This window comes from Bufo bufo, chromosome 1 (genome assembly GCF_905171765.1).
Source record: "Bufo bufo chromosome 1, aBufBuf1.1, whole genome shotgun sequence".
Classification (NCBI taxonomy): Eukaryota; Metazoa; Chordata; class Amphibia; order Anura; family Bufonidae; genus Bufo; species Bufo bufo.
Window position 1 is genome coordinate 159,793,550 of NC_053389.1, and position 144,179 is coordinate 159,937,728.

The following is a 144,179-nucleotide window of genomic DNA, read 5'->3' on the forward strand; positions in this document are numbered from 1 at the left end:
CAGTGATCCTAGTGGTTTTATACTGGACAAAAAGAAACTGGTTCCAGATCTTAAAGGAATTAGCGCTGGAGAAACCATGGAGTATTCCCCTCCAGGAAGACATTTTATCGCAGGGTCCGATCCTCCATCAGAACCCAGGCCTATTCAAATTGTCGGCATGGATCCCGAACGCGAGGTATTAAAAAGCATCTCCGAAAAGGTTATCAATACCCTCAAATCCAGCAGGAAAAAGGTCACCTCAGCGATATATCCCAAAATCTGGAGAGAAAAAACTGCAGCTGGCTGGGTCAGAACCCTCCGGTAAATTCTCCCCCAAGCATCATAAAAGTTCTTGATTTTCTCCAGAGGGGGCTGGATTTGGGTCTGAGACCCAGTACACTTATAGTACAGATCTCTGCCTTAGGAGCATGCTATGATACAGACCTGGCCAGCCATAGATGAGTAAGAAGATTTGCAAGAGCTGCCTCGAGATTAGGACAATCCATAACCCCAAGGACCCCGGGTTTTGAAAGGATTACTGAAACAGCCATTTACCCCTGTGCAGGACATTTCAGTAAAAGCACCTGATGCTCAAGGCTACCTTCCTAATAGCCATAACGTCAGCTAGACATCTAGGAGAGATCCAGGCGCTCTCCTGTCGGGAACCCTATCTTTCTATATTTGCCGATAAAATAGTATTGAGGTTGGATCCAGGTTTCCTTCCAAAAGTCGTTTCAAACTCTTAGAGACCAGGAAATTGTCCTCACGTCATTCCCTAAAGATGTGACTAGTACATCTGAGGATCAATAGCAACTCCTGGATGTCCGAGATACTGTCTTACAATACCTAAGGGCAACAGAGGAATTCAGGAAGGAGGATAATCTTCTCGTGCAGTTTGCTGGTCCAAACAAAGGGAATCCAAGGCCTCCATTGGGTGCTGGATCAAGTCCACCATATCCTGCTGCTACCAGATGGCAGGTCTCGATAGTCCTACAGATATAAGGGCCCATTCCACAAGAGCGGTGGCCTCCTCATGGGCAGAAAAAGGAGGTGTTTCCTTAGATTAGATTTGCAGAGCAGCCACCTGGTGCAGTATTAATACATTTATTAGGTACTATCGTATTAACGTTTTGGCTTCTGCTGACTTGACCTTCGGTCAAAAGGTCTTGCAAGCAGTTACCCACCCTACTAAATAATCTGGTAGTTCTTCGAGATGGGAGAGGAGATGGATATCTCTATCTCTCTCCAATCTATCTATACACATATATACACATAATTAAGGCTGGAAGCACTGAGGGTGAGAGAGGGTGGTGGCCTTTTAAACTCTGTGTTCCTGCCCCTACAGATGTCAAGGGGTCAATCTCCAGGTTAAGCCGTCATGGTGGACTCAAGGAAACAGAATTACCGGTAAGTCTAATTATGTTTTTTTTGTTTTTGTGTTGTTTTTTTTAATACAACATCTGATTATAGTGCACTCCTAACACGGGATGGACCATGCAATTGTTTTTTCCTCACCAAGTTCTTCAGCAGCACAAGATAAGCTCATAGAAGAAACGGACAACTGTATTACAGACCTGTACATCTAACCAAAATATTCCTCAAATATACAAGAGCATATGTACACGAGTGGATGAAAATCACAAGCAGGGTTCCCACTATGTTAAGTGAGTATTTTCCCAAACAGTAAAACATTTATTTATTATTAGTCGCATTCATTTAATAAAAAAACTTCATACATTCATCTTTATTCATACAATGATTAACATATTAGGCCTCTTTCACGCGAACGTGTGCGCTGGCTGGCCGTATTGCGCACCGCATTTGCAGATCCACAATACACGGGCGCCGTTTCGTGGGCATTCCGCATCACGGATGTGGACCCATTCCCATCCGGAGATGCGGAACGGAAGCACTACAGAGTGCTTCCGTGGGGTTTCGTCCCGTACTTCCGTTCCGCAAAAAGTTAGAACATGTCCTATCTTTTTGCGGAACGCGTACCCATTAAAGTGAATGGGTCCGCGATCCACTGCGGCTGCCCCACAGTTGGTGTTCGTGCATTGCGGCCTGTAATTTGCGGGCTGCAGCACGGCCACGGGGCACACACGTTCGTGTGCAAGAGACCTTAATCATAGCATTTAGTCTGTGGTCACAATTGTCCCAAGACAACTAAGGCTACTTTCACACTAGCGTCGGGGCTCCGCTTGTGAGCTCCGTTTGAAGGGTCTCACAAGCGGCCCCGAACGCATCCGTCCAGCTACCAATGCATTCTGAGTGGACGCGGATCCGCTCAGAATGCATCAGTCTGGCAGCGTTCAGGTGTCCGCCTGGCCGTGCGGAGGCAAACGGATCCATCCAGACTTACAATGTAAGTCAATGGGGACGGATCCGTTTGAAGTTGACACCATATGGCTCAATTTTCAAACGGATCAGTCCCCCATTGACTTTCAATGTAAAGTATGGACAGATCCGTCTGAACAACTTTCAGACTTAGAATTTTTTCTAAACTATAATGCAGACGGATCCGTTCTGAATGGATCCAAACGTCTGCATTATAGGAGAGGATCCGTCTGTGCAGACACCAGACGGATACTCTCTGAACGCTAGTCTGAAAGTAGCCTTATAATATGTTCTCTGAGAGCAAGCATGCTCCCATCTATACAGGAAACAACAGTTATTGTATCACAGAGTAAAGCTTCATTCACACGTCCGTGGAACGCGGTCCATGAGATACCGGACTGGCATCCTGCTTAGTGCAGGAGCGCATGGCGTCATTGGTTGCTATGATGCCGTGCGGTTTGTGCTGCCACCGCAGTACAGTAATACACTTGTATAGAGCATATGAGTGTATCACTGTACTGTGGCGGCACAAAGCGCACGGCGTCATAGTAACCAATTACGCCGTGCGCTCCTGCACTAAGCAGGACGCCAGTCCGGTATCTCACGGATGTGTGAATGAAGCCTAAATGTCACCAATGGGTAACAATCTGATAACAGTAGCTTTAACCCAGGTAATCTGCTCTGAAATCAGGTTAACAGAAGGAGCAGCCAAACTTCCTTGATAAACTCAGGGGCTCACTATTCTCCCAAGGGAAGCATATACAGACCTTACAATGTTGTGACAACTTTACATTACTGGTGCAGGACTGTGTTCACAAACGGTATTGAGAAAAACCAGGAAAGTGTCAAAAAAAAATATATATATATATTTTTTTTTTAAAGTGTTCTTTGCTTCACTATCTCTTAAATGAAACATAGTTGAGCCCATGACAGAAATTCTTGCATGTCAGATAATAACTAGGTCTCTACCCTCTCCAGAACACCAGGAAGCATTTCGACTTCCACTGACCACATCAGTACCTACTCACCAAACAGTGCCAGATTAATATATGTAAAACAAGAACTAGTACTTAAACGGCAACATGAGTCTGGGGTCAGAGCATTAAAAAAAAAAATCACAACCATGTGATCATGTAATAGACATCATAACTTTTTGGTTTGCAACTATGCCCTCCATATTCTTCTTTATCTTCAGGAAATGTCGTTTGAACTCTAAACCATCACCCTGCAAGTAGAAAAAAAAAAGATAAAAAAAAAAAAAAAGTTACCAGTGTGCAGAGAAAATATATTCAAGTCTTCAGCAAAATCTTGTAAGCATAACTAGCAAAGGAAGGCTCTGTTCACATCCGATTTTTGGCTATGTCTGAGGGATATGTAATATATATATATATATATATATATATACATATATACATACACACACACACACACACTGCTCAAAAAAATAAAGGGAACACAAAAATAACATCCTAGATCAGAATTAATTAAATATTCTTCTGAAATACTTTGTTCTTTACATAGTTGAATGTGCTGACAACAAAATCACAAAAAAAAAAAATGGAAATCAAATTTTTCAACCCATGGAGGTCTGGATTTGGAGTCACACTCAAAATTAAAGTGGAAAAACACACTACAGGCTGATCCAACTTTGATGTAATACCTTAAAACAAGTCAAAATGAGGCTCAGTAGTGTGTGTGGCCTCCACGTGCCTGTATGACCTCCCTACAACGCCTGTGCATGCTCCTGATGAGGTGGCGGACGGTCTCCTGAGGGATCTCCTCCCAGACCTGGACTAAAGCATCTGCCAACTCCTGGACAGTCTGTGGTGCAACGTGACGTTGGTGGATAGAGCGAGACATGATGTCCCAGATGTGCTCAACTGGATTCAGGTCTGGGGAACGGGCGGGCCAGTCCATAGCATCAATGCCTTCGTCTTGCAGGAACTGCTGACACACTCCAGCCACATGAGGTCTAGCATTGTCTTGCATTAGGAGGAACCCAGGGCCAACCGCACCAGCATATGGTCTCACAAGGGGTCTGAGGATCTCATCTCGGTACCTAATGGCAGTCAGGCTACCTCTGGCGAGCACATGGAGGGCTGTGCGGCCCTCCAAAGAGATGCCACCCCACACCATTACTGACCCAATGCCAAACCGGTCATGCTGCAGGATGTTGCAGGCAGCAGAACGTTCTCCACGGCGTCTCCAGACTCTGTCACGTCTGTCACATGTGCTCAGTGTGAACCTGCTTTCATCTGTGAAGAGCACAGGGCGCCAGTGGCGAATTTGCCAATCTTTGTGTTCTCTGGCAAATGCCAAACGTCCTGCACGGTGTTGGGCTGTAAGCACAACCCCCACCTGTGGACGTCTGGCCCTCATATCACCCTCATGGAGTCCGTTTCTGACCGTTTGAGCAGACACATGCACATTTGTGGCCTGCTGGAGGTCATTTTGCAGGGCTCTGGCAGTGCTCCTCCTTGCACAAAGGCGGAGGTAGCGGTCCTGCTGCTGGGTTGTTGCCCTCCTACGGCCTCCTCCACATCTCCTGATGTACTGGCCTGCCTCCTGGTAGCGCCTCCATGCTCTGGACACTACGCTGACAGACACAGCAAACCTTCTTGCCACAGCTCGCATTGATGTGCCATCCTGGATAAGCTGCACTACCTGAGCCACTTGTGTGGGTTGTAGACTCCGTCTCAGTGCCCACTAGAGTGAAAGCACCGCAAGCATTCAAAAGTGACCAAAACATCAGCCAGGAATCATAGGAACTGAGAAGTGGTCTGTGGTCACCACCTGCAGAACCACTCCTTTATTGGGGGTGTCTTGCTAATTGCCTATAATTTCCACCTGTTGTCTATCCCATTTGCACAACAGCATGTGAAATTGATTGTCACTCAGTGTTACTTCCTAAGTGGACAGTTTGATTTCCCAGAAGTGTGATTGACCTGGAGTTACATTGTGTTGTTTAAGTGTTCCCTTTATTTTTTTTGAGAATATATATATATATATATATATATATATATATATAAATATATATATATATATGAAAGTTCGCAGCACTCCTTGCTGGGGGTATATGAAATAAACCAAGAGGATGGCGTCTTAACTCGTGTGGACGTACGGTGATTCTCCGCGTCTCGTCCCCGCCAATGCGCATGTGTCCTATATATACACACACACATTTTTATTTATATATATATATATATATATATATATATATATATATATATATATATATATATATATATATATATATATATATTTCGCCCCATACGACGCACTTTTTCTCCCCCCAATGCCCCTGCGTCTTATGGGGCGACGCAAGCTGCAATGTACGAGCAAGCGGGGACTGGGAGGAGCTGGGGGCCGGCAATAGCGGCGGGGCGGTGCAGTCAGTGTACTATAGCCCCGCCGGTATACTAATATAAGAGGTCTTATTCAATTCATATCTGTGGATGACATTTTTATGGGGGACATCTGTGGATGGCACAGTTATGGGGTGGGGAAGGGGGGTCTGTGGATGGCACATATATAACAGTGCCACCCACAGATCCCCCCTGTAACAGTGCCACCCACAGATCCCCCCCTGTAACAGTGCCACCCACAGATCCCCCCTGTAACAGTGCCACCCACAGATCCCCCCTGTAACAGTGCCACCCACAGATCCCCCCTGTAACAGTGCCATCCACAGATCCCCCCTGTAACAGTGCCATCCACAGATCCCCCCCCCCGTAACAGTGCCATCCACAGATCCCCCCCCATAACAGTGCCATCCACAGATCCCCCCCCATAACAGTGCCATCCACAGATCCCCCTGTAACAGTGTCTGCCATCCACAGATCCCCCCCCCATAACAGTGTCTGCCATCCACAGATCCCCCCCATAACAGTGTCAGTCATCCACAGATCCCCCCCATAACAGTGTCAGTCATCCACAGATCCCCCCCATAACAGTGTCTGTCATCCACAGATCTCCAGTAATAGTGCCATCCACAGACCACCATTAGTTCCAAACCTACCAAACACACAGCACACCTTTTGGTTAAAAATATTTTTTTGCTTATTTTCCTCCACAAAAACCTAGGTGCGTCTTATGGGCTGGTGCGTCTTATAGGGCGAAAAATACGGTATATATATATTTTCCTAATCATCCTTCAGGCAGCCCAACACGAAGGGTTAATGTCTTGCTCCTCCCGTCTAGGACAGAAGATAAGTCATTAGTAGTGTTGATAGAGCATCAAAGTGCTCGAGTAGAACACTTTGGGATGCTCGGGTGCTCCACCGAGCACCAGAGCACAATGGAAGCCAATGGGAGGAACCCAAGCATTAAACCAGGCACCCCCTGCTCTAAAGAGGGGAGGGTGTCTGGTTTATAGGAAAAGGTCAGAAATTGATGGAAACACCACTGAAATGGTTCAGGAACAGCATGGGGAGGATGTCTGGATGCATCTTGGACCCCCAGGTCGCTGCTGGGAACGATGTTGTCCGAGTAGTACGCCACTTTTACAGACTGACAATAATACGCACTTAACCGAAGATAAAATCGATTTTAGAGGAAAAATTGTTAGGAAACATTCTTTCCTGTATATTTAGTGCAAGTGCTGCCAAAAATTACAAGGAAGAGGCACTCTGATACAACCTGTATATCACATAAAGGAGGGCCTCGTTCACATTTTGGTACAATTGTTCAGGTAGCGGGACTCCTACACTTATAAAGCCTATGCACTAAGTGAAAGGGCTGCCAAAAATTACAAAGAACCGGCACTACAATACACCCTTTGTTACACATAAAGGAGGGCATCATACACACCCTTGAAAAATGATTGATGGCCTGCTGGTGACCCTCAAAAAGCGGAAAGCCTCAATGTCCACAAGCCTAAATGGCAACATTTCCAGGGCCAGCAATTTGGAAAGGTGCGCATCCAGTGCTATGGCCTGTGGGTGGGTGGCTGGGTATTTGTGCTTTTGTTCAAAGGCCTGGGGTATGGACATCTGTACTCTGCGCTGGGAAACAGAAGTGGATGTGCTAGCTGATGGTGCTTGTAAAGGTCTAGGTGCAGGGCGGGGGGCATCCGTGCCTGTGTCTTGGACAGGGGTTGGCCAGCACGGATCATGCTGCTGGTGGTGAGGTTGCTAGTGTTCACGCCCCTGCTCATTTCGGTACGGCACAGGTTGCAAATGACAATTCTTTTATCGTTCGCACTTTCCTCAAAAAAGCGCCAGACTGCGGAACACCTACCCCTTGGTAAGGGAGATTTCCACAAAGGGGTGCTCCGTGGAACAGTTGCAGGCCTGTTTGGTGTGGCCCGCCTTCTCCCTTTTACCACCCCACTGCCTCTTCCAGCCTGATGCGGTGCTGCGGATCCCTCCCACTCTGTACTGCTGTCCTCGCTCGGCTTGCCACCTTCCCAGGTTGGGTCAGTGTTTTTATCGTCCACCACCTCCTCACTCTGGTCATCCTGATAACTTGTTGACCTAACAAGAACTTCACTTATTGACAACTGTGTCTCATCCTCAACATCATCCACCTTGTGAAATACTAATTGCCATTCCCCACCGTTATCTTTTTCTGACTGTAGATGCTCAAGAGTTTGGGAATCAGTTCACAAGATCTTCTCATGTCCCTCTTCAAGCGGGCTTGGCGAGATGGCCAAATCAAGGGATGGCGATGAAGAGTTCCTCGGAATATCCGAGTGTGGGACCACTTGTTTGCCAAGGCTCTCCATGGTGGGTGGAAGGAGGATCAGGGTGAGGATTCTGTTGACCAGACTCTTTGCTACTGAGACTGGACTTTGTGGAAGACAGTGTGGTGCTTAACCGACTGGAAGCATTATCTGCTGCAATCCAACCGACCACCTGGTCACACTGGTGTGACTTCGAGAGTTGTGTCCTGCGCCGCCCTGCAAACTGGGACATGAAGCTAGGTATCTTGGAGGAGTGCGTTTTTTTTGTGCTCTGGCAGCCGGCAGTTTCACCGCGCCCAGGGCCACGGCCTCTGAGTGCACCAGCAGCACGGCCAATTCCCCGTCCCTTACTGCTCGCCTTGAGCATATTAAATGGTATATATGCTTGCAAGTATGTTACACGTACAGTAGCGCAGGTTTTGTAAGTAACTATGCGCAAATAAATTACACTGAATGTCACAGATATTTAGGATGCTCAAACGTTATACAGGAGATGTAGCGCAGGTAATGTCACCATCACCAGCGGCGAAAAAATTTAACCGAATGTCACTGTAATTTATGATGCGCAAACGTTATACAGGAGATGTAGTGCCGGTAATGTCGCTGCTGTCACCAGCAGTCAAACAATTGTACGCAATTTAGCGCACGTTGCGCTAATATATTTCGCAGCCAGATAAAATAGTCGTTAAATGGACTGTTGGGTCTCCAACACCTTAACACTCAAAACTCCCTAAAAAAAAAAAAAAAAAAAAAAACCCCACACACGATTCCTCTCCCTACACTATCTGTCCTTATTTTCCCCATCGGGTGTTTCATGGGAAGACTGAGCTGAGATTTATCCTGGAATGTACCGGGTATGTTTCTCATATGCAGCGGGTGTTCTCTGCAGACCATCATTGTATGTTTTAGGGTGTGTCCCTGTGAGAAGTGCTGGTTTGGCAGGTACAAGCACTGTTATTACCTTCAGGCAGTGTCTCCATCTCAGGAGCCATTTTGGAGTAGACGTATATGGGTGCAGCTGAGCTAAACTTGATGGATAACATGTTAAGTAAAAAATGGCACAAGGAGTTAACTAACTTTAAATGTATTTCAATAGTTTGTCACAAAAGAACATGAGAACTCTGTGCCTTGTGTTTTCAGAGTCGTTTTTAGCTCAGTTCCAAAGAGCATCTAAGAGGGTCTCAGAAGGGACAGATAGAGAAGAGTAAGTTCTAAGTGTTCAGGCTCTCCAAGCACTAGAAAGTAGAAATTTGGAACAGGTAGACATAAAATTTATGACGTCAGGCTTCCAGTAGGCGCAAGATTACAAAACCTTTTCTCAAATTGTGCAACGATTACATCAGACAAACGATTACAATCAAAGAATCTTGTACTCAGGTTATTCCCTCAGGTTAAAGAAATCCCCCTCCCAAGGCAAATAAGTCAACCCTTCACAAAACCTCATATGGTGGTTGTTCCAGGACTTCAAAGGAAAATCTTGACCTCTTTCACAGGAAATTTCTGGGGTCTTTTCAAGAGTGCATGCAGTGCCAAAGCCACAGGTAAGGGCTTACATGTCTAAATAAATACCTGCTCTGAAGAAATTCATGATGTGAATTTCTGTTTTATCAACATTCGCCAGCAGGACGATTTTACAGCCATCACCCACCAGGGTTTCACATCTTCAATTTACTCCTCTGGTTTCTCATCATCGCCTGGTGTTTTTACAAAGTTAGTTGTGGCGCTAACTCAGCCCTTAGTTTCCAGTTAGACTCCAGAAACATAGAATGTGTCGGCAGAGAAGAACCATTTGGCCCATCTAGTCTACCCAATATACTGAATACTATGAATAGCCCCTGGCCCTATCTTATATGAAGGATGGCCTTATGCCTATCCCATGCAGGCTTAAACTCCTTCACTGTATTTGCAGCCACCACTTCTGATATTACTTTTAAACCTTTGCCCCTCTAATTTAAAACTATGTCCTCTTGTAGCAGGACAAGGTAGGCAGTCAATGTCATAGAGCAGCAGGAAATGCTAGCAGAATGCTTGAGTGTATAGGGAGAGGAATTACCAATAGAAAGAGGGAGGTGCTCATGACGCTCTACAGAGCACTCGTGAGACCTCATTTGGAGTATTGTGCTCAGTACTGGAGACCATATCTCCAGAAGGATATTGATACTTTGGAGAGAGTTCAGAGAAGAGCTACTAAACTGGGACATGGACATGGAAACTGGTTGCTTAAGTTCTCACAGGAGCGGATCCAGAAATCAAGGTGGATGTGAAATCTAAGGTCCCACCACCAAGTGCCAGTCAGGACCAGTGGAGTAACTAGAAGTAACTGGGCACCACAGCAAATATTTGAAAGTGGAATGTCAAATTGTAGACAGCCAACCACATTCAAGATATTCTGAATGTTCAGGTGGATCTGTTAAGTAGGTCACAGTTGAAGTGTCAGCGACTGTATTTATAACAGATTGTGTGCAGATGGAGTACCCCCATTTAGATGCAATGGGGACAGCCTCCAATACAAAGCTCATGAAGTTCTGCTCCCTGAATCCAGCGGATCCACCAGAAAGAATAGATGGCCTGTCTTTCAGTTGGGAAGTAATTTTTCATCCACATTTTCCTCCATTTCCCCTCATATCCATAGTGCTCAGAAAAACGAGACAAGTGTCTCAGCCATAGCGCTCAACTGGCCAGTAGGGCATGATCCCTCACGGGCTACAACTTTCCAGAGGAAATTATTGGAGATACAGTCCAGCTGAATCTTCTGGTTCAAGCGGGCCTACAGCACCCAAGCTGGAGATGTTTCAGCTTACAGCCTGGAATCTGACTGTTCAGGACTGAAGGGCTTGTAAGATGTGGTGGTGGAAACTTTACAGAATCCTGATCTGTCTGAAGTCTTACATTTTGTTTCCAGTTTGTTTTAAAACCTAACACTGTAAGGGTGCATTTCACGGCTGCCACTGCTTGCATGGATGGAGCCTTTGTGCATTCATGCATTTTTTTAAAAACTTTTTATTCAATTTAAATTAATTGGTTAAGCCTCCTATTCCAGCCTGGGATCAGGCTTTTCTCCTCAAGACCCTGTTTGAATCTCTATTTCATTCTCTTACAACAGCACCGCTAAGGTTTGTATCTTGGAAGGTTTTATTTCTGTTGGCAATTGCATCAGACTTTGCAAACTCTATCATTAAAGGGCCATATCTGAAAGTACATCATGAAGACTTGATTTTAAGGTTGATGTCTTATATCCTACCAAAGCTCTCATCTGACATGAATGTAGGTGGGAATTCTGATAGACCAATTTATTAAATCAGCTGAACAAGACAAGCTTCATCTACTGGTCATTGGAGAACCAGGGTCCTACAGGTCAGCTTACCATCTGTTTATAGAGAAGTATAAAAGCCAGCAAGCCTACACTGCTTGGATTAGGAAAACTATTACAAGTCTGCTTCTACATTTCAAGTACTCCTGTTACCAGGTGGAGTTACAGCACACTCCACTCTGTCCACTTTATCACTTGGGCAGAGAAAAGAGGGGGAGGGGGGGCATTGGATCAGACATGCAGGGCCGCTACATGATCTTCTCCATGCACTTTTACAAAACAATGCAAGTTGGATGTATCTGGTGCTTGCGACTCAGTCTTTGACAGACATGTGATTATTAAGGCTGCTATTTCTCCCCCCCCCCCCCCTCATTGTTTAATACGGCTTTTCAGATCCCTTTGTGTTGTACCGCCTGAAGGATAACAAAAGTCTAAATTTGCTTACCGAAATTTATCTTTCCTTGAGTTCAAAGGCAGCACAAATATCCCTCCCTGAAAAAGACATTGCCTGGAAAAACACATCTGCCTAGTGGGTGTGCACTCCTTTATAGGGGGGTTAATTAGTCTGATTTACTAATGATTTATCTTCTGTCCTAGACGGGAGGGGCAAGACATTAACCCTTTGTGTTGTGCTGCCTTTCGACTCAAGGAAAGAAATTTTGGTAAGCAAATTTAGACCATCTATAGATAAACACACAAAAGGGATATTTGGCTTCAAGCAGGATGTTCTCAGACGGAAGTGGCCACTGAGCTTAGAATGCAAGGGTCATCAGCAGGTTGCAACAGAGATAAAGAGAGACTGAAGAGTCACAGAAGTGAATGTCCTTTGGCCACATCCCACACTGATGACCGTTTCATTGTGAACAATGCCCTGCGGAACCAGATGAATGCCATGCAACTCCAGGCACATTTAAGGAAGGTGAGAAGCACCCAAGTGTCACATCTAACCATTCAAAAACGTTTACATCAGCGTGGTCTGTGTGCTAGACGACCTGCAAGGGGACCTGACCACAGCCATCAGTCTTGCATGAGCATCTATGCTGGAAGAGGGACCAGTGGGCCTCAGTGCTGTTCACTGATGAAAGTAGATTCATGCGGAGCAGAAATGATGGCCGCCAACGAGGTTGGAGCCACTAGTGAGCCTTTCGCAGTGTTAGTGTGTGAGCAGGTGTGTCTAGTCAATACAGAAGTGCCCTAAACTTTGTAAATTGTACAGTGACAAGCCCATACTACTTGAATAACATCATTAATCCAGTCATTGTGCCTCTGCATGAACAATACAGGCATAATTTTATATTCATGGATGACAATGCGCCAGCTCATGGAGGTCACATTATTAGAAACTGGGGTACCTCAAATTGAGTGGCCTGTACTTTCTCCAGACCTGAATACCATTAGGATCAGCTGAGTAGCCGTGTAGAGGCTCGTACCACAGAACCTCAATGACCTGAGGGTCGCCCTTTAAGAAGAGTGGGATGCCATGCCTCAGCAGACAATAAGTTGACTTGTGAACAGCATGAGACGTCGTTGTCAAGCTGTAATTGATGCTAAAGGCTACATGACAAGTTATTGAGACATTGACATTTTTGTGGGGGGTGTACCCACCACTGGTGTTGGGCTTTTGTCTCAATAAACTGCTTGAGGTGTAGATATAATATATATTTCTCTATAAAGTGTAGAAAAAGGTAGACCACACTGGTTCAGGGTATGCCAAAAATTGGATTTTTTGTACTCACCGTAAAATCATTTTCTCGTAGTAGGCATTGGGGGACACAGCACCATGGGTATATGTCCAACTACCACTAGGAGGCGACACTAGATATAAAAAGTGTTGGGTCCTCCCCGTTGGGCTATACCCTCTCCACAGACACTAGGCAGCTCAGTTTGTACCAAAAGCAGTAGGAGAGAGAAGAAAGGCAAGGAACCAACAACTCCCGTACCAGGAAAAATCAAGAGACCAGCCCGGAGAAGCGGAAGTAAAACAACATAGGGTGGGATCTGTGTCCCCCAATGCCTACTACGAGAAAAGGATTTTACGGTGAGTACAAAAAATCCAATTTTCTCGTGCATGGCATTGGGGGACACAGCACCATGGGACGTCCCAAAGCAGTCCCCGAGGGTGGGAAAAGGACAGCCATGCCACCGGTTGGGCACACAGGTGCAGGAGAACCATGTGACCCAACAGGAGGAAAGCACAGAATAGGCAAGAAGCCTCATAATAAGGGAGAAAACCCCAATGAAGCAACAGCGAAGACTGCCCGCACCCGAGGATAAATGCCTGGGAGAAATGCAAGAAGGCAAAAGTGAAACATCCGGCTCAACCAAAGGCTGGAGAGAGAAAGTAGGACAGCACCACGTAGTGGAGCTACCCGACATTCTAATTGACTCAGGCAAAAGCACAAACACCCTGAGGTCAACCCCTGAAAGGCCAGGGGAACAAGGGAACATGGACTCACTGAAGGCCAAACGAGTGAGGGAAGCCATAGCAAGGCTCACATGAGAAGGAAGCAGGCCTCCCCTCAGCACAAAACAGGTGATGAAACCCCAAAGACGCTAAGGGAAACCGCCAACTCTTGTAAAAGGGAAGGGGGTTGTAAAAAAATGCCAGGAAAAGAGAAAAGATAAGACCAGCATCACAAAATCAGGAGACGAGGAAAGAGCCCCCTGAAAACAAAATATCACTGAGAAGCGCAAGACCGGAGAAACTCTGGCCAAACAAAGTATCAGGGAAAAAAGGGGACCAGATGCAGGCCCCGGAAATCTCAGCAGGGACACACTGGAGTGAGAGAAGCCATAGCAAGGCTCACAAGGAAGTGAGCAGGTCTCCCCCCACCGCAAAGCAGGTGATGAAGTTAAGCGCCCTATTGAAAGGTGAAAACCCCAAAGGCACCAAGGGAAACTGCCAACCCTTGGAAAGGGAGGGGGTTGCAAGTAAAGGCCAGGAAAAAAGATAAGATAAGACCTGCATCCCAAAACCAGGAGACGAGAAACGAGCCTCTGAAAACAAAATATCGCTGAAAAGCGCAAGACCAGAGAAACTCCGGCCGAATGAAGTATCAGAGAGAAACAGGCACAGAAAATCTCAGCAGGGACACACTGGACAGAGACATGGGAGGAGGAGAGTACTCCCAACAATCTAAGGAGGAAGATTCTACAAACAGGAGGAAGTCCCTCCTGAAGGAGACCATAAGGTGGAAATGCAAAGCGTAGCATAAAACCACTCAATACCAGATACTTGACGTGGGAGGGTGGGAAGATAGACACGAATCCCAAGAGGTCCACAAGGCTTTTGGAACCCACAAGGGGAACAATCAACCCAGGTCCCCCCAAACAAACAACTATTATCATACAGAATCTGCGTGGTCCATGAACGGAGACAGGGATTCTGGAAAGGAGTACCCGGTGTGGGATCACAAGGAACCAGGCACTGAGGACAACGAAAGGCAGAATATCCCAAAAAAATGAAAATAACCGCTATATGGGAAGGGATTGGTCATGGACAACTAGCCATTCTAAGAATAGTGGCTAGCAATCTGTACACATTGTCCCGGGGAGAGCAAGTACAGCGGCTTGGGTTGAACCACAAAATCGACAAACACCCATACGCATAAGGAATGGCGAAGTCGCTATAAAGAAACTAGGAGTGACTACACGAAATGTAGAAACCAGCCGTGACCGACACACAGAAGACTCCCAGGGGGAGAAAGTACCAGACAGGCACAGACAATAGCAAGGTCCAAGGGAACTGCCCTCTGTCATATAGTACAACTAAGCAGAGAATATAAGGGAACACCCGGACCCAGAAGGAACTACGGAACCCTGTCCGATGCCAGAGCAATCAGCAGAAAATTCACCTACCAGGCAGGTGAGTGGCGCTCAGTGTTTGTCCCTGACCATCAGGAAAGGACGTCCAACGAGGAAAAAACGCTGACCCCAGAAGGATTCCGTGTGGCGGAGGACATCCAGTGATGGCCGAAAACCGCTGCAGCGGCCGGTGCTCACCAAGCTATGTACCCAAACAAGGAAAAAGATCCAGTGGAGATCACTGTACTCCACCAGGAGTGGTCCGCCCTGTAACAGAAAAAAGCGGGTAATCCTTTATAATATGGGGTAACGCGGAGTGCCGCAGACAGAAGTACATTATAGGGATGGCAAGAGCAACCCTAGCACGAAGGCCAACAACCACCTGGCCATGGTGTAGGGAGCGTGGTTGTAAGTGGACCACCCACCAGATCAGAACAGATCAGCCATATACTGGGTAACACCAGAAGTAGCAGTAGACCGACAAGGTGGAGGTGGGGGTTGGGCTGGTCCACCCCTGCCAGATATGGTTACCATGTACATGCTGAACCAGGATGGCCTGTTGTAGACAGTGCCTTGAGAAAGTACAGGAAGACCATAGAGTACGACAGTAACGGAGTGGCATATGTATGGAAGAACCAAAAAAGAAGAGTAGTAACCATGGTTGGAGCATAGAATAGAGTCCGGGGAAGGAAGTACCCTGTAATACAGAAACTGTATGGGCCACAGATTGCACCATAGGGCCCAGCACGTGGGCTAAAAAAAATACACGCCTAAAACCGAGCTAAAGTGGCAGCATGTTGCACACTAAGGAGAGTGGAAACAAAGCCACAGCATGCGGAAATGCAACCGCATTTGGAGGGTACAGGTCCACACCCTGTTAAAGTAGCAATACAGCTGTGTAGTGCGGAGATACGACCAGACAGGTGCAATGGGTACAGCATCTGGTGATTATAGAGGTACTAGAATCAAGATTAGAGCAATGTGGCCGCATGGTGCACCCTAGGACCAGAGAAGTCCAGCGGCTACCGCGTTAGCAATGCTACCTATATTCCGCTCGGGAGGGGGAAAATAGGGCCCCACGGTACCACAAAGAACGACCGATGCACACCACAATTAAGTAAGTGCAATGGCAACTGAAGGAGGCCCTCTATTTCACCAGAGGGAAACAGGGCCGCATAGTACTCCATAGAGCCAGACAGGTGTAACGGTTGCAGGTCGGAGACGGTGCAGAAATCTACCTAAGAAGAGAGTAAGATGGCTGTTTGGTGCACACTATGATGAGGTAGGTGCAATGGCCACGGCAATTGGAGGAGGCCTCAAAATCTCGTCTGGTAAGGGAGAGAAAATGCCAAATGGTACACCAGAAAGCCAGACAGGAGTAACGGCTATAGCATCCAGAGATGGTGCAGGTACTCTACCTATGAAGGGATCAAGGTGGCAACTTGGTGCCCACTAGAACCAGAGAGGGGCAATTCTATGGCAATTGAAAGTGGCCTCTATATCTCGCCTGTAGGGAGAAATGTTGCCGCATGAAACACAATAGAGCCCGCCAGGGGTATTGGCTACAGCATCAGGAGATGGTGTAGGAGCTCTACCTCTGAAGGGAGCAAGGTGGCTGGAAACAGATAGGGGCAATTGCTACGGCAATTGAAGGCGGCCTGTATATCTCACCCGACAGGGGGAAATAGTGCCACGTGGAACACCATCGAGGCAACCAGGGGTAATGGCTACAGCATCTGGAGTAAGTGTAGGAACTAATCGCCACGGCACTAAAATCTGGCCTGTATTCTCTGATACAGGCTACTACAAAAGAACCTTTAGAGGCCGAGGAGGGTTACCAACCCTACAAGAGGCGTTTGCCTGAATTATCAGCTTGCCTGGAACATAGCCCCTGGATAGGGGAACCAGGAAGGTCTGTCATGTACAGCCTACGAGGGCGTACGTACCAGAGACACCGCGTAGGTGTCCCAGTTGCTAAGCACGGAGACGGCTGCCTTACCAGTGCGGTAATTACCTGTGCAGGCCGGAGAGCGCCATCCGAAAGTCCACTAGAGGGGCACCGAAACCTGGGTAGGGTAGGTTCCTCCGTGCACGTTTGTCTTGACCTCACAGAGGGATTCTGCATGGTGGAAGACCACCCGATGCTCTGTTCCGAGGGAATCTGTGCAGAGGTATCCCCAGAGGCAACTGACAGAGAAGGCTTCGTCACCAGCCTCAGGCCTGTCCTGGGACGACCCAAGGATGCAGAGGAGGGGAGACCGCAATTCGTAGGTAGCGCTCAAGCGACTCCGCCGGGGATTGGGAGAGTCAGGCAAGGTTCCCATGGTTCGACAGGGATGGAGCCCATTCAAGGGGGACCTACCAAAAAGGGTGGAAAGGGGGGGGGGGGGGGGGGGGGGGGGGAGACGACGACAAGCCAACCACATGGAAACCTCCGTAGACAACGGACGCACGTGAAATACGTGGCGATCCGCTAAGGAGGCTGGGAGAGGAGGCCCTCATAGAGCAGGAGGACTGACCTAACTGTCCCCAGAGCCACTGTTCCCAAGAGGTGCTGCAGCAGCAATAGGGTGGCAGGGCTGCAGGAGAATGCAGAGCAAATCAGCCAGAGGCTGCTTACCAGACCCCAGGAGCTGTGTCAGCACGCCCCATGAAGGAGAAGATGGCGACCCGGTGAAGAGAAAGAAGCGGGCAAACGGAGGAAGAACCGCCCCCTGACAGAGCAGGGCAGCTGGATTGAACAAGGAGCAGAGGCCCCTCCCACGGAGGGAGAATGAGAGCGCCCGGGAAGCCAGGAGTGGGCGGAGAGAAGGCTCCGCCCCACGTGACCTGCGGCCTATAAGCCGGGGCCTACATTAGGAAGTGCCGCCGGAAACGGACGCCCGCGATCGCGTCCGGAAGCAACCGCGGAGCGGGAGGAACACAGGGCCGAGGGGAATTGAGGAAGCCCTCTCTGAAAATGACCCCCATTAATGCGCAGCACCATGGGACGTCCCAAGGAATGCTGCGACATCCGTGGAAGTGCTGGACCCAAAGGAGACATGGGCCTCCCTGCAGGTATCCTGGCCCCAAAATAACCCCCTTCAAGGGGATAGGGGAGATAAAGCGGGTGGACCACCCAGCAAAGTGCCTCAGACCCTAAGAGGCCATGGGAGGGAGTTGGGGAGGGGGAAGGAGGGAGGGAGAAGGGGACTACAGGGCACCCACAATGGATCCAGATCCCTACTTACCTTCCGATGTCTTCAGGCGCAGCAATGACAACCCCCTCGGCGGACTCCACATGGGAGCCGTGGGTCTACCGGAATTTCACTGCGGAAGCAGTTACAAGTGGGGACTGGGTGGCTGCCAGGTACCCGAGTACGCGCCCGCAGGGGGGCAACTAAAGTGGAACACGATGGAGCCACCCCTGCCGCAGGCCGGAACCTGCAGAGAAAGAAAAAATGATTGAAGAAAAAATAAAATAAAAAAGTAGCAGGATGACCTGCACAAAAAAAGCAGGTCAGGTCTGCCTCCTATGGACACTAGAACAAGACTTAGGCCTCTTTCACACTTGCGTTGTCCGGATCCGGCGTGTACTCCACTTGCCGGAATTACACGCCGGATCCGGAAAAACGCAAGTGTACTGAAAGCATTTGAAGACGGAACCGTCTTCCAAATGCGTTCAGTGTTACTATGGCACCGAGGACGCTATTAAAGTCCTGGTTGCCATAGTAGGAGCGGGGAGCGGGGGAGCGGTATACTTACAGTCCGTGCGGCTCCCGGGGCGCTCCAGAATGACGTCAGAGCGCCCCATGCGCATGGATGACGTGATCCATGTGATCACATGATCCATGCGCTTGGGGCGCCCTGACGTCACTCTGGAGCGCCCGGGGAGCCGCACGGACGGTTAGTATACTGCTCCCCCGCTCCCCACTACACTTTACCATGGCTGCCAGGACTTTAGCGTCCCGGCAGCCATGGTAACCACTCTGAAAAAGCTAAATGTCGGCTCCGGCAATGCGCCGAAACGACGTTTAGCTTAAGGCCGGATCCGGATCAATGCCTTTCAATGGGCATTAATTCCGGATCCGGCCTTGCGGCAAGTGTTCCGGATTTTTGGCCGGAGCAAAAAGCGCAGCATGCTGCGGTATTTTCTCCGGCCAAAAAACGTTCCGTTCCGGAACTGAAGACATCCTGATGCATCCTGAACGGATTTCTCTCCATTCAGAATGCATTAGGATAATCCTGATCAGGATTCTTCCGGCATAGAGCCCCGACGACGGAACTCTATGCCGGAAGACAAGAACGCAAGTGTGAAAGAGCCCTAAGCTGCTTAGTGTCTGTGGAGAGGGTATAGCCCAACGGGGAGGAGCCAAAACTTTTTATGTCTAGTATCGCCTCCTAGTGGTAGTTGGACATATACCCATGGTGCTGTGTCCCCCTATGCCATGCACGAGAAATGTCACTTTTGCACCAGTGGCTTTACAGACTTCTTTCTGCCAAGTTACTGTACCTTGGAAAGGCGAAAGTCCAGTAAAATTCCTTCATCCATCTCCACTAAATTAACTTTGAATATCAGTTTGTTGTTTCTTCGGTCAGTCGTTGAAAGTGTCACCTGATAAAAAGGAATCAAATTCAGTTGTTTGTATCAAGTTTGTAGCAAGCCCTGCCAAAACAGAAGTAAAACTCACCTGGTTGACACATTTCTTCCAGACATAGCCCATCTTCTCACAAGTCTCCTTAAGATTGTTGTATGTGCTTTCTGCATCAACTTTGGTGAAGAAGCGGGTCATCCTTTTAACCAAGCGCTGCCATGGGTTCTAAGAATGTATACAGCATTGACTGGTAAATGCATTACAAAGTGCAAACAAGATGCCAAGAAGCAAATATTAATAAGATTTTAATTACCTGTGAGGAACCCGGAGTCCCCAGTAACTGGCTGCTCAGCAGCATGTTCTCAGGACAGGCCGGCTGAGAGAAACTGATTCCTTTACCCTGCAACAGTTTATCTATATGAGAAGAACAGCTATCCCAAGTAGGGAGGGCAGTGCGGGGTTCTGGCTGTGTACTGGAAAAGGTCACCTTCTCTTCACTGCAAAGAAATGATAAAGGTTTATTACAGAACTTTTATTCACTGGAAAAAATAATCTCTTTAGTTCTACACCCAACGTATCGTCTTCAAAGATACCAGCTTAATGCGTACTGTACTTAAGGGAGAAGATATTACATAGTTAAAGGGGTTTGTTTAAACTGATAATCTATCCTCTGGATAGATCCATCACCATCTGATCGGTGGGGGTCCGATTCCCGGGACCCCCGCCGATCAGCTGTTTGAGAAGGCAGCGGCGCTCCAGGAGCACAGCAGCCTTCCCACAAAGCTTATTAGCGGAGGTCCCGGGTGTCGGACCCCGCCGATCAGATGCTGATGATCTATCCAGAGCATAGATCATCAGTTTAAAACAAACTGCAGAACCCCTTTAATACAACTGAAAAAAAGTCACAAGTCCATCAATTCCATATTCAATGTAGAATTATAAGTAGTGTTGAGCTAACTTGTGTTTTCAAGTTCAGCCTCCAAGGTTCAGGATATCTAAGAATTCAGTTATGGATTCCGCTACCACGGACCATGGTCTGTGGTAGCGGAATCCATAACAGAATTCTTATAAAACCTGAACCTTGTATGCCAAACTTGAAAACACAAGTTAGCACAACACTAATTATAAGTCAATCTTAAAAGGGATTCTGTCATCAGATTTGAGGCCTATAACCTAAACATATGGCCAGGTCCCTACTAATACCCTGAATCCGAAACTGACCTTATTAACCTCTTAAGGACACATGACGTACCGGTACGTCATGTGTTGTTCCGATCACTGCCGCCCGGCCGGCAGTGATCGGAACCCGGTGCCTGCTCAAATCATTGAGCAGGCACCTAGGCTAAATGCGCGGGGGGGTCCCGTGACCCCCCCATGTCGGCGATCGCGGCAAACCGCAGGTCAATTCAGACCTGCGGTTTGCTGCGATTTCTTCAGTTTCTGGTCCTAAAAAAAGTTTTATTCACCCCCCCCCCCCCTGCACCCCCGAATGATTTTTATGGTGGCGGGAGGTGCAGGGGGAGGGTTGCGGGCGGTGTGGGAGGCGGGCGGTGCGGCAGGCGGGATCGCGATCCCCCGCCCGCCTCCCCTTGAAAATTCATTGGTGTTCAGTGGGTATACCAGGGTGCCAGCACATTGCTGGCACCCTGGTATAAACGGCTGACATCTGCGATGCGATGTCAGCCGTTTAACCCTTTCCATACAGCGGTCCGTACGGACCGCTGTATGGAAAAAGTTAACAGCGCAGGGAGCGCCCTCCCTCTCCCATCGGGGGGCTGCTGTGCCTTTGCAGCCCCCCGATGGAGAGGGAGAGAGCCCCCAGACAGCCCCCCGAGAGATCCCCTCCTTACCCTTCCCCGTCTGCGAAGTTCTGAGCAGACGGGGAAGGTTCCCATGGCAACAGGACGCCTCTCAGGCGTCCTGCTGTCCATGGTGCTGAACAGATCTGTGCTGAAAGGCATAGATCTGTTCAGTGTAAGTAAAATACAGTGCAGTACAATATATATTGTTCTGTACTGTATTATACAGACATCAGACCCACTGGATCTTCAAGAACCAAGTGGGTCTGGGTCAAAAAAAAAGTGAATAAAAGTGAAAAAAAAAGTAAAAATCAAAAAACACATTTATCACTGATAAAAAATGAAAAAAATAAAATTCCCTACACATGTTTGGTATCGCCGCGTCCGTAACGACCTGATCTATAAAACGGTCATGTTACTTTACCCGAACGGTGAACACCATAAAAATAAAAAACTATGATGAAATTAAAATTTTGCCCACCTTACTTCCCAAAAAAGGTAATAAAAGTGATCAAAAAAGTCGCATGTACGCCAAAATTGTAACAATCAAACCGTCATCTCATCCCGCAAAAATCATACCCTACCCAAGATAATGGCCCAAAAACTGAAAAAACTATGGCTCTTAGACTATGGAGACACTAAAACATCATTTTTTTTGTTTCAAAAATGAAATCATTGTGTAAAACTTACATAAATAAAAAAAAAGTATACATATTAGGTATCGCCGCGTCCGTATCGCCCGGCTCTATAAAAATATCACATGATCTAACCCCTCAGATGACCACCGTAAAAAAAAAAAAAAAAAAAACGGTGTAAAAAAAGCCATTTTTTGTCATCTTAAGTCACAAAAAGTGTAATAGCAAGCAATCAAAAAGTCATATGCACCCCAAAATAGATGCCAATCAAACCGTCATCTCATCCCGCAAAAAATGAGACCCTACTTAAGATAATCGCCCAAAAACTGAAAAAACTATGGCTCTTAGACTATGGAGACACTAAAACATTTTTTTGGTTTTAAAAATGAAATCATTGTGTAAAACTTACATAAATAAAAAAAAATTGTATACATATTAGGTATCGCCGCGTCCGTGACAACCTGCTCTATAAAATTACCACATGATCTAACCTGTCAGATGAATGTTGTAAATAACAAAAAAAAAAAAACGGTGCCAAAAAAGCTATTTCTTGTTACCTTGCCGCACAAAAAGTGTAATATAGAGCAACCAAAAATCATATGTACCCTAAACTAGTACCAACAAAACTGCCACCCTATCCCGTAGTTTCTAAAATGGGGTCACTTTTTTGGAGTTTCTACTCTAGGGGTGCATCAGGGGGGCTTCAAATGGGACATGGTGTAAAATAAAAACAGTCCAGCAAAACCTGCCTTCCAAAAACCATATGGCATTCCTTTCCTTCTGCGCCCTGCCGTGTGCCCGTACAGCGGTTTACGACCACATATGGGGTGTTTCTGTAAACTACAGAATTAGGGCCATAAATAATGAGTTTTTTTTGGCTGTTAACCCTTGCTTTGTAACTGGAAAAAAAATATTAAAATGGAAAATCTGCCAAAAAAGTGAAATTTTGAAATTGTATCTCTATTTTCCATTAAATCTTGTGCAACACCTAAAGGGTTAACAAAGTTTGTAAAATCAGTTTTGAATACCTTGAGGGGTGTAGTTTCTTAGATGGGGTCACTTTTATGGAGTTTATAATCTAGGGGTGCATCAGGGGGGCTTCAAATGGGACATGGTGCCAAAAAAAACAGTCCAGCAAAATCAGCCCTCCAAAAACCAAACGGCGCACCTTTCACTCTACGCCCCGCTGTGTGCCCGTACAGTAGTTTACGGCCACATATTGGGTGTTTCTGTAAACAGCAGAGTCAGGGCAATAAAGATACAGTCTTGTTTGGCTGTTAACCCTTGCTTTGTTAGTGGAAAAAATGGGTTAAAATGGAAAATTAGGCAAAAAAATGAAATTCTCAAATTTCATCGCCATTTGCCAATAACTCTTGTGCAACACCTAAAGGGTTAACGACGTATGTAAAATCAGCTTTGAATACCTTGAGGGGTGTAGTTTCTTAGAAGGGGGTCACTTTTAGGGAGTTTCTCCTCTAGGGGTGCATCAGGGGGCTTCAAATGGGACATGGTGTAAATAAACCGGTCCATAAAAATCAGCCTTCCAAAAACCATACGGCGCACCTTTCCCTCTACGCCCCGCTGTGTGGCCGTACAGTAGTTTACGGCCACATATTGGGTGTTTCTGTAAACGGCAGAGTCAGGGCAATAAAGATACAGTCTTGTTTGGCTGTTAACCCTTGGTTTGTTAGTGGAAAAAAATGGGTTAAAATGAAAAATTAGACAAAAAAATGAAATTCTCAAATTTCCTCCCCATTTGCCAATAACTCTTGTGCAACACCTAAAGGGTTAACAACGTATGCAAAATCAGTTTTGAATACCTTGAGGGGTGTAGTTTCTTAGATGGGGTCATTTTTGGGTGGTTTCTATAATGTAAGCCTCGCAAAGTGACTTGAGACCTGAACTGGTCCCTAAAAATTGAGTTTTTGTAAATTTCTGAAAAATTTCAAGATTTGCTTCTAAACTTCTAAGCCTTATAACATCCCCAAAAAATAAAATATCATTCCCAAAACAATTCAAACATGAAGTAGACATATGGGGAATGTAAAGTCATCACAATTTTTGGGGGTATTACTATGTATTACAGAAGTAGAGAAACTGAAACTTTGAAATTTGCAAATTTTTCCAAATTTTTGTTAAATTAGGTATTTTTTGGTGCAAAAAAATATATTTTTTTGACTCCATTTTACCAGTGTCATGAAGTACAATATGTGACGAAAAAACAATCTCAGAATGGCCTGGATAAGTCAAAGCGTTTTAAAGTTATCAGCACTTAAAGGGACTCTGGTCAGATTTTCAAAAAATGGCCTGGTCCTAAGGTGTAAAAAGGCTGTGTCCTTAAGGGGTTAAATGCGCCTGTGGCTATTATCATATAAAACAGGTTTATATAACCTGTCACTCACGTCCCAAATGTGTCCAAGGGGATGTCTCATCATGCAGGGTGCCCAGCGCCGCCTTCCGACTAGAAATCGCCGCCCTCCCTTTCAATAGAGCCGCCTACCTCACGTCATCGCCGCCTCTCTAACCTCAGCGCCGCCTCCGAAATAGTCCGCTCTCCTCAGCCAGATCCCGCACGTGCGCAGTAGGTATAACCTGATGCGCCCGTGCGGCCTCGTTGAGCGAAGTGCGCATGCGCCGTCCGGCGCACTTCGCTCAAACCTGCCTTGACCGCCCTATTGCAGCCATTCTCTCACAGCCGCACGGGATCTGGCTGAGGGGGCGGACGATTTTGGAGGCGGAGCTGAGATGAGGGAGGCGGTTCTATTGAAAGGGAGGGCGGTGATTTCTAGTCGGAAGGCGGCGCTGGGCACCGAAAGGAGATGGCTGCAGCCGGGCACCCTACATGATGAGACATCCCCTTGGACACATTTGGGACGTGAGAGACAGGTTATATAAACCTGTTTTATATGATAATAGAGCCACAGGCGCATTTAATAAGGTCAGTTTCGGATTCAGGGTATTAGTAGGGACCTGGCCATATGTTTAGGTTATAGGCCTCAAATCTGATGACAGAATCCCTTTAACCACCTCAGCCCCCAGTGCTTAAACACCCTGAAAGACCAGGCCACTTTTTACACTTCTGACCTACACTACTTTCACCGTTTATTGCTCGGTCATGCAACTTACCACCCAAATGAATTTTACCTCCTTTTCTTCTCACTAATAGAGCTTTCATTTGGTGGTATTTCTTTGCTGCTGACATTTTTACTTTTTTTGTTATTAATCGAAATTTAACGATTTTTTTGCAAAAAAATGACATTTTTCACTTTCAGGTGTAACATTTTGCAAAAAAAACGACATCCATATAGAAATTTTGCTCTAAATTTATAGTTCTACATGTCTTTGATAAAAAAAAAATGTTTGGGTAAAAAAAAAATGGTTTGGGTAAAAGTTATAGCGTTTACAAACTATGGTACAAAAATGTGAATTTCCGCTTTTTGAAGCAGCTCTGACTTTCTGAGCACCTGTCATGTTTCCTGAGGTTCTACAATGCCCAGACAGTACAAACACCCCACAAATGACCCCATTTCTGAAAGTAGACACCCTAAGGTATTCACTGATGGGCATAGTGAGTTCATAGAACTTTTTATTTTTTGTCACAAGTTAGCGGAAAATGATGATTTTTTTTTTTTTTTTTTTTTCTTACAAAGTCTCATATTCCACTAACTTGTGACAAAAAATAAAAAGTTCTATGAACTCACTATGCCCATCAGCGAATACCTTGGGGTCTCTTCTTTCCAAAATGGGGTCACTTGTGGGGAAGTTATACTGCCCTGGCATTCTAGGGGCCCAAATGTGTGGTAAGGAGTTTGAAATCAAATTCTGTAAAAATTGACCTGTGAAATCCGAAAGGTGCTCTTTGGAATATGGGCCCCTTTGCCCACCTAGGCTGCAAAAAAGTGTCACACATCTGGTATCTCCGTACTCAGGAGAAGGTGGGGAATGTGTTTTGGGGTGTCATTTTATATATACCCATGCTGGGTGAGAGAAATATCTTGGCAAAAGACAACTTTTCCCATTTTTTTATACAAAGTTGGCATTTGACCAAGATATTTATCTCACCCAGCATGGGTATATGTAAAAAGACACCCCAAAACACATTCCTCAACTTCTCCTGAGTACGGAGATACCAGATGTGTGACACTTTTTTGCAGCCTAGGTGGGCAAAGGGGCCCATATTCCAAAGAGCACCTTTCGGATTTCACAGGTCAATTTTTACAGAATTTGATTTCAAACTCCTTACCACACATTTGGGCCCCTAGAATGCCAGGGCAGTATAACTACCCCACAAGTGACCCCATTTTGGAAAGAAGAGACCCCAAGGTATTCGCTGATGGGCATAGTGAGTTCATGGAAGTTTTTATTTTTTGTCACAAGTTAGTGGAGAATGAGACTTTGTATGAAAAAAAAAAAAAAAAAAAAATCATCATTTTCCACTAACTTGTGACAAAAAATAAAAAATTCTAGGAACTAACCATGCCCCTCACGGAATACCTTGGGGTGTCTTCTTTCCAAAATGGGGTCACTTGTGGGGTAGTTATACTGCCCTGGCATTCTAGGGGCCCAAATGTGTGGTAAGGAGTTTGAAATCAAATTCAGTAAAAAATGACCTGTGAAATCCGAAAGGTGCTCTTTGGAATGTGGGCCCCTTTGCCCACCTAGGCTGCAAAAAAGTGTCACACATCTGGTATCTCCGTACTCAGGAGAAGTTGAGGAATGTGTTTTGGGGTGTCTTTTTACATATACCCATGCTGGGTGAGATAAATATCTTGGTCAAATGCCAACTTTGTATAAAAAAATGGGAAAAGTTGTCTTTTGCCAAGATATTTCTCTCACCCAGCATGGGTATATATAAAATGACACCCCAAAACACATTCCCCACCTTCTCCTGAGTACGGAGATACCAGATGTGTGACACTTTTTTGCAGCCTAGGTGGGCAAAGGGGCCCATATTCCAAAGAGCACCTTTCGGATTTCACAGGTCAATTTTTACAGAATTTGATTTCAAACTCCTTACCACACATTTGGGCCCCTAGAATGCCAGGGCAGTATAACTACCCCACAAGTGACCCCATTTTGGAAAGAAGAGACCCCAAGGTATTCGCTGATGGGCATAGTGAGTTCATGGAAGTTTTTATTTTTTGTCACAAGTTAGTGGAATATGAGACTTTGTATGAAAAAAAAAAAAAAAAAAAAAAAATCATCATTTTCCACTAACTTGTGACTAAAAATTAAAAATTCTAGGAACTTACCATGCCCCTCACGGAATACCTTGGGGTGTCTTCTTTCCAAAATGGGGTCACTTGTGGGGTAGTTATACTGCCCTGGCATTTTACAGGGGCCCTAATGTGTGGTAAGTAGGTAAATGACCTGTGAAATCCGAAAGGTGCTCTTTGGAATGTGGGCCCCTTTGCCCACCTAGGCTGCAAAAAAGTGTCACACATCTGGTATCTCCGTACTCAGGAGAAGGTAGGGAATGTGTTTTGGGGTGTCATTTTACATATACCCATGCTGGGTGAGAGAAATATCTTGGCAAAGACAACTTTTCCCATTTTTTTTATACAAAGTTTGCATTTGACCAAGATATTTATCTCACCCAGCATGGGTATATGTAAAAAGACACCCCAAAACACATTCCTCAACTTCTCCTGAGTACGGAGATACCAGATGTGTGACACTTTTTTGCAGCCTAGGTGGGCAAAGGGGCCCAAATTCCTTTTAGCAGGGCATTTTTAGACATTTGGATACCAGACTTCTTCTCACGCTTTGGGGCCCCTAAAATGCCAGGGCAGTATAAATACCCCACATGTGACCCCATTTTGGAAAGAAGACACCCCAAGGTATTCAATGAGGGGCATGGCGAGTTCATTGAAAAAAAAAAATTTTGGCACGAGTTAGCGGAAATTGATTTTTTTGATTTTGTTCTCACAAAGTCTCCCTTTCCGCTAACTTGGGACAAAAATTTCAATCTTTCATGGACTCAATATGCCCCTCAGCGAATACCTTGGGGTGTCTTCTTTCCAAAATGGTGTTATTTGTGGGGTGTTTGTACTGCCCTGGCATTTGAGGGTCTCCGCAATCATTACATGTATGCCCAGCATTAGGAGTTTCTGCTATTCTCCTTATATTGAGCATACGGGTAATGAGATTTTTTTTTTCCGTTCAGCCTCTGGGCTGAAAGAAAAAAATGAACGGCACAGATTTCTTCATTCGCATCGATCAATGTGGATGAAAAAATCTCGGCCAAAAAAAGAAAAAAGGAGGGGAAAGGCGTCTGCCAGGACATAGGAGCTCCGCCCAACATCCATACCCACTTCAGCTCGTATGCCCTGGCAAACCAGATTTCTCCATTCACATCAATCGATGTGGATGAATAAATCATTGCCGGGATTTTTTTTTTTATATATACAAAGTGTTTGCCAAAGTATATGAACACCGCCACCTCCTCAGCTCATATGCCTTGGCAAACATATCTTTTACTGCAGAGGAGAAATCTCGTCTTGCAGCGCCGCATACACCGACTTGCGTGTAATCTGACAGCAGCGCAATGCTTCTGTCCGAATGCACATCAGTGCTGCAGCTGGTCGATCGGATGGTCCACCTGGAAGGTAAAAAAAACAAAACAAAAAAGAAAAAACCAGGCCGCAAAGCAATAACTTTATTAACTTTAGAACAGAACATATTAACTTTTTTAAACTTTTTTAACTTTTTTACTTACCGGTAATTTTTTTTTTGTTTTGTTTTTTTTACCTTTATAGAACAAACCTCTCCTTCCCCATGGGACAATGTGCAAAGCGCAAATCGCCCAAAGATGTGGCGAAGTACGTTATGCACTTTATCCCAGGTGAAAGGAGAGGTTTGCAGCAGCTGTGAGAGAAAGGGCCCTAATAGCCCTGTGTGCCTGTCCTGGTGAGATGTGATCCCTATGCTAGGTGTACCTGTGTGTGGTACTTCCGGAAACACTCTCCTAAGCATAGGGCAGGGTGGTCCGGACAGTCAGGACAGAAATAGCGGGTGTCACGCCTTATTCCACTCCTGCTACAGACACGACATTTTTTTCGGGGTGGCGGTTGGGTTGAGGTACCAGCAACGACACTGGGGAAATGTCGCTCGTGTAGACGGCTAACTACACTGGTGGATGGGGCCACGGAACCTCCTGGGTAAAGGAGGTTCTCGATGATCTCTTCCTGGAATTTGAGGAAGGATCGTGTTCTCCCAGCCTTACTGTAGAGAACAAAACTATTGTAGAGCGCCAATTGAATTAAATATACAGACACCTTCTTATACCAGCGTCTGGTTCTGCGGGAAACTAAATAGGGAGCCAACATCTGGTCATTGAAGTCCACCCCTCCCATGAGCGCATTATAGTCGTGGACTGAGAGGGGCTTTTCAATGACACGGGTTGCCCTTTGAATTTGTATTGTCGTGTCTGCGTGAATGGAGGAGAGCATGTAAACGTCACGCTTGTCTCTCCATTTCACCGCGAGCAGTTCTTCGTTACACAAGGCAGCCCTCTCCCCCCTTGCAAGACGGGTGGTTACAAGCCGTTGGGGGAAGCCCACGCGACTAGTTCGCGCGGTGCCACAGGCGCAAATCCGTTCTAGAAACAAATGCCTAAAGAGGGCCACACTTGTGTAAAAATTGTCCACATAAAGATGGTACCCCTTGCCGAATAAGGGTGACACCAAGTCCCAGACTGTCTTCCCACTGCTCCCCAGGTAGTCAGGGCAACCGACCGGCTCCAGGGTCTGATCTTTTCCCTCATAGATCCGAAATTTGTGGGTATAGCCTGTGGCCCTTTCACAGAGCTTATACAATTTGACCCCATACCGGGCACGCTTGCTTGGGATGTACTGTTTGAAGCCAAGGCGCCCGGTAAAATGTATTAGGGACTCGTCTACGCAGATGTTTTGCTCAGGGGTATACAAATCTGCAAATTTCTGGTTGAAATGGTCTATGAGGGGCCGAATTTTGTGGAGCCGGTCAAAAGCTGGGTGGCCTCTGGGACGGGAGGTGGTGTTGTCGCTAAAGTGCAGGAAACGCAGGATGGCCTCAAATCGTGTCCTGGACATAGCAGCAGAGAACATGGGCATGTGATGAATTGGGTGCGTTGACCAATATGACCGCAATTCATGCTTTTTTGTCAGGCCCATGTTGAGGAGAAGGCCCAGAAAAATTTTAAGTTCGGAAACTTGGACTGGTTTCCACCGGAAAGGCTGGGCATAAAAGCTTCCCGGGTTTGCGGTTATAAATTGTGTGGCATATTGGTTGGTCTCTGCCACGACTAAGTCCAAGAGCTCCGCAGTCAAGAACAGCTCAAAAAATCCCAGGGCCGTACTGATCTGAGCCGTCTCAACCCGAACTCCAGACTGGGCGGTGAAAGGGGGAACTACTGGTGCGGCTGAAGTTGGTGACTGCCAATCAGGGTTTGCCAGCACCTCAGGGATTCTAGGGGCTCTACGGGCCTGTCTGTGCGGTGGCTGCGACGGGGTAACTAGTGCACGTGCCACCGTACCAGCTTCAACTGCCCTTCTGGTGCTCGCTACTTCACCATGTTGTACGGCAGTGCTGGTACTAGGTCCAGGAAGGGCTGCGCTGCTGGTGTATGCCTCACCACGTGATCCGGCAGCGACAGCCCCACTCTGCTGCTCTTGAAGCGGATCCTGCATAACCTGTGGTCTAGCGACACGGGGCCGGGTACGCCTGGTGCTGCCAGGGACCTCAACCTCCTCGTCCGAACTTTGGGTCAGAGAGCCACTGCTTTCTACAGGTTCATATTCTGACCCGCTAGATTCATCAGATGAGGGTTCCCACTCCTCATCCGACTGGGTCAGAATCCTGTAGGCCTCTTCAGAAGAATACCCCCTGTTTGACATTTGGACTACTAAATTTAGGGGTATTCCCTGAGACTACCCAAGAAAAAAAGCAAGCCTGTCTTACAAAGGGGAGGCTAGCGAAGTACCGGAGGCCGCTGCGGTTGATAAAAAATATCAAAACTGATTTTTTTTATCGCCGCAGAGCGTGTAAAGTGAATGTGCAGTGATCAAAAAAAAAAATTTTTTTGTCACTGCGGTGGGGCGGGCGTGGGTGAACGCACGTGTGGGCGACCGATCAGGCCTGATCGGGCAAACACTGCGTTTTGGGTGGAGGGCGAACTAAAGTGACACTAATACTATTATAGATCTGACCGTGATCAGTTTTGATCACTTACAGATACTATAAAAGTACAAATGCTGATTAGCGATACGCTAAACAGCGAATAAAAGTGACTGCGGTGCGGTGGGGTGGGCGCTAACTGACGCTAACTACCTAACCAAGGGGCCTAAACTATCCCTAAAACCTAACAGCCAATACTAGTGAAAAAAAAAAGTGTCAGTTTACACTGATCACTTTTTGTCTTTCACTAAGTGATTGACAGGGGGCGATCAAGGGGTTAATTTGGATGATGGGGGTGATGGATGGTGATCAGGGGCTAAGGGCAGTGTTTGGTGTGTACTCACAGTGATGTCTGCTTCTCTGCTGGATCCAACCGACGAAAAGGACCAGCAGAGAAGCCATATAACAGATCATATTTACTAATATGATCTGTTATCTGGCTTGTGATTCGATTTTTTAAAAATCAGCAACCTGCCAGCGACGATCATTGGCTGGCAGGTTGCTGATGAAATACTCCTCTAACTTTTGCCGGCCCGCGATGCGCATGCGCGGGCCGGCTGTGACCGAAATCTCGCGTCTCGCGAGATGACGCGCCGGCGCGTCCAGGAGGAATGAATCAACCACCTCCAGGACGCGTCTGTGCGTACAGCGGTCCGGAGGTGGTTAAAGGCCTGCTCATATCTGAAATATTATAAACCACAGTATTTTGAAGAAGGAACTACATACCTGTGGGAGAATGGAGATAAATCCATATCAGACCGAATATGTTTGCTCAAAAGTCCAGGTGCTTCAGATCCCCCGGATGACGAGAGGCTCCTCTTCATACCTGGTGCAGGGAAAAGGAAAAAAGAAAAAAGTGGGAGACCGAGAGAGATAATAGTGATTTATTTATTTTAAATACACAAAAATCCTAATATTTTTACTTTAGATTTTCACCCTCAGATCCCAAGTTAGGGACTAAGCAGTAATAGTAAACTTATCCGACACAATCCTAATGCACTACCAGTTCTCCAGTTTCTATTAGCAACAGTAAATTAAAGGGATTCTGTCACCTCGTTTTAGCCTATAGAGCTGCGGACATGCACGGCTAGATCGCCACTAGCATGTCCGCAATATACCTGTCCCATAGCACTGTGTGCTTTTATTGTGTTTAAAAAATGATTTTATAGATATGTAAATGAGCCTGGTAAGGAGGCCAAGGGGCTGTACTAACCTTCTTTGAGCCCAGCCACACCCCCTGTGAAGGAGCCCAGCCACGCCCCCTGTGAAGGAGCCCAGCACCGTCTGCGGCCTCCGAATCGCCTCCTTGCTCACAAAGTTTGATTGCCGTAATCTTGAAGCGCGAGCTTGCGCAGTTCCTTCTCTGAGGCTGATGCCAGCACAGGGAGGGAACACTATGCCGGCACTGCGCATCATGAGATTATAGCGATCTAACGGAGCAAGGAGGAGATTCGGAGGACGCAGGCGGTGCTGGCGCCTTCACAGGGGGCGTGGCTGGGCTCTAAGAAGGTTAGTACAGCCACTTGGCCTCCTTACCAGGCTAATTTACATATCTATAAAATCATTTTTTAAACACAATAAAAGCACACAGCGCTATGGGACAGGTATATTGCGGACATGCTAGCGGCGATCTAGCCGTGCATGTCTGCAGCTCTATAGGCTAAAACGAGGTGACAGAATCCCTTTAAGCTATCCCCATTATTGTAAACAGCCCAACATACCTTTCTTGGGTGGTTTGGTGAACCAACGGTCCTTTTTGATTTCCGGTATCGTAATCCTTGAGTTTGGGTTTTCATTTAGTATCTTACAAAGCAAAGCTGGCAAGCAGAAGAGATGTAAGAGTCCAGCATTATGATTGCAGTGCTGTGGGGTGTTTCTGATTCACTAACTCTCCAGCCCAGGAGATCAGTATACAAAGATACTATTATTTTTTTTAACCTTATGGGTAAAAGAAAAACACACAGATTACCTAAAGGTGCAGCATCAATCTTCTTCCATGGAGTCAGGTAGTGCTTAGATTCCTTCCAATCACAATACTCTTGACAGGCATCATTTGGCTGATCCCATGGTAATTCTGCAAATAAAAGTTAAATGTATGTGATTTATGGCACTTATCCAGAAGTGGAATAAATGAAACTTAGTTTTGCTGATGGTTTCCCTAAAGTGTGCAGTCCAGCTAACTGCACTTGAAATGATAGCAAGTACAGATGCAGCCTGGCAATTAGCAGCAATATGCAGGCAGATCCTATAGTCAGGCTACGCTATGTACGGGGATGGTAATTGACATTTTATCCTGTTAGCCTGGTAAATACTGCAATCAATACCGGTGTCAGTATTACAAAGCGATCCCAGTGTTGCCATCAGTTAGGATGTAAAAAAAAAAAAAAGTAGATGTACACAGCATAGGCGGTCCTGCCATAGTGCATTTAGATAATGTCCTAAAAATTGTCCAAGTACATAATTACAGAAAACACAAAAAGTCATTATATGTACAATGCAAGTGGACTATACAGTACATCAAAAGCATATACACCAAAAATCTATATATTTCCGATAACAAATAATGAGATTTTTGTATAACTTACCAGTAAAATCTCTTTCTCGCTCTTCCTTGAAGGACACAGACCTTGGGCATAGCTCAGCTCCCGAGGAGGCATGACACTAAGTGAAAACTGTTAAGCCCCTCCTCCAGCAGCTTTACCCTCAGCCTGGAGAGAGAGACTGCCAGTTGCGTGTCCAAGTAGTGAGAAAAGGCAATGACCAACAAAGTGGAACCAACTACCCAACAGGGGCAACCAAAACCGTAACCTGTAGAACAAACAACGATGGGTGGGTGCTGTGTCCCCCAAGGAAGAGCGAGAAAGAGATTTTACTGGTAAGTTATACAAAAATCTCATTTTCTCGCCCATTTCCTTGGGGGACACAGGAGACATTGGGACGTCCGAGAGCAGACCAAGAAGGGAAGGGACCACAGCCCCAAGGTGAGGCAACCGTAGGCATCAAGAAACCGCCACCTGCAAGACCAGGTGGCCCAAGGCAGCATCTGCCGATGCATGAGTGTGCACCCTGTAGAACTCAGTAAAGGTGTGCAAGGAAGACCAAGTGGCCACCTTGCACAATTGTTCAGCCGAAGCCCGATGTCTCTGGGCCCAAGAGGCACTGACCGCTCTGGTGGAATGAGCGGTGACACCGAAAGGCGGAACCCTGCCCTTGGCGCGGTAAGCCTTAGCAATAGCCAATTTGATGAAGCGGGCAATAGCCACCTTGGAGGCCACCAACCCCGTGCGCGGAACCTCCGGAACCACAAAAAGAGAGAGAGTCCATGCGCCAAAAGGAGACTGATCTCCAAGTAAATCTTCAAGGCCCTAAACAACGTCCAAGCGGTGTAGTTCCCGTTCCCGGGGGTGGGAAGGGCAGGGACACAGAGAGGGGAGGACAGACGATGTCCTCATTGAGATGAAAGGCGGAGACCACCTTCGGAAGGAAGGGATGGAGAACAGACTTATCTTGGTGAAGGACCAGAAAAGGCTCGGAACAAGAAAGGGCCGCCAATTCGGACACCCGTCCGAGAGACATGTTGGCCACAAGGAACACGACCTTACAGGACAGAAGGCGTAGGGAGATCTTCTGCAACGGCTCAAAGGGGGAAGCTTGGAGCACCGAGAGCACAATATTCAGGTCCCAGGGCGGAATCGGGGGACGGTACGGAGGAAGAGAGTGAGACACTCCTTGGATGAAGGTCTTGACAGGCCCGAGAGGGGCCAGGGGACACTGGAAGAGGATGGACAGCGCCGACACCTGACCCTTCAAGGAACTGAGGCCCAGGCCGGACTGGAGGAAGGACAGAACCGTGGGGAGAGAGAAGCGGAGAACGCCCAGATTCTCACAGAATCCCAGGTAAAACCTCCAAGTCCGATAATAGATCCTGGACGAGGCAGGCTTCCGGGCGCGGATCATGGTACGAACCACATCCGCAGAAAATCCCTGTCGCGTCATAACGGCGGTCTCAACAGCCACGCTGTCAAAACGTAGAGACCTTAAATGCTGGTGGAAGATCAGTCCCTGAGAGAGGAGATCATCTCAGAGGCAGCGGCCATGGCGCGTCTTCCAGGAGCAGCATCAGGTCGGCGTACCAAGACCGACGAGGCCAATCTGGAGCGACCAGGATCGTGGGAATGCCTTCTGCCGCGATCTTCCGGAGAACCCGAGGCAGGAGGGGGATGGACGGAAACACATACAGAAGGGAAAATTCTTGCCACGGAAGAACGAGGGCATTGGCGCCGTACGACCTCGGGTCCCTTGCCCTGGCCAGGAAGGTGGGAAGCTTGTGGTTGAACCTGGAGGTCATGAGGTCCACATCCGGACGACCCCAACGAAGGCAAATATACTCGAACACTTCCAGGTGTAGCGACCACTCGCCCGGGTCGATGGTGGTCCGGCAGAGTAAGTCCGCCGTCCAGTTCTCCACCCCTGGAATATAAAAATCGCTGACAGGGCCGGAACATGAGCTTTTGCCCAGAGGAGAATGCGGGTAACCTCTTGCATTGCCGTGGCGCTGCGAGTGCACCCCTGGTGGTTGATGTTGTCCGATTGTACACGGAAGGGGATGGCCTTTTAGCAGGGGAGTCCAGTATCGGAGCGACAGGAGGATCGCCCTCAATTCCAGGACGTTGAGTGGAGGTTTGAACTCCGATCGAGACCAAGTGCCCTGGACAGACCGGGGAAGAAACAACCCCCCCCCCCCCCCCCCCCCAACCCTGCAGACCACCATCCAGGTCATTGGAAGGAAGGATTTCCCCTAGAGAGAGGTCCGCAACCACCAGCGTAGGGGGGCCCGAACTCAGGGAGTTAGATGGAAGGGCCGGTCCAGACTCTCCGGCGACTTGTCCCAGGCAGAGAGGATCGCCCTTTGAAGGGTGCGGGAAAGGAACTGTGCAAACGGAATCGCCTCGAAGCAGGCAACCATTTGGCCCAATACCCACATGCTGGATCGGAAGGACGGACGGCGGTGGAGAAGAAGATTGCGAACCGACCGGTGGAGGGACAGATGCTTGTCCGTTGGAAGATTGACCTCCGCCGCCTCCGTATCCAGCAGCATCCCCATGAAGATCAACCGTCTGGAGGGGGTCAGGGAAGACTTTGGAATTTTGACAAGCCAACCGAACCGCGCCAGGGTCTCCAGAGTGAGGTCCACGCTGGCGGATGTCTGAGAAAAGGAGGGCGCCTTGATGAGGACGTCGTCCAAGTAAGGCAGCAGAAAAACACCCCTGAAGCGGAGCAAGGCCAGGACAGGGGCTAGGACCTTGGTGAACACCCGAGGAGCCGTCGCCAGACTGAAAGGAAGGGCGACAAACTGATAGTGATCGTTTCCAACTGCGAAGCGAAGGAAACGATGGTGACACCGAGGGACCGGAACGTGGGAGGTAGGTGTCCTGAATGTCGATTGACGACATAAAATCCCTCTTCTCCAGGGAAGCCACCGCGGATCGGAGGAACCCCATCCGAAATCGCCGAAGGCGGAGAAAACGGTTTAGCCGTTTGAGGTCTAAGATCGGCCGCACCGAGCCTTCTTTTTTGGGGACCATGAAGAGGTTCGAGTAGAACCCTTTGAACCTGTCCGCCTGAGGCACGGGAGCGATGAGAAGGCGGCCGCACACTCTGGGTCCTGCGGAGGAAAGAAACGATCCGGAGGGAGGGACGCAAACTCAATTTTTTATCTGGAGGATACAATTTCGAGCGCCCAGGCGTCGGAGACTTAACCCCTTAAGGACGCAGGGCGTACCGGTACGCCCTATTTCCCGAGTCCTTAAGGACCAAGGGCGTACCGGTACGTCCTGACTTAAATTCGGAATTCCGGCGCCGCAGGGGTTAATCGGAACGGGACGCCGGCTGAAATCATTCAGCCGGCATCCCGTAACAACGCAGGGGGGGGTCATTTGACCCCCCCGTATCGGCGATCGCAGCAAACCGCAGGTCAATTCAGAACTGCGGTTTGCTGCGCTTTTTGCAGTTTCTGATCGCCGCGGTCCCTGACCGCGGGGATCAGAAACTTTAGAGTGGCTAAAATCATTATTTTTCACCCCCCCCTGCACCCCTGCACGATTTTATGCCGGAGGGTGGTGCGGGGGGGGGTGTCGCAGGCGGTGGGGGCGTTGCGGGAGGCGGGCGGTGCGGCAGGCGGGATCGCGATCCCCCGCCCGCCTCCCCATGAACGATCGTTGGCTTCTAGTGGGTATACCAGGGTGCCAGCACATTGCTGGCACCCTGGTATAAACGGCTGACATCTGTGAAGATGTCAGCCGTTTAACCCTTTCCATACCGCGGTCCGTATGGACCGATGTATGGAAAAAGTTAACTGTCATTGGTCAGGGAGCTCCCTCCCTCTCCATCGGGGGGCTGCTGTGGCTTTGCAGCCCCCCGATGGAGAGGGAGAGAGCCCCCAGAGAGCCCCCCTCAGCCCCGTCCTTACCCTTCCCCGTCTGCGAAGTTCTGAGCAGACGGGGAGGGTTCCCATGGCAACAGGACGCCTGCTCAGGCGTCCTGCTGTCCATGGTGCTGAACAGATCTGTGCTAAAAGCACAGATCTGTTCAGTGTAAGTAAAATACAGTACAGAACAATATATATTGTTCTGTACTGTATTATACAGACACCAGACCCACTGGATCTTCAAGAACCAAGTGGGTCTGGGTCACAAAAATGTAAAAAAAAAGTGAAAAAAGTTAAGATAAAAAAAAAAACATTTATCACTGAATAAAAATTAAAAAAATAAAATAAACTACACATATTAGGTATCGCCGCGTCCGTAACGACCTGATCTATAAAATGGTCATGTTACTTTCCCCGCACGGTGAACGCCATAAAAATAAAAAAATAAAAACTATGAGAAAATTGAAATTTTGCCCACCTTACTTCCCAAAAAAGGTAATAAAAGTGATCAAAAAAGTCGCATGTACGCCAAAATAGTACCAATCAAACCGTCATCTCATCCCGCAAAAAATGAGACCCTACTCAAGATAATCGCCCAAAAGCTGAAAAAACTATGGCTCTTAGACTATGGAGACACTAAAACATGATTTTTTTTTTTTCAAAAATGAACTCATTCTGTAAAACTTACATAAATAAAAAAAAAAGTATACATATTAGGTATCGCCGCGTCCGTATCGACCGGCTCTATAAAAATATCACATGACCTAACCCCTCAGATGACCACCGTAAAAAAATTAAAATAAAAACAGTGTAAAAAAAGCCATTTTTTGCCATCTTACGTCACAAAAAGTGTAATAGCAAGCGATCAAAAAATCATATGCACCCCAAAATAGTGCCAATCAAACCGTCATCTCATCCCGCAAAAAATGAGACCCTACTCAAGATAATCGCCCAAAAACTGAAAAAACTATGGCTCTTAGAATATGGAGACACTAAAACATTTTTTTGGTTTTAAAAATGAAGTTATTGTATAAAACTTACATAAATAAAAAAAAATGTATACATATTAGGTATCGCCGCGTCCGCGACAACCTGCTCTATAAAATGACCACATGATCTAACCTGTCAGATGAATGTTGTAAATAACAAAAAAAAAAAACGTGCCAAAAAAGCTATTTCTTGTTACCTTGCTGCACAAAAAGTGTAATATAGAGCAACCAAAAATCATATGTACCCTAAACTAGTACCAACAAAACTGCCACCCTATCCCGTAGTTTCTAAAATGGGGTCACTTTTTTGGAGTTTCTACTCTAGGGGTGCATCAGGGGGGCTTCAAATGGGACATGGTGTCAAAAAAAACAGTCCAGCAAAACCTGCCTTCCAAAAACCGTATGGAATTCCTTTCCTTCTGCGCCCTGCCGTGTGCCCGTACAGCGGTTTACGACCACATATGGGGTGTTTCTGTAAACTACAGAATTAGGGCCATAAATAATGAGTTTTGTTTGGCTGTTAACCCTTGCTTTGTAACTGGAAAAAAAATATTAAAATGGAAAATCTGCCAAAAATGTGAAATTTTGAAATTGTGTCTCTATTTTCCATTAAATCTTGTGCAACACCTAAAGGGTTAACAAAGTTTGTAAAATCAGTTTTGAATAGCTTGAGGGGTGTAGTTTCTTAGATGGGGTCACTTTTATGGAGTTTCTACTCTAGGGGTGCATCAGGGGGGCTTCAAATGGGACATGGTGTCAAAAAACCAGTCCAGCAAAATCTGGCTTCCAAAAACCAAACCGCGCACCTTTCACTCTACGCCCTACTGTGTGCCCGTACAGTAGTTTACGGCCACATATGGGGTGTTTCTGTAAACGGCAGAGTCAGGGCAATAAAGATACAATCTTGTTTGGCTGTTAACCCTTGCTTTGTTAGTGGAAAAAATGGGTTAAAATTGAAAATTAGGCAAAAAAATGAAATTCTCAAATTTCATCCCCATTTGCCAATAACTCTTGTGCAACACCTAAAGGGTTAACGACGTATGTAAAATCAGTTTTGAATACCTTGAGGGGTGTAGTTTCTTAGATGGGGTCACTTTTAGGGAGTTTCTCCTCTTGGGGTGCATCAGGGGGCTTCAAATGGGACATGGTGTCAAAAAACCAGTCCATAAAAATCAGCCTTCCAAAAACCATATGGTGCACCTTTCACTCTACGCCCCGCTGTGTGGCCGTACAGTAGTTTACGGCCACATATTGGGTGTTTCTGTAAACGGCAGAGTCAGGGCAATAAAGATACAATCTTGTTTGGCTGTTAACCCTTGCTTTGTTAGTGGAAAAAATGGGTTAAAATGAAAAATTTGACAAAAATATGAAATTCTCAAATTTCCTCCCCATTTGCCAATAACTCTTGTGCAACACCTAAAGGGTTAACAATGTATGCAAAATCAGTTTTGAATACCTTGAGGGGTGTAGTTTCTTAGATGGGGTCATTTTTGGGTGGTTTCTATTATGTAAGCCTCGCAAAGTGACTTCAGACCTGAACTGGTCGCTAAAAATTGAGTTTTTGTAAATTTCTGAAAAATTTCAAGATTTGCTTCTAAACTTCTAAGCCTTATAACATCCCCAAAAAATAAAATATCATTCCCAAAACAATTCAAACATGAAGTAGACATATGGGGAATGTAAAGTCATCACAATTTTTTGGGGTATTACTATGTATTACAGAAGTAGAGAAACTGAAACTTTGAAATTTGCTAATTTTTTTCAAATTTTTGGTAAATTAGGTATTTTTTTGTGCAAAAAAAATAATTTTTTTGACTTCATTTTACCAGTGTCATGAAGTACAATATGTGACGAAAAAACAATCTCAGAATGGCCTGGATAAGTCAAAGCGTTTTAAAGTTATGAGCACTTAAAGTGACACTGGTCAGATTTGCAAAAAATGGCCTGGTCCTTAAGGTGAAAATGAGCCCGGTCCTTAAGGGGTTAAGCCCACCAGACGTCCCCGAAAAGGAGGAGGCAGCCCCCCACCCGGGTGGGTGGGGGTGCACCTTCAGGCGGGGGACTGCTTGGCCATGGAGGGGCGGGCAGCCTGTGACTTGCGCCAGGTGGGCTGTGCCGGAAAAAGGGGCTTCTTGCGCCTATCTTGGGAGGGGCCAGAGGAGGAGCTGGCTGCGGATCGAGGCCCGGAGGGCCTGCGGGAGGACTGAAAATGAGATTAACCAGAGCGGCCTCGAGAGGCACCCTTGGTTCTGGACTGGGGAAGATGGGTGCTCTTGCCACCCATGGCGTCTGAAATAATCTTGTCCAAACGGGTCCTGAATAAACGGGAGCCCGTGAATGGCGGCCCAGTAAGAGAACACTTGGAGGCGGCGTCCGCAGCCCAAACCTTCAGCCAAAGCTCCCTCCTGACGGAAAAAGCTAGGGCAGTCGAGCGGGCTATAAGGGGAACCCGCATCGAGCGAAGCCTCGCAGATGAATTTTCCTGTCTGAACCAGCAGTTGAGCTAAGGATCGGAGGTCCTGAATGGGGACGTCCGACCCCAATTCCTGTTCAAGCTGCGAGCACCATTCGGAGACCGATTTCCCCACCCAGGCGGAGGCAAAGACCGGTCTGAGGGCTGAACCAGAGGCAGCAAAGATTGCTTTGGAGAGGGACTCCATACGACGGTCCTCGGTGGACTGAAGTGAGGAGCTGTCTGCTACAGGAATGGCCGTACTCTTAGACAGGCGGGCCACGGGAGGGTCAACCTTAGGCGGGGACTCCCACGTGGCAACACAATCAGCTGGAAATGGGTAACATATGTCCAGCTTTTTGGGAGAGGTAAAGCGGGCGTCAGGGCGAGCCCAAGCTTAAGAGACCACCGAAGAGAAGTCGGCGTGGAGAGGAAAAACTTTGGACGCCTGTTTGGGTCAGAAAAAGGACACGCCGGCCTGGTCAGTGCTGGGAGGGTCATCGTGTATCTTAAAGGTATCACGAATGTTAGAAATGAGGTGACCCACTGCGGAGGCTAGTTTGGACGGCAGTGCCGAGTCCATGTCCCAATCCGAATCCGCCAGTTCCCCCTCAGAGGGCGTGTTCTGTGGGGAGGAGAAGCCCGACTGAGTCCGCACGCATGGCGGAGAGAGAGACGCATCTGAGGAGGATGCGCACTCTGCCCTGGAGTGCTTCTGAGAGTGCCGGGCCCTGGAGGATTCACTGGGAGCGAGGGAACCAATGGGGGCGGCAGAAGCAGTAGTCCCGAAGGGTGCGATAGGGGGTGTGGCAGCCTGCGGGGTAGGCGGTTTGTCTACAAGGCGGCCTACTATGTGATTCAAATCTTTTTTATTGATTTTTCAAAAGGTTTTTGTGGACAATACAAACAACCCCACAAAAGGAAAGAAATAAAACACAAAAGCACAAACCCACCCTTTCTCTCCCCTTTCCCCCACCCCAGGTTCCGAGCTCACAGTCACAGGAAAGTCCACAGGAGAGGCATCAAGATAATTTTCCTCGGTTTCGAGAGTCCATCAAGCAGTAGTCCCCTCAAGGTAGTCCATTCTTTAAGTGGCCTTTAGGATTTCAAGTCCAAGATTTCCCCATCAGCCACCTCTTCAAGCAACCGGTCTTGCATAGCAATCAACAGGCATACCACACCTAGCATTATGCACATCAGGTTACACTACAAGATTGTGATGTGCTATCCACAAGGACCAAATCTTCTCGAACTTCTTACCACCCCGCTTTTGATACACATAGCTTTCCAGTCTCACCAGCACATGAATCCTGACAAGTAGGTCTTGGACGACCGGGGGAATAGAGTCAATCTAGTGAAACACTATTAGCTTTCTTGCTTGGTAAAGGATTCTCATAATCGCTAAGGCCTCTTTCACACTTGCGTTGTCTGGATCCGGCGTGTACTCCATTTGCCAGAATTACACGCCGGATCCGGAAAAAATGCAAGTGAACTGAAAGCATTTGAAGACGGATCCGTCTTCAAAATGCGTTCAGTGTTACTATGGCAGCCAGGACGCTATTAAAGTCCTGGTTGCCGTAGTAGTAGTAGTGGGGAGCAGTATACTTACAGTCCGTGCGGCTCCCGGGGCGCTCCAGAATGACGTCAGAGCGCCCCATGCGCATGGATGACGTGATCCATGCGACACGTCATCCATGAGCGTGGGGCGCCCTGACGTCACTCTGGAGCGCCCAGGGAGCCGCACGGACAGTAAGTATACTGCTCCCCACTACACTTTACCATGGCTGCCAGGACTTTAGCGTCTTGGCAGCCATGGTAACCATTCAGAAAAAGCTAAACGTCGGATCTGGCAATGCGCCGAAACGACGTTTAGCTTAAGGCCGGATCCGGATTAATGCCTTTCAATGGGCATTAATTCCGGATCCGGCCTTGCGGCAAGTGTTCAGGATTTTTGGCCGGAGCAAAAAGCGCAGCATGCTGCGGTATTTTCTCCGGCCAAGAAACGTTCCGGTCCGGAACTGAAGACATCCTGATGCATCCTGAACGGATTTCTCTCCATTCATGATGCATTAGGATAAAACTGATCAGGATTCTTCCGGCATAGAGCCCCAACGACGAAACTCTATGCCGGAAGAAAAGAACGCAAGTGTGAAAGAGCCCTAGCTTAAGTTCGCCAAATAATACATGCGTGGATCAGGGACACTGAGACCTCCCTGGTTTTTAGGCCTACACAGAACCGCAAGTTTTATGCGTGGTATTTTCTTCTTCCAGATCAGATCTCTAAAATATTGCGTTAATCACATGAAATACTCGCAAGGGGATCCAGGATGGGGCGTTATGTAATAGATCTAAAAGTTGCATCATAAGGATCATTTATAACAAGTTGGTTCGGCCAATAAGAGATAGAGGAAGCTTAATCCATATTTGGATCTTTCGTCTGAATTTATCTAAAAGCGGTAATAAGTTCAGACAAAAAGAAATAATCTTGCAGATTCAATGAAACCTGGATACAAAGATATTTGATGGAGGGCACTATTTGCAGTCCCGCTGCGAGACTCTGATCCTCCTGTGTAACCTCTCCCAAAGGCATTAACACAGACTTCGTCCAGTTGATGGTTAAGCCAGAAAACTGTCCAAAATCATTGATAATCTGCATGGCAGCTGGCAATGAGGAAGTCCAGTCACTTAAGAACAACAAGAGGTCATCTGCATAAAGAGCCACCTTCTCCGTCACTGACCCACAGGTGATACCCTTCACTGCCTCCGCCATCATAAGCGCCTCTGCTAGGGGTTCCACCGCAATTGTAAACAGTAGTGGCGACAGGGGGCATCCCTGCCTAGTTCCTCTGTGCAATTCAAAGGAGTCGGAGAGACTACCATTCACTTGCAGCCTAGCTGTTGGACGTGCGTATAATAATCGGATCCAATTAATGAATCCCGACCCAAACCCCATGGCTATAAGTACCATAATAAGGTATAGCCATTCCAGACCGTCGAACGCTTTGGCCGCGTCAAGAGACGCGACCGCCGCACCCGACGCATGGATCTGATCCACCTGAATATTCAGGTACAGTCGTCTTATATTAACTGCAGTGGACATGTTTGGTATAAACCCGGCTTGATCAGAGTGAATCACAGACGTGATCACAGAGTTCAAGCGGTTGGCCAAGACTTTCGCCAATAGTTTGACGTCCACCTGTAGCAGAGATGGGTTGGTAAGATTCTGGCTCCAGGACATCTTTCCCCGGTTTAAGGATAACCACAATGATGGCTTCATTTATTGAAGCCGGAAGTGCATTACTAATCTGAGCTTCTTTGAATACCTCTAGTAATTGGGGTAGAAGTACTGAAGCATAAGTTTTGTATACTTCAGCCAGAAGGCCATCTCCCCCGGGTGCCTTGTTATTGGACATATCTCCCAATGCCGCTTCTAACTCCAGAAGGGAGAAGGGAGCGTCTAACTGGGACTGCTGGTCCTGCGTAATAGTAGGGGACCGAGCGGTGTAAGAAAGTTCCCTATCTGAGTTTCAGACGTAGTGACTTTCGAGGAATATAAGTTAGAATAGAAGGATTGCATGATCCCTGTAATCTGTTCTGAGGAGGTACATATTGTCCCATCAGTATTACGCAGAGCCGCTATAAAGCTGGATTGGTGTTGGGCTTTGGTTAAGAGAGCTAAAAGTCTACCCGCCCTTTCTTCTTCCTTATACCGTTGTTTTTGAAAAAATCTCTTGTTCTGTGCATTTAACAATAGTCTATCATTTAGCGCCCTTCCACTTATTTTCCGCTTCAATAGATGGGTTCTTTATAAACTCAGCTTCCTTCTCCGCCATATCATGTAGCAGGCTCCTTACTTTTTCCCTAGTTTCTTTTTTCTCCCCATTGACCTTCGCTATTAAGAGGCCCCGCAAAAAAGCTTTCAACACGTCCCAAACTATCAAGCGTGAGGCAGTGGGCAAATTAAAATAAAAAAACTCAGTTGGCTGCTCCTTTATATCCGCCACATCCACTAAGATGTGTAGCCAGTTTGGGTTAAATTTCCAGCATCTATCTCCCCGCACTAAGCACGGCTGCAGAGTAAGTCAGTAACGGAGAATGATCAGATAGCCTCCTGGGGAGATACGTAACATCCTGGATAAGGAGACCGATTGTCTCATTGCCCAGCACTAAATCAATCCTGGACAAGGAGCCATATGAACTAGAGTGGCAGGAATATTGCCGTATATCCATATTTCTCAGTCTCCAGAAGTCAAGAAGTGCCGCCTCCCTTATCAAGCGTCCAAAAGGGGTAACTCCCTCACCAAGCACCTCAGGGAAACTGCTAAGCCTGTCTAGTTTTTGACATGGTACAGCATTAAAATCGCCAAAAAGTAGAGTAGGAACATGCGGGAGGTCAGCAATATAAGAGATCATCCTCTTAATAATCAGTGGCGAGTAGGGCGGAGGGATATAAATTCCTATAAGAACGCACTCTACATTAAACAAAGTGCAGTGTAGGTATATATACCGCCCTTAGTCATCAATCCGCTTGTTGATGCAGGTAAACGGGATAGTCCTATGTACTAGAATACTTACTCCCCTGGCATATGCCGAGTAAGTGGCATGAAAACTTTGCCCAGCCCAAGGAGTGAGCAAGTGAACTTCAGAGGGTAATAGATGTGTTTCCTGTAAACAAAGCAAGGGTTGATATTGACATACATCATCTAAAACCGCTTTCCTCTTGTTAGCATCCTTAATCCCCCTCACATTCCAGCTCAAGATTTTTACTGAACTAGCCATATTCACCAATTATCAGTAGGTGAGCAGATAACGGGTACCTCTGAAAAATCCAAGCGATCTTGACTGAAGCCCTCGGAACCCTCTGTATTCCCCCCATTTAAACAACCGAAACTAATGGATGGATACCGGCCATACCAACAGGTCCCTGCCAAAACTCCCATATTGGACCGCGGGTAAGGCACAGAAAAACCTGTCAGCACCACCGTTCTTGCCCTAACGTAGCTCCCCCGTGAGTGAGGTGGTAGGCTAATGCAACAGAAACTTGAAATATAATAACACCAAACAGTGAAGATGAAATATACAGTCGCAAAGGTCTGTAAATTCTTAAAGGGAGTCTGTCACCAGCATTTCACTTTTTTAACCCTTCCCACAGCTCCCTAGCATGCTTACAGTTAATAAAAACGTTACCTCTGGCATCAATCCTAGACTTATAGAACCCTCAAAAACGATCTTTATAAGATATGCAAATGAGGGCTCGCAAGTGCCCAGGGACGGCGTTACTCTCTTAGGTGCCCTGCTTGCTCAGCCTTCTCATTGCGTCCCCCCGCCCCTTCCTACCCTCTGCCCGCCCATCCTTTCCCTCTGACCGCCTTTGTACTAACTTGTTATGGGCATCTCAGGAATGGGCATCGCAGTGCGCATGCGCCGGCCAAAGGAATGAGTGCGCCGGCGCGGGATATCGGCAGCATAACAAGTTAGTACAATAAGCAATGGTGTACGCATATAAGTATACAAGTTAGTACATAAGCAATAGTGTACGCACTACTACTGATGCGGACAATATCATGACCAACTGGAACAATGAAGACCCATGGAGATTGGGAGTCTCTAGGACACAAGTGATGCTAGTAAACCCCCTGAGAAGACAGAGGAGTTATAATCATGGCCAAAACCAGCACCAAAGAACACAATGAGAATAGCCACCGTATCCACTGGCGGCCTCATATAGCACTAGAGTAAGAGTACCGGGCACCGACGAGTACCGACTGTTGAATTACCGTATCTGAAGATATTCAGTTATTCCCCCGCCAATGGATCACTTGCGAAAGGGTGTAAGGCAGACAGGAAGCACCATGATGTGCAACACTCCGCCTATGTGAGGATAGCGCGACATTTGGATCGTATCCAATGGTGGTGCAATTACCCTACCTATGTAAGGTGGAATGCGTACGGGGTACTGAAGCCAGTGGTAAGGAAAATACCCCACATAAGATGGGGGGGTTAATGCCCACGGCGAGAACTAGTGCATATGGCAAGTCCTGTACCCTGTGAGAGTGCAATTAGCACCTAACTAAGGGGGTAATGCACACAGCACACGTTGTAACCAGTGATCATGTCAACCCGCCACTTCTGGAAGGAGCTAATGAAATACGGCAGGTACTGAACCCAGTGGAGAAGCAATTCCGCCACCTACAGAAGGGGGAATGTATACGTCCGGCACTGAAATCAGTGTTACTTCACTTAGTCCACCTATGACAGGGAACAATGTATAAAGGTCAGTACTGTATCCCAAAGTAGTGCAATTACTCCGCCTAAGAAGGGGGTAATGCCTACGACAAGTGCTGCTGGCCACCGTAGATTCAATCAGGAGATTGCTTTGGATTCAAGCCAGGGTCTGAATCAGTGATTCTCGGGCGGACCAGCTCCTGTGAGAGAGGGTGCGCCAGAGCGTGACACGGGGAGGAAGGGAGGGGATGTGGAGATATTCGAGAAGATGACCTGCTGTGGTCCGCCAGCGCACTGGTCTGCCCCTCAATACCTCGCCCCTGGCAGATGCAGACTGCGCAGGTGGAGGCTTAGAAACCAAACTCCCCAGGGAGTGGAATGGGAACAGAGGTCCTGTATAAAATTGCGCCGGCTGAGAATCATCAACCAAACGACCCAGGAGGGTGGATTGGGAAAGGGGGGTCCTGTATAAAATTGCGCCAGCGGAGAATCAACCAAACGACCCAGGAGGGTGGATTGGGAAGTTCCAGATGTCTCTCACTGGAATTACGCAGGTGGGGAATTATCAACCAAACGACCCAGGAGGGTGGACTGGGAATGTCAGAGGTCCCTTATTAAATACGCTGGTGGAGAATTATCAACCAAACGACCCCGGAGGGTGGATTGGGAATTCCAGAGGTTCCCCACTGTATGGCGCAGGTGGAGAATTATCAACCAAATGGCCCCGGAGGACGGATTGGGAACCTGCGGAGATCCTTCACTGAATTGCGCAGGTGGAGAACCATCAACCAAACGACCCGGAGCGGTAGAGGGGAGCCGTGCGTTCCTCTCCGTCCCGCTATTGTGTACCCCGTCACCCTGCAGCGCCATCTCGCCCTATTCCGCCTCCACATTAACCCCCTATTAGTCGTCTACCGGCCTAGGGGGGAGTGAGAGGTACTGTTATAGGGGTCTTGAGATAATAATGGCCCCTGGCAGCTTATGCCTGCTGTGTCCCCCTAGTTAACCCTGAGGGCAGGAGAAAACTATGCCAGAGAAACCCCAGGGGAGAACCATGCCAAGAGGAAGGAAGGGAGGGGGAAGGGGTTAATACTCACCTAGTCCCGTGTACTCACCTCATCTTCTGTCCAACCGCCATCTTCACCCTTCCTCTGGTTCAGCAGGGTCACCCCTTCAGCTACTGGCACCGTAGTGGCAGGACGCTGGAAAAAGGGGGGCTTAGATGGGTGACCCCTTGGCTGGCAGGATGCAGGGGAGCGAGGCTGCCCTGGTCCACCTTGTCTTCTGTGGGGGAGGCAGCAGTGCGGGTGACCGGCACTGGCGCAACTCGACCCCGGGAGAACAGGGAGGCGAGGCGTCCACTGTTTTCCCATCTGAAAAAGAAGGAAAAAAATAAACTAAAATAAAAAATCTTCAGGAGAATTCCCTGCAGAGCAGGGAGGTCTTGCCTCCTATTGACACTAGAAAAAACTGAAGCTCTCTCCAGGCTGGAGGGGGTATAGCTGCCAGGGGAGGAGCTAACAGCTTTATCTAGTGTCAACGCCTCCTAGAGGACATAGCTATACCCACAATTTCTGTGTCCCCCAATGAATATGGGCGAGAAATATAGGTTTACTGTGTCAAAACAATTCTGCCTACTTACCTCCAGCCAACATTGCAATCAGGACTATCCCACATGACCAGACATCCACAGGCTCAGCATGAAAAGCTCGCATCTTGATGAGTTCAGGGGCCACATATGGCAGCGTACCACACATCTTGTTCAACAGACGCTCCCGTCCATTATGTCTAAAAACGGTGGCCAGTCCAAAATCAGAGATCTTTAGAAGATCTATAGCAAAGGAAGAAAAAAAATAAGTGATTCTCTAAACAGACCATCATAAAAATTGTGGCATGTTCTAATTTTGCCCTTTTATTTCCCACAAGACATTCACATTAATGGGTCAGAGGAAAAATGGACCACATCACATGGTACATGGCTGGAGCCCCATTTTATGATTTGGCCTGATTCGTGGCCAGAACGAGGAGGGTTGTCTGAAGGGAGCTAAAAGGTAGTTTTCTGGTGGCAGAGATTGGCTGCAGTAGTAATTCCCCGTTTCCAAGTAAGCCATTGCAGTATGTAAACAAACAGCAGGAGAACCGGTCTAGGCACACAGAGAGCGGCGATGGAGGAACGGTGTAATGTGTTTTTTCATGTAAACTATTCTGGGTCTGGTCCGAGAGTTTTAATTATCTCTGACAACTCCTTTAAACCAGACTACTGATAAATGCTTCTTACCTCGGTCATCAAGCAGCAGATTCTCTGGCTTTATATCTCTGTGAGCAATCCCCAGACCATGCAGATATTCCTAACAATAATGGTGAAATGGTGATTAAATAATTGAGATAGTCAGTTATAAAACTGAAATACGCCTATATTAGGTGTATTCCAGGCACAGATGCTGATGCCAGGTCTAAAATTGTGGGCGTGGCCAGTCCATCTCATTCATTATTTTCTACGCTTGTTTTAGGGCTCTTTCACACTTGCGTTGTCCGGATCCGGCGTGTACTCCATTTGCCGGAATTACACGCCGGATCCGGAAAACCGCAAGTGAACTGAAAGCATTTGAAGACGGATCCGTCTTCAAAATGCGTTCAGTGTTACTATGGCAGCCAGGACGCTATTAAAGTCCTGGCTGCCATAGTAGTAGTGGGGAGCGGGGGAGCAGTATACTTACAGTCCGTGCGGCTCCCGGGGCGCTTCAGAATGACGTCAGAGCGCTCCATGCGACACGTCATCCATGAGCGTGGGGCGCCCTGACGTCACTCTGGAGCGCCCGGGGAGCCGCACGGACGGTAAGTATACTGCTCCCCACTACACTTTACCATGGCTGCCAGGACTTTAGCGTCCTGGCAGCCATGGTAACCATTCAGAAAAAGCTAAACGTCGGATCCGGTAATGCGCCGAAACAACGTTTAGCTTAAGGCCGGATCCGGATTAATGCCTTTCAATGGGCATTAATTCCGGATTCGGCCTTGGGGCAAGTGTTCAGGATTTTTGGCCGGAGCAAAAAGCGCAGCATGCTGCGGTATTTTCTCCGGCCAAAAAACGTTCCGGTCCGGAACTGAAGACATCCTGATGCATCCTGAACGGATTTCTCTCCATTCAGGATGCATTAGGATAAAACTGATCAGGATTCTTCCGGCATAGAGCCCCGACGACAGAACTCTATGCCGGAAGAAAAGAACGCAAGTGTGAAAGAGCCCTTAGGTGTAGAAAATTGTATTAATGTAGGCCAGCTAGAAAGCTGGCTTAAATTTAGAAGCAGCGCTGGATGCGCCGAAGTTATGTAGGGGCCTGCGACTCTGCATAACTTTGGCGGATCCACCGCCAACTTAGGACTTTATTAAGACCGGAGTCTAAAACGCCGGTCTTCATAAACGTGCCCCAGTCTTTATTTTCACAAATTTAAGGCTGGGGCTTGGGGCTACACGGCAACATTGGTCTCCACGATGGGGTTGCAGCATGACTCGCAATTTGCTGCAACCCCACAATTGCAAAAACAGCACAGTTTTTTGCAATTCTGGGGTCACGATAACTTTTGAGTCACAACATGACCTCATTCAGTTCCATTATGTTTTGAAGCTGTGCAGCTACACAGTGACCTTTGGTCACACAGCCTAAGTCACTGTTGCCCCAACCTCAAATCTTTTAAATAAAAAAAAAAAAGGATGAAAGGTGCATAAATGAACTCACCATACAAAACACAAAAGGGGGCGGGGGGGATTCATTAATCGTGTCCTAGGATGCGTTAAGGAGTCAGCAAAAATTGCACCAAATCTGTTATGTATATAAAGAAAAAATGTGGGGGGTTGAGCCCGCACAACCTGCCTGTAGGTGCAGATCACTATGGCAAAATACATATACAAACGAAAAATGCAAATGTGATCGCACACTACATCCAGCACTCTGCCCTCCATGCTGGATGTTCCTACCTGTTTATGGGCCATGACAGCCACACAAAGTCCAGGGAATGCAGGTCAGCATGCAAGCCAAGTACACTCTGCTTTTAACCCCGTCCGGTGCCATTACAGCTTTCATCGGATCCAGGGATGCAAGTACCAACATGCATGCTGAGCCCACCATATACTTCTCCTGGAGCCAATGAAAGCTGTAATGGCACCGGACAGGGTTAAAAGCAGAGTGTACTTGGCTTGCATGCTGACCTGCATTCCCTGGACTTTATGTGGCTGTCATAGCCCATAAACAGGTAGGAACAAGAGTTAGGGACCACTCAAATGAGACGACCTTGACGCGGTGAGTGGCTTAATTACGCTTTGGCCAAAATGTACACCAATGTCTCATCCAGCATGGAGGGCAGAGTGCTGGATGTAGTGTGCGATCACATTTGCATTTTTCGTCTGTTATGTATATGCCACAACTCTCCAAGACTAGCTGACACATTCTAAGTGCTATTGAAACTCATGGCTGGCGTATTTTTACACCAATGTTTCACATTAATAAAATTCTACCCCATTTTAAAAAATTGGATTTTTTGTACTCACCGTAAAATCGTAGTAGGCATTGGGGGACACAGCACCATGGGTATATGTCCAACTACCACTAGGAGGCACTAGACACAAAAAGTGTTGGCTCCTCCCAGGTGGGCTATACCCTCTCCACAGACACAAGGCTATTCAGTTTGTACCAAAAGCAGTAGGAAAGAGAAAAAAAAAAGCAAGGAACCAACAACTCCCGTACCGGGAAAGATCAAGAGACCAGCCCGGAGAATCGGAAGTAAAAACATAGAGTGGGATCTGTGTCCCCCAATGCCTACTACGAGAAAAGGATTTTACGGTGAGTACAAAAAATCCAATTTTCTCGTGCATGGCATTAGGGGACACAGCACCATGGGATGTCCAAAAGCAGTCCCCGAGGGTGGGAAAAGAACAGTCATGCCACCGGTTGGGTATACAGGTGCAGGAGAACCATGTGACCCAACAGGAAAAAACACAGAATGGGCAAGAGGTTCCATAACAAGGAAGAAACCTCAAGGAAGAATCAGTGAAGACTGTCAGCACCCCAGGAAAAATGCCTGGAAGAAAATCCCAAAATGCAAGAAGGCGGCAAAAGGGAACACCGAGCTCAGCCAAGGGCTGGAGAAAAAATTAGGACAGCACCACGTGTTGGAACTACCCAACGCTCTAAATTGTCTCAGACCCAAAGAGCGAAAAAAACCTGTGGCCAACCCCTGACAGGCCAGGGGAGAAAGGAAACAAGGAAGTACTGGAAGCCAAACGAGTGAGGGAAGCCATAGCAAGGCTCACATGTGAAGGGAGCAGGTCTCCCCTCACCGCAAGGCCAGGTGATGAAGTTAAGCGTCCTATTTAAAAGGCGAAAACCCAAGGCTGCTAGAGGAAACCGCCAACCCTTGGAGAAGGAGGGGGTTGTAGGTAAAAGCCAGGAAAAGAAAGTAAGACCTGCGTCCCAAAAACAGGAGACGAGGCTCGAGCCTCTGAAAACAAAGATATCACTGTGAAGCGTAAGACCAGAGGAAACTCTGGGCATGTGAAGCATCAGGGAAAAAAGGAACCAGATACAGGCCCAGGAAATCTCAGCAGGACACACTGGACTAAAAGACATGGAAGTAGAAGGAGAGTACTCCAAACAGCCTAAGGAGGAAAGGTTCTACAACAGGAGGAGGTCCCTCCCGAAGGAGACCATACAGCGGAATTGCAAACCGTAGCGCTAAACCACTCAATACCAGGTACTTGACGTGGGAGGATGGGAAAAGAGACACTAATCCCAAGAGGACAACAAGGCTATTGGAACCCATAAAGGGAACAACCAACCCAGGCCCCGAGCGACCAAAAAAAACGATTGTCATGCAGAACCTGAGTGGTCAAATGAACGGGGAGAGGGACTCCAGAAAGGAGTACCCGGAATGGGCTCACAAGGAACCAGGAGCTGAACCACCAGAAGACAACGCAAGCCAGAATATCCAGGAAAGGAGAACTGAAACTACCATAGGGGAAGGGACATTGGCCATGGCCAACTAGCCATTCCAAGAATAGTGACTAGCAAACTGTATACATTGTCCCAGAGAGGGCAAGTACAGCAGCTCGGGATGTACCACAAAATAGACAGACATCCATATGCATAAGGAGTGCAGAAGTCGCCATGATGAAAAAACCGGGTGAGACTACACAGAAATGTAGAAACCAGCTGCAACCGGCATAATGAAAACTCCCAGGGGGGAGAAAGTACCTGACAGATGCAGACGACGGCAAGGTCCAAGGGGACTGCCCCTCTGTCATGTAGTACAACTAAGCAGAGAATATAAGGGAATACCGAAAACACCTGGACCCAGAAGGAACTACGGGACCCTGTACGATGCCAGAGCAATCAGCTGAAAAATTACCTACCAGACAGGTGTGTGGCGCTCAGTGGTCCTGTCCCTGATCAGTCAGGGAGGACGTCCAGCGACGATAAATGCCGATGACCCCAGAAGGATTCCATGTGGCGGAGGACATCCAGCGATGACCGAAAACTGCTGCAGCGGCCGATGCTCACCAGCTACGTGCCCCAACAAGGTAGAAGATCCAGTGGAGATCCCTGTACTCCACCAGGAATGGGCCGCTCTGTAATAGGAAACAACGCGAGTACTCCTCTATAACATGGGGTAACGCGGAGCGCAGCATACCGTAGTACCTTATAGAGATGGCAAGAGCAACCCTAGCACAAAGGCCAACAAACCACCTGGCCATGGAGTAGGGAGCGTGGTTGTATGTGGACCACCCGCCAGATCAGAACAGATCAGCCATATACTGGAGCTACAAGAAGTAGCACTAGACCGACAAGGTGGGGGTTGGGCTGGCCCACCCCTGCCAGATATGGTAACCATGCACATGCAGAACCAGGATGGCCTGTTGTAGACAGTGCCCTGAGAAGTACAAGGAGACCATTGAGCACGACAGTAACAGAGTGGAGATGTATGGAAGAACCAAAAGGGTGGAACCAACATCCGCAGCACAGATTAGAACCCGGGGGCAGAAAGCACCCAGTAATACAGAAAATGTATGGGCCACAGATTGCACCATAGGGCCCAGCGTTTTGAGTAATACAAACACACGCCTAAAATATAGGGAAAGTGGCTGCATGTCTAAGGAGAGTGGAAACATAGCCACAGCATCAGGGAATGCGACAGCATTTGGAGGGTACAGGTACTCAACCTGTAAAGTAGAAATACGGCTGCGTAGTGCAGAGATACGACCAGACAGGTGTAATGGGTACAGCATCTGGAGATGGTAGAGGTACTACAGTGAAGATCGAAGCAATGTGGCCACATGGTGCACCCTAGAACCAGAGAGGTGCAACAGCTACCGCATTAGCAATGGTACCTATATTCCGCCAGGGAAGGGGAAAATATGGCCGCACGGTACCACAAAGAACAAGACAGGTGCACACTACAATGGCAACTGAAGGAGGCCCTCTATTTCGCCTGAAAAAAAAGGGAAACTGGGCCGCATAGTACACCATAGAGCCAGACATGTGTAACGGCTGCAGCATCAGAGACGGTGCAGGTACTCTACCTATGAAGGGAGTAAGATGGCTGTTTGGTGCACACTATGATGAGGTAGGTGCAATGGCAACAGCAATTGGAGGAGGCCTCAATATCTCGTCCGGTAAGGGAGAGAAAATGCCACATGGTCAACAGCTACAGCATCCGGAGATGGTGCAGGTACTCTACCTATGAAGGGACCAAGGTGGCAGCTTGGTGCCCACTAGAACCAGACAGAGGCAATTCTATGGCAATTAAAAGTGGCCTCTATATCTCGCCCGTAGGGAGAAAGGTTACCGCATGGAACACAATAGAGCCCGCCAGGGGTATTTGCTACGGCATCTGGAGATGGTGTTTGTACTATACCTATGAAAGGGAGCAAAAAAGGCTGTGAACAGACAGGTGCAATTGCTATGGCAATTGAAGGTGGCCTGTATATCCTGCCCGGAAGGGAGAAATAGTGCCAAATGGAACACCATAGAGCCAGCCAGGACTAATGGCTTCAGCATCTAGAGTAGGTGTAGGTACTCTACCTATGAAAAGGAGCAAGGCGGATGGAAACAGCCAGACATAATTGCTTTTCCTTACCAACCTACAGGAGGCGCTTGCCTAAGCTATCAGCTTGCCTAGACCCCCTGTAATGAGGTAGAGTGGCGAACACCAGCACCAGGATGGGCACCCGGTGGAAACACTCTCAAATGTGTAGAGCATAGCCCCTGGTATAGGGGAACCAGGAAGGCTTGTCAGGTACAGCCTATGGCAATGGTGCAGGTACCCCCCTGTTAAGGAGAAGGCGCACGTACCAGAGACAACAAGTAGGTGACTCAGTATGCTAAACACGGGGACGGCTGCCTTACGTGTGCGGTTGAATACCTGTGCAGTCAGGGGAGCGCCATCCGAAAATCCACTAGAGGGGATACAAACCCTGGGTAGGAGAGGTTCCTCCGTGCACGTTAGTCTTGACCTCCCAGAGGGCTTCTGTATGGAGGAAGACCGCCTGATGCTCTGTTCCGAGGGAATCGGTGCAGAGGTGTCCCCAGAGGCAACGGATGGGGTGACAGGAAAGGATTCGTCACCAGCTTCAGGCCTGTCCTGGGTAGGACCCGAGGATGCCGAGGAGGGGTGGAACCCTGTTGAGACCACCCGAGGTTGTACTGTGAGCAACCCCTTGCCGGACCCAGTATCTGAGCGTGCCTCATCTGCAGGGAGGACCCTGGGAGGGCATTGGTGGCCGCAATTGGATAGGTAGCGGTCCAGCGACTCCGCCAGGGATTTGGAGAGTCGGACAATGTGCCCATGGCTTTGACAAAGAGGGAGACCATTCAGGAGGGACCTACACAAAAGGATTAGTCAGGGGACACAATGGGGTCTGGGAAGAGGTACTGCACACAAGCAGGGACAGGCCGACCGTATGGCAGCCTTCGTAGACAGCGGACGCACGTGAAAACACGTGGCGATCCGAGGAGAGGCGACCCTCATAGAGCAGACAGCAGAGGCTGTCATATCTGGACCCGGATGCCATGTTCCCCAAAGAGGAGCTGCAGCAGCTATAGAGGTGGTCAGGAGGGCTGCAGGAGAAATGAAGCAATTGAGTGGGGGGGGGACCTGAGTGATCCCTATGTACAGCTTTAGCTGCCTTCACACAGTACATAGGACAATGACTTAAAGGGGTTCTGCAGTTCTTTAAAACTGAGGATCTAGTGATGGGGAGACTCAACTTAGTCAAGATGATACTGCTCCCCAAGGCATTGTACCTCCTCACCCATGCCTGTATGCCTATACCCCGAACCTTCTTCAATAAGTTGCACTCCTCAGTTGCCACCTTTGTCTGGGGGACAGCCAGAAGGAAGTTGTCCATCAATGTACTGCAGCGCCCTAAGCTACAGGGGGGGGCCGCCTTGCCTGACTTCTTCTTGTACTATCTCGCCAGCCAACTGAAATACATAGTATCCTGGATGTCCCCGGGGACAATTCCTGGGGCTGAGTACTACCTCCTGGAGCATCTCCACATGTCCACCCTGTGGCCTGTACTGGAGGACCTCAGGACTGTACCTGGTAAAATTCTGCCACTGCATAAGCTAGCGAATCAAGTGTGGGCGGCGGCAAAGCTGCACTCATTTAAAGACATACCTGACGAAATCCCCCTATGGGACAACCCTATGTTTACGCACCTGGTGAATTTGGAGGGCTCTAGAGTGTGGCAGACGTCTGGGATTACATTGTTGAAAGACCTGTATGTTAACGGGACCCTGCGCTCATTCCAGCAACTGCAGGAGATGTTTGAGCTGCCCCGAGTCCACTTTTTCAGATACCTCCAATTGCGCCACGCTTTAGCGACGCAGTTTGGAACCAGGGGCGCCAAGATATCGAACTACCCTTTAATTGGTGTTTTGAGGTCCCAGGGCCCCAGGGGTGTCATTTCGGCACTATACACACACTTACTCAATGCCTGGATTGCTCTTCATCCCCTGGGGGTGGTGGATAGATGGAGGCTGAACATACCATCTCTAACGGCCGAGGAGTGGGAGGAGGCACTGCAAGTGCCAGCTAGGGTTTCCCCGTCCATCAACAACAGATTGACTCAGCTTTTCATACTACACAGAAGCTATCTGTCCCCTACCAGGCTGTATAAAATGGGTAGACTCCAGCACACCGAGTGCCACAGATGCCATACCCCTGGCGCTGACTTCTGGCATTTAATGTGGTCGTGTCTTTATTTACAGAGGTTCTGGAAAGAGGTACTGCAGAAACTGTCCACCACACTCCCCTCTCCTGTCCCGATGTGTCCCAGGATCTGCATCCTGGGGGTGTTAGATGAGGAGGTGTGGCCCCACTATCAGAGGAAGTTCCTCGACGCCACACTATTTCTGGCTAGGAAGGCTGTAGCCTTGAGATGGATGGCAGATGGGGCACCCACTGTCAACCAATGGATATCACTAGTTAATCACACAGCTGCCATGGAAAATGTTGTTTACATTCATAGGAAACACCCAGAGAAATTCCATAGGATATGGGGGGATTGGTGCTCGTCCTCTATGTCTTTGCAGCCCACTCACATGTATTCTGTGTCGGGCGGGCCCGGTTTTGTGGTCCCTGGACCTCTTTGAGACTCTGCCTTGCTAATAGAAGTGAATCTGTTTTATTATGATAAAATGTGATGCCTTGGTGTGCTCCCTAACCCTTTACTGCATAACAATGTCACATGTTGCCTCCCCTGCGAGGGATGGACTGATTCTGAATATGGAAGTGTCGTGCCTTTTTGTTACTCTTCAATAAAACAAGTTTAAAAAAAAAAAAACTGAGGATCTATCCACTGGATAGATAACCCACGTTAGACCAGTAAAGGGTGGAGGAGATAGACCCTCCCGAGGGCCGGGCGGGGTCAGAAAAGCCCGGGAAGCAAGGAGGAGGGGTCGGGAAGATCGCAGCCTAGCAGGCCCAAAAGCCGGGGCCTCGATTTATGAGGCGGCCGGGAATGGAGCGAGGGGGGTGGGGTGAATCGCGGCCGACCGAGTGGCCTCCGGATCCACAAAACTAGGTGAGGAGGGTAGGGGGGAGCGATGCCTGGGGGTGGGCAGAACAGGGCAAACAGAGCACCTGGGAGCGGGCCATGGAAGATGAGGCCTAGTCCCTGCAAAAGCCAGGGACTAAAGTAGCGGGGAAGGCCGGGGAGAAGACTGTGTGGCCAGGGAGGAGAGAAAAAAACCAACCAAGGGGGAAGAGAAAGGTGGAGGAAGATGGAAGCTTCCCAGGACCCCCAGCTAAGGTGGATCCCACCCCCCCTGGCCACAGGAGAGAACCTAACACTGGGGCAGGGACAGGGGAGTACTCACCATCCGATGTCTTCGGGCGCCGCAGGGTCACCCCTTCGGCAGACTCAACACGGGAACCGTGGGAATACCGGCAAGCCGGATGCAGTCTGTGGGGACTGGGTGACCGGCGATGGTACAGAAGTACGCGCCCGCAGGAGAAGGGCAACTAAAGTGGAACACGATGGAGCCCCAGCCTGCAGCAGGTATAACGGTGGAGATCACCGAGACCTGCAGAAGAGAGAAAAAAAAGAATAAAAGAATCAAAATAAAAAATAAACATCAGGACCTGCAAAAAAAGCAGGACAGGTCTGCCTCCTACGGACACTATACAAAAACTGAATAGCCTTGTGTCTGTGGAGAGTGTATAGCCCACCTGGGAGGAGCCAACACTTTTTGTGTCTAGTGCCTCCTAGTGGTAGTTGGACATATACTCATGGGGCTGTGTCCCCCAATGCCACGCACGAGATTTTTTTTTTTTTTTTTTTTTTTTAACACTGCTTGTCTGGTTTGTCTGAAATGTTTGTGGGTAAAACCAAAGTTCCAATATAGCTAGAAATATAGGGGAAACAAAATTAAACGGGAAGCAGTAAATATCCTTACCACACCCGCAATGAGCTGCTGGAAGAACTTCTGTGCATCCTGCTCGGCCATCCCAACATCTGGCTCTAGAAAAAGACAACAGTACAATGAGGAACCATCCTAACATACACTCCCTGACCAAAAAAACGCACCCAGATAGAAATGTTGGATTGCTGCAAAACTAGACAAGCAGATATTTAGACGATTACAGGTGACATCTGATTAGATGCTGGGTCTTGCCACAAACGGGTGCAAAAGTGCTTCCCCACTGCCCTATAGAAAGGCTCTCAGAGGCTACTTTTGGGTAGTGTTGATAGATTGCCGACTGATAGCCTCTACAACACACACTCAAAGACATTTTGCCCAGTTAACAGAGTTTTAGAGGGGGGCACCACTTGACTGAGTACAAATCGACCACCATGTAGGCTGTTCTGACCTAGCTGTTATGAGTTGTTGGTTACATGAGGTAACACACAGTGAACAGGCTCCGGATAGCCCAGAAAGACCACAGTAGAGAGGACTGTTTAACCCACCAACAAGCACGAGCAGAACACAGTTTAGTCGACCACCATCCAGACAGCTGGTGGGATGTTCTGCAGTTGGCACCTTCACTACACAACCATGTCTATCTGGACCACTTCCTTAACAGAAGGAAATTTGGCATCACAGCGCCCATTACATGTCTTGACACGACAATCCCCTGTGTTCTAAGATTTCCCCCTCAAATACCATGCTGCTAGATGAAGACTTCTCACTTCCAAATGGAGGATAGGGCCTTGAAACAAATCCTGCCTGTCCGGCAGAATCCAGGGATCTGTCAGGGAAAGATTCCTCAACCAAGTGAACCAGGTTCTCCTTGGCCAAAATGGGGCAATTAGAATAAGCTTCGTCCGTTCCTGCCTCAGCTTCTGTAGTACCTTTGGAAGGTAGCCTTAGAGGAGGAAAGGCATACAGGAGTTGATTCAGCCACGGAAGAGTGAACGCATCTATCCCTGCTGGAGAATCTTCTGGATTTAGAGAAAATAAAAAGGTTGCAGTTCTTGTTCTGTCTGGTCGCAAAAAGGTCTACTTGGGGAGGATCCCAAAGTTGAATTATATGGCTAACTGGTTTCTGCTTAAAAAATCTGCCACCTTGTTCTCTGCTCCCTTTAAATGTACAGCCTTGACAAAGGGAACGCAAAGAAAAACCAGGGGAAAAAAAATGTCTGCAATTAAGGACATAAGGTTTTTTGATTTGGTTCCTCCCTGCCTGTTTAAATAAGAAAACCGTGGCGTTGTCTGAAAATATTTTTATTCCTTTCCCTTGTATTTTGGGCAGGAATTCTCTTAGTGCTACTAGGACTTCTCTGAGTTCCCTCATATTCTATCACTTCTGCCTTCTATTGAGCTCCATAACCCCCGACGGACCTCCCCCTGACAATAAGCGAGTAGTGATGGATATCTGTTCCTGGGGCTCCCAATGTAGTCCCTGGGATAGAATCGCAGGTTCTAGCCACCATGTTAAAGACTGTATAACCCGAGGGGTAACTGGAAGCGGGGCGTCTAATGGGGATAGTGATCCCTGCCATTCTTCCAGAGTCTGCCACTGAAGAGACCTGGAATGAAAAAGGGCCCAATTGACTGCAGGTGTTGTGGAGGTCATTTTGCCCAATACTGTCATCCCGTGTCTGATGGTTCGATTCTTTGAGGTTACAAGAGACCACACGTCTTCTCTTATTCGTGATACATTGTGTTAAGGAAGGATACAACACAAGTTCACTGAATCCAGGATTAGACCTAGAAACATACATCTTTGGGAAGGTATCAGATTTGATTTCCCACAGTTTATCTGCCATCCTAGTTTTGTTAAGATTCTTATTACTTCCAGAATATGAGCGGTTAGATCTTCGGATTCAAATAAGGGATCACCAGGATGTCTCTTTTTATGTAGGCCATAAATTTTATAAACAGTCTGGGGGACTGAGATAATATAAACGGAAGCACTCTGTATTGGAAGTGATTGACTTGACCTTCCATGGATACCGCCACTCAGATATTTTTGGAAATCTGCATGAATTGGAATGCGATTAGGCGTCTTTTATGACTAAGGTGGCCATGACACAGTCTTTGTAGAGATGCTTTATTGTGGACTGGACAGACTCCATTGAGAATTTTTTTTTGTATTTCAGGAAATGATTTAGATCCCTTAAGGCCTCTTTCACACGACAGTATTGCTTTTTCAGTATTTTGCGGTCCGTTTTTCACGGATCCATTGTTTTGTTTTTTGTTTCCGTTTTTCCGTATGACATATACAGTATCTACATAGAATAAATTGGGCATAAAATTTTCAATGGATGGTTCCGCAAAAACAGAACGGATACGGAAGACATACGGATGCATTACCGTATGTGTTCCCTTATTTTTGAGGACCCATTGACTTGCGGGCAATAATAGGACATGTTCTATCTTTCAATGGAATGGAATGAACACCGAGAACGGTCGTGTAAAAGAGGCCTTAGATTTATGATCATCCTGCATGACCCGTCCGGTTTGGGTACCAGAAAAGGGGATGAATAAAACCCCCTGCCCCTTTCCGAATCCGAAACAGGAACCAGGACGCTTTTTTCTATTAGAGAAAAGATTTCTGGTCTTAAAGGGCTTCTGTCATCTCCATTTATCAATTTTCAGTATCGGACATTAGCCATTTGCCACCGGACTCTCCGCCTCCTTCCCAGTGATGCCGGCAGTCTTTTCCGGGTGTAGGCTGACGTCATCGGCGCAGGAGCACTGAGGAAGGAGCGGGCAAGCGAGCGTCCTTCGCATGCGCCGAATGAGGACCGGTACGGCACAGGCGTGGGATTTCATGGGCAGACAGGGCCAGCGGGAGGAGGAGAGCGCTCGCTGGCCTTGTCTATCAAGTGGAGGAGGGGCGTGTTTATAGTCCGAGGATGCGGCAGCTACCAGCAAGTAACCGCCCAACTTGCTGGTAGTGAAGTAATTAGCATATTATAAAAGTAAGATTTTTACTGAAATTACAGCACAGAGAGGTAAGAGTGATATATATGGACTCAACTGACATTAGCAAATAGCTGAAAATTGCTAAATGGGGGGTGACAGTAGTTTTCCTTTTTGATGCTGCGGCTGGCCTTTCACTCACACTGAGCGCGCACGTCGCCGGTCGGCCGCGCATGTGCAGATCCATATGGGGGTCATTACCCAACTATTGCCAAAATGTCAAGAAAGTCGGCCTTAACTTTTAAGGATCTTGGTACTCTAAAGTATCCTATGGACAGGCGTGCAGAGCTAGCTATACCTTAAAGGGATTCTGTCACCAGGTTTCACCCCTGTCAGCTAAACATATGCTGATGTTCAGGGCCTCATCAGGATTCCTAATGTGGGCTTCTAAATGTGATCCGTAGCCTTATTTTGCTAAAAAACAGGTTTTACTAACCTGTCACTCAAAGAAATAAGGTGCCCAAGGGGATGTCAAGGGATGCAAGGTGCCGGCCGCACCCACCGCCGTTCGTGCCCAGCGCCGCCTTTCCAGACTTCTGCACCGCCTCCTGATCCTCTGTGCCGCCTCTCGCTTTCCCTCCCTCCCTCCTCCTGCTGCTGCTGTAAGATCTCGCGCGTGCGCACAGGGCTCTGCCTGATGCGCCCGTGCGGACTTCTCGATTTGGCTTCTTAAAGCGAAGTGCGCATGCGCCGGCACTTCGCTCAACCCAGGTATGACATGCACTCTGGCGCCAGCCTCTCAGAGCCCTGTGCGCACGCGCGAGATCTTACAGCAGGAGGGGGGAGGGAGGGAGAGCGAGAGGCGGCACAGAGGATTAGGAGGCGGTGCAGAAGTCTGGAAAGGCAGCGCTGGGCACGAACGGCGGTGGGTGCGGCCGGCACCTTGCATCCCTTGACATCCCCTTGGGCACCTTATTTCTTTGAGCGACAGGTTAGTAAAACCTGTTTTATAGCAAAATAAGGCTACGGATCACATTTAGAAGCCCACATTAGGAATCCTGATGAGGCCCTGAACATCAGCATATGTTTAGCTGACAGGGGTGAAACCTGGTGACAGAATCCCTTTAAAGCATGGGAAGCCTCAACCCAAGAATTTAATGGGGACCTGTCACCGGGATTTTCTGTATAGAGCTGAGGACATGGGTTGCTAGATCGCCGCTAGCACATCCGCAATACCCAGTCCCCATAGCTCGGTGTGCTTTTATTGTGCAAGAAAATATCGATTTGATACATATGCAAATTAACCATGATTTTACTTGAAAAATTATGTTCAAAGGACATATTAAAACAAATTTAGGAGTTACATAATTATAAAAATTTTGTATTACAATGTAAAAAATCTAAGTTATGGGGGGGGGGGATCTGTGGATGACGCACCGTTATGGGGGATGGGGAATCTGTGCACCGTTATGGGGGGGGAGGGAATCTGTGCACCGTTATGGGGGGAGGGGGAATCTGTGCACCGTTATTGGGGGGAGGGGGGGGGGGAATCTGTGCACTGTTATGGGGGGGGGGGGGAATCTGTGCACCGTTATGGGGGGGGGGGGGGGAAATCTGTGCACCGTTATGGGGGGGGAGGGGGGATCTGTGCACCGTTATGGGGGGGGGAGGGGGAATCTGTGCACCGTTATGGGGGGGCAGGGGGAATCTGTGCACCGTTATGGGGGGGGGGGGAGGGGGAATCTGTGCACCGTTATGAGGGGGGGGGGGAATCTGTGCACTGTTATGGGGGGGGGGGGGGGGGGAAATCTGTGCACCGTTATGGGGGGGGGGAGGGGGAATCTGCACCGTTATGGGGGGGGAGGGGGAATCTGTGCACCGTTATGGGGGGGGGGGGGGGGGAATCTGTGCACCGTTATGGGGGGGGAGGGGGAATCTGTGCACCGTTATGGGGGGGGAGGGGGAATCTGTGCACCGTTATGGGGGGGGGAGGGGGAATCTGTGCACCGTTATGGGGGGGGGAGGGGAAATCTGTGCACCGTTATGGGGGGGGGAGGGGAAATCTGTGCACCGTTATGGGGGGGGGAGGGGAAATCTGTGCACCGTTATGGGGGGGGAGGGGAAATCTGTGCACCGTTATGGGGGGGGGGGAGGGGGAATCTGTGCACAGTTATGGGGGGGGGGAGGGGGAATCTGTGCACCGTTATGGGGGGGGGAGGGGAAATCTGTGCACCGTTATGGGGGGGGGGAGGGGAAATCTGTGCACCGTTATGGGGGGGGGAGGGGAAATCTGTGCACCGTTATGGGGGGGGAGGGGAAATCTGTGCACCGTTATGGGGGGGGGGGAGGGGGAATCTGTGCACAGTTATGGGGGGGGGGGAGGGGGAATCTGTGCACCGTTATGGGGGGGGAGGGGGAATCTGTGCACCGTTATGGGGGGGGGGGGGGGGGATCTGTGCACTGTTATGGGGGGGGGGGGGGGGGGAAATCTGTGCACCGTTATGGAGGGGGGGAGGGGGAATCTGCACCGTTATGGGGGGGGAGGGGGAATCTGTGCACCGTTATGGGGGGGGGGGAGGGGGAATCTGTGCACCGTTATGGGGGGGGGAGGGGGAATCTGTGCACCGTTATGGGGGGGGAGGGGGAATCTGTGCACCGTTATGGGGGGGGGGGGGGGAATCTGTGCACCGTTATGGGGGGGGGAGGGGAAATCTGTGCACCGTTATGGGGGGGGAGGGGAAATCTGTGCACCGTTATGGGGGGGGGGGGGGAAATCTGTGCACCGTTATGGGGGGGGAGGGGAAATCTGTGCACCGTTATGGGGGGGGGGGAGGGGGAATCTGTGCACAGTTATGGGGGGGGGGGGGGGGGAATCTGTGCACAGTTATGGGGGGGGGAGGGGGAATCTGTGCACCGTTATGGGGGGGGGAGGGGGAATCTGTGCACCGTTATGGGGGGGGGAGGGGGAATCTGTGCACCGTTATGGGGGGGAGGGGGAATTTGTGCACCGTTATGGGGGGGGGGGGGGGGGAGGGGGAATTTGTGCACCGTTATGGGGGGGGGGGGGAGGGGGAATTTGTGCACCGTTATGGGGGGGAGGGGGAATCTGTGCACCGTTATGGGGGGAGGGGGAATCTGTGCACCGTTATGGGGAGCAACGAATCGGCCGATTATTCGATAACAGGATTTGTCGACAACTAATCCAGTTATTGAATATCATCGATAACTTCGATCAATCGTTGCAGCACTAAACTCAACCCCCCCCCCCCCCCCCCCCCCCCCCCTCTGTAAACTTCGAGACAGGGAGGAATGGCAGAGTAGAGGCCTTGCACATCCTGAACACCGCCAGAAGGATCCGGCGTGTCAGCATCCCCTCCCGGTTATGCTGGGACTGCCCAGGAACACCAGCCCGATGAAAATTCAGGACCCAGAGGGATGAACCCCAGACTTAGCAGGCGGCACCAGGTAACCCCTGAAACAAAGTGCCTGTGGGGCTCCTGCAGCCAAATTCAGCTCTCCACAAAATCACCTATCCATAGGACAGGAAACTGGTAGTATAGGAGAAGTATCCCTCCTTAAGTGCTCTCCACGGAAGTTTCCTGTCCTGGAAGGAAGCAGTCTCTCTCAAGGGTGCTGTCATGATCGTAAGGGAAATATAGAGTGGACGGAGCCAGGTGCAGAAGGCTCGATCTACTCTACAGTAACCATGTTTTGTAGCGCAGCTCCCATTCAAGTAATACTACACAGTGGACTCCACTGTATGGATTCTGATGTTGGCAGCTACCCAACAAAAGCTGATAGGTGGGGGTGCCAGACTCCCACCAATCTGATATTGCTAACTTATCCTGAGGACAGGTCATCAGTATCTAAGTATCAGTATCTACAAAAAGCATTTTGCCAAAATAAAACGATATATCATTGTGAGTTATTTTTAAATACTTCAAGATAATAAAAATCCTCCATATTAGAGTTCATCTGAAACACCCACTGAACCCTCAAAACAATAGGGGTGCAGTAAAAGACTTTATTCCTACAAAGGACTGCATATAACTTGACTGTCTAGCAACTAAAAGGGCAAATAATTAAATGAATGTCCATATTACAGCCCACCTACTTCACACTAATGACAATCTTCAACTTTGGGCAAAAGCTGAAGCAATTTTAAACCCCATCAGGACAACCCGTCCCATCAAAGTTAGGTATGCATATAACCATGTGCAGTGGAACTTCACCACAAGGCGGTGATATGGGAGATACACAGCCACTTACCTATCCTGTCAAAGAGCTCGCCTCCACGGCAATATTCTAGAAACAAATAGTGAATGTTTCCCTCCTTGCGATGTCCGTAGAATTTGACAATATTTGCATGGTTTAGCATCTTATTGATGCAGATCTCTTTCTTAATGTTTTCTGGGCAGTCGGTGGCACGCTTCATATCTACAATCTTCACTGCCACTGCCTCCTCCGTCTTCCGGTTCACAGCCAGCTGTACCCTGAGGGGGCCAAGTGAGAAGGGACATCACATGATAATACAATCGTGGCGGAAATATAAAGGAGAAGTCGGGAGACGAGAAGGACAGATTTGACCATCAGGCCATGCAGTGAATGTCACTGAGCCTGTGGTAAACAGCAAGAAGGCTGCTCCACTGCCTTCTCAAACAGCTAACCGGCGGGGGTCTCGGACTCCTATCCATCAGATACTAATGACCTATCCTGAGGATAGGCATCAAAGAAGATGGGTCGGCACGTGGTGCACGCGTCCAGGGAAGGCATCCCACTAGTATATAGTGAAGAAGGACCTTCTTCGCTGTCCTAAGGATAGATCATCAGTAATAAAAGAACTGCAGAACCCCTTTAGAGAGGATCTTTCATGGGTCCAGACATTATGAAATAAGTAGGGGGTTGCGCAGGGCATAATTCATGGATCTAATATTGCTTACTATTTTTCCTGGGCGCCGCTCCGTTCACTTCTCCCGCCTCGTCTGCTAATTAATATAAATCGGAGCAATGAGGAGGAGACAGTCTTTCTCCATGGGCCGTCTCCTTCTCCCCTGGATGTAGCGCTGTCCAATCACATCGGAGAACGTCACAGCCAGAGAGAAAGTGAGTTTTCTTTCTCCCTGGCTGTGATGCTCTCAGCTGTGATTGAACACGGAGAAACAGGGCAGTCTCCTCTTCCCTGTACTGATGCTATTCATTAGCATATCAGGTGGGAGAATTGAACGGGGGCCACAGCAAGCGAACAGAGCGCTGGACAGACACCAGTAAGCGATATTACATCCATGAATTATGCCCTACACAGCCCTCTACTTATTTCATAATGTCTGGACCCATGAAAGGTCCTCATTAAAGGGGTATTACCATCACAGACAATGGGGGTACATCGCTACGATATGCCCCCATTGTCTGATAGGTGTGGGTCTCAGAGATGGGACCTGCACCTACAACGAGAAAAGGAGTGGGGGCAGCTGTGGCTCGAGGACCCTGGATTTCCCGAGGTCCGTCCACCACCAAGTGTTGCTCGCATATAAGTAGGGATCAACCGATTCTCGGTTTTACCGATATTATCGGCCGATATTCAGTATTTTGACCGTTATCGGCATCTATTTTGCCGATATTCCGATAACGTATGGGGAACAAGGATTGCGCTGCTGACAGCACTCTCCGTGTTCCCTCAGCAGCACAGGGGAGAAGGAAGCAGTGTCTCCCTCCCCCTGTGGTGCTGCTGCCGCTGCAGCCAGTGAGAAGACAAGAGAAGGGGCGGGGCTGTGGCCGCTGCGCCACCAATGAAGAGAAATCTCTCATTAATTCATATACAGGAGGCGGGAGCTGGCTGCAGAATCACATAGCCGGCTCCCGACCTCTATGAGCGGAAGCTGCGATCTGCGGTAGTTAACCCCTCAGGTGCCGCGGATTGCAGCTATTGCTCATAGAGGTCGGGAGCCGGATATGTGATTCTGCAGCCAGCTCCCGCCTCCTGTATATGAATTAATGAGAGCTCTCTCTTCATTGGTGGCGCAGTGCGCCCCCCCAAGTATTAATCATTGGTGGCGCACTGCACCCCCCACCCCCACATTAAAAACATTGGTGGCGCAGTGCGCCCCCCCCACCCAGTATTGATCATTGGTGGCAGTTGCCACAGGATCCCCTCTCCCCTGCTCCTCCGATCGGAGCCCCAGCAGTGTAATCCTGGGGCTCCGATCGGTTACCATGGCAGCCAGGACGCTATTGAAGCCCTAGCTGCCATGGTAAGCTCCATGCTGCTGTGTGCACAAAGCACAGAGCAGCAGGGACAGTGTGAGCTCCTATTCACCCTGATAGAGATCTATCAGGGTGAATAGGACAAGGGTTCTAGTCCCTAAGGGGGCTAAAAGTTATTTTTTAAAATGAGAAAAAAAAAAAAAAAAACCCACCAAAATATTAAGTATAAATGAAAGAAAGATTTAAAAAATAAATAAATAAAATACACGTTAACAATAAACATTAATTTTCAGCAGATTTGTGTAGGAATTATTTTTTTCAAAAATGAAAATTACCAGAATATCGGTATAAATTATCGGCTATCGGACTGAAAGTTCACAAATTATCGGTATTGGCCCTAAAAAAACCAATATCGGTCGATCCCTACATAGAAGTGAATGGGAGTGCACCGCACGGCCCCTGCTCCGATTCATTTCTATGGGGCAGACCGAAATAGCCGAGCCAGCGCTCTGCTATTTTCGGCGGCCCCAAAGAAATGACTGGAGGGCGGCTGCGCATGCGCAGTGCGCCCTCCGTTCAATTCTCAGCTCTGTTCTCATTGTAGGTGTGGGTCCCAGAGGTGGGACCAACACCTGTCAGACAAGGGGCATATCCTAGCGATATGCCCCCATTGTCTGTGATGGGAATACCCCTTTAAGTGAGGCATCATGTTTAACCACTTCCAGACGGGGCCATTTGCCCCCTTCCTGACCAGGCCTAATCTTGCAAATCTGACATGTGTCACTTTATGTGGTAATAGCTTTGGAACACTTACTTGTCCAAGCCATTCAGAGATAGTTTTCTCGTGTCAGATTGTACTTCATGTTAATTGTAAATTTGAGTCAATATGTTTTACCTTTATTTAAAAAGAAAAAAAAAAAGCCAAAAGTTAATGAAATTTTTTTATATCTGCTTTTAACCACTTAAGGACCACAGGTTTATACCCCCTAGTGACCAGGCCCTTTTTTTTTACAAATCGGCACTTCACAACTTTAACGGTTTATTGCTCGGTCATGCAACTTGGCACCCAAATTAATTTTACCTCCTTTTCTTCTCACAAATACAGCTTTCTTTTGGTGGTATGTGATTGCTGCTTAGATTTTTCGTTTTTCTGATATCAAAATAGACCACAATTTTCTCAAAAAAAGTGTATTTTTAACTTTCTCTGGTTAAATTGTTTAAATATAATTACATTTCTATACTAGAGTTGTTGCGATACCAATTTTTTTTATTCGGTTTCGATACCATGAAAAAGTATTGCGATACTCGATACCATTCGATACCACGTGAAAAAAAAAAAAGCCACATGCATTCTGCATTTTAAAAAATGGCAAATCGCGCAGTATTTTTTTATTTTTTCTGTTCTGGCGTTCACCGCATAGATTTTTTTTATATTTTAATAGTTTGGACTTTTCTGACGTGGCAATATGTAATATGTTTATTATTTATACATTTTATATGTGAAATTGGGAAAAGGGGGTGATTCATACTTCATATGTTGGTGGGGTATTTTTTTCCTTTTTTTTTACACTTTTTATTTAATAACGATTCCCCCCCCTAGGGGCCAGAACCTGGGATCTTTTCATCCCTTGTCCTATTCACCCTGATAGAGCTCTATCAGGGTAATTAGGACTTCACACTGTCCCTGCTGCTCTGTGCACACAGCATCACGGATGTTACCATGGCAGCCAGGGCTTCAGTAGCGTCCTGGCTGCCATGGCAACTGATCGGAGCCCCAGGCTTACACAGCTGGGGCTCCGATCAGAAGCTGCCACTGCACCACCAATGAGGGGGAGGGGAGAGGACCTTGTGGCCACTGCCACCAATGATTTTAATACTGGGGTGGTAGAGAGGGGCCGGCACCAATGATTTTAATGGGATGCGGGGTTGAGGGGGGGGGGGGGGAGAAGGGGCACACTGCACCACCAATGATAATTACCCCTTAATACAGGAGGCGGGTGTCAGGGGCAGGATGCCGGCAATGCGATTCTGCTACCGGCACCCGCCTCCTGTATTATGGGTTAAAGTCTACTTTTCCTGGGTCCAGACTTTCAGTATTAGGCTACACAGAGCAGCGCCCAGCGATGTCCCAGCACTTACTATTATTCCTGGGCGCCGCTCCGTTCGCCCGCTGTGCCCCATTACTGTCTCCTCTCCTGCTCCACATGCTGATTACTATCGGAGGGATGGGGAGGAGACATCAGCTTCACTAGAGGGCGTTCCTTCTCCCTGGCTGTAGCGCTGTCCAATCGCAGCGCAGGAAGGAACGCCCACTAGAGAAGCTGATGTCTCCTCCCCATCCCTCCGATAGTAATCAGCATGTGGAGCAGGAGAGGAGACAGTAATGGGGCACAGCGGGCAAACGGAGCGGCGCCCAGGACTAATGGTGAGTGCTGGGACATCGCTGGGCGCGGCTCTGTGTAGGAAAAGTACTATCATTGATGGCGCAGTGCGCCCGCCCCTCCTCCACCCCTCTCTTCTCATTGGTGGCAGCGGCGGCAGCAGCACAGGGGGAGGGAGAGACTGCTTCCTTCTCCCCGTGCTGCTGAGAGAACATGAGCGCGCTGAGAGCAGCGCTCTCATGTTCAGAGATACTAGACTGCGCAGAAGCGCAGCCCAGTATCGAAAAAATGGAAATCCCGGTATCGTATCGATACCGGGACAGAAGTATCGATTGGGTATCGAAATTTCGATACCCGCAACAACCCTATTCTATACAAGTTAAAATTGTATTAGTCGGATGCACAGGGTGGTTGACACACCAAAGAAGGGTGCTCTCAGTCTTACAGCGTCACCCCGCTGTTAAAGAGGAGAAAATTAGAGAGAAAATGACTGGGCACACCTAAGGATATTTAGTGACTAATGTTTATTAAGTTAAAAAGACAAATAAGTTGCGGAAATTGAAATATCAGACATATAGGTACGACAGTAAAAAGTTTATAACGCTTCCACACTTTGGGCAATATTTCATATAGAAAAAGGAGACTTTTGTATTACTTACCAGTAAAGTCTCTTTCTCGCTCTTCCTTGGGGGACACAGGAAACCATGGGTATAGCTCTGCTCCCTAGGAGGCGTGACACTAAGTGAAAGCTGTAAGCCCCTCCTCCATCAGCTATACCCCTCAGCCTGGAGAAGAGACTGCCAGTTGCGTGTCCAAGTAGTGAAAGATAACCACCAACCGGAAAAAAGAACTGTCGAGCCCCAACGGGGGCAACCAAGCCGGAACCACAACTGTAACCCAAATGAAGGGCGGGTGCTGTGTCCCCCAAGGAAGAGCGAGAAAGAGACTTTACTGGTAAGTAATACAAAAGTCTCCTTTTCTCGCCCATATTCCTTGGGGGACACAGGAAACCATGGGACGTTCCAGAGCAGTCCCAGAAGGGAGGGACCAGAACAAACTAGACCAACACCAGAGGCATCAATCAACTGCCGCCTGCAACACCAGACGGCCTAAAGCAGCGTCAGCCGACGCATGAGTATGCACCCTGTAGAACTTGGTGAAGGTGTGCAAGGAGGACCAAGTGGCCGCCTTGCAAATCTGCTCCGTAGAAGCCCGATTCCTCTGAGCCCAGGAAGCCCCGACCGCTCTAGTGGAGTGAGCGGTAACACCAAGGGGCGGAACCTTGCCCTTGGCGAGATAAGACTCAGTAACAGCCATCTTGACAAAACGGGCGATAGCAACTTTGGATGCCGCCATCCCTCTGCGCGACCCCTCCGGAACCACAAAGAGCGAGTCAGTACGCCTGAAAGAGCTGGTTACCTCCAGGTAAACCTTGAGCGCCCTGACAACGTCCAGGCGATGAAGCTCCCTCTCCCGCGGGTGGGAAGGGGAAGGACACAAAGAGGGGAGAACGATGTCCTCGTTCAGATGAAAGGCGGAGACCACCTTAGGAAGGAAGGAAGGGACCGGACGAAGAACCACCTTGTCCTGGTGGAACACTAGGAAAGGTTCCAGACAGGAGAGTGCAGCCAATTCGGACACCCTCCGAAGAGAGGTGACGGCTACAAGGAAAATAACCTTGCAGGACAGAAGTCGCAAGGAAACCGTCCGCAGAGGCTCGAAAGGGGAAGCCTGGAGCGCTGAGAGAACCAGGTTCAGGTCCCAGGGCGGTACCGGAGGACGGTACGGGGGAACCGCGTGAGCCACACCCTGAAGGAAGGTCTTGACAGGACCAAGGGGGGCCAGTGGGCGCTGAAACAAAATGGACAGCGCAGACACCTGACCCTTCAAAGAACTAAGGGCCAGCCCTTGGGCCAGTCCGCTCTGCAGGAAGGACAAAACGGTGGGGAGAGAAAAGCGGAGCGGAGGAATCCCCAGATCGGCACAGAACCCCAAAAAGGTCCTCCAGGTCCTATAATAGATCCTAGAAGAGGACGGCTTACGGGCGCGGATCATGGTGCGGACGACGTCCGCAGAAAAACCCCTACGCGTCAGGACGGTGGTCTCAACAACCACGCCGTCAAACGTAGGGACCCTAAACGCGGGTGGAAGATCGGTCCCTGAGAGAGAAGATCTTCCCTGGCGGGCAGCGGCCAGGGCGCGTCTGCCAGGAGCAGCATGAGGTCGGCATACCAAGACCGGCGGGGCCAGTCCGGAGCGACCAGAATCACCGAGACGCCTTCCGCCGCTATCTTCCGAAGGACCTTGGGCAGGAGAGGTATGGGAGGGAATATGTATGGGCGCGCGAAGCCTCGCCAAGGAAGAACGAGGGCGTCGGCTCCGCAGGCTCCCGGATCCCTGGCCCTGGACAGATATGCGGGGACCTTGTGATTGAATTTTGAGGCCATGAGGTCCACGTCCGGTATGCCCCAACGAAGGCAAATGGCCTCGAACACCTCCGGGTGAAGAGACCACTCGCCGGGGTCGACGGTGGTGCGACTGAGGAAGTCCGCCGCCCAATTGTCCACCCCTGGAATAAAAATTGCAGATAGGGCCGGGACGTGGGCTTCCGCCCAACGGAGAATGCTGGTGACCTCCCGCATTGCTGCAACGCTGCGAGTGCCCCCCTGGTGGTTTATGTACGCCACGGCCGTGGCGTTGTCCGATTGCACACGAACTGGATGACCCTTCAGCAGATGAGTCCAGTGTCGCAGAGACAGAAGGGCCGCTCTCAGCTCCAGGACATTGATCGAGAGTTTGGACTCCGATGGAGACCAAATGCCCTGGACGGATCGGGGAGGAAACACGCCTCCCCAGCCCAAGAGACTGGCATCGGTTGTAACCACCAACCAGTTGATCGGCAGAAAGGACCTGCCCAGAAGAGGGGACTGCAACCACCAGCGGAGAGATGACCGTACCGGAGGCGATAGATGGAAGGGATGATCCAGAGACTCCGGCGATTTGTCCCAGGAGGAGAGGATCGCCCGTTGGAGAGGGCGGGAGTGAAACTGCGCAAATGGGATTGCCTCGAAGCAGGCAACCATCTGCCCCAAGACCCGCATGCAGAAGCGGAAGGACGGTCGACGGTGGAGAAGGAGACCCTGAATCGCCCGACGGAGGGTCAGACGTTTTTCCGAGGGAAGACGTACCTCCGCCGCTTCCGTGTTTAAAAGCATTCCCAGGAAGACCAGTTGTCTGGCGGGAGGAAGGGAGGACTTGGGGAAGTTGATGACCCAACCGAATCTCGCCAGAGTCTCTAGAGTGAGATCCACGCTGGCAACCGCTTGGGAAAGGGACGGAGCCTTGATGAGGATATCGTCCAAGTACGGTAGCAGAAAAACACCCCTGGAACGGAGTAAGGCCAAAACCGGGGCCAGGACCTTGGTGAACACCCGGGGGGCTGTTGCCAGCCCAAAGGGAAGGGCGACAAACTGGAAGTGGAGGTCCCCCACGGCGAATCGGAGGAAGCGATGGTGACACCGGGCTACCGGAACATGGAGGTAGGCATCCTGTATATCGATGGAAGACATGAAATCTCCCTGCTCCAGGGAAGCCACCGCGGAACGGAGGGACTCCATCCGAAACCGTCGAAGGAAGAGAAAACGGTTGAGCTTTTTGAGGTCCAAAATGGGCCGCACCGAACCTCCCTTCTTGGGAACTACAAAGAGGTTCGAATAGAACCCTTGGAACCTTTCCTCTAGAGGAACGGGGGTAATCACCCCTCTGTCCAGTAAGGCTTGAACAGCCGCGGAGAACGCAGCCGCGCTTTTCGGGTCCCGCGGGGGGCGGGAGCGAAAGAACCGATCTGGAGGGAAAGACGCAAATTCGATTTTGTATCCTGAGGACACAATTTCGAGAGCCCAGGCGTCGGAGATGTGAGCCATCCAGATGTCCCTGAAAAGGAGGAGCCGGCCCCCCACCCGGGTGGGTGGGGGCGCGCCTTCAGGCAGAGGATTGCTTTGCTGCGGGTGTGCGGGCAGCCTGCGGCCTGCGCCAGGAGGGCTGTGCCCGAAAAAACGGCTTCCTACGTTTATCCTGGGGAGGGGCCGAAGCGGCAGCTGCGGGGGGAGCCCCAGAGGTCCTGCGGGAGGACCGAAAACGAGACGCACCGGGGCGTCCGCGGGGGGCGCCCCTGGCTTGGGGTTGAGGGAGATGGGTGCTTTTACCACCCGTGGCCTCCGAAATAAGCTCGTCTAGGCGGACCCCGAAAAGGCGGGAACCCGCAAACGGTAGCCCCGCCAAGGAACGTTTGGAGGCAGAGTCCGCTTTCCAAACTTTCAGCCAGAGCTCCCTCCTGACGGAAACCGCCAGGGCGGAGGAGCGTGCAATAAGGGCTCCCGCATCAAGGGAGGCCTCACAAACAAAATTCCCGGCCCGAATAATAAGCTGGGCCAAGGAACGTAGGTCCTGGATGGGGACGTCCGAGTCCAACTCCTGTTCCAGCTGCGCACCCCAAGCAGAGATTGCTTTACCTGCCCAAGCAGAGGCAAAAACCGGTCTGAGAGCAGAACCGGAGGCAGCAAAAATGCCCTTGGAAAGGGTCTCCATGCGACGGTCCTCCGCTGACTGAAGAGAGGACGACCAGGTGGCCACGACATCGGCTGGAAATGGATAGCAAATGTCCAGCTTCTTGGGATTGACAAAACGGGCGTCCGGGCGAGCCCAAGCCTTAGACACCACGGAGGAGAAATCAGAGTGGATTGGAAAGACTTTTGAGGCCTGCCTGGGTCTGATAAAGGAGACGCTAGCTGCGTCAGAGCTAGGGGGGTCATCCTGCACCTTAAAGGTGTCACGAATATCCGAGATGAGTTGACTCATCGCTGAGGCTAGCTTGGACGGCAGGGCCGAGTCCATTTCCAAATCTGAAACCGCCAATTCACCTTCAGAGAGCGAATCCTTTGGAGAGGAGAGGCTCGTCTGGGTGCGCACGCGTGGCGGGGAGAGGGAGGCATCCGAGGAGGAGGCTCGCTCTACTCTAAGACGCTTCTGAGAGTGCCTAGCTCGGGAGGGGTCACTAAGAGGGAGTGAACCCGCTGCAGCGGCAGAAGCGGTGGACCCGGAGGGCGCGACAGTAAAAGTAGCGTCCTGCGGGGTAGGTGGCCTGTCTATCAGGCGGCCCACGACATGAGTGAGGCTTTCCACGGCCTGGGACAGGGATCTAGCCCAGTCAGGCGGGTCAGAGGAAGCAGGGAGCGACACAGCGGGCGACTGAGGCTGCGGTGGAGCTCGGCATGCAGGACAGTGCGGATCAGACTGCCCCCGGGGAAAGGGTTCCCTACAAGCAGTACAGGCATGGTACCAAGGCTTGGCAGCTGCAGAAGGGTCTGACATGGTGGAAAAAAATGTTGCCTTATGGGAGACCCCAGGGCAAAAGGAACGGAGATTACACCCAACAACAGTACTGGCACGGAGGGGGTTAACAGTCCTACCAGACCCTGCAAGCGGCAGCAGCAAGGGAAGCAGACTGAAGGAGGCTGTGGAGGAGAGGCAGCCGGCACGGGGATGAACAGCTTCAGGATCGGACGTAGAGAGGATTCCACGCAGTATGCGATGTGGAGCCCGACGAAACCGGAAGTAGCGGAGCGCTATGAAGCTCCGCCCACCCCTTGCCGCGCTGAAGAGACGCAAAGCCGCGCGCGCGCGCGGCAAAATGATTTTAACCCCCAAGATTGGATGAGTGCCGGCCAGCTATGGCGCCTGTTCGTGCCAAGGAAAAACGGGCCCCCCCCCCCGCCGCGCCTGATGTGGCAGACGGCCCCAGCCTACAGCCGTCCCTGAAGGCATGAGTTCGTGCCCTGCCGCTAATGAAGTGAATTTTTTGCCCTGACAAAGTCCCCCCCAAATGATACCCGGTAAGGTGCCGGTAAGATATGCCCGGGGGGGGGGGGGGGGGGGATCGATGTAGCAGCAGTGGGAAGGAAGGGGAGGCTGGAGCAGCCACTCTCACCATACGCTGTCTTCGCCCTCAATCCATCCAGCAGGGTCGCCCCTTCAGCTACTGGCACCGCAGTGGCAGGAAGCCGGGGGAGGGACTTGGCGTGCGGGCGACCCTTGAGCTGGCGGGACGCACCTTGTCTTCTGTGGGGGAGGCGGCAGTGCGGAATTACCGGCACTGGCGCAACTCAACCCCGGGAGAAACAGAGGGGTCTAATGCGCCTCTGTTGTCCCTGTAGGTAGAAAAAAATCGAATTAAAACAACAAATAACGCAAAAAATAAAAAATTATAGGAAAACAACCCTGCATAAGCAGGGGGTGTCTTGCCTCCTTGGACACTAAGCAAAAACTGGCAGTCTCTTCTCCAGGCTGAGGGGTATAGCTGATGGAGGAGGGGATTACAGCTTTCACTTAGTGTCACGCCTCCTAGGGAGCAGAGCTATACCCATGGTTTCCTGTGTCCCCCAAGGAATATGGGCGAGAAAGTTCATATAAAAAAATCTATATAAAAAGTTCTGTGTATTTGTGGTTGACGTGCAGACTAGTCACTGGATAGTAGCGGTACCGCCCGTGACCAATAACTATACCTCAAACACAAATGTACAGATAAAATCAATGCAAGGTAAATGAACTGATATAAAAGCAGCAATCTGATAACAATAAGGGTACAGTACAAACAGTGATTAGTTAATGAAAAGCTTTGTAAGAGTATAAGCCGCGATCAGATATTGAAAATGTAGTGATGAACTTGACATAGGAATTCACTGACCCGGAATAGTCATGGGAGTCCAGGTAAATCAAATGTCAGTTAGGAATAACAGACTAGCCTTGGTATGGCAAAAGTGCAGTAGTCGTAAGTTTTAGCTTACTCCGTAGCTGACTCAGCGGCGTCCCGCTTTCAGTCAGAGAAGGATCCGACAATAGGATGGTAATAGATTAAGGAACAGTCTTACCGGTATTGGAGGGTTTCTCACGTGTAGAAGAAGCCTCTGCCGTCTATCGGAACTTTGCTCCCGGATTTTTCGTTACGGTCAGGTGAATCCCACAATAGGTAATCTGGGTCGCCTGTTAGCCGTTTGGCTTGCTGCACGTGGTCCCGCTTGTTTGGATGCGGTTGCAGTATCACAGCTCTCCGGGGGAAAGTTTCAGACCGGCTTTTCTTTGTAAAAACGGTACGAGCTTGTTCCTGATTAGGATCAATGTGGTGCACTCACATAAAGTTGAACTTGGGGGGGTCAGACCATTGAGACTGTTCCTTAATCTATTACCATCCTATTGTCGGATCCTTCTCTGACTGAAAGCGGGACGCCGCTGAGTCAGCTACGGAGTAAGCTAAAACTTACGACTACTGCACTTTTGCCATACCAAGGCTAGTCTGTTATTCCTAACTGACATTTGATTTACCTGGACTCCCATGACTATTCCGGGTCAGTGAATTCCTATGTCAAGTTCATCACTACATTTTCAATATCTGATCGCGGCTTATACTCTTACAAAGCTTTTCATTAACTAATCACTGTTTGTACTGTACCCTTATTGTTATCAGATTGCTGCTTTTATATCAGTTAATTTACCTTGCATTGATTTTATCTGTCCATTTGTGTTTGAGGTATAGTTATTGGTCACGGGCGGTACCGCTACTATCCAGTGACTAGTCTGCACGTCAACCACAAATACACAGAACTTTTTATATAGATTTTTTTATATGAACTTTTCTATATGAAATATTGCCCAAAGTGTGGAAGCGTTATAAACTTTTTACTGTCGTACCTATATGTCTGATATTTCAATTTCCGCAACTTATTTGTCTTTTTAACTTAATAAACATTAGTCACTAAATATCCTTAGGTGTGCCTAGTCATTTTCTCTCTACATTTCTATACAAGTTTGTGTCAGAATTTATTGTGCTACATGTCTTTGATAAAAAAAAAATCCAATAAGTGTATATTTATTGGTTTGCGCAAAAGTTATAGCGTTTACAAACGATGGTACAAAAATGTGAATTTCCGCATTTTGAAGCAGCTCTGACTTTCTGAGCACCTGTCATGTTTCTTGCGGCGCTAGAATGCCAGGATAGTATAAATACCCCCCAAATGACCCCATTTTAGGCTACTTTCACACTTGCGTTCGGAGCGGATCCGTCTGGTGTCTGCACAGACCGATCCGCTCCTATAATGCAAACGCTTGCATCCGTTCTGAACGGATCCGTCTGCATAACTGTTTTTTTCAGATCTGATTTTTCACTTCGTGAAAACTCAGATCCGACAGTATATTCTAACACACAGGCGTTTCCATGGTGATAGGTACGCTTCAAGTTAGAATATACTACGAACTGTGTACATGACTGCCCCCTGCTGCCTGGCAGCACCCGATCTCTTACAGGGGGCTGTGATCCGCACAATTAACCCCTCAGGTGCCGATCGGTTACCATGGCAGCCAAGACGCTACTGCAGTCCTGGCTGCCATGGTTACTTAGCAATTTTAGAAGCATTATACTTACCTGCGATGTCTGTGACCGGCCGGGCACTCCTCCTACTGGTAAGTGAAAGGTCTGTGCAGCGCATTGCTTATAGCACAGACCTTTCACTTACCATTAGGAGGAGCGCCCGGCCGATCACAGACATCGCAGGTAAGTATAATGCTTCTAAAATTGCTAAGTAACCATGGCAGCCATGACTGCAGTAGCGTCTTGGCTGCCATGGTAACCGATCGGAGCCCCAGCGATTAAACTGGGACTCCGATCGGAACTCTCCGCTGCCACCAATGATGGGGCGGTCGGTTATTTTAATTAGGGGAGGGGGGGGGGGCCGCACTGGCCACCAATGAGTTAAATACATGGGAGGGAGGGGGGGCCGGCCGCACTGGCCACCAATGAGTTAAATACAGGGGAGGGAGGGGGGGTCTGCCCCCTGCTGCCTGGCAGCACCCGATCTCTTACAGGGGGCCATGATACGCACAATTAACCCCTCAGGTGCAGCACCTGAGGGGTTCATTGTGAGGATCACAGCCCCCTGTAAGAGATCGGGTGCTGCCAGGCAGCAGTCATGTACACAGTTCGTTGTATATTCTAACTTAAAGCGTCCCCATCACTATGGGAACGCCTTTGTGTTAGAATATACTGTCGGATCTGAGTTTCACGATCTAACTCAAATCCGATGGTATATTCTAACATAGAGGCGTTCCCATGGTGATGGGGACGCTTCAAGTTAAAATATACCATCGGATTGGAGAAAATATACCATCAGATCGGAGTTAATAGGGACTCCTGACTTTACATTGAAAGTCAATGGGGGACGGATCAGTTTGCAATTGCACCATATTGTGTCAACGTGAAACGGATGCGTCCCCATTGACTTGCATTGTAAGTCTGGACAAGTCCGTTTGGCTCTGCACGGCCAGGCGGACACCAAAACGCTGCAAGCTGCGTTCGGGTGTCCGCCTGATGAGCGGAACGGAGGCCAAACGGTGCCAAACTGATGCATTCTGAGCGGATCCGCATCCACTCAGAATGCATTGGGGCTGTACGGATCCGTTCAGGGCCACTTGTGAGAGCCTTCAAACAGAACTCACAAGCGGAACCCCGAACGAAAGTGTGAAAGTAGCCTTAGAAAGAAGACACCCCAAAGTATTCGCGGAGGGGCATGGTGAGTTTATGTAGGATTAAAAAAATTTTCACAAGTTAGCGGAAAATGACACTTTGAGGAAAAAGAATATATAATAAAGTTTCCATTTCTGCTAACTTCTGGCAAAAAAAAAATTTAAGTCTCCCACGGACTCACTATGCCCCTCAGTGAATACCTTGGGGTGTCTACTTTCTGAAATTGGGTCATTTGTGGGGTGTGTTTACTGTTCTGGCATTTTGGGCGGGGCTAAATTGTGAGCAACCCTGTAAAGCCTAAAGGTACTCGTTGGACTTTCGGCCCCTTTATGCACCTAGGCTGCAAAAAAAAAAAAAGTGTCACACATGTGGTATCGCCGTACTCAGGAGAAGTAGGGCAATGTGTTTTGGGGTGTATTTTTACATATACACATGCTGGGTGAGAGAAATATCTCTGTAAATTGACAACTTTGTATACTTTTTATTTATTTTTTTAATTTTCATTTACAAAGATATTTCTCACACACAGTATGGGTATATGTAAAAATACACCCCAAAACACATTGCCCTACTTCTCCTGATTACGGCGATACCACATGTGAGACACTTTTTTTTGCAGCCTAGGTGCGCAAAGGGGCCGAAAGTCCAACGAGTACCGTTTAGGAGGGCATTTTAAGGCATTTGGATTCCAGACTTCTTCTCACGCTTTAGGGCCCCTAAAATGCCAGGGCAGTATAAATACCCCACATGTGACCCCATTTTGGAAAGAAGACACCCCAAGGTATTCCGTGAGGGACATGGCGAGTTCATAGATTATTTTTTTTTGGCACAAGTTAGCGGAAATAGATTTTTTTTTGTTTTTTTCTCACAAAGTCTCCCTTTCCGCTAACTTGTGACAAAAAGTTCAATTATTCATGGACTCAAAATGCCCCTCAGCGAATACCTTGGGGTGTCTTCTTTCCAAAATGGGGTCATTTGAGGGTCTCCGCAATCATTACATGTATGGCCAGCATTAGGAGTTTCTGCTATTCTCCTTAGGCCTCATGCACACGACCGTTGTTTGGGTCCGCATCCGAGCCGCCGTTTTGGTGGCTCGGATGCGGACGCATTCATTTCAATAAGACCGCAAAAGATGCGGACAGCACTCCGTGTGCTGTCCGCATCCGTGGCTCCGTTCCTCGGCCCTGCTAAAAAAAATATAACATGTCCTATTCTTGTCCGCGCTTTGCGGACAAGAATAGGCATTTATATTGCCGTCGCCCGTTCCGTAAATTCCGGAAGTCAACACTGGTGCCTTCCGTTTTTTGCGGATCCGCGGTTTGCGGACCGCAAAAAACGGCACAGTCGTGTGCATGAGGCCTTATATTGAGCATATGGGTAATGAGATTTTTTTTTCCGTTCAGCCTCTGGGCTGAAAGAAAAAATGAACGGCACAGATTTCTTCATTCGCATCGATCAATCAAGCTGCGATCGCTAATAAAGATCCAAAAAGCTCAAAAGTGATCTTTATAGCGCGATTTTACAGTGTTTTTGCAGTGATCAGAAAAAAAAAATTCTGCCACTGCGGTGGGGCGGACTGTGCGCACAAGATCAGGCCTGATCGAGCGAACACTGCGTTTTTTGTAGAGCCTAAGGTGACCCTAATGTACCGATATAGATCTGATTGCGATCAGTCTTGATCACTTACAGATACTATATAGTACTAGTGCTGATTAGCGACAGCGATGACGCTAATCAGTGACTGCGGTGCGGTGGGCGCTAACTACCTAACAAGTAGCTAACTAACTGGCGGTGATAAGGGACCCTTAGGCCCCATTCACACGTCCGCAATTCTGTTCCGCATTTTGCGGGTTAATAAGTGACCGGGGGGGGGGGGGGGGGGCGTAGTGTGGTGATTGGTGCTACTTACAGAGCTGCCTGTGTCCTCTGGTGGTCGATCCAAGCAAAAGGGACCACCAGAGGACCAGGTAGCAGGTATATCAGACGCTGTTAACAATACAGCGTCTAATATACCTTTCTGATGTTAAAAATAAAAATCGCATCTACAGCCTGCCAGCGAATGATCGCTGCTGGCAGGCTGTAGATCAACTTGTTTACTTCGCGATCCTGTGAGCGCGCGTTCACAGGAAATCTGGGCTCACACGATATGACGCCAATAGGCGTCGCTGAGCCTGAGACTGCCGCCGCCCGGACGCCTGTCGGCGTTACGTGTTCGGCAAGTGGTTAAGACAGATAGTGATGCCTCATAAAATATTTAATTAACATTACCCATATGTCTACTTTATGTTGGCATAATTTTAGTAATGCAATTTTATTTTTTTAGGACGTTAGAAGGTTTAGAATTTTAGAAGCAATTTTTGGAATTTTTAAGAAAATTTCCAGTCAACTTTAAGGACCAGTTCAGTTCTGAAGTCACTCTGTGGGGCTTACACAATAGAACCAACCCATAAATGACCCCATTTTAGAAACCACACCGCTCAAACTATTCAAAACTGGTTTTAGAAATGTTGTTAACCCAGGGCTCGACAAATCCCAGGCGCCAGGTCGCCATGGCGATCAGGAATTTTGACCTGGTGCCTGGGTATTTGCCCTCACATGGCTGCCCCCCAGTAATCCAGGGGGCTCCCGGCACTCCGCGGACTTCTCGGACAGTCTGGCAGGGAAGGAGTTACCCGGATCCGCCCCACCCGCTCACATCGGAGCAATGGGGAGGAGACATCAGCTTCTCTAGTGGGCGTTCCTTTTCCCTGGCTGTAGCGCTGTCCAATCGCAGCGCATGGAGAAGGAACACCCAGGAGAGAAGCTGATTTCTCCTCCCCATTGCTCAGATAGTAATTAGCATATGGAGAAGGAGACAGTAATGGGGACAGCGGGCAAACAGAGCGGCGCCCAGGAATAATAGTAAGTGCTGGGACATCTCTGGGCGCCGCTCTGTGTAGCCTAATACTTAAATTCTGGATCCATATAAGGTAGTCTTTAACACGTAATACAGGAGGCGGGTGACGGCAGCAGAATCCCATAGCCGGCACCCTGCCGCTGACAGGGAGCTGCGATCAGCGGCAGTTAACCCCTCAGGTGCGGCACCTGAGGGGTTAACTGCCGCTGATCTGCTGCCAGTACCTGCATCCTGTATTAAGGGTTAATCATCATTGATGGCGCAGTGCTCCCTCCCCATTAAAATCATTGGTGGCACAGTGCGCCTGCCCCTCTCAACCCCGCAGTATTAAAATCATTAATGGCAGTGGCCACAGAGTCCCCTCCGCTCCTCTTCATTGGTGGCAGTGGCAGCTTCTGATCGGAGCCCCAGGATTACACAGCTGGGGCTCTGATCAGTTACCGTGGCAGCCAGGACGCTACTGAAGCCCTGGCTGCCAAAGTCAGCTCCCTGCTGCTGTGTGAACAGAGCAGCAGGGAGAGTGTAAGGTCCTATTTACCCTAATGGAGGTCTATTAGGGTGAATAGACAAGGGATCAAAACATCCCAGGCTCTAGCCCCTAAGGGGGGAAATAGTTATTAAATAAAAAAAAGTAAAAAAACAAAAAAAAAAAAAAAAAAAATATTAAGTATAAATCACCCCCTTTCCCAATTTCACATATGAAATATATAAACAATAAATAAACATATCACAAAAGTCCAAACTATTAAAATATCTAAAAAAAAATAAAAATCTATGCGGGGAACGCCGGGACAGAAAAAAAACAAAAAACAAAACTGCGTGATTGGCCATTTTTTTTAAATGCGGAATGCACGTGGCTTTCTTTCTTTTTTGGTGTGGTATTGAATGGTATAGAGTATCGCAATACTTTTTTATGGTATCAAAATCGGTATCGCAACAACTCTACACTGTCGCTGTATACGTGTGCGCGGTTCTGTACACTGCCGCTGTATACGTGTGCACGGTTCTGTACACTGCCGCTGTATATGTTGTTAATGCCCATGTTGTTTGGTTCTAGACTTCTTTATAAGAGGTTATTTTTGTCGCTGAAAATAAGGCTTTGCAAGGAGAAAAAAAAAAAAAAAAAGCTCCTAACTTCTTTTGCTGACTCCTAGATTCCAAGGAAATTTGTCAAACCCTGTATTGTAATGCATTGTCTGTTAGTGTATGACATACACTAAGGCCCTTTTCACACGAGCGAGTTTTCCGTGCGGATGCGTTGCGGGAGGTGAACGCACAGCATCCGCACGGAATCCTGACCCATTCATTTTTATGGGGCTGTTCACATGAGCGGTGATTTTCACGCATCACTTGTGCGTTGCGTGAAAATCGCAGCATGCTCCTCTGTGCGTTTTTCACGTAACGCAAGCCCCATAGAAATGAATGGGGTTGCGAGAAAATCACAAGCATCCGCAAGCAAGTGCGGATGCAGTGCAATTTTCACGCATGGTTGCTAGGAGACGATCGGTATGGAGACCCGATCATTATTATTTTCCCTTATAACATGGTTATAAGGGAAAATAATAGCATTCTGAATACAGAATGCATAGTAAAACAGCGCTGGAGGGGTTAAAAAAAAAAAAATGCATTTAACTCACCTTAGTCCACTTGTTCGCGATGCCGGCATCTCCTTCTGTCCCCTTTACTGAATAGGACCTGTGGTGAGCATTAATTATAGGTCAAGGACCTTTGATGACGTCACTCCGGTCATCACATGGTACGTCACATGATCTTTTACCATGGTGAATCACCATGGTAAAAGATCATGTGACGTACCATGTGATGACCGGAGTGACGTCAAAGGTTTCTTTTGCTGCACAGAGATCAGATAAGGCCAGAAGGAGATGCCGGGCCGTGAACAAGTGGACTAAGGTGAGTTAATATTTTTTTTTTAACCCCTCCAGTGATGTTTTACTATACATTCTGTATTCAGAATGCTATTATTTTCCCTTATGACCATGTTATAAGGGAAAAACGAGATTTTTGTATAACTTACCAGTAAAATCTCTTTCTCGCTCTTTCCTTGGGGGACACAGAAGACCTTGGGTATAGCTCATCTCCATAGGAGGCGTGGCACTAAGTGAAGACTGTTAAGCCCCTCCTCCATCAGCTATACCCTCAGCCTGGAGAGAGAGACTGCCAGTTGCGTGTCCAAGTAGTGAGAAAAGGCAAAGTCCAACAAAGGAACCAACAAGCCAACTACCCAACGGGTAACACAAACTCGGAAACCGTGTAGAGAAAAACAATGAATGGGTGGGTGCTGTGTCCCCCAAGGAAAGAGCGAGAAAGAGATTTTACTGGTAAGTTATACAAAAATATCATTTTCTCGCCCAATTTCCTTGGGGGACACAGAAGACCGTGGGACGTTCAAAAGCAGTCCAAAAGGGGAGGGACCACAGCACCAAGGCGAAGCACCCGAAGGCATCAAGGAACCGCCGCCTGCAGACCCAGGCGGGCAAAGGCAGCATCCGCCGAAGCCAGAGTATGCACCCTGTAGAACTCGGTAAGGCGTGCAAGGAAGACCTGTGGCCGCCTTGCCCAAATGCATGGCCGAAGCCCAATGCTTCCGGCCCAGGAAGCACCGACTGCTCTGGTGAAATGAACGGTGACACCAAAGACAGAATCCTGTCCTTGGTGCGGTAACCTCAGCAATAGCCAATCTGATAAAGCGGAGGAAAACCACCCTGGAGTCCGTCAACCCTATGCGCTGACCTCCTGGAAACCCAAGAGACCGAACGTCGACAAGAGTCGGAGATCTTCAAGTAAAAACGGCAAGGCCCAAACAACGTCCAAAACGGTGAAGTGTTGAAGCGAAAGGCAAACACCACCTTCAGAAGGAAGGAAGGAAGAAACGGGATGTACAACAGCCCTGCCCTGGGAAAAGACAGAAGGCTCAAAACAAGAAGGGCCGCCACTCAGGCACCAGTCAGAGACAACAACTGCTACGGAAACACAACCGTACAGGACAGAAGGGGTAGAGAGAACTTCTGTAACAGCTCCAAGGAAAAGATTGGAGCGCCGAGAGCTCAGCCTGTAGTTCCCAGGGCGGTACCGGAGGACAGTACAGAGGAACCAAAGAGCCACTCCGAGGAAGAAGGTCTTGACAGGCCCAGAGGGCCGGGGAACGCTGGAAGAGAAAGAACAGCGCCGACACTTGACACCTCAAGTAAAGGAGTCCCAGTCCCAGGTCCAGGCCGGACTTAAAAAGACAGAACCATGGGGAGAGAAAGTCAGAGTGGGGAATGCACAGCTTCCCACAGAACCCCAGACAAAAAACCCTAAGTCCTACGACAGATCCTGGACGAAACACAGCCAGGAGCGAACAGTAGCGAGCCCGCTGGAGTCGCCTGGCAAGCGGGCGAAAACCCAATGTGATCAGGCGCAGACCAGTAATACGGGCAGAAGGGTCGACAAAACTGGTCCCGTCAGCGCCCGAGCAACGTTGTCCCGTATCCACCCGAGTGGGGGAGCAGAAGGACAGACTGAAAGGAACCAAAGGGTCCGCCCAGCATCCGCCAGATGTCAGGACAAGACAGGCTAAAGTCCATGCTGATGTAGCCACGTTCTACAGTCCCGTTGTGGGAGATCAAAGGACAATCTGGACCGAAAGGTAGTCCCCCCAAGTTACCGAGAAGGTAAGTCTACAGCAGGACCCTTGTCTAGAATGGAAAAAACGCAATCTGTACCCAGCGGGAGGACAGAACGCGGTAGACTAGGCAAATAGGCACACAGCTAATACGGCCAATGTGAACAAGGGGGACAGTACGAGGCCAAAAGGAACACCGCAACCATCCACATGAACAACCATGCTCTCCCCAGAGGGGAGGACAGTGAAGGAACAGCCTCTGAAACCTGGCAGGGCAGAAGCCACATGGGAAAGATTTGTACCGAGCGGGAGCCAAACAGAGCCGGGCGAGATAAGGTAGTCGAGACAGAGGCCGGCATAACACCCTCCAACCGAAAGGAGGAGTGGGCAACAGGGAAGCCATAGGACAGCTCAATAGCAGAACCCCGCTACACTGTGAGACGCCCGGTTCACCGCCTCGCCGAAGGCGAATACCCTGAAGAACCCAAGGTGGAGGTCCTCCGGACCTGGGTAATCGAGCACCCAAGAGAAGTTAGGTGACCTTCCCGAGAAGAGCGGCCGAACCTGGTAGCAGATCAGACTGAAGCGTAGAGGCGCCAAGAAGAAGGACCCATACCGCACTGCATTCGAAGAGGAGGAAATTGCAGTAGGCAAGGGAACCGCAGTCCTGCCAGAGCCAACTAAGAATTCAAGGGGCGCTGCAGACAACAGCACTCTCGACCATGTGACCACTAGCGCAGGGAAGCAATGCCGCGGAAGGACGAATGGGCACGCATCTAGGAACCACGAACACTCCCTGGGATGAAGGGCCAATTAAATGAATGAGTACCACCCAGCTCGGTGCAGCAGAGAGCAATAGAGCCTGTCCGGGTCAGGTGGACAGAATGAACTCCTTAGAGACGAGTGCAAGGCTTGCGGCAAGCATCGTATCCCAAGAAAAAAAGTATGTCGCAGGAAGGAGGTGAGGCATACGTGCGAGCAGCCCCGTAAGCAGTGAGAAGGCCAACCCACCTACAGGAGGAGAAGGCATACACGGCCCAAACAACGCACAAGAACGTCCGCTCACTGCAAAAAGGTTACTCAGCGAAAAGGGCCAGCCACAGAGTGCCACAGCATGTACGGAATTGCAAAGTGTAACCTGAAAGGGAGTTATGCACAAGCCTAGTATGGTATGCGACAGAACACAAGCAGTCCACCCCGAAAGGGGGAAAATGTACCTGGCAAACTGCAGTCGGCAAGAGTGCAAAGGCCCGTCCCAAAAGGGAGTGATGCCTAATAGGGATCGACCGATTATCGGTTTGGCCGATATTATCGGCCGATATTGAGGATTTTGAACGTTATCGGTATCGGCATCTATTTTGCAGATATACCGATAACGTATTAGGAACACAGAACGCGCTGCTCTCAGCGCTCTCTGTGTTCCCTCCGCAGCACAGGGGAGAAGGAAGCAGTGTCTCCTCCCCCTGTGCTGCCGCTGCAGCCAGTGAGAGGAGAGAACATAAGAGGAGGGGAGGGGCTGTGGCCGCTGCGCCACCAATGAAAATAAGCCTTTCATTCATTCATATACAGGAGGCGGGAGCTGGCTGCAGAATCACATAGCCGGCTCCCGACCTCTATGAACGGCAGCTGCGGTCCGCGGTAGTTAACCCCTTAGGTGCCGCGGATCGCAGCTACCGCTCATAGAGGTCGGGAGCCGGCTATGTGATTCTGCAGCCAGCTCCCGCCTCCTGTATATGAATGAGAGACTTATCTTCATTGGTGGCGCAGTGCGCCCCCCCCCCCCCCAGTATTAATCATTGGTGGCGCAGTGCGCCCCCCACCCCCATAGTAAAAACATTGGTAAGCCCCCCCCTCCCAGTTTTACTCATTGGTGGCAGTGGCCACAGGATCCCCTCTCCCCTGCTCCTCCGATCGGAGCCCCAGCAGTGTAATCCTGGGGCTCCGATCGGTTACCATGGCAGCCAGGACGCTATTGAAGCCCTGGCTGCCATGTTCAGCTCCCTGCTGCTGTGTGCACAGAGCAGCAGGGACAGTGTGAGCTCCTATTCACCCTGATAGAGATCTATCAGGGGGAATAGGACAAGGGTTCTAGTCCCTAAGGGGGCTAAAAGTTAGTAAAAAAAAAAAAAAAAACACAAAAATATTAAGTATAAATGAAAAAGATTTAAAAAAAAAAAAAAATACACATTAACAATAAACATATTAATTTTCAGCAGATTTGTGTAGGAAATTTTTTTTTCTCAAAAATGAAAATTCCAAGAATATCGGTATAAATTATCGGCTATCGGCCTGAAAGTTCACAAATGATCGGTATCGGCCCTAAAAAAATCAATATCGGTCGATCCCTAATGCCTAAGGCCGTACCTACTTCAGAGAAGCAGGACATATCATATAATCCAGCAGGAACGCAGGAGGTCCACCTAGTGAAAGGGGGACGTGCACAGGGTTATCCTAGCATTAAGTGAGTGTGCAATAATACACCCAACACTGAACTTTTCGAGAGCGCAACTACTCTGCTAATGAAGGGGGACATGTACAAGTCCAGTACAGTACATACAAGGACAGCCATGAATCTCATGAGCGTGTCAAATTCTGCCCATGGAATGAGGGGTGGTCACGCACAAGGCCAGCACCGTATCCAATGGGAGTGCAAGCGTTCCACCCATGTTAGAGAGCCATGCTCATGGCCAGCAACGTATCCGGTGAGAGTGTAGCATGCCGCCCAGAAAAGGGGGGGGGTAATGCACATGGCCAGCATCTCATCCAGGGAGAGTGCGAACACCCCGCCATGTATGGGAGCGATACACATGGCCAGCAACGTACTGGCGAGAGACAAACACATTCAGTGAGAACGTGTGTATGTCGCCTGAGGAAAGGAGGCATGCCCCTGGCTGGCAGCGAATCCAGCGAGAGTGCGTACACCGCCCACGGAATAGGGGTCATGCATATGGCCGACAACGGGTCCAGCGAGAGTGCAAGCACCCCGCCATGTATGGGGTTCATGCACATGGCCAGCAACGTACCTGCGGGAAAACAACCACAGACAGAGGGAGTGTATGTATGCCGCCTGAGGGAAGGAGGCATACCCAAGGCCGGCAGCAAATCCAATGAGAGTGCAGCATACCGCCTATGGAAGGGGGTCATGCCTATGGCCGGCAGCGAAACCAGTGAGTGCAGCATAGTAACATAGTACATAACATAGTACATAAGTACATCATAGCACATCAGTGAGAGTGCAGCATTCCGCCTATGGAAGGGGGTCATGCACTCACTGGTTTCGCTGCCGGCCATAGCGTCCTGCGCAGCCCACAAGAAATCTGTTATCTATTTATTTATATATAAACACAGCCTCTCTGAGGCTAAAGGAGAGCCACCATATAGAGCAGGCGAGATGCAGGATAAAAGGGGGGGCCAACCATACAGGCCCATTGGGAGCCGGCCTGTTCCCAAAGGGTTAACAGGGACCCGGCCTGGAGGGCGGCGCTGCGATCCCCTGGGGGCGGAGGAACCCCCAGGCGGGAAGAATTCGCGCCTGGAGAAGTTCCCGCCCCCTCCAACAGAGGCCGGAATTTTGCCGTGAAGCCGGGGTCTAAATTTTTGCGGCGCCCGGCCCACACAGTATTATGTACCGCCAGCACCTGAGGCGGAGTGACGCATCAAACCGGCCGCGGGTGCCCACCCCGCGGGCCGGTCGGAATTGCGGCCCAGCAGGCCGCGAAGCCTGGGCCAAAATTTGCGGAGCCCCGCCGACCGGCACCGACGGTCGGCCGGGGCCTATTGAAGCATAGGAGGTCAATGCCCAATGCCGGCCGCGGTAGCCCACCCCGCCGACCAGAGGAGTCAGGGGCCCGGAATGGCGGCCTAGCAGGTCGCGAAGCCTGGGCCAAAATTTTTGCGGCGCCCGGCCGCACCGGAATATCAATAACGGCCGGAGGCGAGGCCTTACTCCGCTGCCTTCAGGAACGAGCCCCAGGCCCTGAGCAGCACTCCGGTAAGTATCGAAAGAAATGGAAATCCCGGTATCGACAAAAGTATCGATTGGGTATCGAAATTTCGATACCCGCAACAACCCAAGTAGCAAGCACTTCACTCAGCCATTTCATAGAATTTTTTTATACTTCTGTATTTTTATTTTTTATACAAGAAAATGGTGCTTTAGGCCCAAAACTTTCTTTTCACAAATGATAACAGGAGAATATCCCACCACAATTTTCTACCCACTTTCTCCTGAATACAGTAACACCCCAATTGTGATCACAAACTGTTATTTGGGGATACGCCAGGGCTCAGAAGGGAAATAGCGGCATTTGGATTTTCTAACATGGAATTTTCGGTCATGGTTTTTAAGAGCAATAACTTTTTTAATTTTTGTTTAACCCCTTAAGGACTCAGGGCGTTCCGGTACGTCCTAACTTTAAATCGCAATTGCGGCGCGGCAGGGGTTAATCGTAACAGGATGTCCGCTGAAATCATTCAGCGGGCATCCTGTCACAACGCCGGGCGGGGTCCCGTGACGGCGATCGCCGCAAACTGCAGGTTCAGACCTGCGGTTTGCGGCTTTTACCTTAACCGGCGGTGCCATCGGGTCCCCATGCGGCTGTAGGCGGGACCCGATGGCATGGAAGGCAGCGCGATGTCTAAGGAAGGCATCGCGCTGCCTTCCGGTGACAAGCCTGTGAGATCCAGCCCCCTGGATCTCACAGGCCGGAAGCTGTATGAGTAATACACACAGTATTACTCATACAGCCAATGCATTCCAATACAGAAGTATTGGAGTGCATTGTAAAAGGGATTAGACCCCCAAAAGTTGAAGTCCCAAAGTGGGACAAAAAATAAAGTAAAAAAAAAAAGTTTTCCCCCCAAAAAATTAAAAATTTCAAGTAAAAATAAACAAAAACGTCATTTCCCCCCAAATAAAGTAAAAAAAATAAAAAAAATAAAAAAATAGGGGTAAAAAAAAAAAAAGTATACATATTGGGTATCGCCGCGTCCGTATTGACAGGCTCTATAAAAATATCACATGACCTAACCCGTCAGATAAACACCGTAAAAAATAAAAACTGTGCTAAATAAACCATTTTTTGGCACATTACATCACAAAAAGTGTAATAGCAAGCTATCAAAAAGTCATATGCACCCTAAAATAGTGACAAACAGTCATCTCATCCCGCAAAGAATGAGACCCTACCCAAAGTAATCGCCCAAAAACTTAAAAAATTATGGCTCTCAGACTATGGAAAGACTAAAACATGATTTTTTTTGCTTCAAAAATTAAATCATTGTGTAAAAAACTTACATAAAAAAAAAAAAAAAAAAAGGATACATATTAGGTATCGCCGCATCCGTGACAACCTGGTCTATAAAAATATCACATGATCTAACCTGTCAGATGAATGTTGTAAATAACAAAAAATAAAAACGGTGCCAAAACAGCTATTTCTTGTTATCTTGCCGCACAAAAAGTGTAATATAGAGCAACCAAAAATCATATGTACCCTAAACTAGTACCAACAAAACTGCCACCCTATCCCGTAGTTTCAAAAATGGGGTCACTTTTTTGGAGTTTCTACTCTAGGGGTGCATCAGGGGGGCTTCAAATGGGACATGGTGTCAAAAAAAACAGTCCAGCAAAATCTGCCTTCCAAAAACCGTATGGCATTCCTTTCCTTTTGCGCCCTGCCGTGTGCCCGTACAGCGGTTTACGACCACATATGGGGTGTTTCTGTAAACTACAGAATCAGGGCCATAAATACTGAGTTTGGTTTAGCTGTTAACCCTTGCTTTGTAACTGGAAAAAAAAATATTAAAATGGAAAATCTGCCAAAAAAGTGAAATTTTGAAATTGTACCTCTATTTTCCATTAATTCTTGTGGAACACCTAAAGGGTTAACGACGTTTGTAAAATCAGTTTTGAATACCTTGAGGGGGTGTAGTTTCTAGAATGGGGTCATTTTTAGGTGGTTTCTATTATGTAAGCCTCGCAAAGTGACTTCAGACCTGAACTGGTCCCTAAAAATTGGGTTTTTGAAAATTTCAAGATTTGCTTCTAAACTTCTAAGCCTTGTAACATCCCCAAAAAATAAAATATTATTCCCAAAATGATCCAAACATGAAGTAGACATATGGGGAATGTAAAGTAATAACTATTTTTGGAGGTATTACTATGTATTATAAAAGTAGAGAAATTGAAACTTGGAAATTTGCAATTTTTTACAAATTTTTGGTAAATTTGGTATTTTTTTATAAATAAAAATGAATTTTTTTTTACTTCATTTTACCAGTGTCATGAAGTACAATATGAGATGAAAAAACAATCTCAGAATGGCCTGGATAAGTCAAAGCGTTTTAAAGTTATCAGCACTTAAAGAGACACTGGTCAGATTTGCAAAAAATGGCCAAATCCTTAAGGTGAAATAGGGCTGAGTCCTTAAGGGGTTAATGAGCTGCGTGAGGGTTTATTTTGTGCGAGACAAGCTGTAGATTTTATTGGCACCATTTTGGGGTACATTTGGCATTCTGGTTGCTTATCTCATTTTTGGGAGGTGAAGTCACAAAAAAAGCTGTTTGGTGTCTTTTTTTTACACCGTTCACTTGATGGGGTAGATCATGTGATATTTTATAGATCCTGTCATTACGGATGCAACGATACCAAATATATCTAGTGGGGGTTTTTTTACGTTTTACACAATAAAAACATTTTTAGAAAAAAAAATATATCATGTTTGTGTTGCCATTTTCTTAGAGCCATATTTTTTTTTTTTCATTTTTCTGGCTATAGTCTTATGTAAGGGCTTGCTTTTTGCGGGACGAGTTGGCTTTTATTGCTACCATTTTGGGGTACATATGACTTTTTGATAAGATTTTATGTTTTTTGTGAAGTGACAAAAAAACCTGTTTTGGCATAATTTTTGTTTTTTACACCATTCACGTTATATTTTTGCAGAGCCAATTGTTACGGACACTGCAATATCAAATATGTCTATTTACATTTTACACAATAAGCATTTTTAGAAAAAAAAATCATCTTTTTGTGTTGCAATTTTCATAGAGCCATTTTTTTTTTCTGGCTATGGTCTTGTGTGGGGAGCTCATTTTTTGCAGGATGAGGCAACATTTTTATTGCTACCATTTTGGGGTACATACGACTTTTTGATTAACATGTCTATTTTTTAATAACGGATTTGGGGGGAATTTTTATTTTTAAAATGTGAAGTTGTTTTTTTTTTAAAAAAAACACTATTTTTGAAATTTTTTATTTTACACTGTGTCCCCCATAAGGTCATACAAGACATTTAACGTAATTTAATTTTTTTTTTATTGATTTCTACTGTAACTGGGGCTGACATAGTAGCCCCAGTTACAGGGGGAAATACACCCCCCAGAGAGGCTGTACTCACCAGGCCACGGCGGTCACATGACCACCGGGACAGGAAGTGGCATACCACTCTGTGAGCGCTGTGTATACAGCAATCTAGAAGGCAGAGACACCGGAACAGTCCCTGCCTTCCCTCTGGGGTGCCCTGCTGCCACTGACAGCAGCCCCCCCTCCCCGCTCGGCAGCTGCACGATTAGCATGCAGCAGACATCTCTGAATGGACGTTCCAGAACGTCCATTCAGAGATAAACTGACCGCTAAAGGACGTTTATAGTCAATGGGCGATCAGGAAGTGGTTAAAAATATGTTCCCCAATGCCCTTTTCAGAACTCAGAGGGATAGATCAAAAGTAAAAAAAAAGTAAAAAACAAATAAAATACAAAAACGTTTGTGGAACCACAAGACCTGATTAACGGAAAATTAAGACTGTAAAATCTCCAGCAGATAATGCATAACACAAAAAATAAATTATTTTAAAGTAATATTACTAGAAAAAGGCAAAAATGCAAAGGAGTATAGTTATGACTTTTCTCAGCTGCATGAATGAGCCATGTATAAGATGATATGAATCAGGATGATACTCCCTGACGAGCCACAGTGACCAGAACTTACTCTCCATAGGCCCCTTCTCCAAGAACCTGCACCAGATCCCAGTCTTCAACAAAAGGCACAGCCATGACGACTCAGCTGTCCGAGAGAAGCCGCTCATCCGACAACCTGAGAGCCTGCACAGCAACAGAAGAATAGCAAAGGAGTCAGACTACTTACCCCTTTTATGTCCCACTGTTGACGATATCAGTATCCCCCCCACACTGCTGACAACCCAGGTACCCCCGCTCCGCACACACACCTTACACTGCTGACAACCCAGGTACCCCCGCTCCCCACACACCTTACGCTGCTGACAACCCAGATACCTACCTTCCCACACACCTTACACTGCTGACAACCCAGATACCTACCTTCCCACACACCTTACACTGCTGACAACCCAGGTCCCTCCCCACCTCGAACTGTGAAAAGAGGTACCCCACCACCTTCTCATGCTGCTGACAACACAGGCACTCCCGATCTCTTGCTACTGACAAACCAAGAACACCCACGCCAGACTGCTGACAACCCAGGTACGGTCCACCTCATGCAGCTGACAACCCCCACATGCACAGCTAACTTTAATGTCATAATACCGGGTGCTGATGTATCCTGCATGGTGTTAATCTCCCACACTGCCCACCAGGTTTCCTCAGAATAACCCCCCGGTGACACACCGCTACTCTGCAATGCCTTCACTACCTCGTATTATGCACAGTGACAACACCCGGCATCAGTCACCCGCTCCGCTTTTTACCTCAGATTACTTGCTGTGCCTCACAGCCAACAGCGCTCGGTTTTCCCGCCCATTTAGGCTTCGAACAACCCGGCAACAAACCACGTCATTACGCCGGCGAGACAGTAGCGTCATGACGCAAGAAACACGTGACCCCCAACTATATAAATATACCTGCAACGCCATATTTCTGGGCACAGCGTGATGGAAAGTGTAGCTGGTGTGAGGGTACTGTAGGCGTGGCCGCACAAATAAAGCCCATCCTAACGTATGTATACATTCTATTATTTGGAGAGAAGTAATGTTACCACTGTCATATGTAGCTCCACTGGAGACCAGTGACCTATGTGATCTGCTGGTATATACTGGGAAGAACTGTGGAGAGTAGTGGTGCTATTATTATCATATATGCCTATATCTAGAGAGTGGTGAGGTCAGAATTATACAATATACCTATATCTGTAGAGCAATGATGTCATAATGATAAAATAGATTTGGAGAGCAGTGATGTCATCATTATAAAATATGCCTATTATTCAGAGAAGTGATTTCATAATTCTGAAATATAACTATAGCTGGAGAGCAACAATGTCTCTTTCTCTGGTGCCTGACTGGGCAAAAATTTAATACAGCTGAAACTCGAAAAATTAGAATATTGTGCAAAAGTTAATTTATTTCAGTAATGCAACTTAACCCCTTAGTGACCACCCATACGCCTTTTTACGGCGGTCACTAAGGGGCCTTAGGCTGGGCTGCTGCGTTTTTATGGCGGCCCAGTCTAAGTGCTGCACTGCTCCCCCGTGCAGCGCTTAGAGGAGTAAAGTGAAAAGAAGGCAGGGCAGCCTGGGCACCTACACACTGAACGCCGCCCCTGGGCACTTGCGAGTGCTCATTTGCATATGAAGTAAGCTTCGTTTTTCCTGCTGGTGCAAGTCTAAAGACAAAGGTACCGTTACAATCCTGTATAGGTGTGCTACAGAGCCATGTAAGCACTGTATATGGCCATATGGAGGTGACAGACTCCCTTTAAAATTAGAATTTTGTGAAAAGGTTCAATATTCTAGGCTCAAAGTGTCACACTCTAGTCAGCTAATTAATCCATACCCCCTGAGCAAAGGGGACCTGAGATTGTGACTTTGGGGTTTCATAAGCTGTAAGCCATAATCATCCAAATTATAACAAATAAAGGCTTGAAATATCTCGCTTTGCTTGTAATGAGTCTATCTCATATGTTTCACCTTTTAATTTGCATTACTGAAATAAATGAACTTTGCACAATATTCAAATTTTTCGAGTTCCACCTGTATACTCACACATTGATTTACAGACATTAGCATCACACTGTCCCTAGTGGAGCTCAAAATCTAAGTTAAAGAGGACCTTTCACCTGGATATCCATAATCTAATTATTATCCTACCTTATAGTGCGGCCCCCACTGATGTCTTGGCACTTTTTTTTTTCTAAAGAACCCCCGTTTGTCCGCTGTGGTCCCCGTCTCTTTTGGCGTCTCATATGCTAATGAGGCCACTCGGTTAAACTAGGCGTGGACTTGTATTTCTCCTGGGTGTGGTTATCTTCTCCCTGGCTGTGAGCGCATCCAATCAGAGCGCCCTGTTCTTAGCCAGGGAGAAGGAGCTCATGTTCTTGCGAGAATCACAGCTCCTTCTCCCGCAAGAACTTGAGCTCCTTCTCCCTGGCTTAGAGAGCGGCGCTCTAATTGAATGCGCTCGCAGCCAGGAAGAAGATAACAGCGCCCAGGAGAAATACAAGTCCACTCCTAGTATAACCGAGTCGCCTCATTATCATATGAGGCGCCAAAAGATACGGGGACCACAGCGGACAGACGGGGGGGTTCTTTAGAGAAAAAAAAAGTGCCAAGACATCAGTGGGGGCCGCACTATAAGGTAGGATAATAATTAGGCCGAGTTCACACGAACGTGTGTGACCCGTGCCTGTGCTGCGGCCCGCAACGCAATGCACGATCGCCGGCCGTAGGTCAGCCGCATCGGATCGCGGACCCATTCACTTTAATGGGTCCGCGATCCGGCCGTTCCACTAAAAGATAGGACTTGTTCTATCTTTTAGCGGAACGGAAGTACGGGACGTAACCCCACGGAGGCACTCCGTAGTGCTTCCGAGGGGTCCCGTCCTGTGCGGCCGTTCCGCGATTCCGGATTTGCGGACCCATTGAAGTGAATGGGTCCGCATCCGTGATGCGGAATTCACACGGAACTGTGGCCGTGTATTGCGGCCCGCGATTTGCGGGCCGCAATACGGCCACAGATCACACACGTTCGTGTGAACTTAGTCTTAGATTAAGGATATCCAGGTGAAAGGTCCTCTTTAACCACTTAAAAGGACCTTTCACTAGAATAAAACATTTAAACTAAGTATACAGACATGTAGAGCGGCGCCCAGGGATCTCCCTGCACTTACTGTTATCCCTGGGCGCCGCTCCGTTCTCCCAGTATAGTTTCTGGTATCTTCATAGTTAGGCTCCACCCAGGGGAACCTGCCGGCGTCTCATTCTCCCATGCTGTAGCGCTGGCCAATCGCAGCGCTCAGCTCATAGCCTGAGAGGCTTTTTTTTCTCTCAGATTTCAGATTTTAAACTAGTCATGCTCCACAGCTTACCTTGAATCGGCTGTGCTGTTCTATATTGTAATCCGTCCAGTAGTTTTGCAGAAAAACGACTTTTATAATTATGCGAATTAACCCTGAAGGTGCCCAGAGGGGCGTTATGTTCCCCTTTGTGTGCCCAGTAACGCCCGTCTTACAGTGCCCAAAACGCCTTCCTCCAGAATCCCTAACCGCCCACAGCGTCTCATCCCTCTCCTCCCCCTCCCTGACGGCCGAGCGAAGTCTTGCGCAGACGCAGTACCCACTGAGGGCTGCGCCAGTGCGATTTCCTGGAGACTGAGGGAAGAGCGAGCATCGGACGTCACTGGGCTCGGCGCATGCCCAGTGACAACGATGAAGCTCCTGCCCTCAGTCTCCAGCAAATCGCACTGGCGCAGCCCTCAGTGGGTACTGCGTCTGCGCAAGACTTCGCTCGGCCGTCAGGGAGGGGGAGGAGAGGGAAGTCTTCCGCAGACGCAGTACCCACTGAGGGCTGCGCCAGTGCGATTTCCTGGAGACTGAGGGAAGAGCGAGCATCGGACGTCACTGGGCTCAGCGCATGCCCAGTGACAACGATGAAGCTCCTGCCCTCAGTCTCCAGCAAATCGCACTGGCGCAGCCCTCAGTGGGTACTGCGTCTGCGCAAGACTTCGCTCGGCCGTCGGGGAGGAGAGGGGAGGGATGAAACGCTGTGGGCGGTTAGGGATTCTGGAGGAAGGCGTTTTGGGCACTGTAAGAGGGGCGTTACTGGGCACACAAAGGGGAACTTAACGCCCCTCTGGGCACCTTCAGGGTTAATTCGCATAATTATAAAAGTCGTTTTTCTGCAAAACTACTGGACGGATTACAATATAGAACAGCACAGCCGATTCAAGGTAAGCTGTGGAGCATGACTGGTTTAAAATCCGAATTTCGGTTATGAGAGGTGACAGAATCCCTTTAACGGTTTATTGCTCGGTCATGCAACTTGGCACCCAAATGAATTTTACCTACTTTTCTTCTCACAAATACAGCTTTCTTTTGGTGGTATTTGATTGCTGCTAAGATTTTTCGTTTTTCCGATATTAATCAAAATAGGCTGTAATTTTCAAAAAAAAAGTGTATTTTTAACTTTCTCTGGTTAAATTGTTCAAATATAATTACATTTCTATACAAGTTTGTGTCAGAATTTATTGTGCTACATGTCTTTGATAAAAAAAATCCAATAAGTGTATATTTATTGGTTTGCGCAAAAGTTATAGCGTTTACAAACTATGATACAAAAATGTGAATTACCGCATTTTGAAGCAGCTCTGACTTTCTGAGCACCTGTCATGTTTCTTGAGGTGCTAGAATGCCAGGATAGTATAAATACCCCACAAGTGACCCCATTTTGGAAAGAAGACACCCCAAGGTATTCCGTGAGGGGCATGGCGAGTTCCTAGAATATTTTTTTTTTTTGGCACAAGTTAGCGGAATTTTTTTTTTTATTATAATTTTTTTTTTTTTCTTACAAAGTCTCATATTCCACTAACTTGTGACGAAAAATAACATTTTACATGAACTCTCCATGCCACTCATGAAATACCTTGGGGTGTCTTCTTTCCAAAATGGGGTCACTTGTGGTGTATTTATACTGCCCTGGCATTTTAGGGGACCTAAAGTGTGAGAAGTAGTTTGGAATCCAAATGCGTAAAAAATGCCCTGTGAAATCCTAAAGCTACTCTTTAAAATTTGGGCCCCTTTGCGCACCTAGGCTGCAAAAAAGTGTCACACATGTGGTATCACCGTACTCAGAAGAAGTAGGGCAATGTGTTTTGGGGCGTATTTTTACATATACCCATGCTGGGTGAGAGAAATTTCTCTGTAAAAGACAACTTTTCCCATTTTTATTTTTTTATACAAAGTTGTTATTTTACAGATATTTCTCTCACCCAGCATGGGTATATGTAAAGACACCCCAAAACACATTGCCCTACTTCTCCGGAGTACGGCGATACCACATGTGTGACACTTTTTTGCAGCCTAGGTGCGCAAAGGGGCCCAAATTTCAATGAGTACCTTTTAGGAGGGCTTTTTTAGACATTTGGATTCCAGACTTCTTCTCACGCTTTAGGGCCCCTAAAATGCCAGGGCAGTATAAATACCCCACATGTGACCCCATTTTGTAAAGAAGACACCCCAAGGTATTCCATGAGGGGCATGGCGAGTTCATAGAAGATTTTTTATTTTTTTTGGCACAAGTTAGTGGAAATTGATTTATTTATTTTCTCACAGTCTCCCTTTCCGCTAACTTGGGACAAAAAGTTCAATATTTCATGGACTCAATATGCCCGTCAGCGAATACCTTGGGGTGTCTTCTTTCCAAAATGGGGTCATTTGTGGGGTGTTTGTACTGCCCTGGCATTTGAGGGTCTCCACAATCATTACATGTATGGGCAGCATTAGGAGTTTCTGCTATTCTCCTTATATTGATCATACGGGTAATGGGATTTTTTTTTTCCGTTCAGCCTCTGGGCTGAAAGATGAAATGAACGGCACAGATTTCTTCATTCGCATCGATCAATGTGGATGAAAAAATCTCTGCCCAAAAATGTGCAAAAAAAAAGAGGGGAAAGTCGTCTGCCAGGACATAGGAGCTCCGCCCAACATCCAAACCCACTCAGCTCGTATGCCCTGGCAAACCCGATTTCTCCATTCACATCAATCGATGTGGATGAATAAATCATTGCCGGAATTTTTATTTTATTTTTTATACAAAGTGTTTGCCAAAGCATATGAACACCGCCCCTCAGCTCATAAGCCTCTGCAAAAGTATCTTTTTTACTGCAGAGGAGAAATCTCGTCTTGCAGCGCCGCATACACCGACTTTGTGTAATCCGACAGCAGCGCAATGCTTCTGTCAGAATGCACATCAGTGCTGCAGCTGCTTGATCGCTTGGTCCACCTAGAAGGTAAAAAAAAAAAAACAGGCCGCAACGCAATAAATTTATTAAAATTAACTTTATATAACATTTGAACAGAACATTAACTTTTATAAACTTTATTGAACTTTTGAAACAGAACATTAACTTTTTTGCTTACCTGTGTTTTTTTTTTTTTACCTTTTTAGAGGACAAACCTCTCCTTCCCCATGGGACAATGTGCAAAGCGCAAATCGCCCAGAGATGTGGCGAAGTACATTATGCACTTTGTCCCAGGTGAAAGGAGAGGTTTGTGGCAGCTCTGTGTGAAAGGGCCCTAAGACCCCTGTGTGCCTGTCCTGTGTCATGCGATCCCTACACTAATGGTGTACCTGTGTGTGGAACTTGCGGAAACACTCCCCTATGCATAGGGCAGGCTGGTCAGGACAAAAAACGGTGGTGTCACGCCTTATTCCACCCCTGCTACAGACACGACATCCTTTTACTTGGGGAACGTTGAGTTGGGGTACCAGGATAGACACTGAGGAAGTGTCTGCCATGTAGCCGGCTCACTACATCAGGGACTTGGGGCACGGAACCTCCTGGATACAGGATTTCCGAAATGATCTCTTCCTGGAATTTTAGGAAGGATCCTGTTCTCCCAGCCTACTGTAGAGAACAAAACTGTTATATACAGCCAATTGAATTAAATATACAGACACATTCTTATACCAGTGTCTGGTGCGGCGGGACACTAAATAGGGAGCCAACATCTGGTCATTGAAGTCCACCCCTCCCATGTGAAGGTTATAGTCGTGCACAGAGAGGGGTTTCTCAATGATTCCAGTTGCCCTTTCAATTTGGACAGTCGTGTCTGCGTGAATGGTGGACAGAAGGTAAACGTCCCTCTTGTCCCTCCACTTCACCGCGAGCAGTTCTTGGTCACACAAGGCAGCCCTCTCCCCCCGTGCAAGTCGGGTACTAACGAGCCGTTGGGGGAAGCCCCGGCGACTAGGTCGCGCAGTGCCACAGCATTGAATTCCGACTAGATGTAAGTGCCGAAAGAGGGCCACGCTTGTGTAAAAATTGTCCACGTATAAGTGGTACTCCTTGTGGAGTAAGGGTGACACCAAGTCGCAGACAATCTTGCCACTGCTCCCCAGGTAGTCAGGACATCCGACCGGCTCCAGTTTTGAGTCTTTTTCCTCATAGACCCTAAACCGATATGTATAGCCTGTGGCCCTTTCACAGAGCCTTTTACAGTTTGACCCCATACCGGGCGCGCTTGCTGGGGATGTACTGTTTGATGCCAAGGCGCCCGGTAAAATGTACTAGGGACTCGTCTATGCAGATGTTTTGATTGGGGGTATACGCATCTGCAAATCTGGATGACAAATGGTCTATGAGGGGCCGAATTTTGTGGAGCCGGTCATAAGCAGGGTGGCCTCTTGGATGACAGGTGTTATTGTCAGCGAAATGCATAAAGCACATGATGACCTCAAAACGTGCCCTGGACATTGCAGCAGAGAACATGGGCATGTAATGTATTGGGTCTTTAGACCAATATGACCGCAATACATTTTTTTTGTTAGACCCATGCTGAGGATAATGCCCAAAAAAAAATTAAATTCGGAAACTGTGACTGGTTTCCACCGGTAAGGCTGGGCATAGAAGCTTTCCGGATTGGCGGTAATAAACTGTGTGGCGTAGTGGTTGGTTTCTGCCACAACTAGGTCATAGAGATCCGCGGTGAAGAACAGCTCAAAAACCTCGAGGGCTGATCCTAAATGAGCTGTCTCCACGCGAACTCCAGACTGGGCGGTGAAAGGGGGCAATACGGGTGTGGTGGAAGCAGGGGAGTGCCAATTAGGATTTGCCAGCACCTCTAGGAGACTAAGGGTTCTACAGGCCTGTGAACGCGGTGGCTGCGACGGGGGAGTTACTGCACGTGCCACCTTGAACTGCCCTTCTGGTGCTCGCCACTTCACCAGGGAATACGGCAGTGCTGGTAGAAGGTCCAGGATGTGCTGCGCTGCGCTGCTGGTGTATGCCGCACCATAAAAAAGATCAGCGCTAGCACCACTCTGCTGCAAATGAGGCTCATCATGCGGGGTATGCAGAACACTGACATGGGATCGGGTACGCCTGACTGTAGCAGGGACCTCAACCTCGTCATCTTCGCTAGCGGTTAGAGTGCCACTGCTGTCTACAGGTTCATATTCTGAACCACTGGATTCAGCGGGTGAGGCGTCCCCATCGCTTTCATCCATCACGGCCAGAATCCTGTAGGCCTCTTCAGCGGAATACCCCTTGTTTGACATTTTGGGCTCACTAAATTTAGGGGGTATTCCTCTGAGACTACCCAGGAAAAAGAGCAAACCTACCTAGTAAAAAGGAGTGCTTGCGAAGTAAAGCTGTGATCGCTAATAAAGATCCAAAAAGCTCAAAAGTTCTTTATAGTGGCGCAACGATTTTACAGTGTTTTTGCAGTGATCAGAAAAAAAAATTCTGTCACTGCCGTGGGGCGGACTGAGCGCAAGTGTGGGCATAAGATCAGGCCTGATCGGGCGAACACTGCGTTTTTTGTAGAGCCTAAGGTGACCCTAATGTACTTGTATAGATCTGATTGCGATCAGTCTTGATCACTTACAGATACTATATAGTACTAGTGCTGATTAGCGACAGCGATGACGCTAATCAGCAACTAATCAGTGACTGCGGTGGGCTGGGCGCTAACTACCTAGCAAGTAGCTAACTACCTGGCGGTGATGAGGGACCCTTACAGGGGGGTGATCAATGACGGGGGTGATCAAGGAGTCTAATATGGGTGATCAGGGGCTAATAAGGGGTTAATAAGTGACTGGGTAATGTGTATGTGTGGTGATTGGTGCTACTTACAGAGCTGCCTGTGTCCTCTGGTGGTCGATCCAAGCAAAAGGGACCACCAGAGGAGCAGGTAGCAGGTATATCAGACGCTATTTTCAAAATAGCGTCTGACATACCCATTTCATTGGTCATTTCAAAAATCTACAGCCTGCCAGCCAATTATCGCGGCTGGCAGGCTGTAGATGAACTTCTGAACTGCGCGCTCCTGTGAGCGCGTTCACAGGAAATCTCGGGTCTCACGAGATGACGCCGATCGGCGTTAGTGTGACCTGAGGGAGCCGCCGCAGTCACACCTTTTGGCGTTAGTGTGAAGGGAGGTGGTTAAAAAGGACCTTTCACCACTCCTGACATGTTTGTTTTAATAGCTTCATGCATTCCCGATGTAATAATCTATTATTATGGCTCTGTTGTGCCATTCCTTTATTATTTCTACTAGAAGTTATGAATGAATTGCTAGCCGTCTGCAGTAAGGGTACACTGTTCATTGTTTACCTGCTCGCCGTTGTCTCTGCAGTGGTGAGCAGGTGTAAATACACCCAAGCCATTCCATTAATTTCAATGGGATGGCTCGTTCCTATACACTAGATTATCTAGTATATCAATAGTATATATTGAAACCTATTTTCTTTTCTTTTGTTTTAGATAACTTTATTGGCATTGTTACAAAAATGCCTTCTTGTATTGTAAATCAGTGTCTCAGCAAATCGGGTCGCAAAGGACAAAACGAAAACATAATTTTGCATCGTTTTCCAAAGGATATACTAAGGATAAAAAAATGGCTAGAACAAACAAAACAAAATTTCACAGATATCGACAGTCTAGCGGCTAATATATTAGAGGGTAGTAAACAGGATAAATTTAGAATTTGCTCCTGTCACTTCACCCCATATTGCTACGAAGTAATCAATTACCAAAAACATCTTAAACCAGATGCTGTCCCAACCATATTTCCCATAATTAAAGATGGAGAAAGTATTATATCTGAATCTTTAAAAAAGAAACGGAACAAAAGAAGAAGGGCAGATTTGAAACCACAGTCAACTTCAAATGTCCATTTTGACACCTGTACAATTGGTGAAGATTTGAATGTAGAAGAACCAAAAGTGAATAGTGGATTTAGACATGCAAATACTCAGACCGACTGTACAATGAGCAATTGTGTTATCATATGCAAGAACGAGTATACAATAACTACAGCCTACAGTCCAAACTTGGCAACTAGTGTGTTTTTTTTACCAGTAACAACTTCTACTCCTCAATCTGCAAGACAATCTACAGGAACATACCAGGCAGATGAGTTAGCATCTCCCCTTAAAGAAGAGAGCGAATTTACAGAAGTAATTATTTCTTAATCTGGGAGTTTAAGCCAACGAAGACTTGGATATACTTGGGCAAGATCTACCACAAAAAAAACATTGCTGACGACTTCATGAATTTATCAATTACTATAGCAGAAGAACAAGAAGACTATTTACACCAGGATGAGAATTACATTCCAGAAGTGCCAAGCTTCACAACTTCAGATACATTAAATTCGATCGATCACTTTTCAGAAACACAAAGCCTACCTCCACCATTGTTCCGATTTGCTGATGAAAAATAATTGGTTTTAGATCAGAAAATTGTCTTTGAATCATGCTTAGACAATCTCCTCTACAGTGGCGTGCCTAGGGTGTTTGGCACCTGGTTCGGGTCCTTTTTTTTGGCACCTCCCACCAATACTTTTAAACCCCCTTACAGTAGTATTGCCCTCATTGTACAACCTTCATAGTAGTTTTGTCCAGATATGTGCCCTCTCATGGTAATTATGCCCATATTGTGCCCCTTCAAGGTAGTTATGCCTTCACTGTACAACTTTCACAGTAGTTATGCCCATGTTGTGCCCCTTTAAAGTACTTATTCCTTCATTGTGCCCCCTTCACAGTTGTAATGCCCTCTTTGTGCCTCCCTTACAGTAGTTTTGCCCTCTGTCCCATTTCAAAGTATTAATGCCCTATTTCTGCCCCTCACAGTTGTAATGCCCTCTGTGCCCCTTCAGAGTAGTTATGCTCACTATGCCACCATACCAGTAATAATGCCCTCTGTGCCCCTTCATAGTAATAATGCCCACTCAGTGCCCCATAACAGTTATGCCCACCCACTTTACAAGGGTAATGCTCTCTGTGCCCCTTCACAGTAGTAATGCAATCTGTGCTACCTTCACAGTAGTAATGCCCATTGTGCCCCCTTAATAGTAGTAATGCCCATTGTGCCCCCTTAATAGTAGTAATGCCCATTGTGCCCCCTTAATAGTAGTAATGGCCATTGTGCCCCCTTAATAGTAGTAATGCCCATTGTGCCCACTTCATAGTTACAGTGGGATGCGAAAGTTTGGGCAACCTTGTTAATCGTCATGATTTTCCTGTATAAATCGTTGGTTGTTACGATAAAAAAATGTCGGTTAAATATATCATATAGGAGACACACACAGTGATATTTGAGAAGTGAAATGAAGTTTATTGGATTTACAGAAAGTGTGCTATAATTGTTTAAACAAAATTAGACAGGTGCATAAATTTGGGCACCACAAAAAAGAAATGAAATCAATATTTAGTAGATCCTCCTTTTGCAGAAATTACAGCCTCTAAACGCTTCCTGTAGGTTCCAATGAGAGTCTGGATTCTGGTTGAAGGTATTTTGGACCATTCCTCTTTACAAAACATCTTTTAGTTCATTCAGGTTTGATGGCTTCCGAGCATGGACAGCTCTCTTTAAGTCACAACACTGATTTTCAATTATATTCAGGTCTGGGGACTGAGATGGCCATTCCAGAACGTTGTACTTGATCCTCTGCATAAATGCCTTAGTAGATTTTGAGCAGTGTTTAGGATCGTTGTCTTGTTGAAAGATCCAGCCCTGGCGCAGCTTCAGCTTTGTCACTGATTGGTGGACATTGGTCTCCAGAATCTGCTGATACTGAGTGGAATCCATGTGTCCCTCAACTTTGACAAGATTCCCAGTCCGTGCACTGGCCACACAGCCCCACAGCATGATGGAACCACCACCATATTTTACTGTAGGCAGCAGGTGTTTTTCTTGGAATGCTGTGTTCTTTTTCCTCCATGCATAACGCCCCTTGTTATGGCCAAATAACTCTGTTTTAGTTTCATCAGTCCATAGCCCCTTATTCCAAAATGAAGCTGGCTTGTCCAAATGTGCTTTAGCCCACCTCAAGCGGCACTTTTTGTGCTGTGGGCGGAGAAAAGGCTTCCTCTGCATCACTCTCGCATACAGCATCTCCTTGTGTAAAGTGCGCCGAATGGTTGAACGATGCACAGTGACTCCATCTGCAGCAAGATGATGTTGTAGGTCTTTGGTGCTGGTTTGTGGGTTGACTCTGACTGTTCTCACTAGGGGTGGGCGATATGGCCTAAAATCTATATTGCGATATAATTTTAAGCATGTGCGATATGCAATATATATTGCGATATATTGTTTTCTATATTGGGGGGTGTTTTTTTTTTTGTTTTTTTTAACTTTTTATTTAATAACTATTAGCCTCCTTAAGGGCTAGAACCCTTGTCATATTCATCCTAATAGAGCTCTATTAGGGTGAATAGGACTTTACACTCTCCCTGCTGCCCTGTGCTTTGTGCACACAACAGCAGGGAGCTGACCATGGCAGCCAGCCTCTGATCTGCCCCCCCCCCAGCCTCTGATCTGCCCCCCCCCCCCCCAGCCTCTGATCTGCCCCCCCCCAGCCTCTGATCTGCTCCCCCCCCCCCAGCCTCTGATCTGCTCCCCCCCCAGCCTCTGATCTGCTCCCCCCCCAGCCTCTGATCTGCTCCCCCCCCCCAGCCTCTGATCTGCTCCCCCCCCCAGCCTCTGATCTGCTCCCCCCCCAGCCTCTGATCTGCTCCCCCCCCAGCCTCTGATCTGCTCCCCCCCCCCAGCCTCTGATCTGCTCCCAGCCTCTGATCTGCTCCCCCCCCAGCCTCTGATCTGCTCCCCCCCCAGCCTCTGATCTGCTCCCCCCCCAGCCTCTGATCTGCTCCCCCCCCCAGCCTCTGATCTGCTCTCCCCCCAGCCTCTGATCTGCTCCCCCCCCCCAGCCTCTGATCTGCTCCCCCCCCAGCCTCTGATCTGCTCCCCCCCCAGCCTCTGATCTGCTCCCCCCCCAGCCTCTGATCTGCTCCCCCCCCCAGCCTCTGATCTGCTCCCCCCCCAGCCTCTGATCTGCTCCCCCCCCAGCCTCTGATCTGCTCCCCCCCCAGCCTCTGATCTGCTCCCCCTGCCTCTGATCTGCCCCCCCAGCCTCTGATCTGCTCCGATCGGTTACCATGGCAGCCAGGACGCTACTGAAGTCCTGGCTGCGATTGTATGTTAGTGAGCAGCATTATACTCACGTGCGCCGTGGCCGCCGGTCGCTCCTTCTTCTCATAGGTCTGTGCGGCGCATTGCTAATTCTATAAGCATTAGCAATGAGCTGCACAGACAGAAGAAGGAGCGCCCGGCGGCCACGGCGCACGTGAGTATAATGCTGCTCACTAACATACCATCGCAGCCAGGACTTCAGTAGCGTGACTCCTGGCTGCCATGGTAACCGATCGGAGCCCCAGCATTACACTGCTGGGACTCCGATCGGAACTGCCCACTGCCACCAATGATGGGGGGGGGGGGGGGGGGGGGGGGGAGGGGGACCCTGTGGGATATGGCCGGCACATTCATTGGTGGCCACAGTCCCTCCCCTCCTACTCTGTCCTCATTGGTGTTCAGCGGCAGCCGCGCACAGTGGTGAGGGAGGAACTCCCTCCTTCTCCAGTCTCCATTGTGCCGGCCGGCTCAGGAGAAAATAGTTCGCGCAAAGAGCGCGATCATATCGCGGTCCGGCGATATGGCGAAAATCCATATCGTGGCCCAAATTTATATCGCATCTCGCCTATACCGCCCACCCCTAGTTCTCACCATTCGTCGCTTCTGTCTATCCGAGATTTTTAATGGTCTGCCACTTCGAGCCTTAACTTGAACTGAGCCTGTGGTCTTCCATTTCCTCAATCTGTTCCTAACTGTGGAAACAGACAGCTAAAATCTCTGAGACAGCTTTCTGTATCCTTCCCCTAAACCATGATGGTGAACAATCTTTGTCTTAAGGTCATTTGAGAGTTGTTTTGAGACCCCCATATTGCTACTCTTCAGATACAATTAAAAGAGGAGGGAAACTTACAATTGACCCCCTTAAATACTCTTTCTCATAATTGGATTCACCTGTGTATGTAGGTCAGGGGTCACTGAGCTTACCAAGCCAATTTGAGTTCCAATAATTAGTTCTAAAGGTTTTGGAATCAATAAAATGACAACAGTGCCCAAATTTATGCACCTGCCTAATTTTGTTTAAACAATTATAGCACACTTTCTGTAAATCCAATAAACTTCATTTTACTTCTCAAATATCACTGTGTGTGTCTTCTATATGATATATTTAACTGACATTTTTTATCGTAACAAGCAACGATTTATACAGGAAAATCATGACGATTAACAAAGTTGCCCAAACTTTCGCATCCCACTGTATAATGCCCATTGTATCGCATTCATAGTAGTAATGTCCATTGTGCCCCCTCAATAGTAGTAATGACCATTGTGCCCCCCTAATACTAGTAATGCCCTTTGTAGTAGTATTGCCCTCTGTGCCCCCTTTGTAGTAGTAATAATGCCCTCTCTGCCCCCTTTGTAGTAGTAATGCCCTCTGTGCCCCCGTAATGGTAGAAATGCCCCGTTAACAAAAAAAAACACAGTACCTACTCACCTTGTCCCGTTCCTGAAGCTCACAGTCCTCTCTCCCCTACAGACACAAATCGCTCTGCAGCACTGTGTGGGCGGAGCTTATGCAGATTTCTAGGCTGCATGCTCCGCCCCACATTGGCAGGCAGTGCGATCTGTGCCTGCAGGCTGAGTGGTGGAGCAGGGAGATGTCTTCTTGCTTCACCATTTAGTGCGGGAGAGACAGAGAGCAGGGAGCTGAGTGACAGGACCACAGCTCCCTGTTCTCCAGCAATGAACACTTCCATCTATATTGATGGAAGCGCTCATTGCTTGTAGGCTCTAGGCACCCCCTGAGAGCCGACACCCGGTCAAATGTGAATTGTACCTTCCTGGTAAAAAGTTATACCAAGAATTATGAAGGCACCTATGTCTGTCCACGCCCAAGGTCCCAAATTTTAAGGTTTTTGAAAATCAACCAAGAATCGGACAGTATGGTGCAGGCAATTTACTTACTGCCACATCCATTTTGTTCAGTGGCCTCAACTTTCAGAAAGTAAAAGAACTCTTTGATATCTTTAGGATTGTTAAGTATATATGAAAAAAGCTATTATCGATATCAAAGTAAGTTTCTGTTTCCTGCATTCGATTTGGCATGGAAAAATGAAAAGTCTAGGATAAAAGAAGAAATTAGACATAAAGACCTGTGCATTGCTGGAGATGGGCAATGTGATAGCCAAGTATTGTGTCTACACGATGATGGACAATGTTACACAGAAGATAATCGACTTTGAAGTCGTCCAGCGAACACAATGTCCTTCATCAGTAGCAATGGAGAAGCAGGTATTCGGTATTGTTTTAGATAGTCTACTAAATGAAGACTTCAATATTAAAATCTTCGCTTCTAATAGACATGTTGGTATCCGGAAGAAGATGAGACAAGAATACAGCCATATTAAACATCAGTTTGATGTCTGGCATTTCGCCAAGTCCATCCGAAAGAAGCTGACTTCTGCAAGTAGACTGAAGTTTTGCAAGGAAATTACCCTGTGGATCCCAAAGATAATCCCGCATTTCTGGTGGAGCATCCAGACTTGCGAAGACGAAAGGAAACTTCTTCAAGTGGCTATCGCTCTTACATCATATCATTGATCGACACCAGTGGGAAGGAGAATTATATTCAAACTGTTCGCATGGAACAATTGGTGAAGAAACTGAAGATAAAATTTTATGGCTGCAGAAGGATAAACCACAATATCTAAACATTCAAAAGATTGTAAATAGCCAGCAGCTCGTCAGCGATCTTCCACACCTGGTACACAACTGTCATACAGGGGCATTAGAGAACTTCCATAGCCTGGCCTTGAAGTATAGAACAAAAAGAATTCACTTCGGCATTGGTGGGATGGAAACCAGGACTAAATTGGCTGCCTTGACGCACAACAACAACGTTGGGAGACCACAAGCTGTTGTCAATGTTTAAAAGAAAAATACTGAGGCATTTGGCTCAAAGAAAACAGTCATTGTGTTACCAAAAGGAAAAAAATTGCTGGATTGTCAAACATATATATGAGAAAATGTCGGTAAACTACCTTGAAAATTTGTCTACTGATGTTCTTAAACTAGCTAATGGCAACCTGCAGTCAGAGTGGACTTCAAGGGCTCCAACACTGCCTCCAAATATCAGCAACATGGAGAGACCGAACAAAGAGGACATAAAAAAACAATGGATTCGTTGGATGAGAGGCATTTTACCCGCATGATTTTAAAGCGGTATTAAGTTAAACAAAATTGTTTCTAATTACAAAACATAAATGTTATACATTTATTGAGATAACTGGTATAAGTTGTACCACAAATATATTGCAATAAAAATTCTTAAAGTGGTTATGCGAAATAATAAACATCCCCCCTGCATGTGCCCGGGCCCCCCCCCTATGCAATATACTTACCTGGTTCCCTGCTCCATGCAGCGCTCCTAGTACACGCAACGCAGCTGCTCCCTTGATTAATAGTTGTTACAACCATTTTATGACAATAGTATTATTAACTTGGAAACAATGCTTTGTCAAAATGTGTTCTCTTTTTTGAAATTATAAATAACCATTTCTCTTGGTAGCCGTTTTAATTTCTACTTAAATAATAAAAACCGCCTCAAAAAGTACATTGCTTCAGGTGCGTCGCAGGTCCCAATCGTGAAGTGGTTACTTAGTAATCTTAAATATTTTTTACAACTGTATAAATACATGTAAACTTAGGGTTGTCTCGCTTCAGTAAGTGGCAATTATGTAGGGAACAAGTTAATACACAAGGCACATACTAATGTATTGTTATTATCCATATTGCCTCCTTTGCTGGCAGGATTAATTTTTTCCCCTCCCGCACGACAGCACCTTAGAGAGAGAGAGCTCCCGAGTACAACAGCAGAAACACAAGAAAAAGGAGCTCATAGTACCAAAAAACTAATATACACTGCTCAAAAAAATAAAGGGAACACAAAAAGAACACATCTTAGATCTGAATTAATTAAATATTCTTCTGAAATACTTTTGTTCTTTACATAGTTGAATGTGCTGACAACAATCACACAAAAATGAAAAAAAATGGAAATCAAATTTTCTCCCCTCCCCTCCATGACGGCACCTTACTTGGAGATTATCCTCCTCCAGCCAGGCAGGGACAGGAAGGTTCAAAAGGGCCCGCCTCCTCACTTATCTTTAGTGTCTTCCTGTCCCTGCCAGGCGGAAGATAGGACTACGTTCGTGCTCCGGTCGGGAGCTATCGCGGAGTAGCGGGTGCATTGCGCCAGCCACGGTCTTACCTTGGGCAAGTAAGGCCGTTCCATGGAGCCTGCCGCGGTCCTCTCAATATTCAAAACTCGCGCGCGCCAGCGTGTAGTGACTAGCCGCGGCAACCGGACACTCAAAGGAGTACTTCCGGTTTCTAGGCTGCCTGCTGCCCAAGATTCTTGGCTCCGGCGGGTGACGTCATCTGGGGGCCTAATTGTGGTAGCCGGAGAGTTGCCGGGCCGGATGATGTCGGAGGTCCTGGGGAGACTTCCGGCCTACGTAGTTTTAAAAACTGGCGCCCTGGTCAAGTCGGATGTCGGCCTCTGACCAGAGAGTTTGCAAGTTTCCTGCAGCCTCAGATATCCGCACTTATGGATCAGGAGGAAGCTATGGACCAACCTGTAGCTGTGAGTGACATCCAGGTTGTGAGTATGGAATGCTGCTTGCACTGTTACTAAGTCTTTCTTTCTCATCTTTTTTCCCTTTTTCTGTATGAAAGAGTGACAAAGATAGCTCTGTAAAACCTAAAATATCGCCGAAATCTAAAATACCCAGATGTTGCTTATGTTCGGCCAAACTCCCCGATAATTACGCTAAAAAACTGTGTGGAAAATGCATTGATAGCATTGTTAGGGAAGAAGTCCCGTCCCTAAAACAGGAATTGCAGTGCCTGATTAAGCAGGAAATAAAAAACGCTTTTTCAGATTTTTCTGCAGCCGCTAGCGTTCCGTCAACATCAAAACAGGAGCCCAGGAAAAAATCCCCCATAAAAACCTCTTCATCCTCCTCTGATATTTCTTCAGATAGTGATGAGGATAGTAACAACTCTGACTCCGATGGCGATTTTAAAAATTATCTATTTTCATCTGACGATATAAACGATCTATTGAAAGCGGTCAGGGATACCATGGAAATTAAGGAAGAAAAAGTACATAGGTCCGCCCAGGATAGAATGTTTTCAGTATTAGAAACTAAGAAGAAAAGGGTATTTCCGGTACACAAAAATCTGCAGTCTCTTATCCTGAGGGAGTGGAAAAATCCTGACAGGAAGGTTTTCCTACCCCGAACAATTAGGAAAAGGCTTCCTTTTGACGAAGAAGAATTGTCCCCGTTCTTGAGTTGTCCTAAAATTGATGTTTCACTCTCCAAACTAGCTAAAGGTTCTTCTTTGCCATTCGAAGATACAGGATCATTGCGTGATCCTATGGACAAAAAAGTGGATGCTAATCTTAAAAGAACCTGGGATGCGGTCGCGGCTTTGTTTAAACCCAATATCGCGGCCACGTCCGTTGCTAGGTCCCTAAAAAGTTGGTTGGAACAACTAGATGTACTCTTAAAATCCAATACTCCATATGAAAACTTTGCAGACTCCTTCCCTCTTTTATTAAAGGCCGTAGATTTTTTGTCAGACACAACAGCGGATTCTGTCAGGCTGGCCGCAAGAGCTACGGCTTTAGCCAATAACTCTAGAAGGGCACTTTGGCTAAAAGCTTGGTCCGGAGACACAGGTTCCAAAGCAAAACTATGTAACATCCTGTTTTATGGTAATCTTCTCTTTGGTCAGGACTTAGATAAAATTCTAGAGAAAGCTTCTGATTCCAAAAAGAACTTCCCAGAGGATAAAAAGAAGAGGAAAGCTCCCTTTTTTCGTCCCCAAAAAAAGGTTAGTTTTCAAAATAAAAGGAGTAAAACAGAAAACTGGAGATCAGGAAGACAGAAAGGGAAGGGTTTTATGTTCTCTCCCCGTTCCGAGGAATCTTCCAAGAAATGACGCCAGAGCCCCAGTGGGGGGAAGACTGGGAAAAATACTCATGCAGCCACTGGTTACTAAATACCCTCCACAAAGGATACAGTATTCCCTTTGTCAAAAGTCCCCCCTCTTTATTTGTTCAGACTCCAGTTCAGAGCTCGGAACATCTCCAGCTTTGCATGGAACAAGAAATCGAACTGCTAGTTTAGATGAACGTCTTGGTTCCGGTACCAACGAACCAAGTCGGTCTGGGCTGTTATTCCAGGGTGTTCTTAGTAAGAAAACCAAACGGGAAAATGCGTCTCATCATAAATATGAAAGCCCTGAACAGGTCCATAAAGTACGAAAAATTCAGGATGGAATCTATAAGAACCACGGTCAAAGTTCTACAAGAAGGGGTGTTTCTAGCATCCATAGATTTAAAAGATGCGTATTTTCACGTACCCATTCATTCAGGGTCACAACCGTTCTTGAGAATAGCGGTATGGGTCCAAGGGCATCTAAAACATTTCCAGTTTCAAGCTCTACCCTTTGGGATAACGACGGCCCCCAGGCTTTTTACAAAAATTATGCTAGAGGCAATAACCCCTCTGAGGAGGGAAAAAATAATGATAGTCCCATACCTGGACGACCTTTTAATAGTGGGGGACTCCCAGAAAGACCTAGAAATCAATCTATCCAAAACGATAGACAGACTGGAGGAACTGGGTTGGATTTTAAATCGGGAAAAGTCCCACTTAGTTCCCACACAAAGAATAGTTTTTTTGGGAATTCTCATAGACTCGGTGAGCCAAAAATGCTTTTTACCAGCAGAAAAGATCACAAAGATCCAATCCCAAGTAAAACAATTCAGGCAACAAAGATCCCACACCATAAGACAAACGATGGCCCTGATAGGATCCTTTACAGCTTGTATCCCGGCAGTGAAGTGGGCGCAAATACATTCCCGTCCTCTTCAGACGTTCATGTTAAAAATATGGAACCGAAGACCAGATTCTCTAGACAGTCTAATAACAATTCCGGATCCCATTCGGTCCTCACTAAATTGGTGGGAATCAAATTTAAATTTACAGAGGGGAGTTCCTTGGATAGTGAGAGATCAGTTGATCCTCACCACGGATGCCAGTCTATGGGGCTGGGGAGCACATCTCCAATCAGTGTCAGCCCAAGGGGAGTGGTCACAATCCCAGAAGAGGTACTCATCAAACCACCGGGAACTTCTGGGGGTGTGGGAGTCTCTGAGTTACTTCTCAGAAGAATTAAAGAGGTCCAACGTACAAATAAGGTCCGACAACAAGACGGTGGTTGCATATATAAACCACCAGGGAGGAACAAAAAGCAAACAACTTCAAGTCCTAGCCAACAAGATTTTCTTGTGGGCTGAGGAGAATCTCCTCTCCCTATCAGCGATTTTTCTAAAAGGGACGCAAAACATCTAAGCGGATTTCCTCAGCCGCAGGAAATTAGATCCGGGGGAGTGGAGTTTAAAAGAGGACATTTTCCAGACCTTAACACAAAGGTGGGGTCTTCCCCCCAAATAGACCTCTTTGCAAACAAAATAAATGCAAAATTACCAACTTATTTTTCCCTAGATCCATGGGATCCGAGAAGTGCAGGAACAGATGCACTAGCTCTTCCTTGGAAATTCAAACTGGCATACTGTTTCCCACCTCTGCCTCTGATTCCAAGGGTTCTCAGGAAAATAAAAGTAGAAAGGGCCGAGGTAATCCTAATTGTTCCCAACTGGCCGAGGAGATCCTGGTTTCCTCTCCTGGCAAAGATGTCCAAGGAGGATCCATGGATTCTACCCTGGTTGGAAGACCTCCTCTGTCAAGGGCCAGTTTTCCACCCAAAGACGCAAAGTCTGCATCTCTCTGCTTGGATCCTGAAAGGGCAGTCTTAAAATCTAAGGGTTTATCGGACAGAGTAATTAATACCATGCTAGCCGGCAAAAAAGATGTCACTAATAAAATTTACCGCAAAATCTGGAATAGATATGTTTCCTGGTGTTCAGAAAATACTTCTAACTCCGTGGGGAGTATTCTGTCTATTCTAGATTTTCTTCAAGAAGGTTTTAATAAAGGGTTAAAACCTAGCACTCTTAGAGTCCAAATTTCAGCTTTAAGTGCCTATTTAGACGAAAAAATAGCTCTTAATCCGTGGATCATTCGCTTCATGAAGGGAACCGTCAGACTCAGACCCCGGAGTAGACCTCTGGTCGCTCCGTGGGATTTAAACTCTGTCCTCTCCGGTCTCACTAAACCCCCCTTTGAGCCCTTAGAGTCAGCAAATATCCGATATCTGACCCTTAAAACAGTATTTCTAGTGGCCATTACCTCTGCACGTAGGGTTAATGAGATACAGGCTTTCTCGGTTAAAAAACCCTTCATGACGATCAGGGACGACAGAATAATTCAAGGTTCGACAATTCCTTTCTACCTAAGGTTGTCTCGGAGTTTCCATAGGATGGAGGAGGTGGTTCTTCCTTCATTCTGTGAAAATCCCAGATCTAAAAAAGAAGAGGCTTTTCACACTTTGGATGTCAGAAGGTGTGTTCTGAAGTATATATCAAACTAAAAACTGGAGAAAATCTAATAACCTATTTGTCCAATTCTTAGGGGGTAGGAAAGGATTAAAAGCGTCCAAACCGTCTATTTCACGCTGGTTAAAATCGGCTATCTCAGAAGCCTACATAGCAATAAGGGAACGACCCCCGATAAATATCAAGGCTCATTCAACAAGGGCAGTTTCGACTTCATGGGCGGAAGAAGCATCCGCTTTCTTGGATCAGATCTGTAGGGCAGCAACCTGGTCGAATCCTCATACCTTTGTAAAACACTATAGGATAGATATTGATTCTAAAAGAGACCTATCCTATGGTAGGAAAGTTTTACAAGCAGTTGTCCCTCCCTAATTGACTAATCTGTTAGTTCTCCAAGTAAGGTGCCGTCATGGAGGGGAGGGGAAAAGTTGAATTAGTCTTACCGGTAATTCCTTTTTCGCGAATCCTCCATGACGGCACCGCTTATATCCCCCCCCCCCCAAAAAAAAAAAAAAAAAAAGACTAGTTATAAAATTAAATAATTGGTCTAGAGTTATATGTATGAGATTTAATATGTATAACAGAGAATGGTTAAATAACTGGTGAAGGTCACGAATGAGTGTGTAAGTTTAGGGCCTGTCAAGTCCAGAAGACACTGAAGATAAGTGAGGAGGCGGGCCCTTTTGAACCTTTCTGTCCCTGCCTGGCTGGAGGAGGAGGATAATCTCCAAGTAAGGTGCCGTCCTGGAGGATTCGCGAAAAAGGAATTACCGGTAAGACTAATTCAACTTTCAACCCATGGAGGTCTGGATTTGGAGTCGCACTCAAAATTAAAGTGGAAAAACACACTACAGGCTGATCCAACTTTGATGTAATGTCCTTAAAACAAGTCAAAATGAGGCTCAGTAGTGTGTGTGGCCTCCACGTGCCTGTATGACCTCCCTACAATGCCTGTGCATGCTCGTGATGAGGTGGCGGACGGGCTCCTGAGGGATCTTCTCCCAGACCTGGACTAAAGAATCTGCCAACTCCTGGACAGTCTGTGGTGCAATGTAACGTTGGTGGATAGAACGAGACATGATGTCCCAGATGTGCTCAATTGGATTCAGGTCTGGGGAACGGGCGGGCCAGTCCATAGCATCAATGCCTTCGTCTTGCAGGAACTGCTGACACACTCCAGCCACATGAGGTCTAGCATTGTCTTGCATTAGGAGGAACCCAGGGCCAACCGCACCAGCATATGGTCTCACAAGGGGTCTGAGGATCTCATCTCGGTACCTAATGGCAGTCAGGCTACCTCTGGCGAGCACATGGAGGGCTGTGCGGCCCTCCAAAGAAATGCCACCCCACACCATTACTGACCCAATGCCAAACCGGTTATGCTGGAGGATGTTGCAGGCAGCAGAACGTTCTTCACGGCGTCTCCAGACTCTGTCACGTCTGTCACATGTGATCAGTGTGAATCTGCTTTCATCTGTGAAGAGCACAGGGCGGCAGTGGCGAATTTGCCAATCTTGGTGTTCTCTGGCAAATGCCAAACGTCCTGCACGGTGTTGGGCTGTAAGCACAACCCCCACCTGTGGACGTCGGGCCCTCATATCACCCTCATGGAGTCTGTTTCTGACCGTTTGAGCAGACACATGCACATTTGTGGCCTGCTGGAGGTCATTTTGCAGGGCTCTGGCAGTGCTCCTCCTGTTCATCCTTGCACAAAGGCGGAGGTAGCGGTCCTGCTGCTGGGTTGTTGCCCTCCTACGGCCTCCTCCACGTCTCCTGATGTACTGGCCTGTCTCCTGGTAGCGCCTCCATGCTCTGGACACTACGCTGACAGACACAGCAAACCTTCTTGCCACAGCTCGCATTGATGTGCCATCCTGGATAAGCTGCACTACCTGAGCCACTTGTGTGGGTTGTAGACTCCGTCTCATGCTACCACTAGAGTGAAAGCACCGCCAGCATTCAAAAGTGACCAAAACATCAGCCAGGAAGCATAGGAACTGAGAAATGGTCTGTGGTCACCACCTGCAGAACCACTCCTTTATTGGGGGTGTCTTGCTAATTGCCTATAATTTCCACCTGTTGTCTATCCCATTTGCACAACAGCATGTGAAATTGATTGTCACTCAGTGTTGCTTCCTAAGTGGACAGTTTGATTTCACAGAAGTGTGATTGACCTGGAGTTACATTGTGTTTAAGTGTTCCCTTTATTTTTTTGAGCAGTGTATTTTATTAAAGCATGATTAAAATTACCTCAATGGAAAAAGCGATAAATGTGATGCCATTAATGGGATAAAATTATAAATAACCATTTCTCTTGGTAGCCGTTTTAATTTCTACTTAAATATAAAAAAAAGCCTCAAAAAGTACATTGCTTCAGGTGCGTCGCAGGTCCCAATCGTGAAGTGGGTACTTAGTAATCTTAAATATTTTTTACAACTGTATAAATACATGTAAACTTAGGGTTGTCTCGCTTCAGTAAGTGGCAATTATCATGTAGGGAACAAGTTAATACACAAGGCACATACTAATGTATTGTTATTATCCATATTGCCTCCTTTGCTGGCAGGATTAATTTTTTTCCCCTCCCGCACGACAGCACCTTAGAGAGAGATGGCTCCGCCTCCAGGACAGGAAACCTGCAGCATAAAAAGGTGGAGCCACTCTCCCACCTCAGTGAGGTTTCCTGTCCTGGTGCGGGAAGCCTGCAGTTTGGGTTTGTCCTGACCTGGAGGGTCAGTGACAGCAGTAATTCTTACCTGCCACAGATTCCTCTCCCATAGGTTTGGGGCTGAGGAGTCCGCAGCAGGCAGAAGGTGTCGGTTCCTCAGGTGAGGAGGACCACACCACCGTAGCAGGTGTGGCCAGAGGGCCCCAGTAGAGCGCAGACCAGCCCGGACGCACAATGATGACATCATCCAGGAAGTCGATGCGTTCCACGGCCGTGCGCTTCCGGTCAGGTAACCGGAAGTTCGGCGTCTTCAAGGTATGGCAGCGATCCAGAGGGGTCGAAGTGTAGTCCGGTGATAGCAGAAACACAAGAAAAAGGAGCTCATAGTACCAAAAAAATAATATATTTTATTAAAGCATGATTAAAATTACATAAATGAAGCAGAGGACAGAAAAGAAAGAGTGCCACCCTGGGGAAGCACACGGATCAAAAATGCAATGTATCAATCGATCATAGGAAAATACTGGGTGCAGTGCCCAACCTATGAAACAGGACAATAAGACTAATGTATATAGGTGAGACAGTGGTCAAAACAGGCACTCCCACGTAGCAGTGGATAATGATGTGCTGGAATAAATAAAGATGGAAATACAATGCAGGCCAACCATAGAGATCAGGTGTGAAAAGCACCAAGGTCATGCGGCCAGAAGGGAGTGACAAAAAGACCCGAGCTCACCTAAAGCAGACCGTGTGCTCATTAACCCAGGATGGCGCTACCCCAACGCGCGTTTCGGCGTGCCTTCGTCGGGGTAACGCCATCACTGTGGATCTGGTATTTTAAGGTCTCTCACAACCAATGGGAAGATCGATACTTACTCATCCCCAGGTGTGTATGTCCATAGGCGCACGAGAATGCAGCAGGCTGCGTCCCGCCGGCACGCCCACACCATGTGACAAGTCACATGATCGGACGGCTCCGGCGTGAGGACGCACGGACGTGAGGTGCCGGAGGCGGAGCTAGATGATGCGTGCACGCATCACACAAGGGGAGGAGAATCTGGGCACCAACATACCAGTATAACGATATGCCTACCATAGACAGAACCGGACTGTCTCCCTCCAAAGCCATCATATATATATGCATCAATACAGCAAAACATGCATTGGACATAGTAAACACCTACATAAAAACATGATTTGTGAAACACATCAGTATATATGTACACATACACAGTAAATTACATACGCAGACATGATCATAGACACGTAATAATGATTAGACATACAAAATAATACAATACAATAAAATATGTGGTAGTAGATCTGATTAATAAATAAATACATAAGTGAAAGTGAAAACCCTAAGTGTTACAATAAATCGAAGATAATAAAAATGAATAAATGTGTAAAAACAAATCAATATGATGGGCGCAATGAAGTGCAATAAACATAATACAATCAAATTAATGTTTGAATCCATGATTGCAAATGTAAAAATATATATATGGTGCTAGTGAGGGTACAAAAATAATAAATAAACATAGTTTTAAAATTACATAAAGTGCAAAGTGCGAGAACAAATGGTGTAGAGTGAAATATATATATATAGCTCAATCACAAGGAAAAAACATACGGTGATCAGCACCGTTGGATATAGATATATATATATATATATATATATATTATATATATTAGTCGAGGTGGTATCCTCAACGAAGGAATGTGTGTATGATGAAGAGAAAAGAGGGGACAAGAATGGGAAAAGAAAAAGGGGGGAGGAGGGGGAAAAAGGAAGGGGGAGGGGGAAGGAAGGGAAAGGAGAAAAGGGAAAAAAGAAAAAGGGGGGCAAACAAACAAAAAACAACATATTTTAAGGACAGTGGACATGAACAAATGCAGTAAAACTCAATTTGATGGGCCATAGCAGACTGGTGAGAGTCCGATTGTAGCAGACAAAATAATATAAAGTGCTGGGAGGAGAGACAATAAAAACTAATTAATAAAAAATAATACTGAGTAAACAAACTATTAAAAGAAACGGATGAAATCCACAATTGTGGACCCAGCGGCTACAAAAAAGAAGAAAAGCCCAAATTCTCAGTAAGGCCCCTGGGATGTAAAGTCCCAAGGGTCCAAATCCAACGGCTCTCCTTTTGGGCTAGCCGCTTGGATATATTGCCTGCACGTAGGTCAACCTGGATACAGTCAATCCCTCTGACCTTGAGAGACCTCGGATTGCATGAATGGAATTCCTTAACCACCTCCGGACCGCCTAACGCAGGATCGCGTTCCGGAGGTGGCAGCCCTGCGCAGAGTCACGCATATATGCGTCATCTCGCGATGGCCGAGATTTCCTGTGAACGCGCGCACAGGAACGGAAGGTAAGAGAGTTGATCTCCAGCCTGCCAGCGGCGATCGTTCGCTGGCATGCTGGAGATGTGTTTTTTTTTAACCCCTAACAGGTATATTAGACGCTGTTTTGATAACAGCGTCTAATATACCTGCTACCTGGTCCTCTGGTGGTCCCCTTTGTTTGGATCGACCACCAGAGGACACAGGTAGCTCAGTAAAGTAGCACCAAGCACCACTACACTACACTACACCCCCCCCCCCGTCACTTATTAACCCCTTATTAGCCCCTGATCACCCCATATAGACTCCCTGATCACCCCCCTGTCATTGATCAACCCCCTGTAAAGCTCCATTCAGATGTCCGCATGATTTTTACGGATCCACTGATAGATGGATCGGATCCGCAAAACGCATCCGGACGTCTGAATGAAGCCTTACAGGGGCGTGATCAATGACTGTGGTGATCACCCCATATAGACTCCCTGATCACCCCCCTGTCATTGATTACCCCCCTGTCATTGATTACCCCCCTGTAAAGCTCCATTCAGATGTCCGCATGATTTTTACGGATGCACTGATAGATGGATCGGAGCCGCAAAACGCATCCGGACGTCTGAATGAAGCCTTACAGGGGCATGATCAATGACTGTGGTGATCACCCCATATAGACTCCCTGATCACCCCCCTGTCATTGATTACCCCCCTGTAAAGCTCCATTCAGATGTCCGCATGATTTTTACGGATGCACTGATAGATGGATCGGATCCGCAAAACGCATCCGGACGTCTGAATGAAGCCTTACAGGGGCATGATCAATGACTGTGGTGATCACCCCATATAGACTCCCTGATCACCCCCCTGTAAAGCTCCATTCAGATGTCCGCATGATTTTTACGGATGCACTGATAGATGGATCCGATCCGCAAAACGCATCCGGACGTCTGAATGAAGCCTTACAGGGGCATGATCAATGACTGTGGTGATCACCCCCCTGTCATTGATTACCCCCCTGTAAAGCTCCATTCAGATGTCCGCATGATTTTTACGGATGCACTGATAGATGGATCGGATCCGCAAAACGCATCCGGACGTCTGAATGAAGCCTTACAGGGGCATGATCAATGACTGTGGTGATCACCCCATATAGACTCCCTGATCACCCCCCTGTAAAGCTCCATTCAGATGTCCGCATGATTTTTACGGATGCACTGATAGATGGATCCGATCCGCAAAACGCATCCGGACGTCTGAATGAAGCCTTACAGGGGCATGATCAATGACTGTGGTGATCACCCCATATAGACTCCCTGATCACCCCCCTGTCATTGATTACACCCCTGTCATTGATCAACCCCCTGTAAAGCTCCATTCAGATGTCCGCATGATTTTTACGGATGCACTGATAGATGGATCCGATCCGCAAAACGCATCCGGACGTCTGAATGAAGCCTTACAGGGGCGTGATCAATGACTGTGGTGATCACCCCATATAGACTCCCTGATCACCCCCCTGTAAAGCTCCATTCAGATGTCCGCATGATTTTTACGGATGCACTGATAGATGGATCCGATCCGCAAAACGCATCCGGACGTCTGAATGAAGCCTTACAGGGGCATGATCAATGACTGTGGTGATCACCCCATATAGACTCCCTGATCACCACCCCTGTCATTGATCACCACCCCTGTCATTGATCACTCCCCCTGTCATTGATCACCCCCCTGTCATTGATCACCCCCCCCTGTCATTGATCACCCCTCTGTAAGGCTCCATTCAGACATTTTTTTGGCCCAAGTTAGCGGAATTTTATTTTTTTTTTTCTTACAAAGTCTCATATTCCACTAACTTGTGTCAAAAAATAAAATCTCACATGAACTCACCATACCCCTCACGGAAACCAAATGCGTAAAATTTTTTAGACATTTATATTCCAGACTTCTTCTCACGCTTTAGGGCCCCTAGAATGCCAGGGCAGTATAAATACCCCACATGTGACCCCATTTCGGAAAGAAGACACCCCCAGGTATTCCGTGAGGGCCATATTGAGTCCATGAAAGATTGAAATTTTTGTCCCAAGTTAGCGGAACGGGAGACTTTGTGAGAAAAAAATTAAAAATATCAATTTCCGCTAACTTGTGCCAAAAAAAAAAAAATTCTATGAACTCGCCATGCCCCTCATTGAATACCTTGGGGTGTCTTCTTTCCAAAATGGGGTCACATGTGGGGTATTTATACTGCCCTGGCATTCTAGGGGCCCCAAAGCGTGAGAAGAAGTCTGGTATCCAAATGTCTAAAAATGCCCTCCTAAAAGGAATTTGGGCACCTTTGCGCATCTAGGCTGCAAAAAAGTGTCACACATCTGGTATCGCCGTACTCAGGAGAAGTTGGGGAATGTGTTTTGGGGTGTCATTTTACATATACCCATGCTGGGTGAGAGAAATATCTTGGTCAAATGCCAACTTTGTATAAAAAAATGGGAAAAGTTGTCTTTTGCCAAGATATTTCTCTCACCCAGCAAGGGTATATGTAAAATGACACCCCAAAACACATTCCCCAACTTCTCCTGAATACGGCGATACCACATGTGTGACACTTTTTTGCAGCCTAGGTGGGCAAAGGGGCCCATATTCCAAAGAGCACCTTTAGGATTTCACAGGTCATTTACCTACTTACCACACATTAGGGCCCCTGGAAAATGCCAGGGCAGTATAACTACCCCACAAGTGACCCCATTTTGGAAAGAAGACACCCCAAGGTATTCCGTGAGGGGCATGGCGAGTTCCTAGAATTTTTTATTTTTTGTCACAAGTTAGTGGAAAATGATGATTTTTTTTTTTTTTTTTTTTTTCATACAAAGTCTCATATTCCACTAACTTGTGACAAAAAATAAAAACTTCCATGAACTCACTATGCCCATCAGCGAATACCTTGGGGTCTCTTCTTTCCAAAATGGGGTCACTTGTGGGGTAGTTATACTGCCCTGGCATTCTAGGGGCCCAAATGTGTGGTAAGGAGTTTGAAATCAAATTCTGTAAAAAATGACCTGTGAAATCCGAAAGGTGCTCTTTGGAATATGGGCCCCTTTGCCCACCTAGGCTGCAAAAAAGTGTCACACATCTGGTATCTCCGTACTCAGGAGAAGGTGGGGAATGTGTTTTGGGGTGTCATTTTACATATACCCATGCTGGGTGAGAGAAATATCTTGGCAAAAGACAACTTTTCCCATTTTTTTATACAAAGTTGGCATTTGACCAAGATATTTATCTCACCCAGCATGGGTATATGTAAAAAGACACCCCAAAACACATTCCCCACCTTCTCCTGAGTACGGCAATACCAGATGTGTGACACTTTTTTGCAGCCTAGGTGGGCAAAGGGGCCCATATTCCAAAGAGCACCTTTCGGATTTCACAGGTCATTTTTTACAGAATTTGATTTCAAACTCCTTACCACACATTTGGGCCCCTAGAATGCCAGGGCAGTATAACTACCCCACAAGTGACCCCATTTTGGAAAGAAGAGACCCCAAGGTATTCGCTGATGGGCATAGTGAGTTCATGGAAGTTTTTATTTTTTGTCACAAGTTAGTGGAATATGAGACTTTGTAAGAAAAAAAAAAAAAAGAAATCATCATTTTCCACTAACTTGTGACAAAAAATGAAAAATTCTAGGAACTTGCCATGCCCCTCACGGAATACCTTGGGGTGTCTTCTTTCCAAAATGGGGTCACTTGTGGGGTAGTATAACTACCCCACAAGTGACCCCATTTTGGAAAGAAGAGACCCCAAGGTATTTCGTGATGGGCATAGTGAGTTCATAGAAGTTTTTATTTTTTGTCACAAGTTAGTGGAATATGAGACTTTGTAAGAAAAAAAAAAAAAAAAATCATCATTTTCCGCTAACTTGTGACAAAAAATAAAAAGTTCTATGAACTCACTATGCCCATCAGCGAATACCTTAGGGTGTGTACTTTCCGAAATGGGGTCATTTGTGGGGTGTTTGTACTGTCTGGGCATTGGAGAACCTCAGGAAACATGACAGGTGCTCAGAAAGTCAGAGCTGCTTCAAAAAGCGGAAATTCACATTTTTGTACCATAGTTTGTAAACGCTATAACTTTTACCCAAACCATTTTTTTTTTTACCCAAACATTTTTTTTTTTATCAAAGACATGTAGAACAATAAATTTAGAGCAAAATTTCTATATGGATCTCGTTTTTTTTGCAAAATTTTACAACTGAAAGTGAAAAATGTCATTTTTTTGCAAAAAAATCGTTAAATTTCGATTAATAACAAAAAAAGTAAAAATGTCAGCAGCAATGAAATACCACCAAATGAAAGCTCTATTAGTGAGAAGAAAAGGAGGTAAAATTCATTTGGGTGGTAAGTTGCATGACCGAGCAATAAACGGTGAAAGTAGTGTAGGTCAGAAGTGTAAAAAGTGGCCTGGTCTTTCAGGGTGTTTAAGCACTGGGGGCTGAAGTGGTTAAAATGCCTTGCAATTGGCTTAAGAGCCTTAACCTCCTGTGCATTGAGGATGTCCCTTACGTGCTCCCTCACGCGGATCCTCAGCTCACGTGTGGTCAATCCCACCTATGTCTTGGGACATGGGCATAGGGCGTAGTACACCACCCGCGTGCTGGAGCACGTAAGGGAATGATTGATTTTAAAAGATTTGACTCCAGACGAGTCCACAAAATCAAAGGAACGCTCCATATTGGGGCATGCGGCACATCTGCCGCATGGTCTGAACCCGGTCTTTGGACTCCCTTGTCCGACACACAGTTGGGGTGATGTCGGTTGTAAATAGCCTCTGACTAAACTATCCCGTAGGGTGCTAGCCCTACGTGCCGTGACAAGGGGTTGCGTAGATAAAAGTTTTTCCAAAACGGGGTCCGTTAGCAAAATGGGCCAGTGTGAGGCCAAACACTTCCTCATTTCGTCCCAGTGTGAGTGGTATGTGCTTACAAATCTGATCTTTTTATCAGATATCCTGTCTCTTTTTGTTTGTAACAGTTGAAACTGATCCTGGGTTTTAGCTCGCCAGTACGCCTTTTTAATAGACCGATGGCTGTAACCTCTCCTAAAGAACCGGTCCTTCAACTCCCTGGCCTGCCTTTCAAAAGTTACATCGTCCGAACAAATCCGACGGATCCGTAGGAACTGGCCAACAGGAATGGCAGAGATGGTGCCTTTAGGATGCAAAGAGGTTGCATGCAAATAAGCATTGACAGCCGTCTCTTTCCGGAAAACATCCGTCCTGAGACGACCGCCAACATCCCTAGAGACTGAGACGTCCAAAAAGTCAACTCTCTGCTTATTATGTGTGTAAGTCAATTTGATATTTCTGGAGTTCGTATTCAACAACTTAAAAAAGGCATGAAGTTCTTCAGTTCCCTGCCAGATCAAGAAGACGTCATCTATGTACCGCGCCCATAAAATGGCGCGATCCATGATGACGTGTCTGACAGGACAAGGTCCCTCTCCCACAGCCCCAGGAACAGGTTAGCGTATGCCGGCGCACACGCCGCCCCCATCGCCGTCCCCTGGAGCTGCAGGAAAAAGGACCCGTTGAAGGAAAATAAATACCTCGTAAGTACAAATTCAAGGAGTTGTGACAAAAACAAAGAGAAATCCCTAGGTAGATTGCTGGCAGAGAGAAAAACTCTACTGCCCGCAAACCATCCACATGTTGAATACTAGTATAGAGGGACTCTACAGGGTGGGCCATTTATATGGATACACCTTAATAAAATGGGAATGGTTGGTGATATTAACTTCCTGTTTGTGGCACATTAGTATATGTGAGGGGGGAAACTTTTCAAGATGGGTGGTGACCATGACGGCCATTTTGAAGTCGGACATTTTGAATCCAATTTTTGTTTTTTCAATAGGAAGAGGGTCATGTGATACATCAAACTTATTGGGAATTTCACAAGAAAAACAATGGTGTGCTTGGTTTTAACGTAACTTTATTCTTTCATGAGTTTTTTACAAGTTTCTCTTTGTTTACAGCCATTGACATGTCGCCGAGGTTAACACGTGAGGAGCGGATAGAAATTGTGTTGATGTCTGGTGAACGCAGTAACCGGGTCATTGCAGCAGATTTCAATGCAAGACACCCTACGAGACTACCCATCTCCCATGCTACAGTTAGCAAACTGCTTGCTAAGTTTCGTGAAACTGGTTCAGTGTTGGATTTGCCAAAATGTGGACGCATGAAATCTGTCTCTAATGAAGAAACATCAGTGGCTGTCCTAGCTTCATTCAGCAAGAGCCCACAGCATAGCACTCGTCGCATGTCACTGGAGAGTGGCATTAGTCGAACATCCCTTCGGCGGATATAAGCTAATCACAAATGGCACCCTTACAAACTCCAGCTACTGCAGCATCTCAACGAGGATGACCCAGATCAGTGCACTGAATTTGCAGAATGGGCAAAACAAAAATTGGAAAAGGACCCTCAGTTTACGCAGAAGATTTTGTTCAGTGATGAGGCAAACTTTTATGTGAATGGTGAAGTTAACAAACAAAACCACCGCTATTGGTCTGACACTAACCCACATTGGATAGATCCCTCCAAGACTGTTGGAACAAAAAAATGTATGGCATGGTGTGGTATATGGGGTACAAAGATAGTGGGGCCATTATTTATCAATGGAAACCTCAAGGCCACTGGATATGCGAAATTGCTACATGATGATGTGTTTCCCTCTTTATGCACTGAAGCTGGCACGTTCCCTGAGTTTTTCCAGCAAGATGGTGCACCACCACATTATGGGTGTCAGGTCCGAGCATTCCTAGATGAACAGTTTCCTGGAAAGTGGATTGGTCGTCGTGGGCCAGTTGAATGGCCCCCAAGGTCTCCCGATCTGACCCCCTTAGACTTTTATCTTTGGGGTCATCTGAAGGCAATTGTCTATGCTGTGAAGATACGAGATGTGCAGCATCTGAAACTACAGATACTGGAAGCCTGTGCTAGCATTTCTCCTGCGGTGTTGCTATCAGTGTGTGAAGAGTGGGAGAAGAGGGTTGCATTGACAATCCAACACAATGGGCAGCACATTGAACACATTTTATAAGTGGTCAGAAACTTGTAAATAACTCATGAAAGAATAAAGTTACATTAAAACCAAGCACACCATTGTTTTTCTTGTGAAATTCCCAATAATTTGATGTGTCACATGACCCTCTTCCTATTAAAAAAAACAAAAGTTGGATTCAAAATTGCCAACTTCAAAATGGCCGCCATGGTGACCACCCATCTTGAAAAGTTTCCCCCCTCACATATACTAATGTGCCACAAACAGGAAGTTAATATCACCAACCATTCCCATTTTATTAAGGTGTATCCATATAAATGGCCCACCCTGTACATTACAGGTCACCATGATATTGTCCTCTTCAAGAATGATGACCTGTATCCTCTGCAGGAAGTCAGAAGTGTCCCTGACGTACAATGGTAGAGTTTCCACAATAGGTTTAAGATGGAAATCTAATAGTTTGCAAATATTCTCTACCATACTATTACACCCAGATGTAATGGGCCTACCTGGAGGTGTAGAGGCGTTCTTATGGACCATGGGTAATAGATACAAGGTTGGAATAGACTGTTCCTGAATGATGAGAGCTTCATACATCTGTTTGGCGATGAGGTTTCTCTCCAATCCGGTGTCCAAAATTTTCATTAATTCACCTCTAAAAGAGATTAAGGGATTAAAAGTTAACTTCTGATAACAGATCGGGTCTTTCAATTGCCAATATGCTTCCGCTCAATACATACTGCGGGGCCACATCACCAAATTTCCCCCCTTGTCAGCCGGTTTGTAAATAACATCTGGAATATTTTTAAGTTTATCTAGGCTCTGTTGTTGGTCCTTATCTAGATTATCATGTAGAACGGATGTAGAAATCCGTTCAAAGTCCTTACTGACCGTCTTAACAAAGGGGGGGAATTTCCTAGATTTCTTTTTTATCGCCAATGGTATTTCGTCTGCGATATTGGTGACAGATCCCTCCTGTTCTAACAGTAGGTCCTCCAAAATATGGAGAGCCCGCTGTTCATCCTCAGAGTTCAAAGAACCAGCTGAGTCACTCCTAGCATGCCATCTCTTCATCATTAAAGAGCGCCCAAACAAGTGCAAATCCTTAATGGCAGTAAAGCAGTCAAACCTACAACTAGGTACATAAGATAAACCCTTCTCCAACAGAGTAATGTCTGTATTGGAGAGAATGTGACCAGATAGATTAATTACTTTAGGCTCACTATCCAGATGTTTTGGATTCGGGGTTGATTCCGGTTGCCTTTTCCTTCCAGGTCCGTTACCCTGCTCCATCTTTCTCTTGTTACAGGTCGGACGGATTGAGTTGGTGCCCTGTGACTGAGAGTCCCCAACAGATGACACGGAGGAAACTGAAGATGATCTGCTACGGGACCTATTTCTGTTAAGATCTCTGTTTTTCCATTTATATATGAGATTTTGTTGCGCATCATTACTATCCCTGGAGAACTTCTGGATTTTAGCCTCCTGAATTTCTTTTTCCCAAATTGGGTATTTCATGTCCAGTTGATCTTGGAAAGTCTTCAAAAGTTCTATACTACAGACACTCGACAGACGTGTCTGTAATTGGTCAATTTCCATATCCAACTGTTCCAGGCTTTTTTTTGTTATGGCCAGTCAGGAGCTCCATAAATGTGAATGAGCTCTGATTGCAGGTCTTTTCCCACTTGGAGACAAAATTGTCATCCTCTATGGGAAAAGAAGGAAACACCCGTATTCTGAGGCCACGGAGTATAAGGCCTCTGGAGATATTTTTCCAGGAAGGCCTTATTCCACCATATACGTGCTCTTTTGTGCAGCAATAATGATAATGAATTTTGGACCTCCTTACTCATGCCACTGCTGGGACCACCCACCACTCCTTCATCGCTGTGGCCTTGTAGTCCATAATGATCGCGAGGTCAAGGATCTGTGAAAATACACAGTAAAGATTAGTCAGAAAAAAATGGGGGCGACCCAAGGTGTCCCAAGGAATGGTGAAGGGCAGTGCCCACCCAATACAACCACAAGGGACACACTTAGAGGGTAACTCGGCACAAGCTCCCGAGTACAACAGCAGAAACACAAGAAAAAGGAGCTCATAGTACCAAAAAAATAATATACACTGCTCAAAAAAATAAAGGGAACACAAAAAGAACACATCTTAGATCTGAATTAATTAAATATTCTTCTGAAATACTTTGTTCTTTACATAGTTGAATGTGCTGACAACAATCACACAAAAATAAAAAAAATGGAAATCAAATTTTTCAACCCATGGAGGTCTGGATTTAGAGTCACACTCAAAATTAAAGTGGAAAAACACACTACAGGCTGATCCAACTTTGATGTAATGTCCTTAAAACAAGTCAAAATGAGGCTCAGTAGTGTGTGTGGCCTCCACATGCCTGTATGACCTCCCTACAATGCCTGTGCATGCTCGTGATGAGGTGGCGGACGGGCTCCTGAGGGATCTCCTCCCAGACCTGGACTAAAGAATCTGCCAACTCCTGGACAGTCTGTGGTGCAATGTAACGTTGGTGGATAGAGCGAGACATGATGTCCCAGATGTGCTCAATTGGATTCAGGTCTGGGGAACGGGCGGGCCAGTCCATAGCATCAATGCCTTTGTCTTGCAGGAACTGCTGACACACTCCAGCCACATGAGGTCTAGCATTGTCTTGCATTAGGAGGAACCCAGGGCCAACCGCACCAGCATATGGTCTCACAAGGGGTCTGAGGATCTCATCTCAGTACCTAATGGCAGTCAGGCTACCTCTGGCGAGCACATGGAGGGCTGTGCGGCCCTCCAAAGAAATGCCACCCCACACCATTACTGACCCAATGCCAAACCGGTTATGCTGGAGGATGTTGCAGGCAGCAGAACGTTCTCCATGGCGTCTCCAGACTCTGTCACATGTGCTCAGTGTGAATCTGCTTTCATCTGTGAAGAGCACAGGGCGGCAGTGGCGAATTTGCCAATCTTGGTGTTCTCTGGCAAATGCCAAACGTCCTACACGGTGTTGGGCTGTAAGTACAACCCCCACCTGTGGACGTCGGGCCCTCATATCACCCTCATGGAGTCTGTTTCTGACCGTTTGAGCAGACACATGCACATTTGTGGCCTGCTGGAGGTCATTTTGCAGGGCTCTGGCAGTGCTCCTCCTGTTCCTCCTTGCACAAAGGCGGAGGTAGCGGTCTTGCTGCTGGGTTGTTGCCCTCCTACGGCCTCCTCCACGTCTCCTGATGTACTGGCCTGTCTCCTGGTTGCGCCTCCATGCTCTGGACACTACGCTGACAGACACAGCAAACCTTCTTGCCACAGCTCGCATTGATGTGCCATCCTGGATAAGCTGCACTACCTGAGCCACTTGTGTGGGTTGTAGACTCCGTCTCATGCTACCACTAGAGTGAAAGCACCGCCAGCATTCAAAAGTGACCAAAACATCAGCCAGGAAGCATAGGAACTGAGAAATGGTCTGTGGTCACCACCTGCAGAACCACTCCTTTATTGGGGGTGTCTTGCTAATTGCCTATAATTTCCACCTGTTGTCTATCCCATTTGCACAACAGCATGTGAAATTGATTGTCACTCAGTGTTGCTTCCTAAGTGGACAGTTTGATTTCACAGAAGTGTGATTGACCTGGAGTTACATTGTGTTTAAGTGTTCCCTTTATTTTTTTGAGCAGTGTATTTTATTAAAGCATGATTAAAATTATATAAATGGAAAAAGTGATAAATGTGATGCCATTAATGGGATAAAATTATAAATAACTATTTCTCTTGGTAGCCGTTTTAATTTCTACTTAAATATTTAAAAAAAGCCTCAAAAAGTACATTGCTTCAGGTGCGTCACAGGTCCCAATCGTGAAGTGGGTAGTAATCTTAGTAATCTTAAATATTTTTTACAACTGTATAAATACATGTAAACTTAGGGTTGTCTCGCTTCAGTAAGTGGCAATTATCATGTAGGGAGCAAGTTAATACACAAGGCACATACTAATGTATTGTTATTATCCATATTGCCTCCTTTGCTGGCAGGATTAATTTTTTCCCCTCCCGCACGACAGCACCTTAGAGAGAGATGGCTCCGCCTCCAGGACAGGAAACCTGCAGCATAAAAGGTGGAGCCACTCTCCCACCTCAGTGAGGTTTCCTGTCCTGGGGTGGGAAGCCTGCAGTTCGGGTTTGTCCTGACCTGGAGGGTCAGTGACAGCATTAATTCTTACCTGCCACAGATTACTCTCCCATAGGTTTGGGGCTGAAGGAATAGGAAAGAGCGACGGTGGTCAGGAGTCCGCAGCAGGCAGAAGGTGTCGGTTCCTCAGGTGAGGAGGACCACACCACCGTAGCAGGTGTGGCCAGAGGGCCCCAGCAGAGCGCAGACCAGCCAGGACGCCACCAGGTGCACAATGATGACATCATCCAGGAAGTCGATGCGTTACAAGGCCGCGCGCTTCCGGTCAGGTGACCGGAAGTTCGGCATTTCGGCATCTTTAAGGTATGGCAGCGATCCAGAGGGGTCGAAGTGTAGTCCGGTGATAGCAGAATTCCTGTCTCAGTGGTGTCCGTAGCGCGGTGGGTCTGCAGGATACAGTGGATCTCTCAGGTGAGAGGGGCACTCTGGTGGCACATGGTAATCGTTGCAATATTGATTGTATGCAGGGTTGCCTACTATAATGGAGGAGGAAATAAGGTCTGAAAGCGCAGACATTGAGATCCTGCCACCGGTATTGTGAGTTCTAATGTTTGGTCCTTAAAGGGTTAAGGCTGTTTCCTTAGATATGGGTATGTTTCCTTTCCGTAGACGGTGCCTAAGAAAGTGGTGGCCAAGAAAAAGAATAAGGAATGCCCTATCTGCAAGTGTTCGCTGACATCTTCGTATGCTAAGAAGCTCTGTCAGCAGTGCATTTAAAAAACTGTGGCGGAAGAGACTCCGGGTATACTGAGGGATTTGAAGTCTCTTATGTCCGAGGTTAAAGTGTCCCTTAAAGCTGGTAGAAAGAGGAGAAGAGCGGTGAGGCAGGAGTCGGATGTGGAGTCAGAAGACAGCGAGTCTCTTTCTGCAGATGGGGACTCTGATTCCTCCTCTTCAGAGGATGAAGGGAGAGAAAGAAAATTCCTATTCCCGGCTGAAGATACGGACAAATTACTAAAAGTTATTAGATCTACCCTGGAGTTAGAGGACACCAGGGAGGATAGATCAGTGGAGGACTCCGTATTTGAGGGTCTGAGGGAAAAGAAGCGTAGATGTTTCCCAGTTTACAAGTCTATTTTAGCAGTAGTAGAGAAGGAATGGAAAAAGCCGGATAAGGGCTCTTTCACACCTGCGTTATTGTCTTCCGGCATAGAGTTCCGTCGTCGGGGCTCTATGCCGGAAGAATCCTGATCAGGATTATCCTAATGCATTCTGAATGGAGAGAAATCCGTTCAGGATGCATCAGGATGTCTTCAGTTCCGGAACGGAACGTTTTTTGGCCGGAGAAAATACCGCAGCATGCTGCGCTTTTTGCTCCGGCCAAAAATCCGGAACACTTGCCGCAAGGCCGGATCCGGAATTAATGCCCATTGAAAGGCATTGATCCGGATCCGGCCTTAAGCTAAACGTCGTTTCGGCGCATTGCCGCATCCGACATTTAGCTTTTTCTGAATGGTTACCATGGCTGCCGGGACGCTAAAGTCCTGACAGCCATGGTAAGTGTAGTGGGGAGCAGGGGAGCAGTGTACTTACCGTCCGTGCGGCTCCCCGGGCGCTCCAGAGTGACGTCAGGGCGCCCCAAGCGCATGGATCATGTGATCACATGGATCACGTCATCCATGCGCATGGGGCGCTCTGACGTCATTCTGGAGCGCCCGGGGAGCCGCACGGACTGTAAGTATGCTGCTCCCCCGCTCCCCACTACTACTATGGCAACCAGGACTTTAATAGCGTCCTGGGTGCCATAGTAACGCTGAACGCATTTGGAAGACGGTTCCGTCTTCAAATGCTTTCAGTACACTTGCGTTTTTCCGGATCCGGAGTGTAATTCCGGCAAGTGGAGTACACGCCGGATCCGGACAACGCAAGTGTGAAAGAGGCCTAAGAAGCCATTTATATCAAAGACCTTTAAACGGAAATATCCCTTTGAGGAGGAAGCATCTACCTCCTGGGATAAAGCCCCAAGACTAGATGTAGCTATTTAAAAAATTTCTAAGAGATCCTCCTTGCCTTTTGAGGATATGGGTTTCTTAAGAGACCCTTTAGACAAAAGAATAGATTCTTCACTTAAAAATACTTGAGAATCTTCTGTGGCTGCGTTCAGGCCTAGTATAGCCGCCACAGTGGCCGCCTGATCAATGTCTCTGTGGCTAGATAGACTGGAGGGGCAGATCAGGGACAGATGTCCTAGGGAGCAGTTGTTAGCATCCATACCTACTTTCCAGAAGGCTGCAGATTTTATTGTGGATGCAGTGAGACTGGAGGCCAGAGCCGCATCCCTTTCTAATTCTGCACGCCGGGCCTTGTGGCTTAAAAGTTGGAAAGGAGGAGATATGCCTTCGAAACTAAGGCTATGTGGCATTCCCTGTGACGGCCAATTTCTTTTCGGGTCAGAACTAGACTCTTTGCTTGAAAAGGCTGCAGACAGAAAGAAACCCAGTTTAAACAATATAAACGGCCCTTTCGGAACCCGTCCAGATTCCAGAATAAAAAGCAGACGGGAGACAGAGAGCAAGGCCTAGATCTGGGAATAAGTTTTTTTTTTTTTGTCCAGCTCTGCCTCCACTCGTGCGGAGAAACAGGGAAAACAATGACGCCATGATCCCAGTAGGGGGAAGATTAAAATTCTTCCTACCTGTTTGGGAAAAGATTGCAGGAAAATGGGTGGTGGGACTTCTGCAGGAAGGGCTAAGGTTGGAATTCATAAAATATCCCACAGAAAGATTTTTGATTTCGAGATCTTCTCTCGCATTAATGCAAGAAATAAAAAAATTAACAAAGAAAAATGTGTTGATTCCTGTCCCAGAGTTAGAGGAAGGGAGAGGATTCTATTCTACTCTGTTCCTAGTGAAAAAAACTGATAGGTCATACCAGACGATTATAAATTTAAAGCACCTGAACAAATTCCTGAAGGCCAGGAAATTCAAGATGGAGACTATCAGGTCAGCGATCTATCTTTTATCTCCAGGATGCCATATGGCGGTTCTGGATCTAAAGGATGCCTACCATCATATCCCGATACATCCAGACCACCAGAAATTCCTCAGGGTGGCTGTAAGATCAGAGTTCGGTGTTCTTCACCTTCAGTTCCAGGCGCTACCCTTCGGCCTCTCTATGGCACCTCGGATTTTTACCAAGGTAGTGGCGGAGATGGCTTCTTTCATCAGAAAGGAGAATATCGCGTTCATGCCTTACCTGGACGATTTCCTGGTGGTGGCCCAGTCTCTGGAGGCATGTGTCAAGGCGCTGAATCGGGTGATGGATGTCCTGCAGTCTCTAGGATGGTTATTGAACTTCCAGAAGTCCAGGATGCAACCATCGACAAGTCAAGTTTTCTTGGGTCTGGTACTAGATTCCAGACAGGAGAAAACTTTCCTCACAGTGGAGAAAGTTGCCGGGGTTCAAAATGCAGTTCAGAGGGTTCAGTCAGGAGAGGCCTTGTCCATAAGGAAAGCTATGTCCCTGTTAGGAGTTCTGACGTCCTGTATACCAGCGGTCCAGTGGGCTCAGAGGCACTCTCGGCAACTACAAGTAGAGATCCTGGCCGCCACGAGATGGGCAGGGACTTCCCTGGAATCGATTTATGAAGCTATCAGATCCAACACTTTCATCCCTGAACTGGTGGAAGGAAGCAGAAAATTTAACTCGGGGAGTTCCCTGGTCCTTTCCGGAACCAGTAGTAGTAACTATGGATGCCAGCCCCTGGGGATGGGGGACGCATGTGGAGGATCCGATTTTTCAGGGAGAATGGTCCCAGGGTCAGAGATATTTTTCTTCAAATCGAAGAGAGCTACGGGCGGTCTTGCTAGCTCTGAGAGCAGCTCTACCAAAAATCCAGAACAGGCATGTAAGAGTGATGTCCGACAATCGGTCGGTCGTTTCATACCTCAATCATCAAGGGGGAACCAGGTCAGATTCCTTACTGAGAGAGACGGAGTGGATTTTCAGAGAAATAGAAGGGAGAGTTCTACATTTTTCAGCCATACACCTAAGAGGAGTCGAGAATACTCAGGCAGATTTCTTGAGTCGTCACAGTTTACGTCAGGCGGAATAGTCTCTGAAACCAGAAGTATTTTCCCAGATAGTGGATTTATGGGGTCTTCCATCACTAGACATGATCGCCACAAGGGAAAACAGAAAAGTCGAGAAGTTATTTTCCCTCAGTCCGAGGGAGTACCCATCTGGAGTGGATGCCTTCCTCTAGAGATGGAACTTCCCTCTGGGATATGCTTTTCCCCCTCTGCAGTTAATTCCACTAGTGATAAAGAAGATCAGGTACGAGGAAGCGAGAGTGATTCTAATAGCGCCCTTCTGGCCGAAGAGGGCATGGTTTTCCCTTTTGAGAGCCATGTCCGTTTCGGACCCATGGATTCTGCCAGAGATCCCAAACCTGTTGTCGCAGGGTCCAGTATTCCACCCGGAGGTAGAGTCTCTACACCTTTTGGCGTGGAATTTGAAAGGTCATTTTTAGCCAGTCAGGGATTTTTGAAAGAAGTTGTTTCCACTCTGATGAAAATTAGGAAAGAGGTGACTAACGTTATCTATGCACGAGTCTGGAGAAGGTTCTTATCCTTTCTAGGTGTAGATAGAGTTTCTTGGCCTTTAGAATTGTCAGTTGTACAGGTGTTAGAATTCCTCCAGAGAGGGTTGTCCCTTGGATTGGCAAAGAGTACACTGAAGGTGCAGGTGTCAGCATTGTCAGTCTTAGGGAGAAGGAATTTAGCCATGGACCCATGGGTGGTTAGGTTTTTTAAGGCAGTTGACAGGGTGATGCCGGTGAAGGGCACCAGATTTCCTCCCTGGGATCTTAACCTAGTATTGAATGCCTTAACCAAGCATCCTTTTGAGCCACTAGATTCTTGCTCAGCTAAATTGCTTACCCTTAATCTGGTTTTGTTAGTAGCTTTGACGTCAGCCAGGAGGGTTGGTGAGATTCAAGCCCTCTCCATTAACCCCCCTTTTATGACCATCAGAGAGGATAGAGTAGTGCTGAGGCCGGATCCAGGTTTTCTGCCGAAAGTCCCTTCTAGGTTAAATAGGTCTCAGGAAGTAGTTCTTCCAGCTTTCTTTTCAGAACCGAAGAATGACAGAGAAAAGGAGCTGCATTCCCTTGATGTCAAGAGGTGTATTTTACAGTATCTGGAAGTAACTAAAGATTGGAGAAAATCTTCTGCCTTATTTGTACTATTTGGTGGGGTTAGAAAAGGTAATACGGCCTCTAAGGCATCTATTGCCCGCTGGATTAGAGAAGCCATATCCTTGGCATATTCAGTATCTGGTGTTTCTCCTCCTGTTTCTGTGAGAGCGCACTCCACCAGGGCGGGGTCGACTTCCTGGGCGGAAAGGGCCAGTGTATCCATAGAACAGATTTGTCGGGCGGGTACCTGGTCTTCTCCATCCACTTTCTATAAGCACTATAGGCTTCAGCTCGATTCTATTTCTGTCATACTCTTTGGCACAAAGGTCTTAGGCACTGTCACCCACCCTGAGGTTGATCTCTGAAATCTCTCTCTAAGGTGCTGTCGTGGGGGAGGGGAAAAAAAAGGTGCTGTTGTGGGGTCAGGATTTTCCTGACCCCACAACAGCACCTCTTTATTCCCTCCCTTTGGTGTAGGGCTGTGTGTTCACGGGTGTAAAAAAAAAGTGTATATATGTATGAAATTTAAGCTAACATAAGGGGGAGTCCCTCTCATGCTCTGAAAACTCACTGAGGTGGGAGAGTGGCTCCACCTTTTTATGCTGCAGGTTTCCTGTCCTGGAGGCGGAGCCATCTCTCTCTAAGGTGCTGTCGTGGGGTCAGGAAAATCTGATTACCGGTAAGTGTAATCATCATTTTCCATCACATTATACCCTGCTCGTTTCCATGGTTACAGACCACTCTGCAATGCATCAGTGGTGGTCACGTTTAAACACTATAGGAAAAAGCATCAGCTTTTCTGATGGCCGGGACCATGGGAGTGAACATAGGTTAGTGCTATTTCTTATATTGTGCACGTACGACCACCACTGATGGATTGCAGGGTGGTCTGTAACCATGGAAACGAGCAGTGTATAATGTGATGGAAAAATGAATCCTGCCAGGAAAGGAAGCAATATGGATAATAACATTATATTAGTAAGTGGCTTGTATTAACTTCCTCTACTACAAAAATCACACTAAATTGAGTTAACACCTTTCATGAATAAAAGCAAATATATAAATAAAAAAAATCTGACATACGCCATGGCCATTGAATTAAAACAAGTGCCTGTTGACCAAAACATTTTCATTTTTTTATTCTACATAAATAACGTCCCTCTGGGAACCTTTTTTGATCCATTTACATAGCAAACAAAATTTTTTTTTTTTCATAAAAACAAAAATAAACATTCTATAAATGTTTCTATAATGTTCTTTATAAATATTTTTTAAGGTTTTTATTCAAATGCCATAAACTCTGCAGAGTAATCCGATTTTTTTTTTTTAACCACCTCCGGACCGCTGTACGCACAGACGCGTCCTGGAGGTGGTTGATTCATTCCGAGTGGACGCACCGGCGCGTCCTCTCGCGCGCGTTCACAGGATCGGAAGGTAAGCGAGTGGATCTCCAGCCTGCCAGCGGCGATCGTTCGCTGGCAGGCTGGAGATGTGATTTTTTTTAACCCCTAACAGGTATATTAGACGCTGTTATGATAACAGCGTCTAATATACCTGCTACCTGGTCCTCTGGTGGTCCCATTTGTTTGGATCGACCACCAGAGGACACAGGCAGCTCAGTAATATGTTGCACCAAGCACCACTACACTACACCCCCCCCCTGTCACTTATTAACCCCTTATTCACCCTTGATCACCCCTGATCACCCTATATAGACTCCCTGATCACCCCCCCTGTCATTGATCACCCCCCTGTCATTGATAACCCCCTGTAAGGCTCCATTCAGAGGTCCGTATGAATTTTACGGATCCACTGATAGATGGATCGGATCCGCAAAACACATACGGACGTCTGAATGGAGCCTTACAGGGGAGTGATCAATGACTGAGGTGATCACCCCATATAGACTCCCTGATCACCCCCCTGTCATTGATTACCCCCCTGTCATTGATCACACCCCTGTAAAGCTCCATTCAGACGTCCGCATGATTTTTACGGATCCACTGATAGATGGATCGGATCCGCAAAACGCATACGGACGTCTGAATGGAGCCTTACAGGGGCTTGATCAATGACTGTGGTGATCACCCCATATAGACTCCCTCATCACCCCCCTGTCATTGATCACACCCCTGTAAAGCTCCATTCAGACGTCCGCATGATTTTTATGGATCCACTGATAGATGGATTGGATCCGCAAAACGCATACGGACGTCTGAATGGAGCCTTACAGGGGCGTGATCAATGACTGTGGTGATCACCCCATATAGACTCCCTCATCACCCCCCTGTCATTGATTACCCCCCTGTCATTGATCACACCCCTGTAAAGCTCCATTCAGATGTCCGCATGATTTTTACGGATCCACTGATAGATGGATCGGATCCGCAAAACACATACAGGCGTCTCCCTGGAGCCTTCCAGGGGGGGTGATCACCCCATATAGACTCTCTGATCACCCCCCTGTCATTGATCACCCCCCCCTGTCATTGATCACCCCCCTGTCAGGCTGCATTCAGATGTCTGTATGATTTTTACGGATCCACGGATAGATGGATCGGATCCGCAAAACACATACGGACATCTGAATGGAGCCTTACAGGGGGGTGATCAATGACAGGGGGGTGATCACCCCATATAGACTCTCTGATCACCCCATATAGACTCTCTGATCACCCCCCTGTCATTGATCACCCCCCTGTAAGGCTCCATTCAGACATTTTTTTGGCCCAAGTTAGCGGAAATTATATATTTTTTTCTTACAAAGTCTCATATTCCACTAACTTGTGTCAAAAAATAAAATCTCACATGAACTCACCATACCCCTCACGGAATCCAAATGCGTAAAATCTTTTAGACATTTAGATTCCAGACTTCTTCTCACGCTTTAGGGCCCCTAGAATGCCAGGGCAGTATAAATACCCCACATGTGACCCCATTTCGGAAAGAAGACACCCCAAGGTATTCCGTGAGGGGCATATTGAGTCCATGAAAGATTGAAATTCTTGTCCCAAGTTAGCGGAAAGGGAGACTTTGTGAGAAAAAAAAAAATATATAAATTTCTGCTAACTTGTGCCAAAAATTTTTTTTTCTATGAACTCGCCATGCCCCTCATTGAATACCTTGGGGTGTCTTCTTTCCAAAATGGGGTCACATGTGGGGTATTTATACTGCCCTGGCATTCTAGGGGTCCTAAAGCGTGAGAAGAAGTCTGGGATCCAAATATCTAAAAATGCCCTCATAAAATGAATGTGGGCCCCTTTGCGCATCTAGGCTGCAAAAAAGTGTCACACATCTGGTATCGCCGTACTCAGGAGAAGTTGGGCAATGTGTTTTGGGGTGTCATTTTACATATACCCATGCTGGGTGAGATAAATATCTTGGTCAAATGCCAACTTTGTATAAAAAAATGGGAAAGGTTGTCTTTTGCCGAGATATTTCTTTCACCCAGCATGGGTATATGTAAAAAGACACCCCAAAACACATTGCCCAACTTCTCCTGAATACAGCGATACCACATGTGTGACACTTTTTTGCAGCCTAGGTGGGCAAAGGGGCCCACATTCCAAAGAGCACCTTTAGGATTTCACAGGTCATTTACCTACTTACCACACATTAGGGCCCCTGGAAAATGCCAGGGCAGTATAACTACCCCACAAGTGACCCCATTTTGGAAAGAAGACACCCCAAGGTATTCCGTGAGGGGCATGGCGAGTTCCTAGAATTTTATATTTTTTGTCACAAGTTAGCGGAAAATGATGATTTTTTTATTTTTCTTTTTTTCCCTTACAAAGTCTCATATTCCACTAACTTGTGACAAAAAATAAAAACTTCCATGAACTCACTATGCCCATCACGAAATACCTTGGGGTGTCTTCTTTCCAAAATGGGGTCACTTGTGGGGTAGTTATACTGCCCTGGCATTTTAGGGGCCCAAATGTGTGGTAAGGAGTTTGAAATCAAATTCTGTAAAAAATGACCAGTGAAATCCGAAAGGTGCTCTTTGGAATATGGGCCCCTTTGCCCACCTAGGCTGCAAAAAAGTGTCACACATCTGGTATCTCCGTATTCAGGAGAAGTTGGGGAATGTGTTTTGGGGTGTCATTTTACATATACCTATGCTGGGTGAGAGAAATATCTTGGCAAAAGACAACTTTTCCCATTTTTTTATACAAAGTTGGCATTTGACCAAGATATTTATCTCACCCAGCATGGGTATATGTAAAATGACACCCCAAAACACATTCCCCAACTTCTCCTGAATACGGAGATACCAGATGTGTGACACTTTTTTGCAGCCTAGGTGGGCAAAGGGGCCCATATTCCAAAGAGCACCTTTCGGATTTTACTGGTCATTTTTTACAGAATTTGATTTCAAACTGCTTACCACACATTTGGGCCCCTAGAATGCCAGGGCAGTATAACTACCCCACAAGTGACCCCATTTTGGAAAGAAGACACCCCAAGGTATTCGCTGATGGGCATAGTGAGTTCATGGAAGTTTTTATTTTTTGTCACAAGTTAGTGGAATATGAGACTTTGTAAGAAAAAAAAAAAAAAATCATCATTTTCCGCTAACTTGTGACAAGACTAGTTATACTGCCCTGGCATTCTAGGGGCCCAAATGTATGGTAAGGAGTTTGAAAACAAATTCTGTAAAAAATGGCCGGTGAAATCCGAAAGGTGCTCTTTGGAATGTGGGCCCCTTTGCCCACCTAGGCTGTAAAAAAGTGTCACACATGTGGTATCTCCGTACTCAGGAGAAGTTGGGGAATGTGTTTTCTTACAAAGTCTCATATTCCACTAACTTGTGACAAAAAGTAAAAAGTTCTATGAACTCACTATGCCCATCAGCGAATACCTTAGGGTGTCTACTTTCCAAAATGGGGTCATTTGTGGGGTGTTTGTACTGTCTGGCCATTGTAGAACCTCAGGAAACATGACAGGTGCTCAGAAAGTCAGAGCTGCTTCAAAAAGCGGAAATTCACATTTTTGTACCATAGTTTGTAAACGCTATAACTTTTACCCAAACCATTTTTTTTTTTACCCAAACATTTTTTTTTTTATCAAAGACATGTAGAACAATAAATTTAGAGCAAAATTTATATATGGATCTCGTTTTTTTTGCAAAATTTTACAACTGAAAGTGAAAAATGTCATTTTTTTGCAAAAAAATCGTTAAATTTTGATTAATAACAAAAAAAGTAAAAATGTCAGCAGCAATGAAATACCACCAAATGAAAGCTCTATTAGTGAGAAGAAAAGGAGGTAAAATTCATTTGGGTGGAAAGTTGCATGACCGAGCAATAAACGGTGAAAGTAGGGTAGGTCAGAAGTGTAAAAAGTGGCCTGGTCTTTCAGGGTGTTTAAGCCATGGGGGCTGAGGTGGTTAAACCCATGTACTGGTCCTTTGGGTCCGGAAAAGTGCTCCGTACCAGATTAACTACACAAGAGGGTATGGGTTTCCTATTTCCAACACCAAGGTAACCATGCACCCAAGTAGTGAAAAAAACGGTATGCTGTTTTATGCCGTTGCTTATAGAAAATAAAAAGAATAATATTAGTAATTTCTAATAAAAATATTTTCATTTAGCTCAGAATATTATGCAACATACATATAAATTACCATTTATTTAGTATACTAGTGTCTTTAGTGCAACAGGAAATATTCCATTTTTTTATGTCAAACATCCTCTAGTTGTCTAGTGGCACCCATAAACCAGCGTGATTCGTGGAATGCACATCAACATACACATGTTTGACTAGCCAAACTGAGCAGACAAAAACAGGCGTAGGTTGAATGATATTCAGGGAAGGCTGCAGTAGACATGAATCAAAACATACATAGCATACATAGAAGAGAGGTTTATATTATTGTAAAATTAAAACTAACCTGTTGAGATCTCTATCCGAAGGTGGTGTCCTAACTTGACCAATGGCACGTAGATTAATATTTATAAGGTC

At 47.4% G+C, this 144,179-nt stretch overlaps 1 protein-coding gene and 2 long non-coding RNA genes across 4 annotated transcripts; 1 reads left to right on the plus strand and 2 right to left on the minus strand.

Moving 5' to 3' along the window:
- Positions 1 to 2,844: 2,844 nt before the first annotated feature.
- Positions 2,845 to 95,706, minus strand: CHEK1 (checkpoint kinase 1). 2 transcript variants are annotated; one of them, XM_040431099.1, is made up of 14 exons: positions 95,634 to 95,706; positions 94,898 to 95,010; positions 66,506 to 66,729; positions 59,324 to 59,388; positions 49,649 to 49,718; positions 49,013 to 49,201; positions 33,247 to 33,351; positions 32,999 to 33,094; positions 32,004 to 32,103; positions 20,001 to 20,184; positions 19,784 to 19,912; positions 19,606 to 19,707; positions 3,084 to 3,541; positions 2,845 to 3,050 (listed from the first exon to the last, which is right to left on the minus strand). In XM_040431099.1, exons 2-13 carry the CDS (start codon positions 94,960 to 94,962, stop codon positions 3,446 to 3,448), a joined length of 1,425 nt encoding a protein of 474 aa, XP_040287033.1. In that variant the 5' UTR covers positions 94,963 to 95,010; positions 95,634 to 95,706; the 3' UTR covers positions 2,845 to 3,050; positions 3,084 to 3,445. The 2 variants fall into 2 exon arrangements, with proteins under 2 accessions (XP_040287033.1, XP_040287034.1); XM_040431100.1 differs by lacking the exon at positions 32,999 to 33,094.
- A 103-nt stretch (positions 95,707 to 95,809) lies between these two features.
- On the plus strand, positions 95,810 to 105,520 carry LOC121000302. The gene is made up of 2 exons (XR_005778861.1): positions 95,810 to 95,880; positions 104,643 to 105,520. It is a non-coding gene; the product is annotated as an uncharacterized LOC121000302 (long non-coding RNA).
- Positions 105,521 to 110,280: 4,760 nt separating this feature from the next.
- LOC121000313 lies at positions 110,281 to 112,008 on the minus strand. Its single transcript, XR_005778862.1, has 2 exons — positions 111,130 to 112,008; positions 110,281 to 111,086 (listed from the first exon to the last, which is right to left on the minus strand). It is a non-coding gene; the product is annotated as an uncharacterized LOC121000313 (long non-coding RNA).
- Between the last annotated feature and the right edge of the window lie 32,171 nt (positions 112,009 to 144,179).

What these genes read in the sequence shown, in the direction of transcription:
- CHEK1 (XM_040431099.1), bottom strand. Translation starts at nt 94,962, where the DNA reads ATGGCTGTGCCTTTTGTTGAAGACTGGGATCTGGTGCAGGTTCTTGGA. An exon ending in TTATCTCCATTCTCCCACAG is followed by an intron (nt 20,185 to 32,003) that starts GTATGTAGTTCC and finishes ATTTCTTTGCAG; the next exon opens with TGAAGAGAAGGTGACCTTTT. An exon ending in GGACTCCGGGTTCCTCACAG is followed by an intron (nt 19,913 to 20,000) that starts GTAATTAAAATC and finishes ATACATTCTTAG; the next exon opens with AACCCATGGCAGCGCTTGGT.